The sequence below is a fragment of the Engystomops pustulosus genome, chromosome 10, assembly GCF_040894005.1.
Source record: "Engystomops pustulosus chromosome 10, aEngPut4.maternal, whole genome shotgun sequence".
In the NCBI taxonomy this organism is placed as follows: domain Eukaryota; kingdom Metazoa; phylum Chordata; class Amphibia; order Anura; family Leptodactylidae; genus Engystomops; species Engystomops pustulosus.
This window is the reverse complement of record NC_092420.1, coordinates 38,962,274-39,106,452: the sequence shown is the minus strand read 5'-3', so window position 1 is coordinate 39,106,452 and position 144,179 is coordinate 38,962,274. Positions and strand designations below refer to the sequence as shown.

Sequence of the window (144,179 nt, the reverse complement as noted above, 5' to 3'; positions counted from 1 at the left end):
AAGTTTTCCAGTATATTTTGTGGCTTACACAGCACGGTGGCGACAAAGTTAACAAGTTTGATGTGGAATGCCCTGTAATAGCTCTTGGGCGGTGTGCCTTTTATCACCTAGGCTCAGCAGTTCGAGCACCGCCTGCTGTCGCTTAGCGACGGCACTGCTGCTGTGCCTAGAGCTACCGACTGATGGCGCCATGCCCACGGATGGTAATTCGGAGGAGGAGGAGGTGGAGGAGGGGTGGGAGGAGGAGGAGGCATAGTAGGCCTGAAACACCTGGACCGAGGTAGGCCCCGCAATCCTCTGCGTTGGCAGTATATGACCAGCCCCAGGGTCAGACTCGGTCCCAGCCTGCACCAAGTTAAGTGTAGTAGCGTTCTTATAAGTTTGGAATATGGCGGGTGAGGGGAATGTAAACAGATGCGCAAGAAGCGCTGAAATAATATCCGTAAATGGTAAAAGTTTGCCAGTATATTTTGAGGATTACACAGCAGGGTGGCGACAAAGTTAACAAGTTTGTTGTGGAAGCCATGAAAACAACCCAAAATTCTGCCTGACACAGCACGTTTGATAAGGCGGCCATGTATGGAGGCAGTGAACTAGTAGTAGATTAAAGGTGCTGCAGTTAAAACTATGTTAGTTGGTTCTTGGCATGGAGCTGGCGCTCCGCTGCCAGGCGAGCTTTCGCCAATCCAAGCCCCTGTCTCTAGGCTACTCCCCAAACAGCACTTCTAAGAACCTTTTGTATAAGATCAAGTGTAGTAGCGTTCTTATAAGTTTAGGATATGGCGGGTGAGGGGAATGTAAACAGATGCGCAAGAAGCGCTGAAATAATATCCGTAAATGGTAAAAGTTTGCCAGTGTATTTTGTGGATAACACAGCAGGGTGGCGACAAAGTTAACAACTTTGATGTGGAATCCATGAAAACAACCCAAATTTCGGCCTGACACACCTCGTTTGATAAAGGGACGATGTATGGAGGCAGCTATATGGACGACTTTTGGAGGTAGCAATGGAGACAACGTGTGGAGGCTGCTATGGAGACAATTCAAATTGGATAGTGCCTGTATGTGGCAGTCCAAAAAAGTTTTCAAACCAGAGGAGCAGGTAGGTGGCCCTCCAGAAAAATGGAATAGATTGAGTGCCTGTATGTGGCAGTCCAAAAAAGTTTTCAAACCAGAGGAGCAGGTAGGTGGCCCTCCAGAAAAATGGAATAGATTGAGTGCCTGTATGTGACAGTCCAAAAAAGTTTTCAAACCAGAGGAGCAGGTAGGTGGCCCTCCAGAAAAATTGAATAGATTGAGTGCCTGTATGTGGCAGTCCAAAAAAGTTTTCAAACCAGAGGAGCAGGTAGGTGGCCCTCCAGAAAAATGGAATAGATTGAGTGCCTGTATGTGGCAGTCCAAAAAAGTTTTCAAACCAGAGGAGCAGGTAGGTGGCCCTCCAGAAAAATGGAATAGATTGAGTGCCTGTATGTGGCAGTCCAAAAAAGTTTTCAAACCAGAGGAGCAGGTAGGTGGCCCTCCAGAAAAATTGAATAGATTGAGTGCCTGTATGTGGCAGTCCAAAAAAGTTTTCAAACCAGAGGAGCAGGTAGGTGGCCCTCCAGAAAAATTGAATAGATTGAGTGCCTGTATGTGGCACTCCCAAAAATTGTTTAAAACAGAGGACCGGGTCGGTGGCCCTCCATAAAAATTAAATGCATAAAGTACTATAGCTAGAGCCAGTGGGCCCTGTCAAAAAATAGCCAGTTTCCTCTGCTTTACTGTACAAAGAGGAGGAGAAGGAGGAAAATGAGGAGGAGGAGGAGTGGATAAATTATTCAGGTTGAGCTTCCTTCACCTGGTGGAGATTGGAAATTAGGAGAAATCCAGGCTTTATTCATCTTGATAAGCGTCAGCCTGTCAGCGCTGTCAGTCGACAGGCGTGTACGCTTATCGGTGATGATGCCACCAGCTGCACTGAAAACCCGCTCGGACAAGACGCTAGCGGCAGGGCAGGCAAGAACCTCCAAGGCGTACAGCGCCAGTTCGTGCCACATGTCCAGCTTTGAAACCCAGTAGTTGTAGGGAGCTGTGTGATCATTTAGGACGATGGTATGGTCAGCTACGTACTCCCTCACCATCTTTCTGTAAAGATCAGCCCTACTCTGCCGAGACTGGGGACAGGTGACAGTGTCTTGCTGGGGTGACATAAAGCTGGCAAAAGCCTTGTAAAGCGTACCCTTGCCAGTGCTGGACAAGCTGCCTGCTCGCCTACTCTCCCTCGCTACTTGTCCCGCAGAACTACGCACTCTGCCGCTAGCGCTGTCAGAAGGGAAATACTGTTTCAGCTTGTGCACCAGGGCCTGCTGGTATTCATGCATTCTCACACTCCTTTCCTCTCCAGGGATGAGAGTGGAAAGATTTTGCTTGTACCGTGGGTCCAGGAGAGTGAACACCCAGTAATCGGTGCTGGAATAAATTCTTTGAACGCGAGGGTCACGGGATAGGCAGCCTAGCATGAAATCTGCCATATGCGCCAGAGTACCAACGCGTAAGAATTCACTCCCCTAACTGGCCTGACTGTCCATTTCCTCCTCCTCCAACTCCTCTTCTTCTGCCCATACACGCTCAACAGTGAAGGACTCAACAATGGTCCCCTCTTGTGTCTCGCCAACATTCTCCTCCTCTTCCTCCTCATCCTCCTCCACCTCCACCTCCTCCGATATGCGCTGAGAAACAGACCTAAGGGTGCTTTGGCTATCAACAAGGGAATCTTCTTCCCCCGTCTCTTGTGAGGAGCGCAAAGCTTCCGACTTCATGCTGACCAGAGAGTTTTTCAACAGGCCAAGCAGCGGGATGGTGAGGCTGATGATGGCGGCATCGCCACTGACCATCTGTGTTGACTCCTCAAAGTTACTCAGCACCTGACAGATATCAGACATCCACGTCCACTCCTCATTGTAGACTTGAGGAAGCTGACTGACCTGACTACCAGTTCTGGTGGAAGTTGACATCTGGCAGTCTACAATCGCTCGGCGCTGCTGGTAAACTCTGGATAACATGGTCAGTGTTGAATTCCACCTCGTGGGCACGTCGCACAACAGTCGGTGAGCGGGCAGTTGGAGGCGGCGCTGCGCTGCCCTGAGAGTGGCAGCATCTGTGCTGGACTTCCTGAAATGCGCACAGATGCGGCGCACCTTCGTGAGCAAATCAGACAGATTGGGGTATGTCTTGAGGAAACGCTGAACTATCAGATTTAACACATGGGCCAGGCATGGCACATGTGTCAGTCTGCCGAGTTGCAGAGCCGCCACCAGGTTACGGCCGTTGTCACACACAACCATGCCTGGGATGCCAGCCACAGATCAGTCTGCGCCGTGATGCCCTGTAATAGTTCTTGGGCGGTGTGCCTTTTATCGCCTAGGCTCAGCAGTTTGAGCACCGCCTGCTGTCGCTTAGCGACGGCACTGCTGCTGTGCCTAGAGCTACCGACTGATGGCGCCATGCCCACGGATGGTCGTTCGGAGGAGGAGGTGGAGGAGGGGTGGGAGGAGGAGGAGGCATTGTAAGCCTGAAACACCTGGACCGAGGTAGGCCCCGCAATCCTCGGCGTCGGCAGTATATGACCAGCCGCAGGGTCAGACTCGGTCCCAGCCTCCACCAAGTTAACCCAATGTGCCGTCAGCGATATATAGTGGCCCTGCCCGGCAGCACTCGTCCACGTGTCCGTGGTCAGGTGGACCTTGTCAGAAACGGCGTTGGTCAGGGCACGGATTATGTTGTCTGACACGTGCTGGTGCAGGGCTGGGACGGCACATCGGGAAAAGTAGTGGCGGCTGGGGACCGAATACCGAGGGGCGGCCGCCGCCATGAGGCTGCGAAAGGCCTCGGTCTCTACGAGCCTATAGGGCAGCATCTCCAGGCTTAGCAATCTGGAGATGTGCACATTAAGGGCTTGGGCGTGCGGGTGGGTTGCACTATATTTGCGTTTCCACTCCAGCGTCTGGGGTATGGAGAGCTGAACGCTGGTGGATGCTGTGGAGGATCGTGGAGGCGACGATGGGGTTTTTGTGGCAGGGTCCTGGGCAGGGGGCTGACTATCAGCTGACACAGGGGAAGGAGCAGTGGTGTGCACGGCCGGAGGTGAACGGGCTTGTTGCCACTGAGTGGGGTGTTTAGCATTCATATGCCTGCGCATACTGGTGGTAGTTAAGCTATTAGTGGTGGAACCCCTGCTGATCCTGGTTTGGCAAATGTGGCACACCACAGTCCGTCGGTCATCCGGTGTTTCCTTAAAGAACCTCCAGACTTCTGAAAATCTAGCCCTCGCCGCAGGAGCCCTCGCCACGGGAGCTTCACTAGTTGACACATTTGGCGCTGATGCACCAGCTCTGGCCCTGCCTCTCCGTCTGGCCCCACCATTGCCTCTTCCAACCTGTTCTGGTCGAGGACTCTCCTCCGTCTCAGAAGCACTGTGTTCACCCGGCCTCTCAACCCAGCTTGGGTCTGTCACCTCATCATCCTCCGATCCCTCAGTCTGCTCACCCCTCGGACTTCCTGCCCTGACAACAACTTCCCCACTGTCTGACAACCGTGTCTCCTCATCGTCGGACACCTCTTTACACACTTCTTCCAGTACGTCAACAAGGTCATCATCACCCACAGACTGCGACTGGTGGAAAACCTGGGCATCGGAAAATTGCTCATCAGCAACCGGACAAGTGGTTTGTGACTGTGGGAAGGGTCCAGAAAACAGTTCCTCAGAGTATGCCGGTTCAAATGGCAAATTTTGCTGGGAGGGGGCAGACTGGGGGGGAGGAGGCTGAGGTGCAGGAGCTGGAGGAGTGCCGATTTCGGTGACATGGGTGGACTGCGTGGAAGACTGACTGGTGGACAAATTGCTCGAAGCATTGTCGGCAATCCACAACATCACCTGTTCGCACTGTTCTGGCCTCAACAGTGCTCTACCACGAGTCCCAGTAACTTCAGACATGAACCTAGGGAGTGTAGCTCTGCGGCGTTCCCCTGCTCCCTCATAAGCAGATGGTGTCTCACCCCGCCCAGGACCACGGCCTCTGACCCCTGCAGTAGTTGGACGCCCACGTCCCCGCCCTCGTCCTCTACCCCTAGCCCTCGGGTTAAACATTTTGAAAATGAGAGTTATAACTTTAATTTTTTTTTTAACTTTTTTTTGTGTTGTCTTTTTTTTGTGTGTTTTTTAGTTTTTAAAACCAAACGATGCTATCCTATTGCTATGGCTATTTTCTAGCCAAGTATGAAAGCACACTGCTGTGCCAGATGAGATGACACTGAGTTATTAAAAAAATAAACGTAAAATAAAAAAGGAAATGGCAGACTGTGCCTAATTGAAATCCAACCCCGGGCCCTAATAAATTTTCCCACTTCGGTCTTTGCGATGGATATGTGCGTCACTAAGCGCAAAACACAGTGGTCGCAAGTCTCACTCCAAATTGCTCACAATTTGCTAGTAGATGCACTGCAGCAACTACAGCCACCAGCAGATCAACCAGAAATCAAATATATATAACGCTACTGTAGGCGTAAGTAAGCCGTTTGGATTCTCCTATGGCTATTTTCTAGCCAAGTATTAAAGCACACTACTATGCCAGATGAGATGACGCTGAGTTATGAAAAAAATAAACGTAAAATAAAAAAGGAAATGGCAGACTGTGCCTAATTGAAATACAACCCCGGGCCCTAATAAATTTTCCCACTTCGGTCTTTGCGATGGATATGTGCGTCACTAAGCGCAAAACACAGTGGTCGCAAGTCTCACTCCAAATTGCTCACAATTTGCTAGTAGATGCACTGCAGCAACTACAGCCACCAGCAGATCAACCAGAAATCAAATATATATAACGCTACTGTAGGCGTAAGTAAGCCGTTTGGATTCTCCTATGGCTATTTTCTAGCCAAGTATTAAAGCACACTACTATGCCAGATGAGATGACGCTGAGTTATGAAAAAAATAAACGTAAAATAAAAAAGGAAATGGCAGACTGTGCCTAATTGAAATACAACCCCGGGCCCTAATAAATTTTCCCACTTCGGTCTTTGCGATGGATATGTGCGTCACTAAGCGCAAAACACAGTGGTCGCAAGTCTCACTCCAAATTGCTCACAATTTGCTAGTAGATGCACTGCAGCAACTACAGCCACCAGCAGATCAACCAGAAATCAAATATATATAACGCTACTGTAGGCGTAAGTAAGCCGTTTGGATTCTCCTATGGCTATTTTCTAGCCAAGTATTAAAGCACACTACTATGCCAGATGAGATGACGCTGAGTTATGAAAAAAATAAACGTAAAATAAAAAAGGAAATGGCAGACTGTGCCTAATTGAAATACAACCCCGGGCCCTAATAAATTTTCCCACTTCGGTCTTTGCGATGGATATGTGCGTCACTAAGCGCAAAACACAGTGGTCGCAAGTCTCACTCCAAATTGCTCACAATTTGCTAGTAGATGCACTGCAGCAACTACAGCCACCAGCAGATCAACCAGAAATCAAATATATATAACGCTACTGTAGGCGTAAGTAAGCCGTTTGGATTCTCCTATGGCTATTTTCTAGCCAAGTATTAAAGCACACTACTATGCCAGATGAGATGACGCTGAGTTATGAAAAAAATAAACGTAAAATAAAAAAGGAAATGGCAGACTGTGCCTAATTGAAATACAACCCCGGGCCCTAATAAATTTTCCCACTTCGGTCTTTGCGATGGATATGTGCGTCACTAAGCGCAAAACACAGTGGTCGCAAGTCTCACTCCAAATTGCTCACAATTTGCTAGTAGATGCACTGCAGCAACTACAGCCACCAGCAGATCAACCAGAAATCAAATATATATAACGCTACTGTAGGCGTAAGTAAGCCGTTTGGATTCTCCTATGGCTATTTTCTAGCCAAGTATTAAAGCACACTACTATGCCAGATGAGATGACGCTGAGTTATGAAAAAAATAAACGTAAAATAAAAAAGGAAATGGCAGACTGTGCCTAATTGAAATACAACCCCGGGCCCTAATAAATTTTCCCACTTCGGTCTTTGCGATGGATATGTGCGTCACTAAGCGCAAAACACAGTGGTCGCAAGTCTCACTCCAAATTGCTCACAATTTGCTAGTAGATGCACTGCAGCAACTACAGCCACCAGCAGATCAACCAGAAATCAAATATATATAACGCTACTGTAGGCGTAAGTAAGCCGTTTGGATTCTCCTATGGCTATTTTCTAGCCAAGTATTAAAGCACACTACTATGCCAGATGAGATGACGCTGAGTTATGAAAAAAATAAACGTAAAATAAAAAAGGAAATGGCAGACTGTGCCTAATTGAAATACAACCCCGGGCCCTAATAAATTTTCCCACTTCGGTCTTTGCGATGGATATGTGCGTCACTAAGCGCAAAACACAGTGGTCGCAAGTCTCACTCCAAATTGCTCACAATTTGCTAGTAGATGCACTGCAGCAACTACAGCCACCAGCAGATCAACCAGAAATCAAATATATATAACGCTACTGTAGGCGTAAGTAAGCCGTTTGGATTCTCCTATGGCTATTTTCTAGCCAAGTATTAAAGCACACTACTATGCAAGATGAGATGACACTGAGTTATTAAAAAAATAAACGTAAAATAAAAAGAAACTGGCAGACTGTGCCTAATTGAAATCAAACCCCTAATAAATTTTCCCACTTTGGTGTTTGAGGTGGATATGTGTGTCACTAAGAGCTAAACACAACGGTAGCAAGTCCCCCTGCTAATTCCTCACAATATGGTACTAGCTGCACTACTAGTGCCAGCAAGCCCAGCCACAAGCAAATAAAAAAAAAAAGTATAACGTTATTGTAGCCCTAAGAAGGGCTGTTGGGTTGTTGTAGAATCACTCCTGCCTAACAGTAAGCTAATAGAACACCCTAACGCTTTCCCTGACCAGCAGCAGCTCTCTCCCTAGCGGCATCCAGACAGAGAATGATCCGAGCAGCGCGGGCAGCGGCTAGTCTATCCCAGGGTCACCTGATCTGGCCAGCCAACCACTGCTATCGACGTGTAAGGGTACCACGTCATGCTGGGTGGAGTGCAGAGTCTCCTGGCTTGTGATTGGCTCTGTTTCTGGCCGCCAAAAAGCAAAACGGCGGGAGCTGCCATTTTCTCGAGCGGGCGAAATACTCGTCCGAGCAACGAGCAGTTACGAGTACGCTAATGCTCGATCGAGCATCAAGGATGCTTTTGTATATGTATTGCAATGGGTTGAAATTTTACCTGTTTTCTGCATGCAATACACTTTTTACCTAAGGGTGATGCCACACATGGCATTTTGAACTTGTTTTTGGTCCGTTTTTAAGCAGTCTGCCCAAAAACGCTTGTGTTAAATGCATTTGTTTTTTTTAAAAACACATCCATTTTTGACCAGTTATAATTTAGAAAATTGGTAAAACCTGTCAAAAAAACGGATGAGTTTTTCAAAAAAGATGCACTTTTTTTTAACGGACTGCTTAAAAACGCACCAAAAACGGGTTCAAAACGCCATGTGTGGCATCACCCTTAGTGCCATGGCCTGCCATATTACTGTTTCCTCTCTTAGAAAACCTGTCTGACCTGGCAGAGCTTGATATATGGCTTGTAGTGTGCCAGTGGAGGGAATATTAAGACTGGCGTACTAAGCCCTATTTAACCCCATAAGGACGCAGCCACTTTACAGCTTAAGGCTCAGCCCCATTTTTTGGATTCTGACTTGCGTCACTTTATATGGGTATAACTTTTGAACACTGTTACTTATCAAAGCAATTCTGAGATTGTTTTTTCCCCACATGTTGTACTCCATTTTAGTGGCAAATGTTGGCTGATAAGTTTTGCGTTTATTTACAAAAAAAAAGAAAAAATTATGAAGTTTTTTAAAAATTTGCCATTTTCGAAATCTGAAATCATTGCGTTTTCAGGCAGATCGATTTACCACCTAAATAAGTTGTTGAATAACATTTCCCATATGTCTACTTTACATTTTCATAATTTTTGAAATGTCTGGATAATTTAAACTATCAGAAACAGCTTTTAGGAAGATCGTTAACCCCTTGAGATCTTCATAGTAATTGAATCAAAATGGAGGTGAAATTTAGAATGGTCAAATTGTGCCGGTTATACATTCATTTAGCCCTAAATTTTACACATTTCCAAAAGATAAAAATAGAAAACCCACCATACAATTTGTTCTGCAATTTCTCCCAAGTACAGAGACCCCCCACATGTGGCCGTGACTTGTTTTATGGGGGCACAGCAAGGCGCAAAAGGGAAGGAGCGACCTGCAGCTGCCAGGATTTTAGTTTCCTCATTGGCCCCTTTTGTAGGCTATAAAATTTTTGCTATAAAATCATGCTGGGGCCATGTGACAGCATTTTTTTTGCAGGAAGAGATGCTTTTTCCAGTGTAGCCATTTTGGGGTTGGTATCACCTATTGTTGAAAATTTAGGAACTCGTTTTTGAGGGCAGGAGTAGAAAAGCATCAATTCTGTACTGGATTTTTAACTTTTTTTTTTCTTGTTCACCGTCTAGGATACCAGACTTGAATATATTTTCTTACATCGTACTAAATTTTTCAAAAAAACGTAATGTGGGGAAAAATCTATCATTTTTGCATTGCCGTCTTCCAAGTGGCATAACATTTTTTGCCTACGGAGCTGGTTGATGGCTTGTTTTTTGCACCAGTAACATTCTGGAGTACCGTATATTCCGGCGTATAAGACGACTTTTGAAGACAGAAAAATCTTCTGTCTTGTCTGGGGTCGTCTTATACGCCGGTAATCCCGACCGCCCACCGTGTATTCATGGCGGCGGTCGGATCGCGCTGCATGGAGAGGGCTCACGGGCTGAGCCCTCTCCATAGCCGGTAAGTCTTTGCTGCATATTGCTAGCACCGATTATGGGTGTTTTAGCGGCGCATGGGCGCATACTCACCCTCCGGTGGCCCCAATGTCTGCGCGGCTCGTCTTCAGTCTTCCGCGCCGTCTTCTTTCTTCTGCCGGGCGCCGCCATGTTTTTCCCCGGGGCGGCGCCTAGTATGACGTCAGCAGCGGCGCGTCATACTAGGCGCCTGCCGGGGAAGATCAATGGCGGCGCCCAGCAGAAGAAAGAAGACGGCGCGGAACACTGAAGACGAGCCGCACGGACATCGGGGGAGCAGCATAGCACATCGGGGCCACCGGAGGGTGAGTATATAAGTTTTTTTTTTTTTAATGCTGGGCTGTGCTGTATACTACTGGGGGTTGTGCTGTATACTACTGGGGGCCGTGCTGTATACTACTGGGGGCAGTGCTGTATACTACTGGGGGCAGTGCTGTATACTACTGGGGGCTGTGCTGTATACTACTGGGGCTGTGCTGTATACTACTGGGGGCTGTGCTGTATACTACTGGGGGTTGTGCTGTATACTACTGGGGGCCGTGCTGTATACTACTGGGGGCCGTGCTGTATACTACTGGGGGCAGTGCTGTATACTACTGGGGGCAGTGCTGTATACTACTGGGGATGTGCTGTATACTACTGGGGGCTGTGCTGTATACTACTGGGGGCAGTGCTGTATACTACTGGGGGCTGTGCTGTATACTACTGGGGGCTGTGCTGTATACTACTGGGGGCTGTGCTGTATACTACTGGGGGCTGTGCTGTAATGGTAATGTTGTTGTTGTATGCCTTAGGTTTATGAGCGACAGTTTTCCTGCTATATACCTGCATGTCATAAGAATTTAAATTAAAAAAAGGACCATGTTAAATTCAAATCTGTTTTTTTTTTTAATTTTTACCGGTGTTTTGTATGCGTTGGAAAAGGGGTAGTCTTATACGACGAATATATCTTAAACTCTATATTTTAAACAGGAAAGTAGGGGGGTCGTCTTATACACCAGGTCGTCTTATACGCCGGAATATACGGTACATATGTTTTTTTGATCACTTTTTATTGCATTTTTTGTAAGATTGAATAGGTAAAAATGATAATTTTTGTTGGGTTTTCAACAGTTTTCTTGACGGCGTTCATCGTACGGGTTCAATAATGATTTACTTTTATTCTAAGGGTTGTTACAGACGCGGTGATACTATATATGTGGGGTTTTTGTTATGATTTAGACTTTTGGGGAGGTTATATGTCTCTTTATATGTTATGGGGCTTATGGCCATTTTTATTGATTTATTACTTTATTTTTTTATTGAATAACAAAATAATACTTTTTTACTTTTTCCGCCATGGGACATGAGCAAGCAATCATCTGATTGCTTGTTCATGATAATACCCTGCAATAATATGTATTGCAGGGTATTATCAGTGTCAGCCTATGCATATGCATAGGTTGGCACTATGCCAGTAAGATGACGTCACAGACGCCATCTTACTGGCAGTGCCTGCAGGCAGTGCTGGGACCAGATCGGACTTCCATCGGCGCCCCCCGAAAACTGTTCGGCGCTATTTTCCGTTACGGGGTGAAATACAGTGAAAAAACATTATTATATTTTCGGGCATTTTAGGGTGTTAGCAACGGGTGTTTGCTACATTGTGAAGCAAACACCCGGTCAGTATGAAGAGGGCTCAGCCCATGAGCCCACTTCATACTCCCCCTACACAACAAGACGTACAGGTACATCTTTTTACGCTATGGGGTTAAGCTGAACTGGGATGGGGAGGGTCGAAGCGGTAGAGTGACTTAGGCAAGATAGTAATTTTGATGGCCGAAATACGGCAGAATAGCGAGAATAATGGACACCTGTGTTTAGTTCCATTAAATAGGGGGAAGGAAGCTGAGGAAGCGTGAGGAAGGCGTACAGTAGCCAAGGAAATGCTCTAGTACTGAGAACATAAAAGGCCACCCCAGGTGATCAAAGGCCTTTTGCAGAAATTTAAAATCACACTTTTCGCAGACAGTGTCCTCTTGACCTTCACACATCCCCACCTCTCGCTCCAAACTGAGGAGGAGTTCCTGCATCTACCAAGTCTATGACCCTACGGTTGTTATTCCCGCCGCACCCCACCCATGGGCACAGTTTGCAGCCCTCTTAGTCTTTATTAACCAGTTAGGGGAGCCAGTAATTAAGCTTCCTCCCTCAGATGGGGGGTTTGAAGGAGTCACTCATTCAGCTGCCAATGACACAACCTGGTCGCCAGATGAAGATCCACCGTGACCAGGACATGGTCAGACCACTTGTTCGTACGCAGGTCCAGCCATTGTCCTGACCAACACAATGTTGCCAAAGAAGTGGTCAATGCGAGTGTAGGTTTGGTGAGGGTGGAGAAGAAAGTGTAGGATCTATCAGTTGGATGGTTAATGTGCCAAAGGTCATACAATCAGTGTCTACAAATAAGAGCGCTTAAATCTCTGGAGAGCCGTTTAAGAGCAGATGTGACGGGCCTCTGGATTTGGGATTGACGATCAACCAGATAATAGTAATATAATAATTTGTTTATTTATATAGCACACACAGATTACTTACTATTATTACTTACTATTATTACTTAGTAAAACTGAAGCTGAAAAGGACTTGGGCGTATTGGTGGATGGTAAACTTAATTTTTGTGACCAGAGCCAGGCAGCTGCTGCCAAAGCAAATAAAATAATGGGATGTATCAAGAGAGGAATAGATTCTCATGATAAAGACATAGTTTTGCCCTTATACAAATCCCTGGTCAGACCACACAAGGAATATTGTGTACAGTTTTGGGCACCAGTGTATAAAAAGGATATAATAGAGCTGGAACGGGTGCAGAGGAGAGCAACCAGGATTATTAGGGGAATGGGGGGATTAGAGTACACTGACAGATTACAAAATCTGGGATTATTCAGTTTAGAAAAAAGACGACTGAGGGGAGACCTCATTACAATGTACAAATACCTGACGGACAGTACAAGGATCTCTCCAAAGATCTTTTTATACCTAGGCCTGTGACCAGGACAAGGGGGCATCCTCTACGCCTAGAGGAGAGGCGATTCTACCATCACCATAGACAAAGGTTCTTTACTGTAAGAGCAGTGAGACTGTGGAACTCTCTGCCGCAGGAGGTTGTTATGGCCGACTCTATGTACATGTTCAAGAGAGGCCTGGATGACTTTCTGGAGAGAAAAAATATCACGGGTTATGGGGATAAAACATTTATTTAATTCTTGAAGGTTGGACTTGATGGACTTGCGTCTCCTTCCAGCCTTATATACTATGATGATACTATAAAAAAAAAAATTATGCAGCACAGAGTTTGCCAAATCAGTCCCAGTCCCAAATGGGGTTCACAATCTAATCAACCTATCAGTATGTTTTGGAGTGTGGGAGAAACCAGAGGACCTGGAGGAAACCCACACAGACACGGAGAGAACATACAAACTCTTTGCAGATGTTGATCCGTGGATCTCTTAAATCTCTTTATGAATGATCATGTGGATGGAACAGAGAGTAAAGTATCTGTCACAGATGATACAAAACTTTGTATCAAAAAATATCAAAAAATAGCTAGATTGTACAAATTACAGAAAAAGTTTAATGAGCTGCTAAATGGACAATAACACGGTAGAGGAAGTGCAGTGCTGATAATAATGCACTTCCCTGCAGAAACTGTTTTCCTAAATGTTGCAGAATTTAGGACTGCAGAAAACTTTGTCCAGTCCGGCTAAACTATGGGGTTCAATGTCAGGCTGCAGCTGCAAAAGCCAACAAAGTGGTTGTGTGTATAATTATAAATATACAAACCAGGATGTGATATTCCTCCATTATAAATACCTTCTGTGTGGGAAAGAATAAATGGGAGCTGGGAAGAGTTCAAAGACCCGGGTTACCAACTGGGAAGGAAGGTGGGTCTTATAATGAAAGGCTAGACAAATTAGGAGGGTTCATTTGGGATCTCACAGAGATATATGTGCCAGATCTAGTGCAACATTTATTCTATCAGAGAACTATACACAGGAACAGATTTTTAGATCTACTGTATATATAAGTATAAGCCGAGACCTAATTTTACCACAAAAAACTGGGAAAGCCTATTAGCTCAAGTATAAGCCTATGGTGGGAAATGCATTGGTCACAGCCTTCACCCAATATAATAGAGGAATTACACCTGGAGAACAATACATTTTCTGAAGCGGAAAATGAAGAAATGGGGAAGCTGGAAGGATACAAACCAAATATGAAGATATGTAGAAACAAAACACAAACCGACAAATAGGAAGACCCATTCTTACTAAATGTCTGAGAAAGGAATATCTAGTCATTTTTCTTCAGAGGTCCAATATACAGAGTGTTTCCTGGAGCTGTACAGGGAATAGCACTCATCTACACGCGATATCAGGACCAATGGGATGGATCGGTACAGATACAGGAATGAGAGATAAAGTTCACATATGGAATGGTTATACTATCTCCCTAAGTGATTTAGATGATAATAATGGGGTTATTTGTAATATTTAATACCTATGACTACATAATGTATATAGAGTGTATATATATTTATATTTGAGCACTTGACACTTTTTCATATCAACTTTGCTGCTATGTTATATACATTAATATTGTGACCACTTGCACTTTATATTTAGTCCTTCCTTTTTAGGTTACATACATATGGTGACAATTATCTAGATAACTGAAGTCTAAGAATTTTCTTTGTATCGCATTATGGCTCAGTCTTCTTGGCGCATACGCAGGGGCGGACTGGGAATTTAAAGTGGCCCTGGAAAAAAATGTTGAAGTGGCCCCATTCTTTGGGCGGGGTCAAAACAAGGAGGCGTGGCCATGTGATGTGTGTGCAGTTACAAACTGTTTATAGATGGTCTAAATAAACCTGTACTGCACAGAGAAAGAAACTCATACTACCTCCCTTATACAGGAATAAAGCTTCTTTTTTTAAGAGAACACAACTTAATAATACAATACCTTCTCCGATAAACAAGAATGTAACTACTATAATACTGCCCCTATGTACAAGAATATAACTACTATAATACTGCCCCCTATGTACAGGAATATAACCACTGTAATACTGCCCCCTATGTACAAGAATATAACTACTATAATACTGCCCCATGTACAAGAATATAACTACTATAATACTGCCCCCTATGTACAAGAATATAACTACTACAATACTGCCCCCTATGTACAAGAATATAACTACTATAATACTGCCCCCTATGTACAGGAATATAACTACTATAATACTGCCCCCTATGTACAAGAATATAACTACTATAATACTGCCCCTATGTACAAGAATATAACTACTATAATACTGCCCCCTATGTACAGGAATATAACTACTATAATACTGCCCCCTATGTACAAGAATATAACTACTATAATACTGCCCCTATATACAAGAATATAACTACTATAATACTGCCCCCTATGTACAAGAATATAATTACTACAATACTGTCCCCTATGTACAAGAATATAACTACTATAATACTGCCCCCTATGTACAAGAATATAACTACTATAATACTGCCCCCTATGTACAAGAATATAATTACTATAATACTGTCCCCTATGTACAAGAATATAACTATTATAAACTACTATACAACACAGCTACGCCCCAGTTTCCCATGTAACATACACCTCAGTCACACAGCCACGCAGTCCCATGCAACATACACACCAGCCATACGGTCCCACGTAGCATACACACCAGCCATACGGTCCCACGTAGCATACACACCAGCCATCCGGTCCCAAATAGCATACACACCAGCCATATTGCATATGGTCCCTCGTTGCATACACACCAGCCATATGGTCCCACGTAGCATACACACCAGCCATACGGTCCCACGTTGCATACACACCAGCCATACGGTCCCATGTAGCATACACAGCAGCCATACGGTCCCACGTAGCATACACACCAGCCATACAGTCGCGAGGGGCGCCTTTGTGATCACGGGGGTTGCCTGTGTGGTCTCTGTGAGCTGACTGCTCACAGCAGTGCTCTGGCCTTCAAATCTAGCAGTGAGAGATGCCGGCCCGCGCGGGGGACGTCATGAGGCGGGTCACGTGATGACACTGGCATCGGACAACAGAAGCACAGCAGGGGGAAGTCCCTCCCATTCCTATGGTCTTCAGCGCAGTGTCCGTCCATCCTTACCAATGTGAGTTAATGTTTTTTTTTTCTCTGGCCGCACAGATGTCAGAGCGGCCCCGGACTGGCCCCAAACGAGTCGGCCCACCGGGCATACGTATTCATTACCCTTGCTTTGCTGTCTGTGGTTTTTTATGTCCGCGTACACGCACAGGCGCACTTTGTGTCTGGGGATTGTCCCTGGACGACTCTGGTGCTCCTGTCAATCTTATCAAATGATGCTATCTGCGCATGCGCGCAGTCTGCTTCCTGGTTTGCTCTCGGTCTCGCGATGTTTCGATCACTGGCCAGCATGTCCAAGATCCCGCTTTGTCTTACGAGATCTTGCTACACAGTCTATCCTATCCTATCAACACAGCATTCATTTCTGCTTGGATGCATGTATGTGGTTTATCATCCTTAATTGCTGGCTTTTCCCTATTTGTGGGTCTATACATATATACTCTTAACATCCTGTTTCCAAACATTCCCCTTGTAAAAGCCATAAGCGAAACACGTGTCAGGGTTTCACAGTGCATGTCTACATGTATGGTATGGTAACTATGTCTTAGGCCTAGGTGATGTGTTTGCATATGTTTATGTTCTTGCTGTTCCCATGTGAGCCTATCTGTCGTATCATTTTATACCTACTATATATTCTGCCTCTAGACATTATTTATTGTTATGCACTGTTAGTTTTTAATTGGTTCTGTTTTGCTGCTATACTATCATGATTATGTTTAATAAAGATTATGTTTATTGAAACATATAGCGTACAGTTTTTCTTTTGCTTTTGTTTTCAAAACTTTTTGATATATGGGTTTACTAAGAAAAGAAGTTGTCAGACTAACCTGATCTGCTTCTGTGAAGAGGTGACCAGATGCCTGGATGGAGGAGCAGCTGTGGATATTGTGTTCTGGGACGTTGAAAAGGCATTTGACAGTGTACTTCATAGACGCCTGATGGGTAAAATTAGGTCTATTGGTTTGGCAGGAATCATTTGCAATTGTATTAAAAACTGACTGAAGAAATGAAATGATTTCTACCAAACCAATAGACCTGCGTCGTTAAGGTAATATGATTTTGAAGGGAAGCCTTTTCAATGTATGTGCCTCAACTGTTCGGTTGACCTATTAAACTGTCTTTGACCTATTATATTAACAAACTGCATATAATCCTCATCAAAACTGATTACGATGTAGTTGAGATGTAAACTCACCCTGAAGGTGTGGTCACAGGTGGCGCTTGCTTTGCATTTCTAAACAATGCAAGACACTGGGTGCTGGTTACAATTGCATGCATTTCTGTGAAAGTACATATGATCGGGCCGAGGCCAGACCCTGTACACTTGCATTGCATTTCCAAATGCAATGCAACCAGGAATGCTCACTTAATAATAATTTTGTGCATTTCGGTTGACACAAGCAGGGCATGGGGGAGATCTATTAAAACCTTCCCGACATTTGACGTACTATTACTGCATGGCGGGAGGTGCGTTTGCGCAATATGCAGTAATAGTACGTCAAACTTACGGTTGTCGGCTATATATTATAGCCGACACCCGCCTCTAACACCCGCGATCGGAGATTTCTCTTATCGCGGGTGTTAACCCCCTAACACGCCGTGGTCGTGCTGACCGCGGCGTGTCAGGGGCATTTAACTGGAATCAGTGTGTCACATCTGTATTACACTGTATTAAGTGAAGAATAGCTTGAACAAGCGATCAGTGCATCGCTTGTTCAAGCTAACCTGTAAAAGTAGAGAAAAAAAGTTAAAAACACTAAATAAACTAACTTTATTTAATTAATTATTTTTATTAAAAAGTGTAAGTCCCCTAAACACAAACATTCCCTATATACATCTAATAAACTAAAAAAACCTGAAAATCACCAAAACCCCCCACATATTTGGTATCGCCGCCTCCGTAACAACATTATCGGACCCGTACGGTAAAAACAAAACCCGAAAAACTCGCCAAAAAAGTTAATTTTCATAAAATCCCTTCACATAAATGTTCCAAAAAGTGATAAAAAAAAAGTTATGTGCACCAAAATGGTACCACTGAAAAGGACAACTCAACATGTAAAAAATAAGCCCTAAACTAGCTGTGTCAACCAAAAAATTTATATAAAAAAGTTATATCTCCGAAAAGATAGCGATGCAAAAACAAATGAGATTTTCTTTATATTCGTTTTTTTCCTGTAAAATTGTAAAATATATAAAAAACTATATATATGAGGTATCACCGTAATCGTAGTGATTTAAAGAATAAAAATATTATAGTATTTTTAGTGTACGGCCCCTAAAATATACAAAAAAAACCCCACCAAAATTGACAATTTTCTTTTCCTCCATACATTAAAGAGTTAATAAAGTCTCATCAAAAAGATACAGAGCCACTAAAATGAAGTTATTTATAAAGTGCATCTCATGTAGCAAAAAATAAGCCCTTATATGTCCAAATTGCCAAAAAAATAAAGATTGTATAGCCATTATAAAGTGACAATGCATAATCTGCTCTGAATGGCGCAGCTTCCCTTCGATGCTCTGGCGTGTTCTCATACAGCAGGTTACCACCATATATGGGGTATTGTTATACGCGGGAGAGATTGGGTATCAAATTTTGTGGAGCGTTTTCACTGAGTTTTCACTGAGAATTTGTACATTTTATGAAAAACACATTCATTTAGCCAAAAAAAAAATTATTTCGAAATTTTATCCGATTTTGTTTTAACAAACTTCATAACAGATGTGGCACTCCCAAAAATTGTTTAAAACAGCGGACCAGGTAGGTGGCCCTCCAGAAAAATTAAATACATAGAGTACTATAGCTAGGGCCAGTTGGCCCTGGCAAAAAATAGCCAGTTTACTCTGCTTTCGCAACAAAGAGGAGGAGAAGGAGGAAAATGAGGAGGAGGAGTGCATACATTATTCAGGTTAAGCTTCTTTCACCTGGTGGAGAATGGAAATCCTGAGAAATCCAGGCTTTATTCATCTTGATAAGCGTCAGCCTGTCAGCGCTGTCAGCGCTGTCAGTCGACAGGCGAGTACTTTTATCGGTGATGATGCCATCAGCTGCACTGAAAACCCGCTCAGACAACACGCTAGCGGCAGGGCAGGCAAGAACCTCCAAGGCGTACAGCGCCAGTTAGTGCCACATGTCCAGCTTTGAAACCCAGTAATTGTTGGGAGCTGTGTCATCATTTAGGACGATGGTATGGTCAGCTACGTACTCCCTCACCATCTTTCTGTAAAGATCAGCCCTACTCTGCCAAGACAGTGTCTTTCTGGGCTGACATAAAACTGGCAAAGGCCTTGTAAAGCGTACCCCTGCCAGTGCTGGACAAGCTGCCTGCTCGCCTACTCTCCCGCAGGAGTACAACCTCTGCCGCTAGCGCTGTCAGAAGGGAAATACTGTTTCAGCTTGTGCACCAGGGCCTGCTGGTATTCATGCATTCTCACACTCCTTTCCTCTCCAGGGATGAGATTTTGCTTGTACCGTGGGTCCAGGAGAGTGAATACCCAGTAATCGGTGCTGGAATAAATTCTTTGAACGCGAGGGTCACAGGATAGGCAGCCTAGCATGAAATCTGCCATATGCGCCAGAGTCCCAACTCGCAAGAATTGACTCCCCTCACTGGCCTCAATGTCCATTTCCTCCTCCTCCAACTCCTCTTCTTCTGCCCATACACGCTGAACAGTGAGGGACTGAGCAATGCTCCCCGATATGTGAGAAACAGACCTGAGGGTGCTTTGGCTATCAACAAGGGAATCTTCTTCCCCCGTCTCTTGTGACATGCTGACCAGAGAGTTTTTCAACAGGCCAAGCAGCAGGATGGTGAGGCTGATGATGGCGGCATCGCCATTGACCATCTGTGTTGACTCCTCAAAGTTACACAGACACCGGCATTAACTCCTCATCTACAGACTTGAGGAAGCTGACTGACCTGACTACCAGGTCTGGTGGAAGTTGACATCTGGCATTCTACAATCGCTCTCCGCTGCTGTTAAACTCTGGTTAATATTGAATTCCACCTTGTGGGCACGTCGCACAACAGTCGGTGAGCGGGCCGTTGCCCTGAGAGTGGCAGCATCTGTGCTGGACTTCCTGAAATGCGCACAGATGCGGCACACCTTCGTGAGCAAATCAGACAGATTGGGGTATGTCTTGAGGAACCGCTGAACTATGAGATTTAACACATGGGCCAAGCATGGCACATGTGTCAGTCTGCCGAGTTGCAGAGCCGCCACCAGGTTACGGCCGTTGTCACACACAACCATGCCTGGCTTCAGGTTCAGCGGTTCCAGCCACAGATCAGTCTGCGCCGTGATGACCTGTCTCAGAAGCACTGTGTTCACCCGGCCTATCAACCCAGCTTTGGTCTGTCACCTCATCATCCACCGCTCTTGGGCGGTGTGCCTTTTATCGCCTAGGCCCAGCAGTTTGAGCACCGCCTGCTGTCGCTTAGCGACGGCACTGCTGCTGTGCCTAGAGCTACCGACTGATGGCAGTCACAGATGGTAATTCGGAGGAGGAGGAGGGGTGGGAGGAGGAGGCATAGCAATCCTCGGCGTCGGCAGTATATGACCAGCCCCAGGGTCAGACTCGGTCCCAGCCTCCACCAAGTTAACCCAATGTGCCGTCAGCGATATATAGTGGCCCTGCCCGGCAGCACTCGTCCACGTGTCCGTGGTCAGGTGGACCTTGTCAGAAACGGCGTTGGTCAGGGCACGGATGATGTTGTCTGACACGTGCTGGTGCAGGGCTGGGACGGCACATCGGGAAAAGTAGTGGCGGCTGGGGACCGAATACCGAGGGTCGGTGCCACCATGAGGTTGCGAAAGGCCTCGGTCTCTACCAGCCTATAGGGCAGCATCTCCAGGCTAAGTAGTTTGGAGATGTGGACGTTGAGGGCTTGGGCGTGTGGGTGGGTTGTACTGTACTTCCTCTTGCGCTCCAGCGTCTGGGGTATGGAGAGCTGAACACTGCGCATGGAGACATTGGTGGATGCTGTGGAGGACCGTGGAGGCGAAGGTGTGGTTTTCGCACGGGAGGTGTTTGGGCCGAGGCCTCTGCTAGTGCAGAGGCAGCAGATGACACAGTGGTGTGCCCGGCCGGAGGTGAACGGCCTTGGTTCCATTGAGTGGGGTGTATGCCTGTGCATACTGGTGGTAGTTAAGCTAGTAGTGGTGGAACCCCTGCTGATCCTGGTGTGGCACAGGTTGTTCACCACAGTCCATTGGTCATCCGGTGTTTCTTTAAAGAACCTCCAGACTTCCAAAAATCTAGCCCTCGCCACGGGAGCTTGACTACGTGAAAGATTTGGCGCTGATGCACCAGCTCTGGCCCTGCCTCTCCGTCTGACACTGCCTCTTCCAACCTGTTCTGGTATAGGACTCGTCTCCGTCTCAGAAGCACTGTGTTCACCCGGCCTATCAACCCAGCTTGGGTCTGTCACCTCATCATCCACCGATCCCTCAGTCTGCTCCCCCCTCGGACTTCCTGCCCTGACAACAACTTCACCACTGTCTGACAACCTCCTCATCGTCCGACACCTCTTTACACACTTCCACTACGTCAACAATGTCATCATCACCCACAGACTGCGACCGGTGGAAAACCTGGGCATCGGAAAAGAGTTCAGCAGCAACCGGACAAGTGGTTCGTGACTCTGGGAAGGGTCCGGAAAACAGTTCCTCAGAGTATGCCAGTTTAAATGCCAAATTTTCCTGGGAGGGAGCAGACTGGGGGGAAGGAGGCTGAGGTGGAGGAGCTGGAGGAGTGCTGATTTTGGTGACATGGGTGGACTGCGTGGAAGACTGACTGGTGGACAAATGGCTAGAAGCATTGTCCGCAATCCACGACATCACCTGTTCGCACTGTTCTGGCCTCAACAGTGCTCTACCACGAGTCCCAGTAACTTGAGACATGAACCTAGGGAGTGTAGCTCTGTGGCGTTCCCCTGCACCCTCATCAGCAGGTGATGTCTCACCCCGCCCAGGACCACGGCCTCTGACCCCTGCAGTAGTTGGACGCCCACGCCCTCGTCCTCTACCCCTAGCCCTCGGGTTCAACATTTTCAAAATTAAAGTGTAAACTGTAAAAAATTTTTGTGTTTTTTTTTGTGTTTTTGTTTTTTTTAACAAACGATGCTATCCTATTGCTATGGCAAGTTTCTAACCTACACTGACAGCACACAACAGGATTTTGTGCTGTGCCTGATGACTTTCAGTTTTGAAAAAAAGAAAAGAAAAAGCAGACTGTGCCTAATTCAATCAAAATCCCTAATAAATTGTCCCACTTAGGTGTTTGAGATGGATATGTGTGTCACTAAGAGCTAAACAGAACGTTCGATAGACTCCCTGCAAATTCGTCACAATATGGTACTAGCTGCACTACTAGTGCCAGCAAGGCCAGCCACAAGCAAATCAACAAAAAAATAAAATATAGAACGCTATTGTAGCCCTAAGAGGGCCTGTTGGGTTCTCGTATGGCTAGTTTCTAGCCTACACTGACAGCACATAACTGGATTTTGTGCTGTGCCTGATGACTTTGAGTTATAAAAAAAAAAAGAAAAAGCAGACTGTGCCTAATTCAATCAAACCCCTAATAAATTGTCCCACTTAGGTGTTTGAGATGGATATGTGTGTCACTAAGAGCTAAATATAACGTTTGCAAGTCTCCCTGCAAATTCGTCACAATATGGTACTAGCTGCACTACTAGTGCCAGCAAGGCCAGCCACAAGCAAATCAACAAAATATATATATAATGCTATTGTAGCCCTAAGAAAGCCAGTTGGGTTCTTGTATGCCTAGTTTCTAACCTTCACTGACAGCACACAACTGAATTTTAAGTCACTTTAAGTTTTGAAAAAAAATAAAAAATCGTCAGACTGTGCCTAATTCAAGAAAAAAACCCTAATAAATTGTCCCACTTAGGTGTTTGAGATGGATATGTGTGTCACTAAGAGCTAAATATAACGTTCGCAAGTCTCCCTGCAAATTCGTCACAATATGGTACTAGCTGCACTACTAGTGCCAGCAAGCCCAGCCACAAGCAAACAACAAAAAAAATAACATATAACGCTATTCTAGCCCTAACAAGGGCTGTTGGGTGCTTGTAGACTCACTCCTGCCTCACAGTAAGCTTTCACCCTAACGCTATCCCAGCAGCAGCTCCTCTCTCCCTAACGGCATACAGACAGAGAATGATGCGAGCAGCGCAGGCAGGGGCTAGTCTATTCCAGGGTCACCTGATCAGGCCAGCCAACCACTGCTATCGACATGTAAAAACATAATAACTAGAGATGAGTGAACACACTCGTCCGAGCTTCGCCAGCTCGAGAAAATGGCATCTCCCGCCGTTTTGATTTTTGGCGGCCCGAAACAGAGCCAATCACAAGCCAGGAGACTCTGCACTCTACCCAGCATGACGTTACCAGCATGACGTTTTGTGCACTCTCATGTTTTTACAATAATGTTTAATTTATGTCTTTATTCTTGTTTACCACAGAACATTATACTTGCAGGGAGAAATAGGTCAGTTTGTCCAAAATCTTCCACTATTTCTACTCACCTTCCGGTCGCTTCTGACCTTGGCCCCATGCAGCCATGGGGAATCACGTCATTCATCAACTATGTACAATGTTTTAGTATGCCTTCACTTTTTCATCCATCATGCCTTTTTCTTGTCACTTCACTGGAGTTAGCTTAGTAATTTTCCCCTTGTTTTACACTGTATTTCTTCTACCTTGTGTTCACACTTTACGAAGCACCCAGCGTTACACACAGAAGTTCATGTACTTACTTCCTTTTTAAACTTTGTTTCATTTGCTCTGCTTGATTATTGCTTTTTCACCCCATTGTACACTTCCAATACACTGTATCATTACTTGTTCGGAGCTATCCATTTTCCCTTACTGCTGTCCTTTTCCAAGATGGCGCCTGGATGTGTTGGTAGAGTGTGCGCATGTCCGGCAGCCGCTGTGCGTCTGTGCACCCGGGGGGCTGGCCACTGCATCATCCGGTGTCATCCTGCCTCCGTCACCCGACCAATCAAATCGGTCCTGCCCGCCGATCTCTGCGTTTGGCCAGTCAAACCTGACTGGCCAATTGCAGCATTTTTTGGGCTAAAAAAACATGCTTTTAGCTCCTTCCTCTTCCTCCAGCGGCACCATTTTGGTTTGGTATCACTGGAGAGAGGACAGAGCGTTACTGTGTGCACCAAAGTACATTTTTACATTATTATACTATTCTGATCCCTATCTGATCCCTATTGTTCCCTACAAATCCCTATCTGTTTCTTCCTGTGTCCTGTGTGATCACCTTGTGTGATCCCACGTGTCTTACGTTTTTCCCTGTCTGTCCCTTCTGAACCCAATCGCACTTTTAGCGTTGTTCTGCATTGGACGCATTTTTTAGTGCGCCGTGTGAATAGCACTGCACAGTATCTTTAGCGGTAGTTAGTTTGTCTTAGGGCAAGCTAGGTGCATTTGTAGCGCCTTTTTGTGCAGTGCACACAGGGTTTTTTTCGGTGCCTGGTAATATTTTTTTCCAGAGCACCGTAGGTGTACCGGTAGTTGGGTGCACTTATCTATTTTTTGTGTGTGCCATCTGCGCGGCTTGTCCGTGTGGTTTGGTGTGCATTTTCTTTTTTTTTTTCTTTGTGCCATCTGTGCGGCTTGTCCGTGTAGTTTGGTGTGCATTATCTTTTTTTTGTGTGTGTGCCATCTGTGCGGCTTGTCCGCGTAGTTTGGTGTGCATTATTTTTTGTGTGTGCCATCTGTGCGGCTTGTCCGTGTGGTTTGGTATGCATTTTCTTTTTTTTTTTTGTGTGCCATCTGTGCGGCTTGTCCGTGTGGTTTGGTGTGCATTTTCTTTTTTTTTTTTGTGTGCCATCTGTGCGGCTTGTCCGTGTAGTTTGGTGCACATTATTTTTTGTGTGTGCCATCTGTGCGACTTGTCCGTGTAGTTTGGTGTGCATTATCTTTTTTTTTGTGTGTGCCATGTGTGCGGCTTGTCCGTGTAGTTTGGTGCGCATTATTTTTTTTGTGTGTGCCATCTGTCCATGTGGTTTGGTGCACATTATATCATTTTTTTTGTGTGCCTGCTAGACGGTTTATCTGTGTAGTGGGGTGCACATTATCTTTTTTTTTTTTTTTTTTTTTAAGAAGTTCTTTATTGATCATAACAAGCACACGCACAACAAAAAAGGTCACAGAAGTGCATCTTGTTCATATAAATACTCTACTCATCTATTCTTTATTTTTTACCTTTTTCCCCCCTATCCCCCTGCTTCCCTACCCTCCCCCGAACTGGGGATGCTGCAGAAAAAAAAAAAAATTCTCACAGAGATGACGCACTTGTTTAGTTCTAGTTCTCCCCATTGTTCCATTCCTTCCATATTTTTGCTTCCGGACCATCGATTTTTATGCTGGACTCGTATCTTTTAACTTTTTCAACTAGGTTCCGCCAATATCGGTTTTTTTTTTACCCTTTCCAATCCTTAATCAGAATCAGTCGACCCAAATATAGTAGTTTGGCCACTAATCTTGTTCTATTTTTTGATGTTGCTATCTCAGTAGTGTAACCTAAGATACCCAGTAAGGGTTCGCAGTGCAAAGCCAGGCCCAAAATTTTCCTGATTTCATCAAAAAGTTCCTGCCAAAAACCTATAGTCTGTGGGCAAAACCACATAACATGTGAAATATCAGCAGAATCTGATATTTTCAAACCGGCTTTAAATAGCATGTGGGGTGAACTCAATACAAAATATTTAGCTGAATAAACTTGAAATTATCATTAATTGATACACTTTTTACTTCCTCGTATATTTGATCCCAGTGTTTGTTACTTAATCCACTTTCCCCATTTCCCTTGACTTACGTGAATAATCCCCTTATTAATTTCATCCAAAATTCCCTTTTATATCCCCGATAAATTTTTTTCCCATAGTTCATACCGTATAATATGGAGATTTTGGAATGTGTCGTGATCGTGAATAATTTTTTGTTACTTTCTGCATGTGCAACGTGTTTTAGTTGTAAATACCTGAAAAGGTCTAAGTCAGTGAGAGAAAATGTGTGTTTCAGTTCACCAAACTCTTTCATTTGTCCTCCCTGAAATAGCTGTGCAACGTACCTAAGCCCTTTTTTCTTCCAAAAATTCGCCCCTTCAAATTTGAAAAATTCTCCCAGATACCGATTGCCCCATACCGGGGCCATTCTATTGCTCCCCCCACCCCTAATAACACCTTATATTTCTGCCACACACGGTGCAACGTTACTACTATTGGACTAAACTGTGAAGGTTTTTTCCTTTTTGTATTCAGTGCGCCCGACTCCAGGGCGGAAAAAATATTCTCATGTGATCCCCCAAGTTGATCTAATACCCTTTCAAAAATATACGAGTTCCTATTTTCCCCAATGAACAGAATTTGAGAGGCAATATAATAATGAAAAAAGGATGGGAGGGATACTCCTCCACACGTGATGCTTTTCCATAAGAACTCTTGCTTAATACGCACTCTTGACCTCCCCCATAGGAGTTTATTTAGGATTGCTCTCAGTGCTCTAAACCATGTATCCTCAATCCAGCAGGGGCAGTTCGTATTAACATACAAGACTTGTGGGAGGATAACCATTTTGGCCAGTCCAATCCTGTCTCCTTTGCTCAGAGGTAGTTTACTCCATATACAGACTCTCCTAATTTCTTAACCAAAGGGGCTATTTTCAATTCAGGGAAATCCGTAACCATTGTATTAACTTTGATACCCAGATATTCAAAGGTACCACTATTGTCTATTGGGGCAAGTTTCTCAGCAATCGTCCCTGGGAAGTCATCAATTTTACAAACGGTAGATTTTTTCCAATTTATTTGTAACCCCGAGACTTTCGAGAACTGTTCTATTAAGTTCATTGCTTTCGGCACAGACTCCAGGGAGTCCCCCAAGCACAACAGGATATCATCTGCGTAAAGCAGGATTTTGTCGCCAGGGCCCCCACATCCACACCCCCTAATACCATCATCCTTCCTAATGGCGGTTGCCAAAGGCTCAATAAACAAGGCGTATAGGAGGGGTGAGAGTGGGCAACCCTGGCGAGTGCCCCTAGTCAAAGTAAATTCCCGGGACAGCCCCCCATTAACCTTTATTTTAGCCCTGGGTTTTACATAAAATAGCTTTACACACTCAATGAATTTCCTTCTCAGGTTAAATCTTTCCATTGCTTCCCAAAGAAAGGCCCACTCCACCCTGTCAAACGCCTTTGCGGCATCCAGCGACAGGATGGAGCGAGACCCCCCCTGCCCAAGTTGGATGGCACCAAATAACCTATGTAAGTTGGTCTTAATACAGCGCCCCAAGATAAAACCAGTTTGATCTTCATGTCCCACAACTTTTTTCAGACGGTTCGCAAGCAATTTGGCAAACAGTTTCCCATCTGTATTCAAAAGTGAAATTGGACGATAAGACTCTTTTACCGTCGGGTCCTTATTCTTCTTATAGATCAGGGTAATACATGCCTCGTACACTGACATGGGAAGATTACCCTCCCTTTGGCTTGCCTCCCATACGTGGACCAATAAGGGGAACAAAATATCACCGAACTTTCGATAGATCTCCATTGGAAAACCATCGAGGCCTGGCGATGAGTTCCCAGTAAATGTGCCGAGCGTCTCCTCAAGTTCCTGAACTGACACTGGGGACTCCAACATCTCTCTTTGCTGTTCCGATATTTGGGGTAATGAAATGTTGTCAAAATATTCATGGATCTGACTATGTGTACTCTGTAGATCTGATGAGTAAAGATCCTGGAAAAAGAGCTCAAATTCTCTCCCTCCTCGTTAGTCACCTCCCCTGATGTTTTTTTAATAGCATTAATTGTTTGTGTTTTAGTATAACTTTTAATTCTCTCAGCTAGTCTTTTCCCAGGTTTATGCCCCTCGCAGAAATCTTTTTGTCCCACGAAAAAAAATTCGCTGTTGTGCTTTATCCATCAAATATGTCTTATATTCCTGTTGGGCTTTGACCAAATCCCCCCGCGTCTGCTCCGATTTATCATAAATACTTTTCTCCCTCCTACTTTCTAGGTTCTTTCCCTTTGTATAGAATTGTCCACGTCGTTTTTTTACTTCCCTTGAAAGGTAGTTCCTAAGGAACATTTTAATAGTATCCCAGACCACCGAGTCCGGGGCAGTGCCCCAGTTAGTCTTAATAAAGTCCTTCAGATCTTTTCTAATATATTCTAAATTACCTAACAAATTGAACCACTGGGGGTTGAACTTCCATTGGGTCAGTCTCTGTCCACTATTTCTAACCAAGAGCTCTAGAAAAATCGGGGAGTGGTCTGAAATAGTTCTGACGCCATACTTCATATTTTTAATTAATAGGCATCCTTTATCGTTTGTTAATGCTTTATAAATACGTGATCTGGATTTATAGTTCTGGCTATAGCAAGAAAACACTATAAAAACCTATTTCCATACAAAAACCTGCCAACTGAGTGTGCTGAACCCTATCTCTATTCTGATGGAAAACTGATTCTCTATCCAGCTCATTGGACAACACGCTATTAAAACCACCCACCAGGAACACAGGGTGCTCCATTCCATCACCCACAAACTTGTTCAGAACCTGAAAATTAAATGGGGATGGAATGTAAACAAAACCCAATATACATCGGACGCCAAAAAGGAGCCCTTTAAGAAATATAAATCTACCGTCATGGTCACATAGTGAGCTTTCAATTTGTAAGTTTACCGACCTATGGATGAGGACTGAGACACCCCGTGAAAACTGGGAAAAGACTGAATGAAATTCCTTTGAACTCCAACCTTTCTTAATTAAAGGGAACCTGTCACCAGGAGACCCATTTTTAGCACTCCCCCAGTCCCCACAGAGCATAGTACATACGTTGCCAAGGTGTTTTTGTATAAAAAAATTGGTTTTACAGAAAAAAAGATATGTTATATTGTACATCTGCTGTGTGACTAGGCAGTTGCCAAAAGGGAGGGTCTGGAAAGGAGCAGTTCCCCCCACCCTTGGGATTCAGCTTCTCCATGTGACCTTTTCAAATATATGAAAACACCCATCACTTGGCTTAGCGACGCCCCCTGCTCCTCTACAGCCAATCCCGAGTGTGGGGAGTTATTCATATATTTGAAAAGGTCACATGTTTCCCAAGGGTGGGGGGGGAACTGCTCCTTTCCAGACCCTCCCTTTTGGCAACTGCCTAGTCACACAGCAGATGCTAATGAAAGGTACAATATAACATATCTTTTTTTCTGTAAAACCTATTTTTTTGGCAGTGTATGTACTATGCTCTGTGGGGACTGGGGGAGTGCTAAAAATGGGTCTCCTGGTGACAGGTTCCCTTTAAATGCGTCTTATCATACGTCAAGTGGGTCTCAAGAAGGACAACAATTGCCGGTAGATGCCTATTTATCACGTCCGTTAAGATGCATCTTTCTTTTTTCATTAAGACCTCTCACATTCCAGACAAACAGTTTCACCGACATGGAATCTCAGGGAAAAGCACAGAAAACTGTTCCAGTATACACCAGAACTCCACCTATTGGAGCAGCCTCTGTGCTCCCTATCCACCAACCACAGTACCAAAACTTCATTAAGCCTTATAAGAAGATGAGTGACTGACGCCGGGAACTTAAACGCCATTGCATCCAACCATTCCATAGCTGTGTCCGGTCCGAAAAAAAATGCGATTGACCTTGATATATAATTTTAAGGCGGGCCGGAAACAACAAGGAATATTCTAAACCCGCCAGTCTCAGTCTTTTCTTAATTTCGACAAAGCTCATTCTTTTTTTTAAGTTTTGAGCTGAATAGTCTGGGTATATAAACACCCTTGACCCATTAATACAAGATTCTGAGACGTAGCGGTTACATTTTAAAATAGCATCTCTATCACTGGACACCAACAATTTACAGAGGATTGGACGCGGTGATGCCCCTAGGGGTGTTCCTTTCCTAAGCGTAATTCGATGTGCTCTTTCAATACAGAAAGACGGGGATAGCTTTTCTTTGCCTATCTTCTCCAGAAACCAATCCCTAAAAAAACGGACAGCATCTTCTCCCTCTGCTTTTTCTGGTACTCCAATAATGCCAACATTACTGCGCCTGGAGCGGTCCTCTAAGTCCTGAACTTTCTCCCTTAGTTCCTTATTTTCAACAGCTAGCTTTTGATAGAGGGTTTTCGTGTTTACATTATCTTTTTCTAACTTGTTAACCTTCTCGTCAGTAGATTTTAATTTCTCTTTAATCGTGTTAAGATCCTCTCTTAATAGGGAAATATCTGCTCTTACTGCCCCCACTTGTTCAACCATCTCTGAATTACACTTCTTTATGGATTCCAGAATTTCCTTCAGTATTTCTCTCCCCTCTCCAGTTTCACTATTTTCGCTTGCATCCTGTTCTAAGGGGGAGAATCGAGAGCCAGTATTTTTAACTGCTGTTACGGTTGGCTCATTGCCCCCTCCTCTCTGACCTGTTCTGGTCTTGCCTGGAGGGGAATTCCAGATCTTGTCAAGCTTATTCTGTGCATCCATTTTTCCACTTAATTTATCTTTGGATGGGGACGTACCTAGGGATTTTCTCCCTGTTCCTGCACCTTTTGGCCCCATCTTTGTCTATCTAAGTCCCCTTCTGCTAACACCTCTATTCACAAATTCAACAATCTCTGCCGTGCAAATAGTAAAAACTAGACATAGATATGTATATGTATGTATATGTATGTATAGATATGTCAGTTGGTTTTTGTTATACATAACTGCAAAGGCAACTAGAACGAAATTGTATGTTTTTTCTTCCTTTACACACAGGTCCCCTCTGATTTATTGTAATAAATCAGAGGGGACCTGTGTGTAAAGGAAGAAAAAACATACAATTTCGTTCTAGTTTATTGTAATAAATCAGAGGGGACCTGTGTGTAAAGGAAGAAAAAACATACAATTTCGTTCTAGTTGCCTTTGCAGTTATGTATAACAAAAACCAACTGACTGTCAATGTTAAACATTGGCCGCAGGCACTGTCAACCAGTCTTAAAGGCAATAGCTGGTTGTAGTTGATGTCAGCCATTAATGGCCGATACTAAGAACAAGTATCCTGTAGAAGTGACAAAAAATAGCAGCAGGCAATAGCGGCAGTTAATAACCACAGACAATAGCAACGGTCAATAGCCGTAGTTGGTAACAGGAGTTAATAACAGCAAATCATAGCAGAGGTTTATAGTCTCAGTGAATGGCCAGTAGCAGCAATTGATGGAAGCAGTTCCAAACAGCGATAGCAGCAACCAGTAGCGGACAATAGCAATTAATGGCAAACAGCAGCAGTCCCGGGCAGCCGTTAATAGCGCATGGAAGCAAATAGCAACACTCGAAAGTAGCAGTCCCGAACAGCAAATAATGGCAGCATTTACTGACCCCTCCTCATGGCCGGCCCATACATGGAAAGGAGTTCTACTATTTGCAACAGTTCTTTCTTTTCTGCCGCTAGGTCAAAAAGGCTCTGCTACTTTCCTGTTGTATGCGGAGTTAATAGTAGCTTACAGCCATCAAGCTCAAACAGGCGTTCAGGCAATAGGCATGTTCCAAAGTACGTTAATGGCGGCAGTTATTAGCAGCGGATAATTGGAGCGTTTGTTAGAAACAGTTCATAAAAGGTAGCACTGCTACTTTTTCTGTAGTTAGTAATAGCATGCGCCAGTGGCGCTCAAACCGACATTCCAACAGTAAACCTGCACCGGAGTACGTTAATAACAGCAGTTAGTAGCGGCAGATGCAAGCAGCGATTGATAGAAGCAATTCATACAGAATACATGTATTCACGGTTAGTGACAAATGCCAGTTGACCATAGCAGCAGTTGATAATGATAGCCGCCGACCCAAGCAGCAGTAGATGGTAAATGCAGAGTAGCAGCAGTTTATATGGGAAGTTAGTTAGTAATAGCACACACCAATAAAGCTTGGGCAAACATTCAGAAGAAGAAAAAAGAGACGTATTATCTCACCACCTCCAAAAACGGGTCGCACTGCAAAGGACCTTCCATATAGAGGGAGAAACTTGAGTTGGATCCATTCCAGGACCGTACCGTGCTCCAAGGGTCTTTTTGCCGAGTCTTGGTAGGTGGGGGATGGTTCTCGCCGCCGGCACCTTTCCAGCGCTGGTCTTCACGGCAAGGTTGGCGCTCGCGGGTTCGGATGCTGCCGCGACCGCTCGTGGGCTCGTGTGCTGCCGCTACCGCAGCGCCTGTAGAGGGAGCCGGGGAGGGAAAGTTACGGACCTGCCGTGCTTCTGGCTACCCGCCTGCTGCAATCCGCCGCCGTCCCCACCTTAAAGAGGACCTTCCCGGGCCAGACACGTTAGCCCCACTTCCATGGCTGTGGTGGAGGACAGGGAGCACGCTTCGCGGCAGGCGTGTTACGTCATGCCGTCTTAGCTCCACCCCGGAAGATAGCCTAAAGAGTTGGGTGCACATTATCTAAGTGTCTTTTTACAACCGTATAAACTATGATACTGAACATAAGTGATCAGGGCTAGTGGTTTGGGCTGCTGAAAATATATAGTGATTAGGGCTGGTGATTAGGGCTAGTAATTAGGGCTAGTAATTAGGGCTGCTGAACATATATTGTAATTAGGGTTAGTGATTAGGGCTAGTGGTTAGGGCTGCTAAATATATAGACAGCACGGTGACGTGATGACGTGCTGACGTGCGGAGGCGCGCGCATCTCGGAAGTAGTGGGTGGTGTGCGAGTGGAGTGGAGCGGAAGAAGGTGGCATGAGAAAGACCCGGGACTGCACTCTGTTCTCCGTAACGCCCGGTTGAGGAGAGAGCCGCAACCACAAGGTAGCCGTAACCGCAAGGTAGCGGTAGCGGCAGCAGGAGGAATCGTTGTGTTCTTTGGGAGAAGACCGGGGAGAGGCTGAACCAGAAGAGATCAATCCGGAGTGCAGAGTTCCAGACCGGAGTGGCAGGACAAGATAGGGAGGAATAACAGAGGCGACCCCCTGGACTGAGTTAATGATTAAAGAGGGGAGAGAAGCTCTGATGCCGATCCACTTATGGTAAAATCGTAAGTAAGTGCCTGTCACTATAAACTTCAAAAGTAAGAACAAGCTAACAAGAACTGATAATTAATCACTAACTACTAAGTACAGGATCTGTTAATCAGACTAAAAATACTAAGGACTATCAATTTAAGAAATAACTGGTTGCTATAGCAAAGTGACAGCGGAATGTGAAGTGGTAATTAATCTATATCTCCTAATTGTGTGAAGATTTAACTATCTACTAAACCACTAAACAATAGCAGAAGTGTAAACAAAGTGTTAACTAACAAATTAGAACGTGAAATTAACCAACTACTATCCACTATCTGCTAACTGAAGGGAAGAATGAACTAACTACTAACTATTAACTCATTAACTCCCTGACAAGTGTAACGCTGTTTGCTGGCCACTTCGGTCACCTGTTAACATACAAATATCGCAGTACTATCTACCTACTGTAAGGTAGGGGAACTATTAATAAAGCGTAACACAGACAAAGGGATCTCATACTGCATTAAAAGCGCCCGCTCTGCCTCTGTGTTCCTTGCATATCTCTACTTAGCTAACAAAGTGTTAACTAGTAGAACAGAACGTGAAATTAACCAACCACTTTGTATAGAATGTGAAATTAACCAACTACTATCTACTATTTGCTAATGGATGGGAAGATTGAACTAACTACTAACTATTAACTCGTTAACTCCCTGACAAGTGTAACATTGCCTGCCGGCCACATCGGTCACCTGTGTTGCTCTAATATACAAATACCGCTGTACTATCTACCTACTGTAAAGTACGGAAACTGTAAATAAAGCCTAATACAGCCAAAGGGAACTCATACTGCATTAAAAGCGCCTGCTCTGCCTCTGCGTTCCTTGCATACTTCTTTCCTCCCCTACCACTCCTGTCCAAATGTCTACCTGTAATCCTGCTAAATAAATAAATACTGAAGTTCTGACCTATGGGAAGATCGAAAAAAAGCCCAAAGAAGGACGAAAAAATGACATCATATTATCCACCAAGTCTGAGGAAAAATAAGAACAAAGGTCAGACAAACATGAATACTACACCCCAAAAAAACGGAGAGACAGAGAATAAGGAGTGTGCTACAGGGACCCAAGAACTGAAAACTCCTTCTATCTTAGGCTCACCGGGTGTAGCAAATAGCAGTAATATAGAAACTGTAATGGAACGCATAATGGATAAATTCTATGATAAAATACATATTGACATGAAAACCCTGTCAAACGAGATCAGACATGAGGTAGCAGAGCTGGGCGAAAGAACAGCAAGGACGGAGGAAGTAATAAGCAACGTGGCACGGACATGCAATTCATTGATAGAGGTGGTCCAAACTCGACAGGAAAAAATAGAGCTACAAGAATTAAAGATTCTAGATTTAGAGGATCGATCTAGGCGCAATAACATCCGCCTCAGAGGTATACCGGAGAACATTAAAGACCAAGAGATCCTGGTCTTTATGTGGGATTTAATGCAAGCCTACCTTCCCGAAGCAACAGACTCAGATCTGATGATTGATAGGGCAGATAGATTTAAAAAAACGGATACGGCACCTGCTCAAGCCCCACGGGATATCATTGCTAGAATCCATTATTTTCATGTAAAGAAAGAATTTGTACAGGCAGTTAGGGCAAAGAAAACGGTGCCTGAAAAATACAAAGATATAAAGGTGCTGCAAGATGTGTCTCCTGGAACTTTAAATAAGAGACGAGCATTTAAGAATGTGACTATGAGCCTGCAAGCTAGGAACATACGCTACAGATGGGGCTTTCCAGTGAAGCTATTATTTGAATTTGAAGGTATAGGCCATATATGTACCTCTGCGACCCAAGCAGAAAAATTACTGAAATCATGGGGATGGCCAATAGAAGAATCTGCGATACCATCGTGCGCCCAAATTCCGCAAAAATTGGATCTTGGATGGCATAGAGCACACAAATAACCGCAAAACCGAAATGTCTTCCACATTGACAGATGGATCATCGATTATATCTGTTATTGTCACGTCACAACCTGGAAAAGGAAACTCCAGGATTGTACTTCTCCTATCGATTATTTTGGTTTATAAGGGGTCAATTATTAGTTTATATGGCACTTACATGTCTTACTTATCTTAGTTTTTTCTTTTCTTTCTTTTCTGGTCTTCTTTTAGGGTATAAGGGGAAGGATAGGGAGAAAGCAAGTGAGGTCTTGGGGAGATGGAGGGATCGATATGATGGAGGACAGTCAAAACATATCTTTGAGAAATGAGTATCAATTTTCTTAGTATTAATGTGAGAGGGTTAAATTCGGCACGAAAAAGGTTTTTGGTGTGGAAAGAAATTATTAATTCACGGTGTAAAATTGTGTTCTTACAAGAAACGCACTTGCTAGAAAAAGATATACATAGATTTAAGAATAGCCAATTTAGTGTTATCTACCATGCATGCAATAAAAAGAAGAAGAGTGGCGTCCTAATAGCAATCCATAATAGTTTGCACCTTACAGTCAATAAAATAAACAGAGATGATGCGGGCAGATACATCATAATGAACTGTAATCTAAATAATATGGCTCTTACGCTCGCTAACATTTATGCCCCCAACAGCAATCAGAAAAAATTCATGAAAGAAGTACTTAAGAAAATTAGGGAAGGTCAACAGGGGGGAGTCATTATTGGGGGAGACTTTAATTCCATAATAGATTTGGATTTAGACACTACTGGTAGTGCAAGGAGAATATCGATTAAAGACATTATAAATCAATTGAATTATCACGATGTATGGAGATATCTACATGGGAATGAAAAGGACTTCACCTTTTTCTCTAAGACCCACCATAGCTACTCTCGCTTGGACTATTTCCTGGTTGATATAAATTTATTACCCGGTATAAAAGAAGCGGCAATAATGCCGATGGTTTGGTTCGACCATGCTCCTATTAAACTTTCATTGTATATAAATCAGATTCGGAAAACCAGACCTAGATGGAGAATGAAAACAAGATTACTTAAATTGCACCACAAGGAAATAGGTATAAAGGTAAAAAATTTATTTGACAGTACAGGGAACGTTAAGTTGAATTCGCTCCAGTGGTGCACGCACAAAGCCAGTATCAGAGGGATTTTTCAAGAACTAAACAGTAGACAGTGGAAAAGTGATAATAACGAACGTATAAGGTTAATTAAAGAAATTGAGGCACTAGAAAAAATCCACAAGGAGATTAGAGACGCCAATAGTTGGGCTAAATTAAACAAAGCTCGCGATGAGCTGCAGAACACATTCTTGAGGGAATATACGGAGGAACTGTATAAACTTAATGTAAAAAAGTACACACTGGGGCAGAAAGCAAAGATGTTAACGAAAAGTCGAGTTAGGAAGCTGGGTGATAATAGGATTGATGCCATCAAAGATAAAGCAGGAGAGATAATTCGTGACCCTCAAAAAATTCTCGGGGTGTTTGCAGATTTCTATTCAGGTCTTTATAACTTATAGTGATCTTATAACTTATCTTGATCAAGCACTGAGGGAGTTGTCAACTAGGGGTCAATATATCTGTGACACAACAGATTTTTTGTGCAAATTAAGACAAATACACCCTATTGACACATCAAATGTAACACTGGTATCTTTCTATGTGGTGTCCTTGTACACCTCGATCAATCATAAAATGGGACTTAGATGCGTGGAAAAACAATTGCAACAATCCAGCTTCAGTGCATCTGAGATATCGCTGATTTTGGAATTGTTGAAACTGGTTTTGTATAATAATTACTTTTTTTTTGGTAGTGACTTCTTTGTACAGCTTAAAGGTGTGGCGATGGGGGCCAACATGGCCCCCACGTACGCCAACATTGTTATGACCACATTGGAAGAGGACTTCTTCTATGTGTCCAACCACTTCCAACATGTTCTAAACCTAAACACAGTAGATGGTGACATCAAATTTACCATGGTCCAATCGAAACAGAGCTTACAATTCCTAGATGTACTAGTAGAGAATACAACATACGGAATTACCAGAAAATTACAGAAAAATATTGCCCAGATGTTATCTAAATTTGCACAGAGGGGCTATCCAAAACGAGTACTCTTAAAGAACATGGAGACACTTGATAAAAAAAAGCAGAGAGGAACTATTGACACCGAGGCGCCAATATAAGAAAAATGACCGTATCCCCTTTATCTCCACTTATTGTGATACCAGCAACCATAGTAAAAAAACATTGGAATATCTTGGCAAGTGACCCTTCTAGGGTACCTGAATTTTGCAAACCCCCAATTCTAGTGTACAGAAGAGCTTGCAACATTAAAGATCGTGTGGTTAAGACTGACATAGGTTCAAAGGGGTATTTGTGGCCTCTTGCGCAAAGGATGTTTTCCTTGTCGCGCTTGTATTAATTGTTCACATTTGATTAAAGGTGACAGTTTTACCATTTATAGTTATACCATATGAAAAAGAAAGAAGGATCTGCCAGTCACCAGACACTTTACTGAGGCTGGACACAAAGAAAGTGACCGTAAATTCAGTATTATTGGACTTTTTACCCAGAGTGGGAGAAGTGGTATCCGAAGAAGGGGTTCGCCCATTGGCAAACATAGGTGGGGGAGCACGCCCAGGTCATTGGCTTAAATAATTTCAGTTACGAAATTTCATCTCTACATTAGCTCCGATTTCAACCTTAAATTCCTCTGTTACTACATTTGAGGAACTATGCCTCACCAAGGCCCCAATCACACATACCATTTCACTACTGTATGGAATCTTTTTGGCAAAGGAGACAGGAGACGCCAGACCGTATTACGCCAGGGCTTGGGAATCAGCTATTGGTAAAGAACTAACCCCAGAGCAATGGGACACAGTTTATTCTCTAACACATGTTCTATCTTTATCATGTAGACTGCAAGAGCTTAACTTTAAAATTCTTTCATGCTGGTACCGTACTCCGGTAAGGTTGAAACAAATATACCCCCAGGTTTTGGACCAATGCTGGCGTTGTGAGATGCATGTTGGAACAATGGTACATATATGGTGGAGCTGCCCTTTAATTGTACCCCTCTGGCATGATTTCAATCATTTATTTAATGCCCTAACAAAATCTAATTTGACTTTTACTCCAGAACAGGCTCTGTTCTCAGCTGTCTGGTCCCATCTCAAAGATTAAAAAAGGCATGCTGAGGCAATAGATGAGGGTAGAGTGGCGAGATTTTACTCCACGTGGTCCACCTGGCTGACTTTTAAAGACTCACCTGCCCTCTCTACGTGGGTCTCGTCTGGGGTGGTTCCTTAACTCACATATACTTCCCACCCTCTTGGATTACCCCTCATTGTAACGTTGCCACCCTTGGCCGTCTATTCTGATCCAGTTATACTCTATCTTCTTCTTGCGTCAACTGTCGTATGATTGGATGTGTGAATGTAAATGTGTTTTGTTGTTTGTTCATGTATTAGGCATTTTACATGCTTAAAGGGGTATTCCAGGAATCAGCATAATTCATATACAAGTGGGCACTCAAAATATAAGCTAATGTGTAATTAATTGTTATTTAAAATTTTGCTCCCCTTAGCAAAAAATGCTGGTGACATAGACTGTAATGAAGAATTAAAATGCTACTGGCCCTTTAATCAGTCCGTTAATTTCCTCCGCGCGGTCCGTTGCATAAAAGAAGATGGCCGGTGGTCACATGTCCACATCACATGTCCTGTACCTGCCTGGGCAGGGTCATGTGATCACCACTTCGCTTGGCTGTAGTCGGTTGGTTGCAGTGCATCCAGTATGATCAGTGTTGTGGTGATGGCAGTTACACATCATTACTATGGTAACAGAGCAAGAAAACCTGTTACATCATCACTGTTAGCAGAGCATAAGTGTTAGGAGGAGTTACTGAGAACTAAAGGATCATGGAACTTGTAGTTTCCAGTGGCGGCCATCTTAGTGATAACTCCACCTACTTTAGAGAGGCCATAAATTTTGTAAATCATAAAATCATATTATTTTAGCTCCGTTTTGTGACTAATGACATTGAGTATTGTTGTATTCATTTATTTATATCATCAAGGGTTTTTGTGTCAGACGATTCCCGGAATACCCCTTTAACCGGTTTTTTTATTATAATTTTTTTTTTTAACTTTTTTTTATTTTTATTTTTACTATTTTTCAGACTCCCTAGGGTACTTTAACCCTAGGTTGTCTGATCTATCCTATCATATACTGCCATACTACAATATGGCAGTATATGGGGATTTTCCTCCTCATTCATTACAATGTGCTATCATCACATTGTAATGAAGGGGTTAAAACGAGGCTACCATGGAGAAGACCCGAGGCTACCATGGAGACGGATCACCACTCCCCGATGACGTCACGGGGAGCGGCGATCACAGGTAAGATGGCGGCGCCCATGCGCCGCTATCTCTTTGAGGCTGCCGGCAGCTTTGCCAGCAGCCATCGTTGTGAAAACACCCGCAATCGGTGTAGCACCGATCGCGGATGTTACCGGTAAGCCTTTGCTGCAATATGCAGCAAAGACTTACCGGCTATGGAGAGGGCTCAGCCCGTGAGCCCTCTCCATACAGCGCGACCCGACGGCCGCCGTTAAAGGTAACTCTGAACTGTTTGATGCAGCCCATTTACTTCAAGCCACACAATCTCAGGCCTGATCAGGCACAAAGATTAATAGTACGAGTTTATTAGTTATTTAACTGCTAAGAGGCCATGTTAGTACTTTGGGATTGTTCAGAGACCCTTTTAAGGCAGCATTGATCTGACATTGGCAATCCACTTATTCTAAACTGTATGATTTTCATGCCTCATGAGGCAAGCAGTTCAGTGATACAAGTGACTGCGTCAGATAACCACCGCAATGCCATACTATTGTTGTTGTTTTTTGTTTTGTTTTTGGATTGTTCAGATAATGACTTGTCCTGTACTCTCCAATAAATGTTTATTGACTCTAAATTCAGGATTATTGACCAGATTCCCACACTCAGAAGGGGTGGCAATAGGGAAGCCATCCTTAGGAGACAGGAGCTGCGTTGGATACAGACATTGGGAACTTTACAGCCCAACGGTCTGAATATTGAATATAATTTGAATAGTATCATTTAGATACATAGGCATTCCTATGGTTGTGTCTCTGGGAATTGCCACTCTGTACTCACCTGTATAGCCCCCTTGTACCTCCTCTCATAGGTATTGTATAGTTTGGAGATATCTCTCCGCTAGGAAGCCAGCAATACAGCATTTTTGCCAAAAGTGCAGTTCTGCATTAATATCTACTCTCTTTTTCTTTGTAGATTGAGAATAAATCATTGACCCCCATCGGATGGATCATATTCTCCCAAAAAGTCTAGAGCTCTATAAAAAGTTTTTCTTTTGAAATTTTTACCTCTCGTTTGCTTCACACATAATTTTGTATTTTTTTTTATATAAACCTTTTGTTACCTCCTTTACACAGAACCTCTAACGGGACCCCTGGTGAGGGACATCAGGAGGCTGTTTACCTCCGCTGTGACCATTTCTCCGTTGGACCGGGGAGGACGAAGTGACAGGTTCGTGACCGTCCCTTTGGATGAGGCCGCGACACATCACATCGATCCATGCTGGATGAAATTGGTGGTGTTTCACTACCAAGTGCCATGAATACGCACCTGGTTCCTGGAGAGGTCCCGTCCGGTGATCCGATCCTGGTCACCGACACCATCCCCGTCACACCATGGGCTTCCGGACGATACTGTGTGAGGTTTGCCCACATCTAAGATGGCCACCGGCACTTGGTGTGACACATGGGACTTCCGGTTCACACGGAACCAAGCTAGTGAGCACAATCGACTTCCGGCATGACTAGAGAGGGTTTGGCGCCACTAGGTGAAATTATGAATGAAAAGCCGAGACCGGGGGTGGTCCGTATGCTGATGGGCGGGTATCTGTTACTTATACATGTATCTTTCTCACGATGTATAACATGTTTTTACTGTATTTATAATTACCTAAGATTGTTATGTCACTAGCTCACGTACACACATACTGAATAGAGGAAATAATGTTTTTCACGGTTCAAATGTGGACTAATGAGATGTATTGTTGGCCTATAAATGTTTGCTTGCTGGCCAGATTCACTATGCTTGAGAAAGGCTCTTTGAGCTGAAACGTCGCACATGGAATAAAGACACCCCGTTTTGGAGTGCTGCCTATTCTTGAAAATATATAGTGATTAGGTTTAGTGATTAGGGATAGCGATTAGGGATGCTGAATATCTATAGCGATTAGGGTTAGCAATTAGGGTTAGTGGTTAGGGCTCCTGAATAAATATAGTAATTAGGGTTAGTGACTAGGGATATTGGTTAGGGCTGCTGAATATCTATAGTGATTAGGGTCAGCGATTAGGGTTAGTGATCAGGGCTTGTGGTTAGGGATATTATATATATATATATATATATATATATATATACACTGTATATACAAAAGCAGATCTTGTACGTTATTATATATACTTACACCTACACCTTCAGCGTTTGTATCGCTTCCTGTGCTGAAAAAACAGCTGAATACTAAACAACTGAAGAAATACAAAAATAATATACTTCCTAGTTTTATAGTTATAGTATCAGTTTAGTACTGTAGGGGTACATTATTACATATACTTACACCTACACAGATCCTCAGCGTTTGTATCCCTTCCGTTTCAGTTACTGTTTTTTGTTTGATCATAAAATTTTAAAATCTTCAATCCATTCCTGTTAAGAGAAAGCCCTCTAATCTCCAAGCATCCTGTGTCTCCAGCGTATCCTGTGTCTCCAGCGTATCACTTGATCCTGTCCGATGTGCCAGTCCGCTCCTGGGTTCCTGATATGAATCCTTCTGTTTCTTACTGTGCGGTCACTCCAGTCACTCTCCTGCATTGCTACCTAGGGCTAGTCGCACCTGTGGAACGACCTGGTGGTACCCCGCCGCAGCAAGACCATCCCGTTTTGTGGTGTGCTTTGGTGTGGACCTGGTGCCACATAGACTCCGGTCCCAGGTGTCGGCTAGTACCATCTCCCGCGGTGGTCCAGAGGGTCCACAGACTCAGAGCCCTGACAAAGTTTCAGTTACTGTTTTTTGGTTTTATCATAAAAAATACTAAAAAAAATGCTAAAAAACTTCAAAAATACAAAAAAAATTGTTTCTTGCATGGCTAAATGGAAGTATTCTGCATGAGGCCTATGCCTACATGTGTTCGGATACAGACACTGCAAGTGATGAATAACACTTTCTAATTTGCTCCTCTAGTGACAGTGATGAGCCCCCACAAAGGCGCAGTAGGCAGAGTGAAGAGCAGTCAAGTGACCCCAGTTGGGACCCCCCAAATATGTTTTCTCCCCAAATTCCAGCATTCAGTTCCAACTGAATACAGGAACTTGATTTTTTTTTTTTTTTTTTTTTTTACAGGGGAAAGTGTAGACCTAATGGTTACACAGACAAATCTGTATCTGAACAGTTTCTGGCCAGTCACCCCACATCTTATTATGCTAGAAGCCAGAGTTGGCACCCCACTAATGCCACAGAATAAAAAAAAATTCTGGGGGCTCTTTCTTAATATGGGACTTGTTAAAAAGCCTAGCATGCGGTCATATTGGTCCAGTGGCGTTTTATACCAAACGTAATGACAAGACCATGTTTTGAGGCGCTGTTAAAATTTCTGCATTACAGCGATAATAATCAGTGTCCTGCTGCTGGTGACCATGCCCAAGACCGATTGTACAAAATTAGGCCAGTAGTGACTCATTTTATTTATTGAGGCTTACACTCCACAAAAAAATATAGCCATCCACGAGTCACTTGTACTTTTTAGAGGTAGGCTTAAATTTCGGCAATATTGTGGGGCGTGGCTAGACCCTGAGCCTGATGGCAGCACATTGATAGAGCTCCGCAGCCCCGGTGCCTATTTTGCCCTAAAGGAGGGGACCTACCCTGGCCCCCAAGGTTAAAAAGACCCCCAGAATGGGAGTGAAGTCCTCGGGATCCCAGAACGCGGGGCGGACAGGCAGGACGCCACTCACCCGCTTTTTCCTCCGGTCATCCATCACAGACAGCGCAGGACCACGTGCTCCCCCGGGATCCGACGGCCTGCTGAATCTACCGCCGCAGCCTGCAGAGACCCCCATCATGGCCCCCTCACCTGCAGCGGGTAAGCAGGGATCCGCGGCGACCACCGCCGCACCGCCTCCACAGAGCTCCTGCCAGAGCTCCTCAGGCCGTGCCAAGCCGCCATCTTGGCCCTCAGCCAGACAGGCAGCGCGGCTCCCCTGTGGCGCAGCAGCGCCAGAATAAAGTGGCGCTCCCGCAGACCCCGGAGCAGAGAGACAGCCAGCGACACACTGGGGGGGGGGGAAATCCCTCCACTTAGAGAAGGCTACCCTGCCACAAGTTCAGACCCCAGAGGAAGAATGTGGCCCTATGGAAGAGGGTCAAGATGAAAATGGAGAGCAGGGGCGATATCCTGGGGCCCTTCCACTGAGATCCCCCCAACTCCCACAGCCAGGGGAGTTTGTGCCTGGAGTCCCGTTTGTCCTCAGGTCACAAGGGACGGATGATGAACTGGGTGCTACCCCCACTCTCGCCCGCTATGCTGCACCTTAGCCAGAGTGGGCATCATCACCTGAGCAATTTGGTACGGACGGTGTGTCAGACAAGAGACCATCGACATCAGAGCCGTTCTGGCACGCTCACCTCCAGAATCTGCCTACTAAAGAGGACTTTAAATCTTTAATTGCCGAAGTCAAAGAGGCATTCAGATCTGAAATATCGGAGGTACGACGTGATATTCAGTGTATGACGCAGAAGATTAATCACCTAGAAGCGGAACAAGCAGACTCAAGGCGTCAGATTTCACATACCCAACATGCTTTGCACTCTCAATCGGTCACACTACAAGATATGGCCAGACACCTGGAAGACCTCGACAACAGAGGGAGGCGTAACAATATTAGGGTGAGGGGTCTATCTGAGGTGGACGGCAAAGAAGATGTTCGTGCCACACTACAAGCACTTTTCTCAGCGCTACTGGGGGACCCGGAAACACAAGTGAAGCTTGATAGAGCTCATAGAGCATTGAGGCCTAAAGCAATGGGAGGAAACCCACGAGACATTATCTGTTGTGTGTTGTGTTGAAGGAGCGCCTCATGTCTGCGGCAAGGAAGAAAAAGAATTTCGACTACACCATACAGCTTTATCAGGATCTCTCTGGGATCACCCTTCAGAAGAGGCGGATCTTACGACCACTGCTGGACATTTTACGTGAAAATGACATCTCTTATCGCTGGAATTTTCCTTTTGCCCTGTCGGCCACTAAAGATGGAGTAACGGCGACGCTCTCTGTGTTGGAGGAGCTGCAGGAATTCTGCGACATTTGGAACATCCCGACTCCACGACTGGACGACTGGGGGGATCTCCCCCCTCAGTTGCGCCAAGTGCAGAATAAGTCTCAACTGCAACAAAAGAGGCGAAGGCCACAAACCAGAGCTCCATCCCAGGACTCTTACGATTAGAGGAGAACGCCTGCTGAATATATATCCTTTATAATTCTTGCATTTGATTGTATGAAGGGGGTCTTATGTTCGCCCATGTTTGCTTATATTCGGGGTACCCTTCCCCTCCTTAGTAGTTTTGGGAGTAATATGCATAAGGGCACCGGGGTTAGTGTTTGGATAGTTAGTGATATATCAAAGTGTTTGATTTTGTGTAGTACTACACTTGGCAATTTCTTTTTTCTTTACGAGGTTCCATAGCCACGTTTCCCCCCACTAGGTGGGTCTTTTCCGGATCCCGCCCTCTGGCCCTGCCCTAGGGCTAATACAGGAGGTGGTGAATCCAGATCAGCCGACTATACTCCCCCATTTTAGGGGTAGACCGGCCGAGTAGACCTGCACTGGGGTCAGGAGGCTTCTCCTCTCCCTGGTTATAGTATTGGGAACTTATCCTTGTTTTCTATTACTTTTTTACGTGTTTTTCTTTTTATCAGTATTGATTGTTTGTCCTGTGGTGTGCAAGTTTTGTCCCCCCCTCGTCACCCTCCCTGTCGTTTTTCCTAGTGTCCCTGATACTCTAGGCATCTACATACCGACACTCTCCCTTAGCCCCATACCAGAGCCTTACGAAAAAAGCTACACATAGCCTCTCCTACCCCCTCCCCCCCCCAGAGCTAGTCCAGTCGCGTCTTATTCAAGAACGCCCGCATACCTTGCCCAGGAGTATCGGCTAGTCAATTCACCATGGTCAAGCTCTCAACACTAAATGTAAAAGGGCTCAACTCAGCTCGCAAGCGACGACTTACGCTTAATGAGCTGAAGAGAAGTAGAGCAGATGTGGTGTTCTTGCAGCAGACACATTATGATGCTACGGGGAATTTTAATTTTGCTAAGCACCTTTACCCGGTATCTTATATGGCATCTACAGAGAACAAAAAAGCGGGAGTAGCGATCCTGTTCTCAACCTCGTGCCCCATAGTGCCTGAAACTGTGACGTCGGACCCTATGGGCCGCTTTATCATTGTTCAGGGTAAAATGTTCGGTTCGCCTGTGCTTCTATGCAATATATGCCCCCAATTCATCGCAGGTCCGTTTCATTACTAAAGTCCTGAATAAGTTAGCTAAACTCCCACCAGCACCCCTACTGATAGGAGGGGACTTTAATGTCATTTTCTCAGAAAATATGGATCGATTGGCAATTGACCCCAACCCCACCACTAGGTCGCAGAACACTATTTCGGCGGCCTTCCGCAGAGTCATCAGGAGGTTTGCCCTGTACGATTTATGGAGAGTGGGTAATCCGGGTGACCGTTCATTTACCTTTTACTCTGCGCCACATGGCACCCATACCCGTATAGATTACCGGTTTGGAGATATACAATTTTTGCGAATGATGCATACCGCAGAGGTGGGAGACATATCGTGGTCAGACCATGCGCCAGTTTTTCTGCAGCTTAGAGAGGGTCCCTCCGCAACTAGGGTATGTCACTGGCGCTTAAATGAATCCCTTCTTAAAAAAACCCTGATCAAGGAGGAACTAAATGGAGCATTACGGGAATATTTCCAGTTTAATGAAGATTCCATTCCCTCTATTCCTATAATGTGGGAGGCCCATAAGGCGGTCTTCCGAGGTCATTGTATAAAGCAGGGATCCAGATTGAAAAGAAATAGAGCCCATCTGGAAAAAGAACTGAGAAAAGAGATTGGTAAGCAGGAGGCAGCTTTGTTAGCTAAACCAACTAAGAGGAGACTCCAACAGCTGATTGAGGTTAGGGAGCAGTTGCGAGAGGTTCAGACCCAAGAGGTAGAGAAATTACTGGTGTTTACTAAGCAAAGGTACAATGAACAAGCAAACAAACACCATTCTCCCTTGGCGAAACAACTGAGGGAGAAGAGAGACCATCAGATTCCCCACTTCATACGGGATTCTGGGGGGAACCTATTACATGACCCGAGAGCGATTGCCTCTCGCTTCCAAGAATTCTATGCTAAATTGTATTCCCTGCCAAACACTCTACCCCTAAATGAGGGCCTTAGAAAAACATTGCTACGGGATTTCTTGAACTGTTGCTCCCTACCTGGACTCCCCTCGGAAGCCATTGAGACACTCAGCTCAGAACTAATGTCGGATGAGATAGAGGAGGTGGTTAAAGGAATGTCCATCTCCGGGCCCAGATGGGCTCAAATATCTGTACTAATAAACCTTCTCCCCTGTGTTGTTGCCACATATGACAAAAGTGTTTACAAGGTGAACCCATGCCTACAACTTTCACTCATTCTTATATCACCCTTATCCCCAAGCCTGGGAAAGATGCAACTGATTGTGCCAATTACAGACCGATTGCGCTTTTGAACGCTGATTTGAAAATATTCACAAAACTACTGGCCAATCGCCTGATTCAGTGGATCCCTCAGGTAATCCATAAGGACCAGGTAGGCTTTGTGCCTGGACGACAAGGTTTCAACAACACAAGGAGAACGATTGATCTCATTGATGTAGTTAATAAACAAAATGACCAGGCCCTGATTCTCAGTTTAGACGCTGAGAAGGCGTTTGATCGCCTCAGCTGGCCCTTTATGTTTCAAGTGTTAGAACACATCGGAATAAAAGGTCCCTTTCTCCAGGCTTTGCGAGGGTTATATTCAAATCCTACAGCGGAAATGAAGCTTCCACATGCGTCCTCCCCACCTCTGCGGATCAGAAACGGCACACGCCAGGGCTGCCCACTTTCTCCTCTCCTGTTTATACTTTGCATTGAACCCTTGGCCTCCATTATCCGTCGGGACCCTAACATCCACGGTATTATGGTTAGAGACAAGGAATTCAAATTGTCGTTATTTGCAGATGATATCTTACTCACCATTACTCAACCTCTAATCTCCCTACCCAACCTACAAGCGAGGTTGCAGCAGTATGGCCGTCTTTCTGGCTATAAAGTGAACACTTCAAAGACGGAGGCATTGCCTCTTAATCTTTCCCAACCGTTGGTAGACGGTAGAAGGCCGCATTCAGATACAATTGGAAAGCAGATGCTATTAAGTATCTGGGGATACTTCTGACCCCCTCTTACAATACGCTCTATGGGCAGAATTTCCCTGGCAGTTTTCGGGAAATAAGGACCCTGCTTGATAATTGGAATAGTCTCCCCCTTTCCCTCTTTGGCAGGATAGCAGCGGTTAAAATGACTATCTTACCTAAGCTGCTTTATCTTTTTGAAACTCTACCAGTGCCAGTGCCGTTGGGTGCTCTGAGATCCCTGCAAGCATCAATACTACACTTTATTTGGGCGAAAAAGAGACACAGAGTCTCCAGGTCTGTTCTACTCTCTCACAAATCTAGGGGCGGCCTATCAGTGCTGGATATAACCAGATACTACTGGGCAACACATTTCGGCCTATTCCAGCATGGTCCACCTTACTGGCATTCTCTAAGTGGATGGAGATAGAGAAATTGTGGTTGGCCCCTTTCCATCCTAACTCTTACCTTTGGCCTAAAGAAGCGCCTGCACTGCCCGACCCCCAATTAGGCCCTATCTCATTCACGATTAAGTTAGGGAGGGCCTGTCTGACCAGGTTCCCACTGGCGTCTCAGTGCTCTCCTATGCAATCTTTCTTACACACTCCCCTCATGCAACAAGCCGGGGCTGGGCAGGAAATTAAACCCTGGCATGAGAAGGGTTTGTTTAGATTTGCAGACATTGTGGACTCTCTCCCAGATACTACTGGGCAACACATTTCGGCCTATTTTGCCTTTTGCTGCCCTACAGGATAAATTCCATCTCCCGCATGCGGCCAATTTTCACTACATCCGAATTAGGCACTTCTTACAATCCCTGGACAGTGCTGAGACGGTTTCGGCACCCACTACGTTTGAGCACATTTGCAAAACTGCTACCCAGACTTCTGGCCTTATATCGGATATCTACATGATACTACTGCATCCCAGTCCGGACGAACCCTTCACACACCCGTACATGGCTAAGTGGGAGAGCATAGTAGGGGGATCAATATCTCAAGATACATGGCGGTTGATATGGCACAGGGCGGCTAAGACCTCCTTGTGTGCTACACATAAGGAAAACCAGTACAAGCTGATGATTCAGTGGTATCATACCCCATCCTTGCTGCACAGACTATTTCCAGATACACCAGACACTTGCTGGCGATGTGGTTCAGCTGGAGGTACTCTTCAACACATCTTCTGGACGTGCCCGTTAGCGCAGCCTTTTTGGCAGGAGGTAAAGACTCTCCTTCGGGAGGTCGTAGCGGTGGATATCCCACTCACCCCATTATTTCACTTGCTGAATGTTTCTCAGACTGTTGGAGGGCCGGACTAAAGTTTAAAAATAAAAAAAAAAGAACTTCCTTGAAAACACAGCGTTAGCGATACAGGTGACCGCATCCATAATACAATACATAGTAATTATTTAATATACTGCACCCCCTTGTGAAATATTTTATATATTGGCCCAATTAACCCCTCTCCACTAATTATTTAATATGCTGCCCTCCCCCATTAATTACTAGACTGCCCCTCATAATTAATTATTTCATATGCTGCCCCTCCACCATTAATTATTTTCTATGCTGCCCCCACCATTAATTATTTTCTATGCTGCCTCTCATAATAAATTATTTCAGATGCTGCCCCTCCAGCATTAATTATTTCCTATGCTTCCCCCACCATTAATTATTTCCTATGCTGCCCCTTATAATTAATTATTTCCTATACTGCCCCCACTATTATTTTATATTCTGCCCCTCATAATTAATTATTCCCTATGCTGACCCTCCACCATTAATTATTTTCTATAATGGCCCCATTATCGGCTATGAAACAATAGTAAGGAAGAAGGGGCGCTCCTATGGTGTAGTATCCTCAGGTTGGTTTCAAATTAGATAATGGTAAGGCTACTAACCTTGTCGAGTTGTGCTGACAGGCACAACTCTGAACAGCGTTTAGTGTTTTTTTCCGTTAGCGTCTCCTTGCAGCCACGCTCCTGGGGTTTATTCTTTTTCCATGGGAAAAACTCCAAGGTTCAGAAAATGTTGCAGTTTGTGCATCTATGATGCATAATGAGCGTTTGTAGGTGCTAGGAAGCTATAATTGCTCAGTTTAAAAGATATATATAATTTATTGGTACATAGTTGTAACAATTTAAAAATTAAATAAAATAAATAAATAAATAGAACTACGCGTTTCGCGCTCGAACTGAGCGCTTCCTCTGGTTCACATGAACCAGAGGAAGCGCTCAGTTCGAGCGCGAAACGCGTAGTTCTATTTATTTATTTAATTTTTAAATTGTTACAACTATGTACCAATAAATTATATATATCTTTTAAACTGAGCAATTATAGCTTCCTAGCGCCTACAAACGCTCATTATGCATCATAGATGCACAAACTGCAACATTATCGGCTATGGAGAGAGCTGGGCCTGCAAGCCCCTTCACTATGCACCGGGACCCGGCTTGCGCCATACTAGTACGGCGCAAGTCAGGAAGGGGTTAAAAACACATAACAAACATTTTATAAAAAGTCAAGAATAGGACTCCAAAAGACAAAATTTCCAGCAGACCTAGGATAAATTCAGGGGTATATTTCTCAGTATATAGGTGCATAGTGCATGTAAACTTACATAACTTACATACAAACTTACATACTTGGAGTAAAAATATAAATGTATCAGGCAGCTCATTCTTAAAACAGCATGTCTGTATTTTACATAATAGAACAAAAGATAGCACTTTCGTCGGACTGTTCACGGTTTTCGGCATTTGCACAGGTATTTAACAGGGGTTTGCGCTGGGATTGTGACCCCCCCCGGGAGGACCTCTTCTGTCTATCGATGTTCCCGGCTCCTGCTCCCTGTCTCCAACGGTGCCGTTGCTCTAGTCGGCTCGCTGACATTCTAGTTTGACACTATGATGGCAGCAAGCAGTTGATGTCACAGCCTCGAGCGACTGCACCGCACAGAGACAGGGAGTCGGAACATCGATGGACAGAAGAGGACCTCCCGGGGGGTGGGGGTGTCGGATATTCGGTGCCACCGTTGCCCTAGAAACCGGAAGCATCAAATACTTCTCCATATATATATGCATTTTAAGAAATATTTTTGCAAAATTACATGTAATCTGTATTTGTAAATAAATGTATGTGTATTGTTGTTCTTTTATACACTCCACCTAAATCAATACTTTTCTATGTTAATTTGAGGCACCTTAATTGGAATCCACCTACTTACAGGTGATTCAATCAATGAGTGTATAAAACTGCAGGCATGAGTGTGTGCAGACATTCCATGATTAAGAACGGCAAGTCTGTTTGAAACGCGTAGGAATTATGGATTTATGGACTTACACTGTGGATACAAGAATATGACTCACTAAAGATCGAAAATTCACTGGACTCTGGCTGGACCATTGGATTATTTTTCGAGCTGCAGCCTGTATACTGGGGGGCAGGTGCTGTATACTGGGGGCTGGGGCGGTATACTGTGGACAAGGGTCTGCAGGCTATATGCTGGGGGGCATGGGCTGCAGATTATATATTCAGGGGGCAGGTGCTGCCCCCTGGGCAGGCTGGGACCAATGCATTTCCTACCCTCGAAATATACTTAAGTTTTTTCCAGTATTTTGTGTTAAAATTAGGTACCTCGGCTTATACTCAAGTACAGGGCCGGATTAAGGGTGGTGGGGGCCCCTGGGCGCAAACTGGTGGGGGCCCTTCCAACAATGTTTTTGGAAGTATATAGCCTGCCAGCCTTCTGTAGTATATAGCCTGCCATCCCTCTGTAGTATATAGCCTGCCAGACCCTGTAGTATATAGCCTGCCAGACCCTGTAGTATATAGCCTGCAGCCCCCTGTAGTATATAGCTTGACAGCCCCCTGTAGTATACAGCCACAAGCCCCCTGTAGTATATAGCCTGACAGCTCCCTGTAGTATACAGCCTGCCAGACCCTGTAGTTTATATCCTGCAGCCCCCTGTAGTGTACAGCCACCAGCCCCCTGTAGTATACAGCCACCAGCCCCCTGTAGTGTATGGCCTGCCAGCCCCTGTAGTATACAGCCACAAGCCCCCTGTAGAATTTAGCTGCCAGTCCCCTGTAGAAAATGGCCACAAAATAATAAACTTCATACTTACCCTCACCTTCCCTTCCAGTGATCCCATGATGCTGCAGGCTCTTCCTCGCTCTTCAGGCAGCCGCCGGCCACTGAAGACACAGTTGCCATCGCTGGGGGACATCGCCGATGCACTGTTTTGGCAGCAGCGTGTAGTGATCGGATGCTGACAGCGTGACATCATCACTCGCCGCCGGCGTCCCATCACAACCTGCTGCCGACAAAACAGTGCATCAGTGAACTCCGCCAGTGATGGCAGCTGTGTCTCACTGACACAGTTGACATCCTAGACCCCTACGTGTGATGGGGGCGGCCACAGGCCGCTGTGCATTGCACACAGAGACAGTCCGCTGAGTCGCTGACTGTCGGAAACTGTCGGAAACTGGTGGGGGCCCCTTAAAAAGTGAAAGTGGTGGGGGCCCCGGGGCTAGAGCCCCAGGAGCCCCTCCTTTAATCCGGCCCTGCTCAAGTATATATACGGTAATTAAAACTGGTGCAACAGAGAAGTGGAGGAGTTTCCCATTTCAAGCAAACATGTTTCTCCATTTTAATGGAGCCTCTAACAAACGGTTGGAGTCTGATTGGATTATGAGCCATTGGATTGAATTATGTACCATTGCACTAGTTTTACATTACACAAGATCTGGCAAATCTCTCTTGAGATTATTAAAGTTGCACAACTTCACAAGGTCAATGCATTACCTGACGAGACACTCTTTTTGGTTACTATTTAACAGTTTATATGTACATAATATGTAATCAGGCAGGTCCAGAGACTAAAGTACAGACTACACTATCATTATACAGCCAGAACTTACTGTTTATCTATTGAAAAAAAAAGTTATCTGCTTGGGTTTTTTTTATTACAATGTTGTTTCATAGCCATTTTATTATACTGGACCTAAAATGGATATTCCAGAGTATCTGAAGATTTAGAAGTTTATTCAGTGTGTTACATCTTAAGGATATTCTTACTGCATGCCGCCTGGTCTCCCCATCTCAAGGGTCATAGCGTCATGTGACAAGGGGGCCAGCTGCCAATAGGACATGTGATTTGTACATACCCCATTTAGAAGTATGGGCACTCAGCTATAAATGAGGAGCGGGATCTCCAGTCCCTTCCCACCTGTGTGGGCTGAATCAGCAGCCTCAAAGACCAGAGGACATCACTTTAGGGGGTGTAAGATTAGGAACATATATGATATATCCCTGCTACAGTTATTGTTGTCTTAGGTATATTACTGGTTTTCCAGCAACCCATTCGCATGTACCTCATCGCGGCTTATTTACCTGTCTGCGCTCCAGCGATGGCTCCTGTGGTTCCTTCCCCCTAGTGTGAACGTGCGCCGCTAATTGGCGCTGGCCGGCCACTGTCCTGTTGTATAGCCTGCCTCTTCCTTGACCCCTGCCGGATTTTTGTGCCTTGTTGCCTTTGAGAAAGCGTGTTATTGAGACTCTGGTGATTTACCTGCTTCATTTCTTTATCTCGATTCTCTGCCGCCTGGCTTGACCTTCTGCTATGTTCCCGACTCTGATCTTGTGCTGTCTCTCCTGACCTCCTGCTATGACCTCGCCTTGGCCACTACTGATAGCAAATCGCACCTATGAAGCAACCTGGTGGTATCCCACTGCAGCAAGTCCAATCCGCTTTGCCACAGGCTCTGGTGAATACCGTGTGTCACTTAGATTCCGCTCTCAGGTGTTGGCTTACGTCATCGCTTGCGGAGTTTCCACCTCTGATCCTTTTAGGAAAAGGGTATCTGCCAAATGAGTAAATGCAACTATGAGTTGTTACCTTTATTCATATCCAAAACTATATATATTGTGAGACACTGAAGGGGTTAACTGTGGATGGGCGGTATGTTTCCCCTAGGTTTTCCTATTATGCAAGGCCTTACTTCTGAGGTTGTGTTGTCCAGCACCTTGGACACAGGTGGTGGGAACAGCCCAATCAGCCTGCATAAAGCCGCTGAGCAGAGGTAAGAGTGTTGTCTCTCTGACAGGAGGCTGGAGAGCACACAGCCCTGACCTCTGTGCCTGAAACAGCAAAGTATTTTTGTTAGCGGTGAGTTAGAGAATCACTGTATAGTTAGTACCCTGACGGGTAGAATATTATTTGTTTTGATGCCTGAATGTGAAGGCTGTTTTATTTTGTTTCTGCTGCAATAAACGCAGGCTAGACCTGTTTTGGACTGTACCTTGGTGTCACTGTCTTGAACTGCATCCCAGCACCCCGCTACCACGGTCTCTACTGGGCCAAATCTCCTACAATATATATAAACTATATATTTTAGTTTACTATGTAAAAACTAAAAAGTCAAAGAAAGATCCCAAGATATTTAACTTATGGAGAAGACCACCTTTCAAGAATAATGGGGGGCATTTATCTTAAGTCTGGAAACGTGTGGTTTTTTTTAAGGTTGTGGGCCTGCTTAATTTATCTTGCTTGGTTGATAAGGCATGTGAGTCTGTTGCTTTTAATAGACTTTTTTCTTAAAAATTACACAAAAGTCACACATTTTAAGCAACCCCTTCTAAACTATTATCTAGGCCCAGTTTTGGATTAAGGCAACCATGGGTCTTAATGGTCCCCAGCAGGCGGTAGTCACAGTGTTGCCGGCAGTAGCCAGAAATCACAGTGCTTACCCCTTGTAGCCAGTGCCTGCCCCCAGTAGCCAGAATTCAGTGTCTACCCCAGGAGCCAGTAGTCAGTGATGCTCCTAGTAACCAGTAGTCACAGTGTCTGCCCCAGTAGCCCCAATGATTCCCCCAGTAACTAGTAGACACAGTGCCTGCCCCAGGAGTCAGTAGTCATAGTGCTTGCATCCTGTAGCCAGTAGTCACAATAATGCCCACAGTAGCTACAAGTCACAGTGCTTGCACCCACAGCAGCCAATAGTACACAGTGCCTGCCCATAGTAGTCAGTAGGCACAGTGATGCCCCAGGAGCTAGTTGTCACAGTACATGTACCTAGTAATCATAGTACCTGCACTTAGTACCCAGTGCCTGCCCCTTGCAGCACAGTACCTGCCCCTCTCTGCACCTTCTTCACCCTGATGCTGCAGTGCATGGGTTGCATGATGAGATCTCACATGTGACTGTGCTGGGTCAATCTCTTTTCAACTTATACCCAGTGGAAAGGCTCATTAGCATAATTTTTTAAAAACTTATATATGAGAAGACTGTATGACTTTTTTTATAACTTTTAATTGAATTTTTTATATTTTTCAAAAAAGCGCCATTTAGACGCAGTAAAAAAACATTATTATATTATTTTGATAGATCGGCATTTTCAGAAGCAATGATACCTAATGCGTTTATGATTTTTACTGTTTATTTATATTTATATGACTTCTAGGGAAAATGGGGTGATTAGAATTTTTGGGGTTTTACTATTTTTCAGTAATTGTAATGAATGAGGAGGAAAATTCCCATATACTTCAATGTGAGGTCCCCCACAGGTCCTCCTGTAATGTCCCCCACAGCCCACTGTAATGTCCCCTGTAATGTCCCCCAAAGTCCCTTATAATGCTCCCCCCCCCCACAGCAAGTAAGGTTGCCCACAGCCACTTGTAAGGTTCTCTGTAAATTACTGTAAGGTCCCCCGCAACAACCTGCAATGTTCCCCGCAGTCTCTTGTAATGCTTCCCGCAGCTCCCTGTAATGTACCCCACAGTCCCCTCTAAAAAGTTCCCCCCTAGCCACAAGTAATGTCCTCCGAAGTCCCCCATGTCCTCATAGCCCCCCTTTAATTTCCCCAGCCACAAGAAATGTCCCCCACAGCTTCCTCCCTATGTCCTCATAGCCCCCTGTTATTCCCCCAGCTTCAAGTAATGTAACCCACAGCCCCCCCCAAGTGTAAATCCCTGTAATGACATCTGCAGCCCCCATGTTCTCATAGGCTCCAGTAATGCCTCTAGTTTCAAGTAATGTCCCCCACAGCCCCCCCTTCCCACATCCTCTTAGCCCCCTGTAATGGTCGCCACAGTCTCCTCAATGTGCCCTCCCCCCCTCCACTGTATAATAAAAAAAAAAACACTCACCCAAGTCTTCTTCTCGCAGGACTCTTCTCGCAGGACTGAGGCGCGGTGATGTCATCACCCGGCGGCTCCGTTCTCCACTACAGTGATGAGGAAATTTGCCCGGACACCGGGACATTCGTGAGCCCTCTCCATGCACCCACACCCGACGCATGTGTCGGGAAGGGGTTAAAGGAAACCTGCCACCAGCTCCGGCACCAGCTCACCCGGAGCTGATGCTCAGTATTTCCATCTTACACCTACCATATCATGTGGTAGGTTTCCTTTAAGGACGTTAAGGCCTGTACATTAAGGCTTAGCCCTTTTTTAAAATTTCACCAGTGCAGAACCCATAAAGTACCAGTAGAATAGAAAACCCCTAAACATGACACCAACTACTCCCCTAAATTAATCTTGGGCTGTAGTGATCATTTTGATACCCAACATGCTGGCCAAAGTATATTTTTTTCTCAACTCATGCCACTTCAGACAAACACCCCAGAAATCATTCTGGGGGTTGTCCCGAGTTCCCAATACCCCATATGTGCTAATAATAGACAGACTGGGCACACAGCAGGGATGAGAAGGGAAGGAGTGAAATTTAGCTTTTTGGACCTCCCATTTCACAAGTTTGGATTTGGAGTGCCATGTCATGTTTGGAGTGCCATGTCAGAGCCCGTGTACCAGTACAATTGAAACCTCCGAGAAGGGACACCATTTTGGAAACTACACCCCTCTCAGAATTTATCTGGGATTGTGGTGATCATTTTAACCCCCAACATGCTGGTTAAAATTGAATGCAAAGTAAATGGTGCGGAGTAAAAATTGCATTTTTATCTCAAAAATGCCATTTCATTGTCAAATATATTGGGGCTCATTTACTAAGGGTCGTGAGCGCACTATTTTCGAACTGTGCACCATTTTTGGGGCAGAAACAGCTTGCACAGGCATTTAAGAAGTGTCTGCGCTGGGATTGTGGCACACGCGACCTATTTTGTGGCACAGCTACGCTTGCTTCCATGCGACACAATTTAGGTGGTGTGTCGTCGGACGCTCCAACTGATTTGAACTGAGCGCGGTATTTAACTTTTCATTTGTGTCACAAAAAAGATGGTGAAGTCCATCGGACCTGAGCGGGGAAGCGACACATTCATGATTTCAGGTACACAATCTTAGTGAATCGCGGCATGGTGCATTATAGTCGGACAATGCACTTTCTGTGAACTCCGGTGACTGGGTAAGTAAATGTGGCCCATTGTGCCGAACTCATGCCACTTTAGACAAAAAACCCCAAAATCATTATGCGGTTATCTCGAATATGGCAATACCCCATATGTGCCAATAATAGACAGGCTGGGCACACAGCAGGGCTGAGAAGAAAAGCAGTAAAATTAAGCTTTTTGACCTTTTTAGGAAAGAATTTGCAACACCCTCGCCGATGCAATAGCGAGGTAGTGTTTGCGAATACGTCCCACCTGCATGTATCCACATCACATTACATGGTCCTGATAGGACATAGGGGTATTGCAGTGGTTAATCCTGCCTGGCAAGGCAGGAGTTAAGTATTTTGTATGATGCAAGATGCTGTTGTCCAATGATATGTGTTGCATCCTGTGCTCTGTAAGCTGAGATGTGATTGGAGGAGCAGCCACCACCTGAGGAACTACACCCCTCCATGAATTAATCTAAGGGTGTAGTGAGCATTTTAACCCCACAAGAGGACCTCAAGAATAATACATAATAGATAGTGCATAGAACAAAATATCCATTATGTCATATTCTGCCTCCTGCCGCGGGAGACAGAACCCGCATCATGATTTTTGGGGTGTTTAACAGGTACGGCAATACCCTGTAGGTTGCACTAATCTACAGGCTGGGCACATGGTAAAGCTTAGCAGGGAATGTGTGGAATGCGGCATGATGTATAAGCTGTGTGGGAGTGCATTGTTTAGGGTACAATTATATATCCAGGCAGGGGCACACCTGCCATGAGGTGAGAACTTTGCCTCTGGCAGCGCGCCTCCTGCTGGATGAGGGGGCGGCATCGTGCGGCAGGGGCTGCTACAGGACCCGGGATAGAAGGAGAATTCCCTCCTCCCGGGCCCTTCGCTCCCTGCTGAAAAAGCACACCCGCTCTCCCCGAACCGAATCAGATGGCCCAGTTAACTGCCCCGCCCCCAAGCAACGAAGCTGCTGCCCCACTTACGACAGCCAATCCATGCACCCCTACTCTGCCAGATGTCACAACCTTCCGCCTTAACCTCCTAGCTCGCCAAAACCTCTAACCTATCTCCCGCCCTCCGAATCAGCCACCTGACAGTGCTGCCATTCAACAGCGCCGCTGCCCACCCGGACACCAATTGTATGTTTTTGTGTATATGTTAAATGTATATATGTATACATGTATATGTTTTTATTTGTAAAGTGCTGCCAAATTTGATGTCCCTATATAAATAAGGCTGAATTCACACTAACTTATGGGGGACACATGTATGGACGTACTACATGGCTGTACGCTGTATCTGTCTTATACTACATGGTTGGTATGCTACACCTATCTTATACTACATGGCGACACGCTGTATGCATTTTATACTACATGGCGACACGCTGTATACATTTTGCATTTCTTTTTTTTTCACACCAAACCACAAACCACACCAAGTCCTGACACATCTGGTCCTGATATATTACATATATGGGGGGTGTCTCTCTATAGCTCTCCTTGGGCAGCAGAAAGGCTGGGTTCACCCCTGTATCCAGGGACGTGTGATAAATCCTAAAATACTCCTTCATACATAACTCCGGTTTCTCGGGGCATGTTACACTCTGGTATATAGTTTGCATCTTTATACCCTTTTTGGAGCAAACCCTGCACCTTTTCTGTGTCCTTCCCTTTCTGGCAGTTTGGAAAACTTCTCCTGGAATGTGCTGCCCTGGTACAAAATTTGCTGTGGCCTCACTTCCAGACATACTAACACTCCCCCCTTCCTGACCTCCAAAAAATTAAATGCTTGATAAACATTTCTTGAAATTCCAGGAAAGTTCCCCTCTGGCCTGCACATCGATGAAGAATGTAAGCATTATACAGTACCAACTGAACAATGTGCCCCTCCAACTTCTTGTACCACACCCTCGACTTCTACATGGCATTATAAGGCTGAAGCACCTGGTCTGACAAGTTATCTTCTCCCATGTACCTATTGTAATCCAAAATGCAGTCAGGCTTGGGGGTTTCTGTACTGGTACCTTGTACAGCGGCAGGGGTGCTGGTGTGCTCATGTATTATTGTTAATGCAAGGACATCTCGTCCTTGTACTTAACATACAATACTGAGTTGCTGCTTAGTGCTCGGCTCTCGTGCCTTCTGGGTTTTTCCTCCTGCAGCAACTCAGGGAAACCTCTCTGATTCCTTCAAACGGTGCCGCATGCCACAGTCTTTCTGGAAGCAAGGCTCTTGAACAGGGTAGTGCTGGAATAAAAATCGTCCAAATCCCAAACTGTCTTTCCGGCAATTCCCAGGAAGAGGAGGCATTCTGAGGGCACTATCCTTGAGTCCTTCCCTCCATTTACCGTGAACTTACCCTGATGCACTCTCACACAGCTTATACATCTTCACGTCATACCTTGCCGACTTATTGGGCAGGTACTGGCGGAACTGGAGTCTCCCTTTGAAATGTACCAGGGATTCGATATGTGCCTCTTTGGAGTATACACTTCCATAAATTTGCCACTCAGTCTAATATGGGCAAGACCTTATATCATCTATTGTATCTGGGGTCATCTCTGGATGGGCAATGTGGATTGTTGGCAAAATGCATAAACCTATCGATGGCTTCAAAGCACATCCTGCTCATCGCCATGCGGAACATCGGGGTGTGGTACAGAATGTCTGTGTCCAGTCTGTGTCCTGATAGCGGGCTTTTTTACCAGACCCATAAGAACAGGGGTCCACCTGTGGGGTTGCACATAAAAAGTGGGGTTTTTGGCAATATATTGTGCAGCATTGGTCTTGACCAATTAGGTCCTCACTAAAAAAAAAAATCTTAAAAAAAGTACACTGGTCGAAGTCGAACCCTGTCGTGTCTCTGTGTATCCCAGGACTGGTCGTAAAATCAGTGATCTCAGGGGCATAGTTACGGGGGGTCACCTATTTGGGATCAGAAGTCAGGCACTTCAGCACTACTCCGAAGGTGCCTTGTTGGGGGTTTCTTGGGGTCACTTTGTGAGGGCAAGGTGGACAAATAAAATGGACAATCGATCCAACTAGCAAACTCCATAGCTATATTCCTCCAAAGCCGTGTACGTTTTCCGGGCCATGGTTTTCCCTGACCTGACACAGGGAAAATGTACAATGGGGGGGGGGGGGGAAATAGTACACAACCTCCTCTGCACTCCAAACTCCTCCAGACGACGACTACTCCAATACAGAACTACTCGTCCTCCACACGACTACTCCTACTCCTCTTCCTCCACACGACTCTGTGTGTGGGGCTAGTAAGATCTGTCCACCAGCGTCTGTATTGACTGGCCATTGGCAGCAATCAACATCACAGGACCAATCAGATTGGTCCTGTGATGTCATCGGGTGGGAGTCGGCTAGCGATCCCAACTCGTCCCATCAAAGTGTCACCAGACAGAATGACATCAGAAAATCAGGAAGCCCTCATGTCTGGTATATCAGACGCTGAGAGCTAAGTCACTTAGTGTCCTATATATCGGACATGGAACAGGAAGGGGTTAAAGGCTATAGGCTGCTTATACTATAGGCATGCCGTGGTGTTATTTATAGTAAATCTGATGGGTTGAGGCTTCCCCTTCTTAGCCACACATCATTCGAAAGAATCCTCAAAACGCATCCAGCCTAACCACATGGTCCGTTTTTATGCAGAGAACAACCTCTAAAGGCATAGTTCTAATCTAAAACAAGAGCTCCATATGAAATTGGCAGAGCTCATATGGAGCTTGCCTCTCCAGGCTCCAGTGGCTGTCTCCATGGCTCCCAGCTCGCAAAGATACAAAGGGCCAGCGCGCTGATAATTGGAAGGCCTGCCGCCTTCCCTGATAAATTCCCTTCCTGTGTCCCCTGCCGGATCTTTCTGTTTCTATGCCTAGAGAAAGCTTTCTGTCCTGACCCACTACTATGTCGCCGACTCTGATCCTGTGCTGCCTGTCTCAACCAGGAAATGCACGCACCTAGGGTTCTTGGGAGGAGCATCCCTAGGTGAGAGCAAAGCTTCACCACGACTGAACCTGCCCGTTTTACTCAGCTCCAGGACAGGTACTCAGTTTCAAGCACTTTTTGGATTCTGGTTCCGCAGAAAATTTTGTGGATGCTGCCCTGGTCTCCCAGTATGACCTTCTTGTGGTCTGCCTAGAGAAGCCGCTGGATATCTCCTCCGACAGTGGGCACGTTCTCAGAAATCCAGTATATTACCACGCCAAGCTTGTCTCTACAAGGAGAGACAGTCGTTTTATGTGCTTCCCCGATCTACGTCTGACGTTCTGTTGGGTCTCCCATGGTTGCAGCAACAAGCTCCGGTGGTCAACTGGCAGACTGGAGAGATTCTTCATTGGGGTCCACAGTGTCTCGCTGTCTCTCAGTTCTTCGGCCTGTGTCCACCATGTCTGCTTCGTTATCCTCCAAGCCTCTGGTGGGTCTTCCCGCTGCTTAAACGGACTTTGCCGATGTCTTCTCAGAGAAACAAGCAGAGACTCTGCCACCACACTCATTATGACTGTCCATTATGACTGTCCTTCTATCGGGCACTTCTCCGCCACAAAGTCGTGTATACTCATTGTCCGTACTGGAGATCACTGCGATGTCAAGAAGAATCTGCAGAAAGGGTTCATCCGCAAGTCTTCGTCTCCTGCCGGTGCTAGATTCTTTTTTGTGGCCAAGAAAGATGGTTCTTTCCGCCCCTGCATAGTCTATCACGGGCTTAATAAAGTTACTGTGAAGAACGATACCCACTACCCTTGATCACGGAACTCACTAAATTGGAACTTCGGGGGGCATATGATTTCATCCGCATCCTTGAAGGGGATGAATGGAAGACTGCTTTCAACATTCGAGGTGGGTACTTCGAGTACCTGGTCATGTCCTTTGGACTCTGAAAAGGATGTTGACAAATTCTTAAAAGACAGCAGGCACATTGCAGAGACTTGTTATATACCTGTGTCATGGTCTACTTGGACTGGTGTTCTCTATTGATCTCGAATCCCATCAGGCCCATGTACGACAAGTTTTTAGGCGTCTAAGGGCCAATCGCCTATATGCAAAACTTGAGAAGTGCCAGTTCCACCAGAAGAGTCTTCAGTTCCTCGGGTATATAATTTCTGACAAGAGTCTATAGATGAATCCCACAAAGTTGTCTGCAGTTCTCCACTGGCCTTGCCCAGTAGGACTACAAGCTATACAAAGATTCTTAGGCTTCGCTAACTACCGCCAGTTCATACCACATTTCTCCTCCCTCGTGTCGCCTATTGCGGTGTTAAAGAAAAATGCTGACCCTATGCTCTGGCCTCCGGTGGCTGATCTCACATGGGCCGATACGGAAAAACCGTTCCAGCTTGAGATTGACGCTTCCTCTGTAGGAACTGGAGCCGTCCTCACCCAGAAAGGGCCCAATGGCCGAATGCTCACCTGTGGTTTCTTCTCAAACACTTTTTCTGCTGCAGAGAGGAACTACTCCATAGGTGATCAGGAGCTTCTGGCGATAATGCTTGCCTTGGAAGAGTGGCGTTATCTGCTGGAAGGAGCTCTTCATCTGGTCTGCATCTACACGGATCACAAGAATCTCTTATAGCTCCAGACCGCCCAGCGTCTCAACCCTCGAGAGGCTCGTTGGTCCCTCTTCTTCTGCCGCTTCAATTTTATGATAAAATTCTTCTCTGCTGGGCGGAAGTGTAAGGCCGATGCACTCTCATGCCTCTGATGTCATTGGGAAAAAACCGTCTGCTCGTCATATTGATCCTCTAGAATGAATGGTTGTGGTCGCTCCTGTGGATCTGCAGCAGATTCCTTCTGGCAAGACTTATGTCCGACCTGCTCTTCAGAAGAGGATATTAACATGGGGACACTGGGCACCCTGGGGTGCAGAGGTCTGCTGCTCTCATATCTAGTTACTACTGGGGGCCAGATCTCGTCAAGGACGTTCGAAATTTTATGAGTTCCTGAGCTTCCTGTGCCCGGAACAAGTCATCACGTCTAAAGACCAGCAGGTCTGCTCCTGCTGTTGCTGATACCCAGTTGCCCATGGACTCACATAGCCATGGACTTTGTTAGGGATTTGCCATCTTCTTCCGGTAATACAGTCATCTGGGTGGTAACAAATCGGTTCTCCAAGATGTCCCACTTTGTGCTTCAGTCAGGTCTGCCATCATCTCCTTGTCTTGCCAGCCTGTTCTTTCTCCATATCTTCCGGCTACATGGTCTTCCCCTACACATTGTCTCGGACCGTGGTGTCCAGTTTGTTTCCAGGTTATGGCGTTCCCTCTGCAAGCAACTGCAGGTCAAACTGGACTTCTCCTCTGCATATCATCCTCAGTCTAACGAGCAGGTGGAGAGAGTCAACCAGACTCTGGGCTGCTATCTACAGCACTTTGTCTCTGCCCGACAGGACGATTGGTCCTCCCTCTTACCTTGGGCGGAATTCCCTAGACTCTGAATCCACCGGTGTAGCTCCCTTCTTCATTGTCTACGGACGACTTCCACGTCTACCTCTTCCTCTTGCTGTTCCTTCGGATGTTCCTGCTGTAGAAGAACTGGTACAAGATCTTCCATCTGGGAGCAAACTAACCATTCTCTACTTTGGAGGAGGCCTACGTTTCCTGTCAGCCTCCGTTTTGGTGCGGGCGGATGCCCAGTCTTCTCATCTGGAGACAAAGTCTGGCTATCCCCCAGATATGTCCGTCTGAAGATCCCCAGCTACAAACTCGGTCCTCATTTTCTGGGGCCATTCGAGGTACTAAGGCGCATCAATCCTGTGGCTTATAAACTTTGTCTGCCTCCCATGTCGCTATCCCGAAACCGGTCATCTTGAATCGTTACTCCCAACAAATTGCTCCTCCTGCTCCTGTGGCCGATTCCACCAATGTCTATGAAGTCAGAGGTCCTGGACATGAAATCGGTTAGAGGGAGATGGTACTTTCTCATTTACTGGAAGGGGTTCAGGGCAGATCCTGGGAGCCAGAGGACAACATCCTGGATCATGCTCTTTTGTACAGGTTCCTCCAGTCTAAGAAGAGGGGGAGGCGGGTACCATCACAGCTGCCCCTGCGACCCATATCCTGGGTCGCAGGCGCATCCGTGTGCCCTACGGTGCCCCCAGAGCCTGCCTGCTGGAGAACTTGCCTCTCCTGGCTCCAGCAGTAGTCTCTGCAGCTCCCGCGGTCCCACACACACGAGTCCCTGCCTCCTAGGGCGTGTGCGCCAGCTCGCAAAGATTTAAAAGGCCAGCGTGCAGATAACTGGAGCTGGCTGGCCGCCTTCCCTGATAAATTGCTTCTATGTCTAAGAGAAAGCTTTGTTCAATGCCCTTTGCGATTATCCCGATTTCCCGTTGTGACCTCAATTCTGTTCCTGACTCCGATCGCATGCTACCTGTCCTGACCTACTGCTACGTCCCTGACTCTGATCCTGTGCTGCCGGTCTCGCCCTCTTGCCTGTCCCTGACCACAAATTTGCCAGACGATTCTGTACACCCTAGCTGCCACCTCGGACAAAGTCGCGTCTGTGGAACGACCTGGTGGTACCACGCCGCAACAAGTCCAACCTGCTTTGTGGTGGGCTCTGGTGAAAACCGGGTACCGCTTAGACTCGGGTCCCAGGTGTCGTCTTACATCATCGTCTGCGGTGGCCCAGTGGGTCCACTACCCCTGGTTCCTGACACTTAGGATAGAGCACAGCCCCACTCTCTCGACGCCCTGACACTTTGATGTCACCGGCCAGCTCCAGGAGTTAATATTGTCCGCAAGGCTGGGATACACTACCTTCCTCGCAGGTCCGAAAAAAAGACTATTTCCAGGGCGCACACCGATCTAGATTTCTGTGGTGGAACACAAACAATTGACTGGAAGTGGTCATACTGAGTATTCTCAGTATGACCACTTCCAGTCAATTGTTTGTGTTCCACCACAGCGATCTAGATCGGTGTGCGCCCTGGAAATAGTCTTTTTTTCGGACCTGCGAGGAAGGTAGTGTATCCCAGCCTTGCGGACAATTTTTGCTCTTGTCGCCCGTGGCATACGTCTCTGGTGTGGACTAGGCAGCACCCGATGTGTTCTACAACAGTGTTGTGCCTGCATGCACAACTACTAAAGGTGAGCGTGATACCTTATCTATAAAGACGCACTTGGGGTATCCCAAAATTTATTGCACCAGGGAGCGCTTGTTTTTCTTTGTTTTAGTATCCAGGAGTTAATGTTATGTGGTGGGGGGGGTGGAGTATGCTGGGGGGGTGCCTATACATTAAAATTCGGCGATGCTGACGTCGTCTGAACATCATAATTTATTTTTTTAAAGAATTATTAGCAAATGAAAATCAGACGTGATGTTTTGGATTTGTTTTCACATTTTGTCTCTTATTGAGGTCTACCTGTAATGTGGGACTTTTTGGATCGGTCCTGGACTGTTGTATAGCGCCATGTGGCTGAAGTGTGCTACATAAATTCATATAGGATATTTCTTTAATCTGTAGAATAGCCTGTCTCAGGCGCTGGTCACAGCAGGGACAGCAGAGAGCTTCAAGAAGGGTCTAGATGCCTTTTTACACCTAAATAACATTGATGGTTATGTTATATAGAATGGTTTCCCATAAATCCCCTCCTCATGCAATCCCTTCCCTTTCTTGGTTGAACTTGATGGACAAGTGTCTTTTTTCAACCGTATAAACTGATACTATGACATATCTCGGTATAAATAGGTGGGTTTTCAGTTTGGAAGCATACAGATATAGAAAACATAGTATGTGTCCTCATCTGATTGGTGCAAGAAATGCAAGAAAACATTCAGCATATATCATATTGTGTCTTTCTACACTTAGTTTGAACAATTTCTGTAAACATTGGGGATAGGGGAATATTAACTTGCGGTGTACACTCTGTTCAGAGCACACTTGATGGGTACAGCCATCTAAAAAGGGAGGGGGAGTACAAAACAAGCTACGAGTAGGTCAAGAATGCAGGAGATTGTTTAAACGTCAGCCAAATCACCAAGTATGCCGTCCCTGTTGTGAGAGTCCCCTGTAAGTTCCTCAAGTCAATGCAGAAGTGATATTTTTCTGAACCAGTCGGATGTAAGCCAGATGTTTAAATACGCTTCTTATACATGTTATTTAAAATAGGGAAAGGCACTTGTACAATTACATAAGTAATATCTATACTAAAAAGGATCCTTGATGTAGCTAAATATTTTTATGCATTGTTTAATATATGTGCTAAGCTACACTTTATCCATGTCCATGCTGTAACATATTATACTAGATATATATAGAGAGATATATATTTTTTTTAGCATATTATATACATGAGAATAATTGACATTTTTATTGTGCACTTAACTATGGAATAAATATCATTCTTTGTTTTCACTCTTAGGCCCCTTCCACACTTGCGCTGCAGATCACGTCAGAGTCTGATCAGGGTGCGATCAGGGTTTGGCAAGTGAAAAACTGACATTTTTCATCAGAGTTCAATCAGTTTTCAGTCAGAGTTTGTTCACCGTCTTAGGTTTTCATGCACTTTTTTCTAGCAATTTCAATGCATTTTTCACGCTCTGATAACGCGCGTGAAAAGTACTCAGGCCTGAGCTTTCTCTTTTCTATGGCAATTGATAACTGAAAAACGCATTGCACTTGCAATGGACTTGCAGGGGTCTCAGAGTGCAATGAGTTTTTGATGCATGACGCATTTTCTATGGTGTGTTTTTCACGTGCGTGACTTGCATTGTAATCAATGGTTTTTTTCAGACTTGCAAGTCAGAGTGCAATGCAAGTTCTGCGCGTCATAAGCACTAAGCACGCACATAACACGTGCGTGAAAACCGCAAGTGTGCAAGGGGCCTTAGTGCTCGAGATTGCATATTTCTTTTGCACAGGTTTCACTGTAATTTCTGCCACAAACCATGCAATAAAATTGCAAGTCTAGACACATGCAATTTTCCCCTGTAGGAACGCGTGTACCACATAGAATCACAATACAATTCACCACGTGTTGAGAGACTAAGTGAAGTACTGTTTATTGTTAATTATCTCATTAACCATGTAGTTTAGCTGTTACAATACACTGTTACTATGATTTGCTAAACTAAAACATAGAAAAATATCATTGCAATTAAGCTGTATAAACTAATATACCCCTGTGTTGTAATATTCCTTTTGGGAACACAGTTAGGCTCTGCTCACAGTGCGATTTCTGCTATATACCGAACATATATGAATATAGGAACATTTGCATAGCATTTATCTGACAGTTTTACAAGAAATTTAAGGGCACACTTAGAAACTTAGAATCTAGAGAGATGTTCAGACATGGCATACATCAGTATTTAACATGTCTGCTTCCCTAATTGTGTGTATGCCTATGAAATACTAATTCCGGTGATAACAAATGGAATAATGTAGGGACAGCATACTGATGATGCTTCACAGTCATTTTATAAAGATGGAATTACAAACAGGTTGGAATATTAGCGTATTAAAGTCAAAAGTGCTATTTGGTCAAACAAAAACCATACATGGTGTGAATATAGCATTAATTCAATGTAGAACATGAACAGATCTGGCACTATGGTAACTTGATGCGGATTTAGAACACTGACTCAACTTTTCCCATCTCCACACAGACAGTCTTCAGTTGGGAATAATACTCAATGGCAACTTGTCCATTTTCACGTCCAAAACCTGTCAAAATACATATTTTATTATTATTGTTCCGAACATTTAATCACTTTGAACATTTAGACTTACAATGTTTATGCAAATGGCAGACCACAGAAATTAATTATATGTTTTAGGAAGGCAGATTTTACTGTAATAGTTTTCAGCTTGTGGGGTACAAGAACAGTGAAAACCACAAAGAAAATTTCCCTCATTTAGCAAACAAACCCCTTAATGTACATCTACCATCAAAATCAAACATGAAACTAGACACACTTACTCATAGACTGGCCTTATCTAAAATTGACTTTTAAAGTTATGCTAATGAGTCAGAAGGGCTTTGGGGAGGCATTATCAGAGCCTCTGTGCTGTAGCTTCACAGGCCATTACAGTGTGCAAGAACACATCTCACCCTCACTGCCACAGTGCAACAAAGATAGATTACAGGGTGGCTCTTGTAATTACCCCTAGAGCCCTTCTGGCTAATTAGCATAATTTTAAAAGTTAACATTTTAGGAAGGAAGGATAAGGAATGGATAACAAATATAACAAGATTACCAAAGTCTAAGTGCCTGGATCTATGAGCAAATGTCCATTTTTTTATCCCGCTCGATTCTGATTTCCTTCAAAGAATTTATCAACGGGTAATGTGAGCATTTTGACTTGACCATTAATGTTATATTGTGGGAAAAAAATTATAATTTTTATTTTCCTCCTTTTGATGCCATGTAAAAATTAACATTTCAGGCACCCCGTTATGCAACATCCCCTGAATATGACAACCCCCCACATGTGGTATGAAATTGCTGAAAGCATCTGGAGAGCAGACTTTGTTAGTCACTTGAGGAACAGATCTGGTACATCTGCAGAGCCCCTAAAACCCTGTACAGTGGAAATAAGTTTAAATATTTTGGGTTTCCTTAATGTTTAATTTTGGAGGCATAGTGAGCATTCTGACCACACAGGTGCCATCCAAAAAAAATAATGGCCAATGACCATGCACAGTGAAAAATCACATTATTTCTAGGGTATTCTAGGCTATTTTAGTGCCCAACAGAAACACAATAAAATGTTGGCTCTGTAGTTACCGTATAGACTCGAGTATAAACCAATTTTTTGTGCCGAAAATGTGTTCTGCTTATACTGGAGTCAAAAAGAAAAACAAAAAAAAAACAAAAAACACACACCACCAACACTCAGTATTCACCATTCCGATTCCCCCCGCAGGGAATCCTGTGGGCGAGCATGTCCTGGCCACCAGCTGATATCATTGTGTGTGCGCAGCTATCGCCCACAGGAATGAAGAAGAGGAACTGTGCGGTGTCGAAAAGATGAGTAACAAGTATATTTTTATTTACTCCAAAACATACTGGTAGGTTGATTAGATTGTGAGCCCCATGAATTGGCAAGCCCTGTAATCTGTGCACTATATAAATAAAGACATTATTATTATGATTATTATGTGCTGGGTATACTGGGAGTAGTGGCTGGCTAGCTATATACTAGGGGACATGGGCGGGCTGGCTATATGCTGGGAGGCAGGGGGATGGTTAGCAATATACTGGGGGGCAGGCTAGCTATATACTGGGTGCAAGCTGTGACCAATGCATTTTCCACACAGGGCTTATACTATATAGGTTTACGGTATTATGAAGTGTATCATGATTTTATAAACATCCTATACATGGCCTTCTATAAACTTATGACTACAAATAAGACAGGGATCAGTAGTTAAATGTGTACTGTACACACTTTTGAAGTCTATTTCACAGTGTTCGCTGACAAGTGGCCCAATTCTGGAAAGGATACCCCTCAAGTAATTTAAAAAGGGATATATTTTTCGATATTTTTTGATATTTTTCTACTCCACTTTTAGGGCTTAATAACTTGTGTGCAACCAATGCCAATGTCAGCTCTCCAGCTACAATTTTGAGTTTCCTGATTTCCAGAACATACCTAAACCTATACCTTTCTAGAAAAAAAGATGGGGTTCAGTACTTCAGTGTCACAGCTATGTGTTGGAAGGACTATGGTCATTCAGGGATACTCTTCCATGTCTTTTGGGGATGCCCAGTATCCCGACAATTTGTGTATAATTTACAGAACAAAACACATTAACAAACGTATACAGTTATTAGGTCGCAATTTTTTCTCTTCACTAAACATCAGAAATACTTACCAGATTTTTTGTACCCTCCAAAGGGCAGTTCCACTGGGCTCACATTGTAATTATTGATGAAGCACATGCCAGCCTGCAGAGAAGCCACTACTCTATGTGCACGTTGAATATCCCTGATTGAAGACAAGAAAAGCAGGTTACCATTTTTCTCATATGCTGTAGATTAGCTTTTAACTAATCTCAGAAATACTGGGTCCTGTTAACCTTGTAGACTACATTTTTATGATAATTCTCAAAGCTTGTGGGGGGGGGAGGAAGTGTTGTGAACTGTTTTCTAGTATACCTCATAAAGAAATTCTGTTTGTAAACAATCAGAGCTTCCTCCTTAGGTCTCAGGCACGCAAACATTGTTTTTGGCCATTTGCTATCCATTGTTTCATTGGCTAGCACATGGCCTCATGCATTTCAATGGGCTCATACACACGAATATGACTTATGGAACCTTTCCTATTCCTACCAGTATTTGTGGCTCAGGCAGTCTTTCGACTGTCATTAGCATGTAAGCAGAGCTCATGATACAAAAGTCCATTGTTTGTGGCCTGAACTAATCTCCCTCCGATTCTTTATACACTTTGGAGCAGTGAGGATTAACCCATTCTTCTCTTTGTTTGGCTATGGTAGTCTTTGAGCACTTTTTTCAGAGCTATATATAGGTCTACCTTCAGGACATCTTTCATTATCTAGCTGAAAGTGAAAGTAAAAGACGTTGGGTGAAATTTATCAGAAGTCTCAGAGAACAAAAATGTTCTAGCTGCTCATGGAAACCAATCAAAGCTCAGCTTTAATTTTAAAGACTGCTGTGGGAAAATGAAAGCTGAACTCTGATTGGTTTTGCTCTCAGGCTGATAAATCTCCCCCATTGAGTGAAACCGTGCCAATATAAAATAATACTATTATTCAGAGCAGTTTGAACAAACATTGGGATAGCAGAAATAAGTGATATAGCAAAGAGGGTGTAAATGTGTTTATCTCACCAATTCTGGTGTTTGAGATCAACCCATTTACATCCTCCTTGCTAGATCACGGTTTGCGCAACTTGAAATCGTCACCATCGCCACCCAGTGATTGCTGCTATGGGGTGCAGCTGGGTCCATGTTTGACTGCAGTTAAAACACCTGGGAATGGAATTTATACCCTAAATGCCTGAAGTAGAATCCTGAAAGGTATCTTTTAACCATTTAATGACCATATTACCACTGAATTTAACCTCTACAAAGCACCAGCAGAGCTTTGTAGGAGCAAACAAAACTTTGAAAAAAAGCAGGCTAATATCACTAGTAAAGGAATGCTTTCTAGTTTTTTTTTTTTTTTTAAATACTTATGTAAATTAAGGTGAAGTGCTCTGGGGGGAGCACTTCCTCACACTAGCATCACGCTCTCACAAAGCACTTCAACCATGCTCGTTGCCTGTTCTGCACCATCTTGCTACTTACTAAGTAGAAGAGCAACGGAGAGGCATAGCGCGCACAACCAAGAGCTGGTGGCGCCACCAGTTCTCTTATGCATACAAAAAAAGGTTTATTTTAATTTTTTTTTTTTAACTATATTTTAGACCCCCTAGCTCTCTGTACTTTAACCCTAGTGAGTCTGATTGCTCCTACCATATACTGCAATACTACTGTAGTGTATTATATGGACAATTTGCTTCTAGCCACTGGCACACTGTTACAGATCTGCAGAAATAACTCCAGGCTGTCATGCAGGGGCGTTGTTAGGGTAGTAAAAGATCTGGGGCACGGGCCCAAATTCTTATGTACCGGATTCTCAGTAGTGTCTGGTCCTGCATCTACCCCTATCATATGTGGTTGCATCAAAAACTGTTCTTATGTACGACTACAGAATACCCAGGAGAACATTGCTTTAGACACATTTATTAAAGTCCTTGCCACATTTATAGATCAGATTCTGTCTGACAGAATTGAATTGCACGCCCTATGTTAAAGGTGCACAAAAAAAAAAAGTTGGTGCACTCTGTCAGGGCAGTGCAGAGGTGCCAGATTCATGAAGAAAGTGCACCCTCTACACTATCTTGAGGCAAACTGCACATAGTACACACTGCACTGATTTTGATAAACGTGTCTTCGGATTGTAGTTGTTCTTGTTTCTTATTTTCTCTATTAGGTAAAGACTACCATGTCTCTTCTCCCAGCCACACATTGTCCCCGTGGAGGTAACCACACAGACAGTAGAGCACATTTATTAAGGGCCGTATGCCAGTTTTCTGTTGGACTTTGCACGCTCTTTCTAGTGTAAACTGCTTGCACATAAAGTGTCCACACCACATTTGTGTCACATGTGACCATTTTGTGTTGCAACACAAATTTCTGCACCGAAGGGGGCGCACCGGTGCTCAGTCAGACCGTGCGCCACATTTCACATGCAAAGTCCGACAGAAGTGTGCTGCATACCCCATGTTAAAGGCGCAACAAAAAAAGTTGTTGTCGGGGCAGTTCAGGCGGCGCCAGATTCATGAAGAACGGTCCTTAATCTGTCGCTCTTTGCAGACTACACAGGACACTGCACAGAGTACAGACTGCACTGTTCTTAACAAATGTGCTGCAGTATGCTCTTCACTTTCACATTGTTCCATACATCCTGGTCCCCTAGTACTGTTATCCTGCTGCTATCCCCAACACCTCCCCACCAAATACTGCAATGCTGCTACAGAGAGAGCCTCCTGAAAATAGTAGTAACACACAAATAATGTTCCCTAGCATAACATGTTGTAACACCCCCCCCCCCCCCCATTTTATTCCCCACAATGTAAAAGGCTCTTTATCATTCCTTCCCTATATAATGCCTGTTGTGGCCATACACAGTATTCTGTCCTGATTTTGACCCCAAGACTTTGTAATGGCCCCCAAATATAGTACACATATACATACTTCACATTCTGGTTTGTGTATAGTACACTGTTGTGTTTCTGGCCCCTACACTTTATAGTGAACCTGCTAGATAACAGCTCCCACACAGCCAATGGCGCCATACTTTACATTACACCATTACAGTGCCACACATCTAGTAACATCTCTAAATGTGGCCTGACATGTAATCATGCCACCCACCCTTAATCCCTACGGCCCCTAATATGGCCTCTACTAATTCCCACTCATTCCCTATGTATGATTAAAAAAAATAAACCCCAATACCCCCTCTCTTCGTCTTGCTGTGCGGGTCGAGGTGTGCTTACATCATTATATGGTATCTTCTGTTATGGTGGTTATGGGGAACTACTTGAAGCAGGAGATGCCATGTAGTCAGGTCACCGAGTCTCCTGTGATATGTAGCCATGTAGTCAGGTCACCGAGTCTCCTGTGATATGTGATGAAGCAGGAGATGCCATGTAGTCAGGTCACCGAGTTTCCTGTGATATGTAGCTATGTAGTCACATCAACAATGTAAAATCCTATAATGTATATGCGCCACCAGGCAGAACATCTCCAGGTCTGACCCCAGTGTACTTCTGCAGGCATGGGGGAGGACTGCCCCTTACCTGCCCACTCTGCCAGCAGCCTCACCACATGGCGTCAAGGTGGTGTTGCCGCAAAAATGATCACAATTTCTTGCAGTGTGTAAGAACTTGTTATTTTAGTGCTTCTATGACAGAAACTGCCATAGAAGTGCTGATTAATGTCCCCTGTGCATACATGTATGTGTGACATCTTGGGTCACTGATGTGAGGGAGTGGAGTGCTGGGCTATAGGTTACACCTGTGCCTGCCTCTCACTGACCTAGAGTGACTCATTTCATGTAGCTGTGAGCAGGGGGTCTGCCTGCAGACTGCACTCACTAACCTGCTCCTTGTTCTAGGACGAGGCAGCTCACCCTCACTGCAAACCTTACCAAGAGCAGGACACATTCAGGCCGAGGAAAAGGGGTGGGGCCAAGCGGAGGGGCGGGACCAGCACGCTAAGCGTCCCAATTCACACAGTGTATGGCAGCAGCATTGAGAGTGACTGGAGCAGCGCTGCCAGGGCAAGTACTCTGCTTCCTCAGCTAGCTGTGCCTCTGGGTAGTTGGTGTGCAGTATATTTGGGGCACTGGATAAAAGATCCGGGGCACGTGCCCCGGATCTTTTAGCCTAGCGACGCCCCTGCTGTCATGGAAACTGATTATCACTCCCCGATGACTTTCACGGGAAGCAACAATCAAATCCAATAAGGCGGTGCCCATATACAAGGCCCTCATCGGCATGCAGAGAGTTAACACCAGCGATTGGTGTAAAAGACTTGTGACATGGTAATATGAACAAAGTTAAAACCTGGTAAAGACTCCTGCAGCTAAACCATATGTTGAGTTATTTGCTCTCTCCAAAACTTCTTCCTCTGTATCAAAAGGCAGGATGGACATCACAGGACCAAATATTTCTTCTTTCACACAGGTCATATCATCCTTGCAATCTCCTGTTGGCAAACGAGGCACCTTTGTTATACAATTTTCCGATATAGTTTCTTTAGGAAAGCTGTGCATTAAACTTCCGGTTGGCTGAGTTGGCTAGCCACGCCAAGCCATCCCTATTCCCAGCGCTGTATCAGGCGCCGAGATATCGGAACGGGTGGGTGTGGCCAGCCACCCTGGCCAACTGGAAGATGAACTCAGCTTCCAACAAAAAGGGGCATGGCCTGGCGAGACAGCGGTACGGGACAGAGGGTCTGAGAGTGGCGGAGTAGGAGAGTAGAGCTTTGTTTATTTAAAAATCCCTCCCCAGTCCGCCTCCAGAATTTTTTAAAATAGTCGGACAACCCCTTTAATTCCTCACAATTTTCTAGGTCACTGCTCGCGGTCATTCAATAAGAAGCTTCATTGTTCACTTTCTGTGGATAAAATGTAGTCTCTAATCATGTGGCGTCATACAGGGATTGGTAAATTACAGAGTAATCAGTGCTGTGTGTTATAACAAGTCATGCACCTGTATGACATTACATTCTTATGCAAACTTCTTTAGAAATGAGGAAATTGGCAATAAATACCTCAATCCAGTCAGAAAATATAAGTCAGAAGTTGTGATAATTATTGCTTAAAAGGTTCTGTCTCTTATTCCCATCACTGTTGGTTGTAGCTAATAGACCTCTCAGATGACTGTACCGTATTTACCAAATTATAAGATAGAGATATATATATATATATATATATATATATATATATATATATATAGAGAGAGAGAGAGATAGATAGATAGATAGATAGAGATATATATATAATAAAAAAAAAAAAAAAAAAAAGAACACAGTCTTTCTTAAAAGTGCATGTGTCTTACAGTCCACAGGACAGGTTGATCCAGCATTGCCAGACCCTCTTGACCGCTTTCCTGGAGATCAGGTGATATTCTCACAAAGCATTTCACCGGATCTCCAAGAAAACAGAGCCTCTGCATTGTTCTCTACTTATGTCTGGCCGGCCAGCAAAGGGAAAGTAGGACAAGGACCTTCAGTGATGTCAGAAGCATGTGACTGATCATATTCCTCATTACTGTAGGGGTCCTTGTTTGTTTCAAATATATTTTCTCTTCTATTCAGAAAAATATGGCATTTGCCCCCTTTCCTACGCTTTTATTCTTTGGTACAGTCAATTGTGTCACATATTCAAGCATATCTTAAAATTGATGAACCTCAAGTACAAAAGTATGATAGATATTTATTTCAGGCCATTTCATTTGTCTTCTGTTCAATATTTTATGCATCTGTATCCAGTTTTTTAGATCGTTTCGCCAACTAAAACATTACCTAGTACACAAGGAGTCATGTAAAATCCTGCTTTCAGTTTCTGATCTTCTGGAATATATGGTTCCCCACCAGTCAGCACCTTGGCACCCTAGGAATGAAACAGACATGCATCAGAATATACAACACAAAATACACTATATTGCTGCTCTTAAATCAGGTAGTTGGCCCTTCAGCCCTTCTCATTTTCCATCACTATGACTTTCGATTGGCCGTGTTAACATTATAATGCTTATGGAGAACTGGAGCTGAACTGCAAGGGGAGTGTTCAGAAAACAAATTTCATGAAAGATGGCTTCCTTTACTGGAGGTCTAACAAATGCTGTGCTACTGTGGCCTTCTATGAGATGGCCTACATACCAATTCACTTCCCCCTTTTTCTGGCCTGGAACATTACCTCTGATGCTATACTTTCTGGATCTCTTAGCAAAGTGGTGGCGAACCACTTTCTGTGGGCACTCAGGCCATTGTCCCAATTTCACCAAACAGGATCAAATCCACCAAATCTTCCTGCAGTCCCAAGATTCTTAAAAGATACTTCTCTCAGAGCTATTTTAAAGCGACATTTCATTGGCTGTTTGAACTGCAGGAAAAGTGAGAAGGACAGAACTGCATTGTCTTTGGAGGTCATCCTGCTGGACCCACCATTGTCCCTGGAGAGAAGCTACAACGATGGTCTGAATTTGCCCACCTTCTTTTAACTTTACTTGTGTCCTTAGGAGAGCCAATACAATTGAATGATGTTGAAGAACAGGCAGCAATAAGTTACTGCTTGAAATGCCATGTTAGCACTTCATGATAAATAAGTGAATTTTGGTTGTAGTTTGGGCACTCAGTCTCTAAAAGGTTCGCCATCGCTGTCCTAGCATGTTCCACGTTTTCTAACTTGGATTAAAAAAACTGGGGTGTTGAGAGCAATATGGATTCTGCTCCATGTGAAACAGCTTGGTTGTATGTGATTTATTGTAATGATGGATGCTTTTCTTTCTTAAATGTCATCTCTGATTTTCTATATTGGGCATATGTTGGTGTTGCTTCTTTCATTTCAGTTATAAACAAAGCATCAATAAAATATACTATATGTACAAACAGTACTGTGTCATCAACTGTACGCATTACACATGCAGAATCTTTTATCACATTTCATTTTAAATCCAAATCTAATAAATCTGAAGTTATGCCACTTTTGTAGCTAAAACGGCTTCCACTTTTCTGTGCGAGTTTTTTTGTTTGTTTTTTAAATGTAAATCTGATGTACATAAAGAACGTTTTTGGGGTGTCAGGATTTTGTTGTTGAATGGTTTTTGGATACATTAGATTTTTTTTGAGTACCTTTTATAAGAGGGGTATTCTGGGAATATGAAAGTCTGATACAAAAACCCATACTGCCATTAATAAATGAATATAAAACAAAACTCAAAATGTAATACATTTTTTTAAAAAATAGAGCTTAACTTGTTTCCCTCCGCCCGTTGACCTTAGACGTCAGCGGCCGCAGGTCCCGAGTCTGCAGCAACGTCTTTGGACGTCGTTGCAGTTTTCTGCTGAATGAGCACGATGCATAGAGGAGCTGAGCCCGTGCGGCCGCCGGCTCCATAAACTCGGTGGTCACGTGACCTCCGGGTCTAAAGGGGTAAATCAGAGCTGCTGGGTCTAATAAGACATAGTCCAGCTCTGATCCGAATCCCCAGTCACAGGTGGGCATTTCCTCTGTAACTAAGGCTCTTAGAGATGCCTCAGTTAAAGTAATTTTTTTTTTGTTTTTACAAGTTTTCTCCTTTATGTCCCCCATGAAGTCATAACACACACACAAAAAAAAAATTAACCTGTTAACGCTCCGCATTCAATATATCGGACGCGGAGTGCTGTAACATAATGTTCAGCATCTAATATATCAGACGTGGGCGCTACTTGCATTTTGGACATCACCCTGTCACGTGACAAGGTGACACCTCGATGGGAGGTGTCAGCATTGCCAGCCGACACCCCTTTGTCATCACAGTACCAATCCTGAGACGTCGATCGTCAATACAGACTGGCCAATGACAGATCTGTGACAATTTTTGGGCCGGGGAGCATGAGTTTTCGTGGTGGTGCAGGTGTTTTTGTGTGGGAGCAGGCATTGTTCTGTGTTGTACCAGTACAGAAACCCCCATGGATTATAATAGGTATGTGGGAGGGGCGGAATATTGCCATACCCGGTAGAACCTCCATCTTGTTTTTGGGGGTCTTTGTCATCTTGTGCCCAGCTACTGCCACGGGAAACTTAGTGCATAGTACAAAATATCCATTATCCATCATCCTTGGGCTCCACCTGTGGGGTTAAAATGCTCACTACATCCCTAGATTTATTCATGGAGGGGTGTAGTTTTCAAGTTCTCAGGGGTTTCTACTGCACTGATCCCTAAGGGCATCTACAAATGTTCTATGTTTTTTTTTTTTTTTTAATGTCTGTGCTCCAAATGCCATTCTCTTCCGAGCCCTGCCATGTCTCTATCTTGTAGATCATTGCCACGTACCTGAGAGAACCTGCATAACGATTTTTGGGGTGTTTGTCTCCAGTGGCATGAATTGGGCCAAATACTTTTAACACTACAGTGTCAAAATTTGGAGAAATTGCAAAGCAAATTTTACTCGACACCATTCAATTTGTGATACATTTGAGCCAGGATCTTATGGGTTAAAATGCTCATACAACCCCAAATTCTTTCACGGTTGCCCTTTCCTAAAATGGGGTCACTACTCTGGGGTTTCTATTGCACTGGTACCTCACAGGCACCCCAACACCAATCTAGCGACATCCATTCTCAGCCCTGTTGTGTCCCCATGTTGGGGGTTAAAATGCTCAATACAGCCCTAGATAAATTCTTTGAGGGATCTAGTTTCCTAAATGGTGAAATCTTAGGGGGTTTTCTATTGTGCCGTTACTTCAGGAGCTCTTCAATTACACTGTGGCACCACAAAACATTTGAAGCCAAATTGGTCTGCCAAAAATCCAAAAGCACTAATTCTGTTTTGGACATCGCTGTACGACGAAACAGCAGTTGACATTCACATGTCTGGTATTGCCGTACTTGGACACATTCGGAAGGAATTTGAGGTAAATGTACATCCCAAAATTTTTGCCCTGCTTTTTCCATTTTAGGGCTAAATGAGAATAATCTTATTCAAAGAATTAAATTTCAAAATTTTCAATCCATTTTTGTTTGCTTCCAAAAAAATTATGAAAAAGGGTTAACAGTCTTCTCAAATGCTGATTTTAAGTTTCAGATGTTAGGGTCATAAAATGGTGCTACTTGTGGGGGTATATAGTACATAAGCCTTTATAGGGCACTTCCAAACTTAATTGGTCACCAAAAATGTAGCTTTTTTTTTTTCAATCTCTTGAGTTGCTACTAAAAATTGAAACCTTCTCACATCCGTTAAAAAGGCAACTTATTATGGAAAATAAAAAGACCAATGGCAAAAGGTTTCTACAAAAAAAAAAAAATTTTATGTGGTGTGACTTTTTGTCTAAGAAATTGAACATTTGAAACTTGTCACTTTTTTCAAATTTTTTTTTTAAATTATTGAATTTTTACCACCCAAAAAAGAAACTAATCACAGAAATCTCAAAATCACAGGGATGTCTTAATGTGTTGAAAAGTTATTACCACAGGAAGATACACTGGTCAAATATATAAAAAAAAAAAAAAAAAAAAGGGACTGAGCCTAAGGGTACATTCACACATGCATACCGCCGTGTGCTGGAGAGAAGGAGGAGGCGGCCCCTCCTCCCTCCATAGAGAATAGCGGCGCACGGCCGCACGCACGCCAAAAGATAGAGCATGCTCTATCTTTTTGCGGTGTGCGGGCCGGATCTGCGCCGCGCCGCTATTGCCGTCTATTGGGACGTACATGCGGCCGCATGTACGTCCCCGCAGACGGCCATGTGAATGTGCCATAACTTACAAACAGGCCATGTCATTAAGGTGTTAAATGGTTTGATTTTACGATTCACAAAATGTTATGGGCTTTCTAAAGTAGATGGAGTTATCACCAAAATGGCCGCCACTGGAAACGACAATTCCCACGATTCTTTAGTTGTCAGTAACTCCTCTACGCTCTTATGCTCTGCTCCCAGTGATAATGCAACAAACAGTCCTGCTGGCTATGTTAACCCCTTATCGCTCTGCACCGTAGCTCTACGGCGCAGAGGTATAAGGAATGTATGATGAGAGCTCACGGGCTGAGTACTCTTCATACATAGGTGGGTTTTTTTGCATTTTGCAGAAAACCCCCACCGCTAATAACCGCGGTCAGTGCTTGCACCGATCGCGGCTATTAACCCTCTCAACGCCGCCGGCAAAGTCGCCGCCATCTTTTTTTATCGGTTACCATGGTAGCCTCGGGTCTTCTTTTGACACGAGGCTACATGGCTTATGCAGGTTCGTTACAATGAGCCAGTGGCTCATTGTAATGTATGACCTGCAAAAATGCCATATATTGCAATACTGTAGTATTGCAGTATATGGTAGGAGCGATCTGACCATCTAGGGTTAATGTACCCTAGATGGTCTAAAAAATAGTGAAAAAAAAAAAGAAAAAAAAAAAGTTTAAAAAATAAAAAAAATTAATAAAATATTAAAAGTTCAAATCACCCCCCCTTTCCCTAGAACGGATATAAAACATAATAAACAGTAAAAATCAAACATATTAGGTATCGTCGCGTCCCAAAATGCCCGATCTATCAAAATATAAAAACGGTTACGGGCGGCGGTGACCTCCGAGGCGGGAAATACATAACATAAAAAAATTAAATAAAAAATGATCAAAATGTCACACAGACCTCAAAATGGTAGCAATGAAAACGTCGCCTCATTTCGCAAAAAATGACCCCTCACACATCTCCGTGCGCCAAAGTATGAAAAAGTTATTAGCGTCAGAAGATGGCAAAATGTTTTTTTTTCTTTTTTGTACACATTCGTTTAATTTTTGAAAATGTATTAAAACACAATAAAACCTATATAAATTTGGTATCACCGCGATCGCACCGAACCAAAGAATAAAGTAGGTGTGTTATTTGGAGCAAAGAGTGAAAGTCGTAAAAACTGAGCCCACAAGAACGTGAACGTTTTTGAAGTTGGAGAGCGAGAAATGAGCCGAAAAACCCTGCGTCCTTAAGGGGTTAAAGCGTTTCAAAGTTGTAACCATTTATAGTGACACGGGGCAGATTTGAGAAAATGGGCCGTGTCAGGAAGGTGAAAAGTGGCTTCGGTGTTAAGGGGTTAAAAGGTAATTGTGTAGCATCAACACACTTCTAACAAAATGTTAAAAGCATATTGAAGGCTGTCACGAACCACACCCACTGGAGTCCAAACACTGGGTGCACCTACACCAGAGAACCACGTAGAAAAGCCCTTAAGCTCCGCCCACTCACACATGGCGTCCTTGCGCTAATTCCTACTCCCCTAGCACACAGTCAACTCAATTCTCATGTCAGGGAAACTAAACGAATCCGAATCCCAGATACTACACCCCAAGCACTCCCAGGGGGCACACAACCACACTCTGTACCCCAAAATTGTTTTCTCATGACACATTGAACTTCATGTTAGTTGAAAAATATTGGTGGTATGTTTTGCATTTATTTATGAGAAAATCAGATATTTGGTGAAAATTTGGAAAAATTCTCGATTTTTGAACTTCAAAATGTTCTACTTTTTTCACACATAGTCATAACAGCAAAGAAAACTTAATAACTAACATTAACCGAATGTCTAATTTATGTAAACATGGTTTTTTATGCATACTCTTATTTTTGTAGGATGTTATGGGCCTTTGAACGTTCGGTGCGATTTTTCACATTTTCATAAAAACCGCAAAATCCTGCTATTGAGGGACCTGCTCAGGTTTCAGATCACTTTGAGAGGCCTAAATAAAAGTAAAACCCCATAAATTACCCCATTATAGAAACTACACCCCTCAACGTACATAAAACAACTTTTATGAAGATTGTTAACCCTTTAATTGTTTTATAGGGGTTGAAACAAAATCAGGTACAATTTTGAAAGTACATTTTTTTACCAAATTAATGTGTTTTTCAAAAAATGTACAAATTCTCAGTGGATAAAATACCAAAACGCTCCGCAAAATTTGATACCCAATCCCTTCCGCGTATAACAATACCCCATGTGTGGTGGTAGCCTGCTGTATGGGCACACGCCAGGGCTTCGAAGGGAAGCTGCGCCATTCACAGCAGCTTATGCATTGTCAATTTTTATTGGCTATACAATCTTTATTTTTTTGGCAATTTGGACATATAAGGGCTTATTTTCTGCGACATGAGATGCACTTTACAAATACTTCATTTTAGTCGGTCATTAGCTTATTGATGAGATTTTATTAACTCTTGAATGTATGGGTGAAAAGAAAATTGTCAATTTTGGTTTCTTTTCTTTGTATTTTTTGGGGGTCGTACACCGTACAATAAAAATACTTTATTATCTTTATTCTATAGGTCACTACGATAATGGTGATACCTCATTTATATAGTTTTTCATTTATTTTTACAATTTTACTGGAAAAAAACTAATGTTTTTGCATCGCCATCTTTTATGAGACGTAACTTTAATATGTTTTGGTTGATAGAGCTACTTTAGGGCTTATTTTTTACGTGTTGAGTTGTCCTTTCAATTAATACCATTTTGGCGCTCATAACTTTTTTTGATCACTTTTTAGAACTTTTTTTGAAGAGATTTTATGAAAAATTTAAATTTTTGGTGAGTTTTTCGGGTTTTGTTTTTATGGCGTTCACCGAGTGGGCCCAATTATGTTTCTCAGTTATTGTACGGATTGTTACGGACGCGAAAATACCAAATATGTGGGGGGTTTTGGGCGATTATGTGTTTTTTTAACTTTATTGCATGTGTATAGGGAATGTTTGTGTTTAGGGGACTTTAACTTTATTTAATTAATTATTTTTATTAAAAAATGTTTTTATTAAATGTTTTTAACTTTTTTTTAATCACTTTTACAGGTACGCTTGAATAAGTGATCCACTGATCGCTTGTTCAAGCTATTCTTCACCTTACACCGTGTAATACAGATGTATTATACTGTGTAATGTAACACGCTGAGCATGCCGCGCATGCTCAGTGTGTTGCAGCCAAGTCCTACCAGAAGGCAGGACCCGGCTCACCGAGGAGGATCGCGCAGCCCTGGGCACTGGCAGTCCCGGGGCTGCGATCGGAACCACGGACCACCCCCCGGTAAGCGCCGGGGGAAGGGGGGGGTCCGAATCTCTCGAAACGCTCTCGAAATCTCCGATCACGGGTGTTAGAGGCAGGTGTCAGCTATAATATATAGCCGACACCCGCAGCTTCTGGCCCCGGCCCCCCGCCAAAACCCCAGAAGCTTGACGTAATAGTACTGCATTTTGCGGGAACGCACCTCCCGCCATGCAGTAGTATTACGTCAAATGTCGGGAAGGGGTTAATATTTTTGAACATTTTTTTGAGGAATAAAAAGGATTTTATTTTTAGTCAGTGCCAATTTTTCTATTTCACCGATTTTTATTATTGTTAAAATTTCACTAGGGGAATTACATTGCAATATTTTTCTTTGCTTCTATACCAAGTATATTTCAGAAAAAGAAGGGATAATTATTAAAAGAATTAATAAATGGCAAGGTACTGACGTTTTACTTTATTTTTCTTCTGATACATCTTATGCTGCCGACAGACTGCTCTGCATTGCTTTAAAGGGCACCTACCACCCCGATTCTACCTATGAAGGTAGAAGGGGTGGTAGGTGGATGGATGGGATGTGAGGATAGCCCTTTTTTGGGCTAATCCTCACGTCCCGGGTGTCTTTTACAAAACTTTATTACATCTATATGCTAATTCTTTAATGCGGCTACTGGGGCGTGGAGTAGCCGCACATGAGGCTACTAGTCGCGGCTACTCCACGCCCCAGTAGCCGCATAAAAAAATTAGCATATAGATGTAATAAAGTTTTGTAAAAGACACCCGGGACGTGAGGATTAGCCCAAAAAAGGGCTATCCTCACGTCCCATCCATCCACCTACCACCCCTTCTACCTTTATAGGTAGAATCGGGGTGGTAGGTTCCCTTTAAATTATTTCTGGGTAAATCCATCTTTATTAAGAACGATGTGGCTAAAGTTAACATAGTAATAAAATACAGTGTGACAAAAGATAACAATCCATTAACGGATTCACGGCAGCGGTCGTGTCCCGCTGCATGGAGAGGGTTCACGGGCAGCCTCCTTGCCTAGGATCGTAGCTCCCCGTGAAGTCATCGGGGAGCGGCGATCCGTCTCCATGGTAGCCTATTTCGTTTTAACCCCTTCATTACAATGTGCTGAAGTATGTGTTAAAGTACCCTAGGGAGTCTGAAAAATAGTAAAAAGAAAAATAAAAAGTAAAAAAAAAAAAAAATTATAATAAAAAAAACCTAAAAATTCTAATCGCCCCCCTTTCCCTAGAACTGACATAATATAAATAAACAGTAAAAAATCATAAACACATTAGGTATCGACGCGTCCGAAAACGCCCGATCAAAATATATTAACGGTTTTTCAATGCGTTTAACCCTGTAACGGAAAATAGCGCCCAAAGTCGAAGATGGCACTTTTTTGCCATTTTGAAAAACATTTTTGAAAAAAAAGGTCATACAGTCCTAAAAATGATATCATTGGAATTATCAAATGTCGTAAAAAATTACACCACCACAGTTCCGTACACCAAAGTATAAAAAAAGTTATTAGCGCCAGAAGGTTTTAATTTTTGTAAATTTATGAAAACATAAAACCTATACAAATTTGGTATCCCCTTAATCGTACCAACCCAAAGTAGACATGTCAATTGGGGCGCTCAGTGAAAGACATAATATCCAAGCACACAAGAAAATGGCGCAAATGCGTTTTTTCACCATTTTCACAGCATTTGGAATTTTTTCCCGCTTCCAAGTAAATAGCATGGAATATTACTATACTAATATTAATATCACTATGAAGTGCAATGTGTTACGCAGAAAACAAGGCGTCACAGAGCTCTTTACGTGTAAAAATAAAAAAGTTATAGATTTTTGAAGGTGGGGAGTGAATAATGGACATGAAAAAACAGGAAAGGGCCCGGTCCTTAACCGGTTAATATGATGGCTCTACCACGACATAGCACTGTAATAGTACAGATTTGTATGCAAATTTGCATCAAGCTAGTAAATTAAAGCATATAGCTTAGATATAAAAAAAATGCAATTAGGCAGCACTCCGGTAAGTAGAAAGGTCATCTTTATTTACCTTTATACTTACCGGAGTGCTGCCTCATTGAATTTTTATCTGATTTTGATATCTGATCTTACAAACCGGAGGATCGGGTTTGTTGGAGGTGTGCACCCACCATTGGACTTGATCCATTATACTCGATGTGCTGCTCCACAGAACAGAAGTTACTAACCGGTAATGATGTTTCCTCGTACCACGATGGCACCAACCAGAGAGAGGGATCCGCCTATCCTGCCTCAGTGGTTTACAGAGACTTGGAAGAGACTTTTCCATGCATGCGTAATATAATATATATATATATACATACATACATACATACATACATATACACACACACACACTTTTTTTTGCGACACCCAATTGACCGACACCAAGAAAAAAGTAGGAAAAAAACACCCGGGTGGGAATATAACAGGTGCCGTCGTGGTACGAGGAAACATCATTACCGGTGAGTAACTTCTGTTTTCCCCAGCACCACGACGGCACCAACCAGAGAGATTTTCAGAGAAGAAAACTTTTAGGGAGGGACAATAGAGGAAAGAACCTTCCTCCCAAAAGAAAGGTCGATAGAACCCGCCACATCCAACCGGTAGTGTTTAAAGAAGGTGTGGGGGGGTGGACCAACATGCAGCTCGACATATTTGCTCTAATGAGGCATGTCTGAACTCTGTCCATGATGCTGCTAGAGCTCTGCTTGAATGGGCATGAATCTTTTCTGGAATAGATCTTTCAGCTACTTCATATGCTAACTGGATAGTAGCCCTAATCCATCAACGATAGTTGTTGATGATGCTTTTGTCCCTTTGTTCTTCCCTGCAAAGAGAACAAACAGACTGTCTTACGGAGCAATTCTGAAATTTTCAAGTACTGAAGCACACTACGCCTGACATCAAGGCTATGAACTTTTCCTTATCTGACTTTGGATTTGAGCAGAAAGAGGGCAGAACTATATCTTGGGATCTATGGAAATCCGAGACTACCTTCGGAAGAAACATAGGGTCAGGTCTCAATACAATCTTATCCGGAAATAAAGTAAAGTATGGAGGTCTACATGACAGAGCAGCAATCTCGCTCACCCTCCTAGCTGACATACTGGCTACTAAAAATACCACTTTAAAAGTAAGTAGTTTTTGGGAGAGGTCTTCTAAGGGTTCGAAGTGAGGACCTGATAGAGCCTTTAACACTAGGGATAAATCCCAAGGGGGGAAACTTGACCTAGTGGTAGGGCAAAGTCTTATGGAGGCCTTAATAAATCTAGCAATCCACGGATGGTTTGCTATGTTTTGATCAAAAATTGCTGCAAGGGCCGACACCTGGACCTTCAGAGTGGATGGTTTTAGACCCTTTTCTAGGCCTAACTGTAAAAAACCTAAAATACTCTTAAAGTCAGGGTTGTACATATCAATTGGTCTCTGAGCCATAAATTTAGAGAAAGCCTTCCATGTTCTTAAATAAATTCTATAGTAATAGAAAGTAATAGGCTTTCTACTCTTCTGAAGGTTCGAAATGACTTGACCCGACAGACCCTTTTTCTCCAGAATCAACCTCTCAATAGCCATGCCGTGAGATAAAGACTCCTCACCTCCAGATGATAAATAGGGCCCTGGTATAATAAGTCTCTCCTCTCTGGTAGAACCCATGGGTCCGCTATTGACATGTCCCGCAGACTTGAAAACCAAGCACGGCGAGGCAAAAAAGGGGCGATGAAAATGACCCTTGCTTTTTCCCGTTTTATCTTCCCCAGAGTTCTGGGAATTAGGATCATGGGGGGAAAAGTGTATAACAGATTATGGTGTCCCCAATTTTGGGAGAAGGCATCCACTGCCAACGGATGATCCCTGCAATCTAGAGAGAGAAAAAAAAAAAAAAAAAATAAATAAATAAATAAATAAATAAATATATGTCTCACCCTTCGATTTTCCCTGTTGGCAAAAAGGTCTATTTCCGGGAGGCCCCACCTTTTGGTTATTATGTTGAAGATCTCCCCATTGAGGATCCATTCCCCCTGGTGGATGATACTGCGACTTAAGAAGTCTGCTTGGGTATTCTCTACTCCTCCTATGTATACTGCGTTTAGAGATACCAGGTGTGACTCTGATAACTGGAAAACCTGAGAGGCTATTTGCATGAGGTGTGGACCCCTTGTCCCCCCTTGCTTGTTTATGTAGGCTACTGCCGTAGTATTGTCTGATCTTACTACAATATTTTTGTTTTTCAGAAAAGGCACAGCTGCTTCTAATCCTTTCAAAATGGCCATTAGTTCTTTGCCATTTGAAGAAAAAATTTCTTCTTGAGTGCTCCACTGGCCCTGAAATATTTTTCCCTCTACATGTGCACCCCAACCCCACGGGCTTGCATCCGTTGTGATAATTCTTTCTGGATTTGAAACCCAGGGGAGACCCATCTCTAAGTTTCTTTGATCTAACCACCAGTTTAGGGACTCTAATACTAACCCCGGTATTCCTATTTTGTCTAAGGAAGTAGGATTTTTGTCCCAAACCTGAAGAAAATTCTGTAAAATTCTTATGTGAAACTGAGCCTAGGGAACTGCAGGAATGGTGGCCACTAGACTCCCCAGGAGGGACATACCCCTTCTGATGGTTGTACGCGAGGACCTTATTTTTGTTATACTTTCCCTTATCCTTTCCTGCTTTTCTTGGGGAAGAAAGGATTTTTGGCAATTTGAGTCTAGAAGAACCCCCAGGAAGAGCTTCTGTTGAGATGGGACTCTCTCTGATTTTTCTATTTATTAACCATCTCAGAAATTTTAGAATTTCTTGAACTCTGGTTATTTGGTTTCTTACTGCTTCTTCTGAGGGCCCCACTAAAAGGAAATCGTCCAGGTAAGGTATAAAAAGCCCCTGACCTAACCTTATGAAAGCTGCCATCTCTGAAATAATTTTTGTAAAAACCCTTGGGAGCTATGGCGATACCAAAGGGGAGGGCTCTGTACTGAAAATGTCTTATCCTTTGATCTAACTGAACCGCAAACCTTAGGCATTTCTGATAATCTGGGTGAATCGGTACGTGGTAATAGGAGTCTGTAAGGTCGATTGACGCCATAAAACAACCTGGATATAACAGATTTACCGTTGATTTTAGCGTTTCCATTTTGAAGCTGGGTACCTGTAAATGCCTTTTTAACCCTTTTAGATTTATTATAGTTCTCAAAGCACCACTTGGTTTTTTTACACAAAAAAGAGTGGAGTAGAACGCTAGTCGTTCTTCCTCTATTGGGACTGGGCACAGTACCTTTTTGGAGAGTAACTCGGTTATTTCTGACATCATCATGTTGTCTTTCTCTCCCAATGGAACTTTCGTTATCTTGAATTCTCGAGGAGGAAAATTCTTGAAGTCCAATGTTATCCCTTGAGATATGGAACTGAGAATCCACTGGCTGCTTGAAATGTGACTCCAGGCAGGGAGAAAGTGGGCTAATCTTCCCCCTACCTGAGGCCTTGCGTCATTGTGGCCGAGAGGTGGGTTGCCTGGACTGCGTATATTGTTGGCCAAACAAATAGCCTTTACTTGACTGAGGGGGTCTGGATGGACCTGGTCTGTTCTCTCCATCTCTCCTTTGGTACCTTGATTTACGAAAGGACCGAAAGGATCTGGGTCTACTGGGAGTGGAAGTAGCTGGAAACCCTTCCCCCCGTCTCCTGCTTTTTCCAATAAATCGCCCAGAATGGGACCAAACAAAAAATTACTGTCACAAGGGATGCCGCATAATTTACCCCTAGGGGCTATGTCCCCTGACCAGTTTTTCAACCACAACGCCCTTCTGGCTGAGTTAGACAGTGCTGCGGATCTAGCAGAAAGTCTTAATACATCCACCGAGGCATCTGCTAGAAGAGCCGCCCCTTTCTGAATACCTGCTATAGAGGCTTTTAGGGATTCTCTAGGAACTTTATTCTGGATGTCACCTCCAAGCTGGTCTAACCACATCAAGACTGAGCGGGCCACACAAGTTGCTGCTACTGCTGTTCTGAAGGAAGTGGTCGCATACTCCCATGATTTCTTGAGAAAACCCTCTGCCTTTCTATCCATGGGGTCTTTTAAAGCATTAATATCCTCAAAGGGTAAGGAGGTGCCACGGGAGATCTTAATAATGGAAGCATCTACCTTTGGTGGTGGGCCCCAGGAGGATGTAGCATTTTCCTCAAAGGGGTACTTTCTCTTAATAGCCCTAGGGATATATGACTTTTTATCAGTATTTTTCCATTCTCTGGAGATCAGGGATTGTATGGTATTATGGATTGGAAAGGTACGTCTTTTTCTTTCCGTTAACCCCTCAAACATTATATCTTGGACTGATTTATGGAGTTTCTTCTCCTCTATATCCATAGAGGATCTGACCATTCTTAACAGTCCTTCTGTATCTTCCACTAAGAATAAAGGACGCCCCGATAATTCCTCTTCTGAGACTGAAGAGGCAATCCCTTTTTCTCCCTCTTCCTCTGATAATATTTCCATAGGATTTGCTGAGGAAGGTCATTCTCTATAGGGATAGATCTCTGAGATTAGTCAGTTAGGGATATTATCGATCAGAGATTCCAGCCAGGAAGAAGACTCTTCTGCTACAATCTTTGCAATACATGTGGAGCAGGTACTTTTCATAGTTTGTAGGTAATTTACGATTACATATTTTACAATCCCTGTGATGGGTCTTTTTGGTAGCTTTTTTTGGGGACCTCTTCTCCCTAAAATATTTTTTTTTTTTTTTTTTTTTTTTTATAAAAAACTTTTATCAGTTTAAGAAAACAGAAAAAAAAATATATCATAAAAACACTCACCACCCTGAATTACCGGAGTTGGGGTCCTCAAGGGCTCAGGAGCATCACGTCTTTCTGCCATACTTAAAGAGTGTAAAGAGCACCATCCACCTGTAGCCCGGGCTCTTTTAAAAGATAGGCTCCGCCCCCCCTACTTCCGGTGCCACCTCGTCTCTTCTGGGTTCACATAACTCCAGAAGAGTACCAAAAGAAGAAAAAACTACTTTTAAAAAGGTTACACTCACCCAAGGAGGAGTACTATAACCCCTGGGCTCCCCCTGGGTCTTGCGGCGTGTCCAGGTTCGCAGCCCTGCGGACAGGAAGCACTCCGTCCTTACTTCCGGTCGCGTTCTCTGCTATGCGCCAGAAGTTTGGAAGTGCGCCGGAATGCGCGCGCCCGGTCCTAGATGGAAGCAGCCGGCTGACCACGGGTGCAACTCCCTGAATGGAGGCCTCCACTGGTAAGTAGATTCTTGGACCGCCAACCAGCGGTCCCAAAATAACAAACTAGAGGAGCTCAGGTCCCTTCCAGGGACCGGAAACCACTGAGGCAGGATAGGAGGAGCGCGTTTTTAAGCTCAGGTTTCCTGTCCCTGGGGGCGGATCCCCCTCTGGTCGGTGCCGTCGTGGTGCTGGGGAAAAAAAGTTTTTTGCTCATTAACCCCTTATCACAGACACTAGTTTTCAGCTTAATGACCAGACTTGATTTTTCAAATCTGACAGGTCACGATAATTGGTTGTAACTTAGGAAAGCTTTAACATATCCAGGTGATTTTGATATGGTTTTCTAGTGACACATTGTACTTCATGTTAGTTGTAAAATTTAAGTGACAAGTTTTGTGTTTCGTTCTGAAAAAAAGTGAAAATTTGGCAAAAGTTCATAAAAATTCTTCACTTTCCAAGTTTGAAATGTTCTGCTTTCCAGACAGGAAGTAAAACTACCCAAAAAGCTTGTTCATTAAAATTTCCGGAATGTCTGCTTTATGTTGAGATGATATTTTATGCGTCCTCTCATTTTTCTAGGACGTTATGAGGCACAGAACTTTAGGTGCCATTTTTCTAATTTTCATGAAAATCGCCAAAACTCACATTTTGAAGGACAACTCAGCTTCCAAGTGACTTTGCAAGGCCTAAATAGAAGTAAAACCCCATAAATTACCCCACTATAGAAACTTCACCCCTCAACTTATGTAAAACAACTTTTTTTTTAACATTTTATTCGTTATTTTCATTTACAAAAAAGAGAAGAGCACATAGAAGAAAAAAAAAAAAAAAACGACATGTTTCATGCATGTTGATCAATACATTTAGACTGCAAGAAGGAAGGAAAAGAAAACGAGAGAGAAAAAAAAAAAAAAAAAAAAAAAAAAAAAAGAAAAACAGAAAATGAAAAGTATCTAAAAAATGACAAGAAAAAACAAGGAAAAAGGAAAAGAAACACTGGCTCATCACAGCTATCTAGACCACGTTTCCCAACATTTTAGTGTCTTCTTTTTTTCTATTACGTCTCCGTTACACATATACAATTCATAATCTTTCAGTTTATTCATCCCTAGGATGACATCTTCTATCGAAGGTATGGAGTTACTTTTCCATTTTTTAAAAATTTCTATACGAACTGTAGCACATAGCCTAAAAAAGATTTCTCTATGTTCCTTAGACATTACGATGTCTCCCTCCAGGATATTGAGGAGGAACAACTTCTTTTAAGTATATTAACCCCTTAAGAGTTTCACATGGGTTAAAACAATATGGACCTGCGATTTAGAAACTTTAGAATTTTTGGTGAAAAAAAAAACACTCATTTAGGCCAAAACTGACAATTTCATTATAAAATTAAATAATGAAACGCTCTGCAACGTTTGATGCCCAATTTCTCCCGAGTGTACCGATACCCCATATGAGGAGGTAAACTTTTGTATGAGCGCACGGCTGGGCATAGAATGAAAGCAGCGCCATTCACAGCAGATTTGTATTGTCACAATGTATAGGCTATAAATTTTAATTTTTTTGGTAAAGCAAACATATGAGGCTTATTATTTGCAGGATGAGATACAATGTATAGATAGATAATTCATTTTGGAGGTCTATAGCTTATCCATGAGATTTTATTAACTATTTCAAAGGGGACACAAACAAAATCACCAATTTTTGTTTTGGATTTTTAGCACTTTTTCCCCCGCTCACCGTAACATAAAAAAAATATTATATCTTTATTCTCTGGTTCACTACAATTTCCGTGATACCTTATTTATATAGTTTCTTATCTTAGCTCAATTTTACTGAGCAAAACCAATATTGGAGAATTTTTTAATGTATGTTTTTTTTTTTTTGTTTTTTTTTTACAAATCAACTTTTCAGGGCCATAACTTCTGTATTTTTCTGTTGTCAGATCTGGTTAAGAGCTTATTTTTGCAAAAAAATTTGTTCTTTTTAGTCGTATCTTATTAGGGAACGCAACTTTTTTTGATCACTTTTTAGAACATTTTTTGTGATGGTGTTTGATGAAAAATTGTATATTACGGGAAGATTTTTGTGGGTTTTTTTTTTCTTTTACGTCCCTCACCGAGCGGGTTCAATATTGATTGATTTATTGTACAGATCAATACGGACGCAGTGATACCAAATATGTACTTTTTTGTGTTTTATACACTTTATCTGCATTTTATGTGTAACTGGAGAGATTATGGGACTTTTATTTTAATTTTTTTTTTTTTTTAAACATTTTCCATACTTTGGCTTGAACAAGCCTTCACACTGCAATACACTTGTATTGCAGTGTAGAGTGTAAATAACTGAGTATACAGCCAGGTACTGCCAGGAGAGGAGCCAGCAGGAGGAGCGTGCAGAAGAGCCAGCAGCCTCAGGGCACTCACCGGACCTTGATCCAAACCACAAGGGAAACACTTACACGCAGCATCATGCTTGACCGCGGCGGCTAAGGGGTTAAACACCCGGGATCTGAGTTTTTCCAATCCCGGTGTTAGTGCCATGTCTGGGCTGTGATATCACGCCCGATACCGGCACCAGACTGACCTGATGTCCCTAAATCTTCTTCTGACGCGCCGCTGTAGAAAGGCATCGCGTCAGAAGAAGTACCCTTCATGACCACCGTAAAAAGCCGATAGGGCGGTCGTTAAGGGGTTAATGTACACTCTGCATCCCTTCTTGACAGAAAAAAAACCCCAAAATGTATATATTTTTACTAATCCTTAAAGTGTTTTTCTGCAAACTGTATGCAGGCTTTCACAAGTGTCTTGCACTGAGGAGAAGCTTCCATCGGCACATTCTGCTATAAAGCCCCGACTGGTGGAAGGCTGCAGAGATAGTTGGCTGTTGAACTTTCTCCCATCTCCCGACCAAATCTCTGGAGCTCAGCCACAGTGATCTTGAGATTTTTTTTTTTTTTTAAATTAGATCTCTCTTTTCAAATTTTACACATAAAAAGGGAAAACGAAAAAAAAAAAAAAAAAGAAATAAATAAAAAAGACACCACCCCCACCCTTTCCATCCCAGCCAAAGCTAGAGGCCAATTATGGTACAGCAAGCATGCATGCTACATACGATCAAGTCACCACGCAGGGCTATGAGAACCTTTTACAAAGATTCAACAAATTTTACAGGTTTCAAAAGTACGAAGTATACAGCAATAACATACTGAGATAGCACAATATCCTACCTACGGACCTGAATTGGCTTGCAAAAACCTCTCAATAGCTCAGCGGGGGCCACTTCTGGGGAATCCAACCAGGGGCCCCAAAGTTTTTCAAATTTACCAACTGCCTTTCTTCTTATATATAGCCCTTTCATTGACTAGCAGCACCTCCACCTTTTGAAGAAACTCGCTTTTCATAGGGGAGGTCGACTGGATCCATCTAGCTGCAATTGACTTCCGTGCCATGTATAGCAACCTCCCCACAGAAGTCTTACCTACATGGTCTATGGCAATTTTCTCAGTATATCCTAAAACACACGTAAGTACTGTATATACTTGAGTATAAGCCGAGTTTTTCAGCACAAAAAAATGTGCTGAAAAACCCAAACTCTGCTTATACTCCAGTCAAAAATAAATAAATCAAAACTCACCTTTCCGGTGGCTTCCGTAGGTCTTCTGCGCGATGCGGCTGACATGTGACGTTGCATGTACCTGCCGCCGCTGCAATGGTATTGTGTGTGCCTGCAGCAGACACACACTGATGTCAGCGGTGGCGGTTGATGTCATAACTGTGCGCCACACAGACCTGCCTCTGATGACCCGTGGGGGCCACTGGAAAGGGGAGTTTTTATTTTAAAGCAACTGGCTGCACGACAGGGGCAGGGAGCCAGCTGTACGAAGAGACGAGGACAGGGGCTGGCTGGCTATATACACTGGGGCAGGGGCTGGCTGGCTATATACACTGGGGAGGCTGTGACCAATGCATTTCCCGCCCTCAGCTTATACTCGAGTCAATAGGTTTTTCCAGTTTTTTGTGGTAAAATTAGGGGCCTCGGCTTATACGGTAAGTTCCTAGGGACTGTCACTAACTATCAATCAAGTACAATATGGCTGCCCAAAATGTTTGTATAGTGGGGCAGGCCCACAACATATACTGCATTTGGGCGCAACCCGATATCGAAAAAATGTTGCTGTCCCATATACCCTATGGACTATATACATTTGTGAGAGTCAGTTTGCTTCCCCTAATGAATCAGCTGTCAAGAATACTGTTCCATTGATCATCCGTCATGGGACCTACGTCTCTTTCCCACTTAGTACAAGCATGGCTATGGAAGCTGTCTAGGAATTTGATAAAAGAAGCTGGTATAATAGTGAATTGTGACCCGAGGAATGACCCTCCTTGACTATATATTGGAATAAAGGTCCCCTTGAAACGTCAGAGGCCCCAATCTTGTTTGGGCTTCAAAGGCATGCTTCAATTGGAGATAACGAAAGAAGGTCTGATTATGAGCTGGGATAGTTTCCTCTAGCTGCTGGAATGTTTTAATATGGGAGTTGTCCACTAGTTCTGAGAGCTTAGTCCGTCCAATCCCTTCCCAAAAGGTTGCACATTCTAGGTTTACCCCACAATTTATGAACCAGAGTCAATGTGCTCAGGGACATTCTTCCAGGTTTACATTTTCCAGCTTCTAATGCCTGCAACAGGTTCTTAATATGTAGATGGCACTTAATCATCAGAGAAATCATAAATCGGCTGTCTCAGTTACTCCCCACCCCTGAAGATGCGGTGTCTGCACCGCTAGATAATAGATCCAAGGGTTAGGTAGCACTAGTCTTCCTTCCACTTTAGTGGGTCGTAGAGTCTCCAACCGTATTCTAGGGTGGCCTTACTTCAGATCAGATTCCTGAACAGTGCATTAATTTTGATAAATCTGGAAAGGAGATAGCCAAACTGTTGCATTATGTAAAAGGTACAAAAGCTGGGGCATTATTACCATTTTGTTAAGATTAACACCCAATGACAGGTAACGGTAATTTGCACAAAGCTTTACCTTAGTCTTGACAGGGTCCAATCGCGGGGTAAGATTTAATTCCTCAAAGTCCGATGTGCGCGCTGAAACCTTTATTCTCAAGTACTTAAATGAAGTTACAATAGGGATGAGGGAAGATTACATTATAGCCGAAGCAGAAGAATAGCCGCGCATTGTCTGCGTATAGCCCACTTTTATTATGCATCTGGCCATATTTAAACCCCTTAATCTCTGATGAGTTGTGTACTGCCGCATCCAAAGGCTCAATAGCCATTGCGAAAAGCAACGGAGACAGGGGACAGCCCGGCCTTGTGCCAAAGAACAATGCAAATGGTTCAGATAATGCAACATTTGCCTAAATTCGCCTTTAGCAGCAGAGTTCAGTACTTCAACCCAAGAGATAAAGTTAGGTCCGAACCCCATAGCCTCCCACAAAAATACCCACTCTATACTATTGAACGCGTTTCTCCTCCCTACGTTATCAGACAGGATTTGCAGGCTGAGAAACAATCTCCTAATATTGATAGAAGTGGATTTCTGAGACATAAATCCGGTTTGGTCCTCATGTTATCATTGGCCAATTGTTTGATTAAGGCTATTACATCTATAATACAATGTTAACAATGATATGGGCCTGTGTGAATCTGGCAATAGAGGGTCCTTGCCCTCCTTTGGCAGTACCACTATGATGGCTTCCTGCATTGATGGAGGGAGCGAGCCCTTTACAAAAGCATCCTCTAGTAAATGAGGAAGAAGGGCCTCCCCATATTGCTTGTACACCTCAGCTGGTAGGCCATCCACCCCAGAAGCCTCATCATTCACCATGGCTCCCGCCACTGCTACCAACTCCTCCAAAGTCAGCAGTTGCTCCAACATTTCTCCATCCTCCGCCGATAGTTTAGGAAGAGCCAGCGCACTGAGGAAACCTAGAATATTCTCATCTGAGGACTGTATCTTTGATTGGTAGTGCGAGGTATAAAAGCCTTCTAGCACTTCCATTATTCCTGCTGTATCACAGTGTATTTGCCCACTGCGATCCCTTAAAACTTATGTGGGAAACCCCCTGCTGCGCCCTTGTAATCACCAACAAGAGGTGCCCCACTCCCCCCCCCCCTTCTTCAAACAAGCATTGTTTGGCAAACATATTAGCTACCTCTAACAGGTGGGTGTTTAAAGAGGATTGTTCTTCCCGAAACCTGTTCTGCGTACCAGAACTTGAAGCCCCCCACAAACGCCACTTCTGACATTTCCATTTCCCTATATACCGCAGTATCAAGGACACAAGACAGAGTTTTAGTGACACTAATATTCTTCATCACCAGACCTCTTATATGTCCCTTAAAGGGCATCTACCACCAGGATGAATGACTGTATGCAAATGAGTCTGTGGGGCTCCGTGTTCCATAAACGCCTATGGAGTCTGGAGCCCCTCAGGGTAATTTACATACAGTTCATGATAGATGCCCTTGTGTTTCCCATACATTGGATAGGCACTCTGAGCCCGCATTCTCCTCACCAAATCGATGCATCCCTGTTCCTATTGTATCGAGTGGTTTGGAAACAGACAGCCAGAAAGGATTGAGGCGCCACAATCTATTCACCACCCTAGGGGCATCATAAATAGACAATGAAGTCAGTACGGGGGAAATGGTCAGACAGGGATAGGGGAAGATACTGCACCTCTCCCACCATAGCCATCGCCATTGAGTTCCAAAGGACCAAATCAATGCAGGACAGTGAAGAAAAAAAGTAGAGGAGCAGCATGAATACAGTCTCTCCTGCAGGTGCTGACGTCTCCAAACATCTAACAAATTAACCTCCCGAAGTAGAGAACCAAATGAAGTCACCCCCTGTGCCGACTGTCCCTGGAAAACTCTGCATCCAAGTCATAATGAGGTATGTTATTGAAATCTCCAACCATCAAGCACAGCACCAATATTCGCTGGAGTACCACGCTGAAGTAGGGAGGGGGAAAAACTCCCAGACTTTTTGTGGGGTCCGAGAGGACCGTGACATTCCAGCTAACCACAGGAATATATGTAGCCATGTGAGGGATTGGATGTTATGCATGAAAAGAATTATGCTTTTTTTTTTATTTTCATAAATATTGTAGCCTTGGTTTACCGCTGTGCTTTGCCACGTTTGGCATTTTGTGGGTCCAGATTGGTGGGGTTGGCATTTGAGTAGTATATCCTTTGTTAGGGCCGTAGTTTACTGGGATTCCGGGGCTGTGGGTGGATAATAGACCAAAGACTTGGGGGAGCTCTACACGTCTTACAGAATGCTTGGCTAGGCCACCCCGCCTTGGGGTTCTTCTTTACCTCTCTCACAAAGGCTCCTCTCCCACAATTGCTTAGTTTGGCTGAATGGCCAGGTCGAGAGTTGTGGTTGTCCCAAACGTTTAAAGATTATGGAGGTCACTGGGCTCTTAGGAACCATGAGCGCTGCAGAATTTTTTTTTAACCTTGGCCAGATCTGTGCCTTGCCACAATTCTGTGTCTGAGCTACTTGGGCAGTTCCTTAGAACGCATGATTCTCATGTGCTTGGACGTGCACTGTGAGGTTTTATTAAGACAGGTGTGTGCCTTTCCTAATCAAGTCCAATCAGTTTAATTAAACACAGCTGGACTCCATTAAAGAAAAGGATCTCAATGCGAATAAGAAGGAAATGGACAGCAAGCAAGTTAAATATGAAGGTCTGAATACTTATGACCATGTGATTTGAGTTTTCTTGCTTAAATAATTTCGCAAAATATCTACATATATGTTTTTCCCTGTCAAGGTAGGGTGGAGAGTGTACATTAATGAGCAAAAAAATTTAAAAATAAATTACTTATTGATCTTACCAATTGGCTGCAATGAAACAAAGGAGGAAAAATTAAAAAGAATTTCTATTCAAGACAATTTAAGGAGTTGAATAAGGCACAAGGCGTTGTGATGTTAGAATGGCGAAGACAGTCTAAACAGTAGTTTTTTTTTTTTTTTAAATATCCCCCCCCGTTTCCATATGCATTCTACCATTTTCACTTACTTGTTCTTTTGCGCCTTTAATAAAAGCGAAGACTTTCTCCAGTTGAGGGCGGTTAATAAGTGGTCCCATCCTAGTGTCTTCCAAGAGAGGGTCTCCAATTTTAATTTTTTTAACTTTCTTTACCACTTCTTCAGTAAATTTCTGCAATATGTTGCTTTGAACAAAAACACGAGTGCCATTGCAACATACCTAATAAACAACACCAAAATTAAATACTTGTTAGATTCATAAATTTTATTGGATGTCTGAATACTGCAGTTACATTGTCAGGTGGCATGGCCATTTGGAAATGTTGGTTGGCTTTCCTAACATTTCTTTTAAAAAAAAAAAAAAAACACACCACACACACTACCACAAAGGAATACACTAACAGAGGGATTTTTGATGGTATTTTAACCTTACCTGATTAACTAATAACGTTATCTACTCTTTATGCATATAAACTTCAGAGGCTACTGGGGTGTGGAGTAGCCTGGCAGAGGGCTGTGGAATACACTACGCACTTGTGCCCACTATAGTCTTACCTCTGTCTTAACTATTCAGCCATGCTCACGCATGTACAGAAACTTCTTCCACTTTTTGGCAGTGAGCCAAAGAGTGCTGTGGGACCGCTAACGGAGGTGAGACTTAAGAGGCTACTGGGGCGTGGTGTAGCCTTAGCACCCCCTTAGCTGGGCCAGGCTACTCCACACCCCAGTAGCCACTGAAGTGAATCTGCATAAAGGATAGATAACGTTTTTAGTTAGTAAGGTATGGTTAAAAGTTTAGGTAAAGGCAGTTTAGCGCTTAGTAGATACCACCTACCATCAGGTGTCTACCATCAGGAACACCTCAGTTGGTGTAAAAGTTAACCCCCATCCACAGAATAGGCTAACTTACTGATCGGTGGTGGTCTCGGTGATATAATCCTTGGGGGTCACGAGAATGGGGGGGGGGGGGTCACCCAATTCTTAGCTTGAGAGGAAGAGAGCAGTCGGTCGCATATGCTCTATTCATTTCTATGTTGCTGACAACGATTACTGCGGCAATATTCAGGAATCTCTGTGAGCACCACAAAGATGAATAGAGCACAGCTAGTAGTTTAGAACTTTCTACCAATAAAAATTCAAATGAACTCATAAATCTCAACTAATCATCTGTTCTGTAGGCAGCGCAGAAGATATCCCCTTTTAACTTTTGTGCAAATTTCAATTTTGATTAGTGGCTAATTGTGCCAGCAGATATGGTCTTTCCAATGTTAAGAGAGTACGGGCGGTCCCCTACTTAAGAACACCCGACTTACATACGACCCATAGTTACAAACGGACCTCTGGATATTGGTAATTTATTGTACTTTAGTCCTAGGCTACAATAAACAGCTGTAACAGTTATCACAGGTGTCTGTAATGAGGCTTTAGTGTTAATATTGATTCTTATGACAACCCAACATTTTTAAAATCCAATTTTCACAGAGACCAAAAAAAAGTTCTGGCTGGGATTACAATGATAAAATATACAGTTCCGACTTACATACAAACTCAATTTAAGAACAAACCTACAGACCCTATCTTGTATGTAACCCGGGGACTGCCTGTACTGTGCTTATGACAGACCAGATTGGTTCTAGCTATTCCTCACAGTTTATTCAATAATTAAAGATGCTCAAATGGATAAAGTAATAGTTTTAAATTGCACGTTCTTTCCGCTGCTTTCTCTCAAAAACGTACACCGGTAATATGTTACCACATGTGAAAGGTTTCATTAAATCTAGCCAAAACTTTTTTTTATCATAAGTCTGTACATTATGATGAATCAGTTTCTTTCTTAAATCTGTTACAATAAGAAAGGTCTACACTCAGGTAATCAAAACCCAATGTCCAATTGACGTTCTCGGTTTCACCACCACATCCCACATTTTCCACAGGATGTATCGTGGAACTAGGCCACAGCTAGTCAGCGCTGTATGCTGCTCTCTGGTGCGGATTGAGGGAACAAGCAAGCTCAAGGAGAGCAAGCTACTGTAGGGTTTGGAAGGCAAGGTAAACAGGATTGAATTGCAAAATTCTCATTCTGTATGGGGCAGCTCAGAGGCTTTTCAGACCCCCAATCATACTGTTAAAAATATTTATCCCCTCTTAATGATAAAGGAAATATAAAGGGGTTTTAAGTGTCTTAACTTCCGACACCTTGAATGCTAAATAACAAAAAGTGTATATAAAAATTAAAACGTAAGTAAGTGATTCATATGCAATGAAGATCTTACTTGTCCCTGAGTGAGAAAATTTGCCATCATAGCTCCATTCACAGCATTTTCCAAATCGCTATCTGAAAAGATAATAAGAGGAGACTTTCCTCCTAGCTCCAAAGTCACAGGTTTAATACCTTTGGAGGCCATTTCCATGATCTGAAAGAGACAAGGTTATTAATTGCTTAGTGTTACCATTTAAATGGATATAGATGTACAACAAATGCTGCAGCCAACTACAAGATAATATATAAATATATATATTCTCTGTCTATCTCTCTATCAAATAAATACTTTCCAATACTGTACATGCTTATTGGCCATCAAATTAATTCAATACATATATTAGGAGTAGAGCAGAAATTTGAATGTACCCAGACTTTTATCCATTGGTTTGCCATTAGATATTGTTGAAAAGACAAGAAAAGAATAACGCAAGAAAAAACAAGATCCAAAAATTCCAAGTGACATAAGAATGTAGGACGAGGAGACTGTAAAAATGAATAAAAAGTTGGCAAAGTAGAAAATTAGAGAAAAAAAAATGAATAAATTACATCAGCATGATAGATGTACATTCATTCCCTTCGTGGATTAGGATCCTATGGTCAAGCTCCCAAACACCAGACAAAGTTAAAAGGAAACCTACCATCACGGATCTACCTAATAAGTCAGATTCGACGGCAGGTTGCTTTACTAGGAACAAGTCCTATACTTTTTATTTTACAATCTTGAGTGGCAGGTATCTTGATAAAAAGTTTACCTTATATATGCAAATTACATAGAGGCTACATGGGTGTACAGTAGCCACGTCATGGAGCGGAACCCCACACCCCAGTAGCCTCTTTTGTAGCCCTCCTGGAGCTTCACACAGTCATCCATGAAGCCGATGTGTCTGCGCGGCTTCTGCTCCAAAGCAGGGGGCTATTGCACAGACCCATTGGCTTCTCGGATGAGTGCATACAGCTCCAGAGAGCTGCACTCTGAACATAGGGTAGGAGGGCCACAAAGAGCCCAGTAGCCTCTTTTTATCAAGAGATCGGCAACTCAAGATGAAATAAAAAGTATAGGACTTCCTAGTAAAGAAACTTGCCATCGGATCTACCTTATGAGAAGTTTCCCTGATTGTAGGTGTCCTTTAAAGAACAATACCAGATCTTTATGCATAGAATAATAAGGACCAGATTTGAGAGATAAAAAAAAGAAGATCAAAATACTTATGAATGAATTGAGTAATGAATTGCATTTCAAGATCTGATATTCTTTAAAATCTAATTTTGGCAGTAACCAAAGAAACATTTCCCACTTCAATGCATAGATCTAAAGAGTTGAAAAATGACCATGTTGGGGACTGAATTAGACCTATAAGAAATGTATTAAAAATTAAATTCCTAAAAAATAAATACCTTGGAGCCAGTAGGAACACTGCCAGTGAAGGATATTTTCGCCACATCTGGATGCTTAGAAAGAAACTCCCCAGTGGATGCTCCTCCCTGTACCACATTAAAGAGGCCTGGAGGGGCCCCTGCCTCCCTGAAGATCTCAGCAAGCAAAACTACTGTGATTGGAGTGAAGGGAGACGGTTTGTATACCATAGCATTTCCTAGGAAGCAAATGTAATATGTAAGTAGATCAATAAGCTGATCAATAACTATAAATTTTATATTGTTAAATATCAGCGTAGGTACATTTTTTTTATATTATTAATTTTTTCATTTTACAAAAAATTTTACAATCTTCAATAACCATATAATGTCTCTAAAAAACTTGCATCTTAAAACCTTACATTACAACAGTTTTTGGGTTTACAATGTTCAACAAATCACAAAGTTTCCTAGAAAAAAAAGCCACATCACTTAATCTAATAAATATTATTCTGTAAATTACTACAATTCATGATAGAAAAATACCAAGTTTAATATACTATGCAAGGAAATTAGTGTCATTAGAATACCTATAAACCCCATGATACACAATACAGGTTAGTATAAAGGATAGTGTATTCCATCCAAACCCCAACCCAACCCGCCCCAACCCCCCCCCCCTCCCAAAATGTCAACAAAAGAAGAAAAAAAAAAAAAAAAGGGGATGACCCGTGCCTCTCTCTCACCCCCACCCCCATCAGCAACTCACACTCCTCCCATCATCAGTATCTCTTCCCGACAGAATTTAGCATCAATCCATAACTTCCAGTCTCTCCTTATTTTTCCCCATCTTGATCCACCTCCCAGCATACTCGCGAAGCCTTCGGCTAGAATGGTGTTATTCATAGTTCTCTGCCACATCCCTATTGTCGGGCAGTCCTTAGCAGTCCATTTCCTTATCAAACAAAACTTAGCCACTATTAGCAATTTAACCAGGACGTGGTGTCTAACTTTCTTGCATTTTGCGATGTCTAATATACCCAACACACAAGTCTGAAGTGAGTCTGGTATATCGACCTCGAAGACCCTTTCAATATCCTCCAATACCACTCCCCAGAAAGGCCTAATCCTCGGACAGAACCATAGCGTATGTACATCATCGGCTTTTTCCATGCCGCACCAATTACAACAAACAGTCCTTCTGCCGAATCTGGAAAGGACTTTCGGGGAGTAGTATATTCGATTTAGTGTGAACAAATGGGCAAGCCGCTGACCTAGGACCACAAGGACCCTGGTTACATCCCCAAGTAGCCTTTTCCAGGTACCTTCCTCAATGATGCCCACCTCTCGAATCCATTTATCTTTTATTTTCAGCAAGTTATTATACTGATTGTTCACTGGAAGAAGCCGTAAGAGCTTTTTGCTCTTAATTTTGAGGCCCAACCATCCCTGGAGATACTCCAGGATTGGATGGGGCTCCCCGGCGCCACCCGACGCCTCCTTCACCACGATTTTAACTGCATATAAATATAGTAACCAGATCCATGTATCCCGAATTCCTCCTGTAATTGCCAAAAGGGTTTGAGAACACCGTTATTAAAAATTTGTTTTGACATATATCACATTCTTCTCAACCCATGGTTTAGCATTGGAATCTGGCACCTTCAAAGTCTTATTGCCCCAAATAGGGGTAATGGCAGAGATTCCCTCGATGTTAAATTTAACCTTTAGTTCTTCCCAAACTCCAGCCATGAGCTTCAGAGTGGGCAGTGAACTGTCTTTTTTGAGGCACTTCCAGATCCCGGTCTCAAGTAGTTCTCACACATTATAATTGTACGGTTTCAACTCAAATTTACAGTGGGTGGCTAAGGTGAAATTGCACTTTATTATGTCTCAGATAAAGTATGTTTTGGTTTGGGACAACTTCAAATCCGGCAATCCAACCCCGCCCCTTTCATAAGGTTGTTTAAGTACTGCCATCTTAAGGCGAGGTTGCTTGCCTCGCCATACCAAATCGGCCAATAGGCTTTCAATGATCTTAAAGATTTTATTCGTAATCATTACCAGAGAGGCCGCTAAGGCATATAGCAGCTTAGGGAGCACTATCATCTTGACCACCGCTATTCTTCCCATCATATTTAATGGAAGTTTTTTCCACACCTGAACTCTCTTCCTCAGGTCAGCTACCACTGGAAGAATGTTTTTAACTACATAATCCTTTAAGTTGTCTGAGATATTAATACCCAAATATTTTACCGTTTGGCCCCTATCAATAGTGACCAGTTGCTGTGGAGGAACTACTTCCGCTATGTCTAGGGGCATCCATGCCGATTTATGCCAATTAATGCGTAATCCGGAAAATTTCCCGAAGTCCCCAAACACCCCAAAGACACTTTCAATTGACCTGTATTCTCCCAAGTATAGCAGAACGTCGTCGGCATATAATGAAATTTTTTCATGCATACCCTCATATCTAAACCCGACGATGTCATGATCTTGTCTTATTTTACATGCCAGCGGCTCCATAGTAATTGCAAAAAGGAGTGGGGAGAGTGGGCATCCTTGCCGGGAACCTCTACTTAGATTAAAGGGTCTGGAGACTTTCCCATTAATTAGTATTCTTGCTGTTGGGTCAGAATATAGGAGTGTCACCCAGGAAATAAACTTCTGGCCAAAACCCATTCTTTCCAATGATTGCCATAAAAATTTCCATTCCAGGGTATCAAATGCCGAGAGACATCCAAAAACATGAGAGCGCTGTCCAGGATTGGATGGCAGGACCTGCATGTTTAAGAAAAGCCTGCGAAGATTATCCAATGTCGAGCCTCCCGGCATGAAGCCATTTTGGTCCACGTGTACCACCTCCCTAATTACGGTCTTCAATCTTTCAGATAAAACGTTGACAAGTAACTTGTTGTCGACATTAATAAGGGAGATGGGCCGATAGGCCTCAACTTTACGTCTATCTTTATCAGGTTTTGGTATTAAGAGTAATGAGGGCCTCACTCCCTAGAGAAAGGGTGTCTTCCCCCTTCAATGAGAAATTCTAGACCTCAACCAACTGCCCCAAAAGTTCTTCCTTATATAGATCATAAAATTCAAAGGGAATGCCATCCAATCCCGGCGTGCTGCCCCTCGTTGAACTGGCCAACACCCGTTGGACCTCCTCCACACTAATTTCCCTGTCAAGGGCATCTCTCCCCTCCCTGGAAACCTGTGGGATAATACAACCACCCAAATACTCTACTCATCCCAGATCTCATCATCACAAAGAGATATAGCAAAGGTCCTCATAATAGGCAGTAAAAATTTCCTGGATCTCCTCAGGGATGGTCGTAAACCCACCTCCAGGTTTCTCAACACCCATTATGTGCGTGTTCTCCCTATTGTCTCTGACCAGGTTGGCGAGCATCTTTCCAGAGGTGTTAGCATGAATACATCCTTTCCTGGCCTGTGCTGAGATTTTCCTATCTGCCTGTATCTTAATCAGATCAGTATAACATGCGCGCGTATCCTCCCAATTTTGTCTATTCAATGCCGTGGGTAGCTTAAGAAATTCTTGTTCCATTTTCTTAACCCTCTCTTCCAGTTCCGTCAAACCACCATTTAAGTGTTTTTTATACCTACAAAGTTGAGCTTTATATTCCCCCCGAATGAAGGCCTTAGCAGTGTCCCATACAATATCCTTTTCAGCTGACACCTTATTTGTCAAGAAGAAATTAACCAAATTATTAGTGAACCATTGTTTACCTAAAATCCCTAACCATGTTGGTGCAATTCTTATTTTATTGGATGGTTGGCGAACGCCTACTTTGAACGTTATCACCAACGGTGCATGATCTGAAACCCCCTTACTCCCAAAACAAATCTTATCTACAAAGTGTAAGGCCTTACCATTGGTTAAGGCCATATCTAAACGTGAGAAAACTTGGTGTGAAGCGGAAAAACAGGAGAATTCCCGTTTATCCGGATTAAAATATTCTCCATGTGTCAAACCAATTAAAATCCCTTATCAATTTTTCCAATGTCGAATCTTTATGTGAAGAGACCTTCCCGTACGTTATGTGCCAAGTATCAATGCAAGAGTTCATTACGGTTTTACAATCACGCTATCTCCGAACAAAAAGTCTAAAACTGGATGATAATATTAGGGGAGAAGGGTGGGGGCACATAGATGTTTGCAATTGCCCACTTCTTCCCCTCAAAGATACCTGACAGAAAGATAAATCGACCCTCAGAATCTATTCTTACCCTATCTTCTATAAAACTAACATTTCGATGCATAAGGATAGAAACACCCCTGGAATAAGACGAATGGAAAGAGTGATATGACTTCCCTATCCAGGGTTTTTTGAGAACATCCCTTTTTTCCCCCCACAAGGTGGGTTTCCTGGATGGCGATTATATCCGGGCTTTGCCGTCTTATTAGGTCAAAAACCGCCACTCTTTTTGCGGGAGTACCCAAACCTCTAACATTCCATGACAAGATTTTCATGCCACTAATTTGTTCCTAGTTTAACCTCTATCCCGAGAGATGACATGGACGGGGAATGGGAGAGAGACACACGAAAAAAGGAATAAAGGAAAAAAAAAAATAAATAAAAATTTAAAAGCATAAACAAAACAAATTTTCCCACCCCACCCTCCAGGTGGCCGATACCCAATCCCCTGGGTCCCAAGGCCCATAGGTCTCAGTTACAGCCTCTATCCCAAGCATCCCCCTCCCCCGAGACCACACCCCACAATTCACCCCATCGACTACAGAGGTCAAAAACGGGAACAAAGGAAAATTGAAGCCAGGGAAAGACAGATTAGTTCACAACCCTATCTAGCCATTCTATTACTCCATTGGGGTTATCAAAGAAAACCGTTTTATCCTTCCAAATTACTCGCAGACCAGCTGTAAATAACATGGAATATTGAATTTCCTTCTGACGTAGCCTATTCTTGGCTTCAAAAAAGCTATTTCTTTTCTTTTGAGTATCAACCGCAAAGTCTGGAAAGAATCTGACTAAGTGTCCCTCATATTCAGTTCTCCCAATCTGTCTCATTTTCCTAAGGATCAAATCCCTATCTTTAGATACCACCAATTTGATAAGTATGGGACGTGGCATGGCTCCAGGGATAGGAGGTTTACTCGGAACCCTATGGGCTCTTTCTATAAAGGAAGGAAATGATGCAAAGCCTTCTCCGAGGATTCCATTTAACCAGTCCTGCAGGAACTTAATAGCATCACCCCCCTCCGGGAAGCCCAGGCATCTCAGATTGGCACGACGTGACCTATTTTCTAGGTCGATAAGTTTCCTTTTTTGATCTTCATGCCCTGACTTTATTATTTTCAACTCAGCCCTCAATTTAGACATACCATCCTCTAGATCTGAGGTCCTCATCTCCACCCTAACTAAGCGTTCCCCCTGTTTGTGTACATCTGCCCTTATGGAGGCCATTTCCTCTTTAAACTGGCCAATTTCCTTAGCCAGGGCCACTATAGACCCCTTAAGCCCCTTCCACACTAGCGAGTGTGATGCGATGAACTCGCATCACACTCGCAACGCAAGCTGCCGGGAACGCACGGCCCGAACCCTGCACCGCGGGAGTGAACTGACATGCTGAGTTCACTCCCGCGGTGCAGCGTTCGGGCCGTGCGTTCCCGGCAGCTTGCGTTGCGAGTGTGATGCGAGTTCATCGCATCACACTCGCTAGTGTGGAAGGGGCCTTACATTCCATAATGGCTTCAAAGATCTCCGACAAAGTAGGGACTCTTCCTCCCTCAGCCCTCTCTTTTGAGTGTTGATTTCTTCCTAAAGGGTCTATCAACCCACTTTTCTCAATTTCAGGTGCTTTGGCCAGTGGAGTTTTCCCTACTCATAGATTGGCTATTTTCAAGGGGGTTGGGGCTATCTTCCTGTAAGTTTTCCTCAATCAGCCGGGTCCCCTCCTTAAACGGGGAGACCGGGTCCACCTGAGGTCCATTCAGGCCTCCACGTTTCTCCACTAGCTTAGGGGAAGCCGCATATTTGTCTAACTTTTTCTCTCACTTTCTCAGCGATTTTTTTAGGTGTTTTACTTGGAGATGAAACAGGGGTAATATTTGTCCCCTTTTTTTTAGTTCCGGGTCTGGTCATCATGAAACAAAAGAAGGGGGAGGGCAACCCCTTCCCCTCCTTAAATACAAGCAGTCAAAATATAGGATAATCCAAGATTTCAATGTACAGGGACCGGTGAACGATCACATACAACAAAGTTTGTTATTGTTAGTAAAATAAATAAGTTGTACATAAAGCAAGAGAGTGGATACGAGCAGTCGGAATATAGGATAATCCAAGATTTCACTGTACAGAGATCAGTGGACAATCACATGCAACAGAGTTTGTTATTGTTAATAAAAGTAAATGAGTTATACATAAAGCAAGAGAATGGCACAAATCCAGCAGGTTTTATCTACCGTGGGGCTTAGTGTTCTGTATACCAGAGGACCGAATCTTCTAATAAAGCCCTCTTTGACAATATGATTATATACTAAGAAGAGCTAGGGTACACCATGACTAGGAAAAAGCACAATATTGCAGGGTTATGCGGAATCACAATTGACAATAGTTATCGGCAACCAATAATATGCAAAAACCCAGTTAGTATAGAAATGAACACTTAATGTCCAGGACAGTTGTATATACACCAACGGAGGTTTCCAGTTCTCGAAACGTCCAAAACCTTTTACATTGAACTCATACCCAGACAGTTGATAGGGAGGTCCCCTTTTAACAACTAGCTGTTTACAAAAAAGTCGTTAATAGGTTCACAATTAACCAGAGTTGTTATACTGAGCACAGTTAGTATAAGAATGGACAGAAACACTCCTGGCAGTCAGTTATGCAATATGAGGTGCGCTCGAGCCCTGTGCCGTCCACTATATAGTACTTGGGGCAGTTAGTAGATAAAACACAAATTAACGACTTAGTGTTGCAAAGTTAAGTAGCAGGTTATCGGCAAGAAAGTGTTAGTTGGGATTAGTGAGGAAGCATAGCCTTATCGAACACAAGAGGGAAGCTTACTTCACCGCAGACAGGAGGAGGCATGACGATTCAAGGTACATGAACATCAAAAAAAAGCTGAGAGAGTCTTTGCAACTCTTGAAGGGAGTGTATTGATACGACCTGATGGAGAGTGTCATCTGGAACCAGGGGGTAGCAGTCCAGGCCGGTCCTACCGGGAGCGGGGGGGGTCCGGAGCAGTGAAGGTTAATGTCCCCCAGTCGACCTTAGCAGACGCCAGCGGACTTCGCCTCACCGCATGGAATCCCACATGCGTCCTCTCCGGCACCAGCCCCGACGAACACCAGCGGCTCCCTCACGTTACCTCCACCAAGAAACAGTGTTAATCGATCCACACTCCAAAGGAAAGACAGGGGGTCCCAATGTCAAGGGGGAATCGCCTTGCCGTTTACGAGGAAGCGGGCAGGCGTGACGCCACGTCCGCTCACATGCTCCTCCCATGGTCAGCGTAGGTACATTTTCAAATGTTTAATGCATGTACTAGCACGTTGCAGATATACATTACCCACAATGCTTACTCAAAAGGGGTATTCCCATCTGGGTATTCACATTTAATTATTTGGCTTATGTAAACATTTTGTCAATTGAATGTTATAAAATAAAAAATGTTCCTGTGTGAAGATAATTTTTCATAAATTTGGTCATGTTGTCCCTTAGAAAGGAGATCGCTTCCTCATATACGACCACCTCACATTTTGGCAGTGGTGGTCAGACATGCACTATTGAGTCCTGCCTGACCACCTGGATTCAGTGATCATTACCACAGGACGGCTGTGGGATATGCAGTAACTCCTGGACATTTCATATACAAAAAAAACAGCAGAGGTGGTTGTATCCAAGGATAGGGTCTCATTTCTAAGGGACCATATGAAACCATTTATGAGAAATTTTCACACAGGTACATTTTTCTTTTTTAAAACATCTAATTGAAGAAATATATGTCAGATTAAACAATGTGAATGCTCAGATGTAGTTAAAGGTGATGTCCAGTGAAATAAAGAAAATATGTTAGTTTGAAGAATGAGAACATAGCTGTAAGATATTTACTTTTCTATAAAAAAAAAAAAAAATAAATAAATAAAATATATATATATATATATATATATATATATATATATATATATATATATATATATATATTATATACACACACACACCTATTCAGGGGCGTTGTTAGGGTAGTAAAAGATCTGGGGCACAGGCCCAAATTCTTATGTACCGGATTCTCAGTAGTGTCTGGTCCTGCATCTACCCCTATCATACGTGGTTGCATCAAAAACTGTTCTTATGTACGACTACAGAATACCCAGGAGAACATTGCTTTAGACACATTTATTAAAGTCCTTGCCACATTTATAGATCAGATTCTGTCTGACAGAATTGAATTGCACGCCCTATGTTAAAGGTGCACAAAAAAAAAAAAGTTGGTGCACTCTGTCAGGGCAGTGCAGAGGTGCCAGATTCATGAAGAAAGTGCACCCTCTACACTATCTTGAGGCAAACTGCACATAGTACACACTGCACTGATTTTGATAAACGTGTCTTCGGATTGTAGTTGTTCTTGTTTCTTATTTTCTCTATTAGGTAAAGACTACCATGTCTCTTCTCCCAGCCACACATTGTCCCCGTGGAGGTAACCACACAGACAGTAGAGCACATTTATTAAGGGCCGTATGCCAGTTTTCTGTTGGACTTTGCACGCTCTTTCTAGTGTAAACTGCTTGCACATAAAGTGTCCACACCACATTTGTGTCACATGTGACCATTTTGTGTTGCAACACAAATTTCTGCACCGAAGGGGGCGCACCGGTGCTCAGTCAGACCGTGCGCCACATTTCACATGCAAAGTCCGACAGAAGTGTGCTGCATACCCCATGTTAAAGGCGCAACAAAAAAAGTTGTTGTCGGGGCAGTTCAGGCGGCGCCAGATTCATGAAGAACGGTCCTTAATCTGTCGCTCTTTGCAGACTACACAGGACACTGCACAGAGTACAGACTGCACTGTTCTTAACAAATGTGCTGCAGTATGCTCTTCACTTTCACATTGTTCCATACATCCTGGTCCCCTAGTACTGTTATCCTGCTGCTATCCCCAACACCTCCCCACCAAATACTGCAATGCTGCTACAGAGAGAGCCTCCTGAAAATAGTAGTAACACACAAATAATGTTCCCTAGCATAACATGTTGTAACATCCCCCCCCATTTTATTCCCCACAATGTAAAAGGCTCTTTATCATTCCTTCCCTATATAATACCTGTTGTGGCCATACACAGTATTCTGTCCTGATTTTGACCCCAAGACTTTGTAATGGCCCCCAAATATAGTACAGAGCATCACTGGTTTAAGTTCAAGTATGTAGAAGTAAAATTATGCAAAAACACTTAACACTACACATTATAATAAATAAAAAATAAATACATAAAAATATAAGCCCCTAAAATGTCACTTTCCCATAAAAACACTTAATAAAGTATAAAAAACACAAAAACACAAAAAACCCCGCATATTTGGTATTGCCGCGTCCGTAACAATCTGTATAATAAAACAATCGTTACTGGACCCACACGGTACACGCCATAGAAAAAAAACCGCAAAAACGTTCCGAAAAAAGATAATTTTTAATTATACCCTATCAAAAAATGCTCTAAAAAGTAATTTAAAAAAATGTTATGCACTCCAAAATAAGCCGACTAAAAAGAACAACTCTTCTCGCAAAAAATAAGCCCCTAACCAGATTTGTGAGGCAAAAAATAAAAAAGTTATGCATATGAAAGACGGTGATGCTAAAATTAACAACATTTTTGCCAAATTACTTTTTATGCAGTAAAAATGGGAAAAAAATAAAAAATCTATATAAATGAGGTCTTTTTGTAATCGTGGCGACCCATAGAATAAAAATAATATACTATTTTTATGGTATGGTAAACGGGCAAAAAAAAAAAACCCATAAAAATCTTCCTGAAAAGTGATGATTTTCATTTCCTCCACCAACAAAGAGTTAATAAAATCTCACCAATTAGCCTATAGATTCCCCCAAATTACGTACCAGAAAAGTGCATCTCATGTGGCAAAAGAAATAAGCCCCTATAGGTCCACATTAAAAAAAAGAAAAAAATTATAGCCTGTACAATGTGACATAGAAAATCTGCTCTGGATGGCGCCTCCTTCCCTTCTATGCCCGGCCGTGCGCCCATACAGCAGGTTACCACCACATATAGAGTATCCGTGTACTCGGGAGAAATTGGGTAACAAACTTTGTGGAGCCTTTATTCATTTAATCCATTGTAAATGTTTAATTTTCCACCCAAAATGGGTGTATTGTGAAAAAATGGTGAATTAGTACTCACCGGTAATTCGGTTTCCATCTAGTCCTCCATGACGGCCCACTTGGAGGATGCCCCTTGACCTCTGTAGGGACAGGAAGCAGAGAGGTTAAAAGCCTCCCCCCCGCATCCTCCCGCCAGTGTCTACCAAATAACTACACCGGTGGAAGGTAACAAAAAAAAAAATTTTTTATTTGTATGTTAAATATTCACATACATCTTATGGTACAGTAAAACCATAGGGAGGGAAATATATAGGCCGTCATGGAGGACTAGATGGAAACCGAATTACCGGTGAGTACTAATTCACCATTTCCAAAACGTCCTCCATGACGGCCCACTTGGAGATCTACCAGATTAGTAGAAACTCTAGGGTGGGATAACTGCCTGTAGAACCTTCCTTCCGAAGGAGAGGTCCTGCGAACTTGGTAAATCCAGACGATAGTGTTTAATGAATGTAGATGTTGACGCCCAGGTGGCCGCTTTGCAGATCTGCTCAAGTGATGCGCCTCTTCTTTCGGCCCAGGAGGCTGACATAGCCCTGGTGGAATGAGCCTTTAGATTAGAAGGAACTTCCTTCCCTTGTAAGGTATAGCATGTGGAAATGGCCGACTTAAGCCATCTTGCTATTGAGATCTTGGAAGCTTTTCTCCCCTTATTTTTCCCCTGGAATTGAATAAATAAGTTATGATCAATGCGCCAGGGTTCTGTAGCCTGCAGATAAGCTAGTACAACCCTTCTTACGTCTAGAAGATGCCATGAGGCTTCGTCATTCGAAGAAGGATTTTCGTAGAAGGACGGGAGGGTAATCTCCTGGTTCCGGTGGAAATCTGATACCACTTTGGGAACGAACCCGGGGTCTAGAGTAAGAACAATACAGTCAGGAAGAATGCGCATATATGGTTCCCTGATGGAAATAGCCTGGAGCTCCCCCAACCTCTTGGCTGTGGTAACAGCAATCAGTAGAGTAGTTTTTAGCGTTAAATTTTTAATGTTAGAACTCTCCAGAGGTTCGAAAGGAGGTCTGGAAAGAGCGTCTAACACTAGGGTGAGATCCCACGTAGGGGTCCTCCTGAGAACCTGAGGTCTGATTCTGGAGGAGGCCGAGATAAAACGCTTGACCCACCTGTGGTCCGCTAAGGGGAAATCGAAAAAGGCTCCCAGGGCCGAGACCTGCACCTTCAAGGTGCTAGTGGATAGGCCCAATTCCAGGCCCTTCTGAAGAAAGTCCAGGATCTGGAAAATATTTGGGTTGAGTTGAGATGGAGGATTATCCCCACAGAAAGACACAAATTTCTTCCAAATTTTGTGATATATGTTAAAAGTAACTTTTTTCCTACTTGCCTTGAGTGTGGTTACCACCGCTCTGGAGAGGCCCTGTGATCTTAAAAAATCGGACTCAGGATCCACGCCGCCAATTGTAGCTTCTCCGGGTCTGGATGGAAGATAGGACCCTGACGTAGAAGATCCTTCCTTGGAGGCAATATCACTGGTTGTTGGATGGCCAGGGATGTCAGCAAAGGGTACCAGCCCTTTTTTGGCCAGTTCGGGCAGATGAGTATTACCCTTGCCTGGTCCATAAGGATCTTCCTGAGGACCCTTGCGACCAAGGGAATAGGGGGAAAGGCGTAGGAGAGAGGTTCGGTCCAAGGATGACTGAAGGCGTCTAGTCGATCCTTCGGCTCCCTTGCCTCCAGAGAGAAGTATAGATGACACATTGAATTCTCCCTTGTGGCGAATAAGTCGACTTGCGGAGTGCCCCAGAGCTCTGTCAACTGGCTGAAGATTTCCTGATTTAAGCACCATTCGTTGGGAGAAATCACTCTCCTGCTGAGGAAGTCTGCCTCCGTATTCAAAACTCCTCTTAGGTGAGTTGCGGAAAGAGATAGTAGGTTCTCTTCTGCCCAGAAAAAGATGGTGCGAGTCAGGGAGGAAAGAGCTATTGACCTCGTACCTCCTTGTCGCCTTAGGTAAGACACCGCCGTGGTGTTGTCTGTTAGGATATGGACATGTTGATTCTTCACTAGAAGAGGGTTGGACCTTAAGGCTTCCCAGACGGCTCGTAGTTCCCGATAGTTTGAAGGTTTCTTTGCAAGTGAAGGGGTCCAGGGTCCCTGGGCGTAATGCGAAGGGAAGACTGCTCCCCAGCCTAGGCTGCTTGCATCGGTCGTGATGGTCAGACACGGAAGGCAGTGCCAGGCAACCCCTTTCTCCAGATGTTTTGTTTCCAACCACCATTGCAGATCTCTTTTTACCGAGGATGGAATGATGATTTTCCTGTCCAATCCCGAGGTTCTCCGGTTCCAAGAACGGAGAATCCAGCTTTGCAGAGTGCGACAATGGCTCTGGCTCCAAGCTACGGATGAAATGCAGGCCGTGAGGAGACCCAGGATTTTCATTGCTCCTCTGATTGTAATGGAGGTCTTCCTCCTGAAGGAGCGGATCTGGAGTCTTAACCCGTCGGCTTTTTCCTGAGGGAGAAAGGACATCATGAGAGTAGAGTTCAACATTACCCCTAGGAACTTCTTGTGAGTGGAGGGAGACAGATCGGATTTTTGGGGGTTGATTATCCACCCCAGATCTGAGAGTTTTCTCATGGTAAAATCTCTTGCTGTGATAAGATCTGATCTGTTCTTCCCTATAATCAGAAGGTCGTCTAAATATGGTACAATAGACACCCTCTGTAGCCTCAGGAAAGCAACAACCTCCACCATGACTTTTGTAAAAACTCTCGGAGCTGAAGAAATACCAAAGGGTAGAGCCCGGAATTGAAAGTGGAGGATAGAACCCTCTGGAGAAAAGACTGAAAATCTGAGGAACTTTTGAGAGGAGTGGTGAATAGGAATGTGGTAGTAGGCGTCCCGAAGGTCTATCGTGCACATATAGTGGTCGGTATATATAAGCTGAGTAGCGGATCTTACCGATTCCATATGAAATCTCCTGTAAGTGATGAAGTTGTTTAGGGATTTCAGATTTATAATCAGCCTGTTCGACCCGTTTGGTTTCTTGACCAGGAATAGTGGAGAGTAGAAGCCCGACTTTTCTTGGTCCTGCGGAACTGGAATCACCACTCCGGATTGAATGAGGGATGATACCTCCTGCCAAATAAGAAAATGGGTAGAAGGAGAAGTATAGGATGAAGGCGAGACAAATCTTGAGGGGGGGTAGTTGCTGAATTCTATTTTGTAACCGGAACTGATGATGTTCAAGACCCAAGGATTTGAGGTGATATTTGTCCACTGAGTGATGAACTGTAGAAGACGCCCCCCCACTCTGGCGTCATTGCTTCTTTCCCCCCCGAGTTGTCTGGAGGATTGGAGAACAGAAACCCCCTACCTCTGCCTCCCTTAGGGTAGCTCCAGCGCCCCTGTTTACCTTTCCCGCGAAAGGAATCTTTAGGGTTCTTGAAGGGACGAAAGGAAGGTTTCCTGGAGGATGTCTTGTTTTCTGGAAACCCCTTCTTCTTATCAGAGGCTTTTTCTAGGATGTTGTCTAATTCAGGACCGAAAACGAAATCTCCTGTGAACGGGATGCTGCAGAGTTTTGATTTTGATCGTATATCGCCGCCCCACTGTTTCAGCCATAAGGCTCTTCTTGCTGCGTTTGTTAATGCACCTTCCTTTGCAGCGAAGCGGACGCCCTCGGCGGAGGCATCTGCTAAGAATGCCGTGGCGGATCTTAGGAGCGGAATGCTGTCCAGTAAGGATGCTCTGGGGGTACCTTCTCTAATATGTGATTCCAGCTCGTTCAGCCAGAAGTAGAGGGTCCTTGCAACTGATGTAGCTGATATGTTAGATTTTAAGCTAAGCATCGACGTCTCCCAGGCTTTTTTAAGAAGCGCGTCAGATTTTCGGTCCATAGGATCCCTGAGCTGAGCGGAGTCCTCGAAGGGAAGGTCTGTTTTTTTGACCACCTTTGTCACCTGTACATCTACTTTCGGAACGGAGTCCCAAACTTTAGAGACCTCTTGATCAAAGACGAGGCGTCTCTTAAAGCTCTTAGAGGTTAGGATCTTCTTCTCTGGGTCTTTCCATTCCTCTGTAATCAACCCTTTCAAGGTTTCGTTAACCGGAAAAACACGTTGTTTTTTAGCCCTTAGGCCCCCGAACAACTCGTCCTCCCGAGACATACAGGGAACTTCTTCTTCGATATTCAAAGTTTCGCGGATTGCCTTCAAGAGGTTATCCAGATCATCTATCTGGAACAGGTGACGAGAATCCAATCTCTGACTGAAGTCCTGGGAATCTTGCTCTTCAGTATCTGCCAGGGAACAAGACGGACCCTCTGAATCATAGGTTTCTTCATCTGATGAAGAGATGTCCGCCAGTCTAGGTTTTTTAGGAGGCGGATCTTTTTGTGTAGCCGACGCCACAGATGCTGTCACTTTATCTTCAATAAAGGATTTTAACTCATCCATGAAAGAAACTTTTTCAGACCGCATAAATTCATCAATACATGGTCTGCATATAGGTTTTACATATGATTCGGGCAAAACCTGGAGGCACATATTACATTTCCTAGCAGGGGTCCTACTCTTGATAGAACGGTCGGACTTGCTGGATTTCTCAGACCTCTCAGGTCTGTCCTCTTTGCCTTTCCCCTTAGACCCTTGTTCTTTATCCTAAGGGGGAAAGGTGAGGAAATTTAACTAACTTGGGGCTCAATATGTATCATAGATACCATAAAGACCATGCCATACAGCACCACTTACGTGACCAGAAGGGTGGAGTAGGCCCAAGTCTGCCTCATCAGCCATAGTAAGGAAGTCTGGGACGGCACAACCACAGTACACTGTAACACTACGAGTGAACGCCAAAACTAGCAACCCACCTCGTTAAATACCTTATCGGGGAGCCCATCCCCCATGCAGGTGGCGGTACAGCGGTACAGCAGTCCTCCGTGACGATTCGGCCTACTTCCGGTCGCGACCGGAAGTCGTCACGGAGCGCAAAGGACGCCTGGGAACGGAGGTTCCCCCAGGCGCCACGCGTCCTCGCGTAAGCCCTGCTCGGCCGCGGGTGAAGACGGAAGATCCGGATCCACCTAGAGCCAGGGAGGAACCCCCGGGGAAGAGTCCAGCCGTGGCCCCGATCCGGAGGGGAACTACGACCTGCAATAGGTCGGCGTAACCCCAGGTAAGTGCTCTCTTGCATAGGAACAAAAACGTCCCTCCCCCCCCACTTGGAGGAGAGAGAGACCCTCTCTACCTGCCCTCTGTAGGGACAGGAAGACACTGGCGGGAGGATGCGGGGGGGAGGCTTTTAACCTCTCTGCTTCCTGTCCCTACAGAGGTCAAGGGGCATCCTCCAAGTGGGCCGTCATGGAGGACGTTTTGGAAATATTACAATTTGCAGACTGCACCTCCATTTTGTTTTAACCCCTATAAAACACGTAAAGCGTTAACAAACTTCTTAAAAGTGGTTTTTCATACGTTGAGGTGTGTAGTTTCCACAATGGGGTAATTTACAAGTCTCACTATTATTTAGGCCTCTCAGTGTCAATTAGAAGTTGAGCAGGTCCATCTAAATGCGGGTTTTGGTGATTTTACAAAAAATGTGAAAAATGATACCTAAATTCTGAGCCTCATAACATTCTAGTAAAATATGTGGAATCTTAAAAAACCATGCCAGCATAAAGCAGACATTTGGGAAATGTAAGTTATGAATTTATTTGGGAGCTATGACTATCTGCATCAAAAGTAGAGAATTTAGAACGTTGAAAATAAAGAATTTTTCCAATTTTTTTCCAAATTTTGTTTTTTTTCATAACTAAACACAAAAGATATCATCCAAATTTTTAAACTAATTTGAAGTACAATGTGTCACGAGAAAACAATCTAAAAATCCCCTGGATATCTCATAGCGTTCCAAAGCTATAACCACTTATAGTGACACAGGTCAGATTTGAAGAATGGGGCCGCGTCCTTAAGGCCAAAATAGGCTGTGTCCCCTAGGGGTTAAGAAACTGTCTCTTCGTTTCATGTGAACTTTGCTTCTATAAAAACAAGGGTCTTCAGTTCACAAACAAAAGCAGAAAAGATCCTGTGGGTGAGCAGGAGGTGATCACTAGAGTTCATAGTCCAGCGAGCCAAAAGCTCACATGTATTTAGAAGGAATTTCTTACTGGTATATGGAAACTGGATATATTTCCATCTATTAGTATGTTGTGCCTGTCATAAAGAATATTATTCCTAAAGAGAAGAGAGGGACAGCATTTCTGTTGAAAGAAATAAGGGGCTGAAAACTCATGAAAGCTGTAAAAAAAATACATTAAAATGATATTGAAGAAAGGACTACTGCATATGGCAAACAGGTAACATCCATAAACATGATTGCTCTTTGCAAGTACTTTTGCTTAAAGGAAAAATATATACAGGCGGTCCCCTACTTAAGGACATCCGAACAAACCTCCGCACCCCATCTTGTACGTAACCCGGGGACGGCCTGTATGTATGTATGTATGTATATATATATATATATATATATATATATATATATATATATATATATATATATATATATATATACACACACACACACACACACGGTCCCCTACTTAAGAACACTCGACTTACATATGACCCCTATTTACAAACGGACCACTGGATATTGGTAATTTATTGTACTTTAGTCCTAGGCTACAATAAACAGCTATAACAGTTATCACAGGTGTCTAATGAAGCTTTATTGTTAATCCTGGTTCTTATGACAACCCAACATTTTTAAAATCCAATTGTCAGAGAGACCAAAAGAGTTCTGGCTGGGATTACAACGATAAAATATACAGTTCCGACTTACATACAAATTCAACTTAAGAACAAACTTACAGACCCCATCTTGTATGTAACACGGGGACTGCCTGTATATATATTTTTTTATATTTGCTTTCACATGGTTAAAGGGTTAACAAAAATCTCAATCCTATTTTTTTTCCACCGATAACATTGTTTAGTCAGTTTTTCACTGATGCTGTGCCGTGTAATGTAAACCAAAAAACAGATGCCGATACAATGCTGATATAAGTGGTCCTTGGATAAATCAGGGATAGCTAGTATGGAGAAAAGAAAAAAAATAAATAAATAAAAAATAAAAGTATATGATGTGTGTGAATAAGCCCGAAGTCAAATAAACATAACTTTCTGCTATGTTCTGGTGCCCATAACAGCAATTGTTTCATAGCAGCTAGACCTTGATCAGACAACCTCTTTAACCCCTTAAGGACCAGGCCCCTTTTCGTTTTTGCGTTTTTATTTTTCACTCCCCACCTTCAAAAATCTATAACTTTTTTATTTTTCCATGTACAGAGCTGTGTGATGTCTTATTTTCTGCGTAAGAAAAATTGCACTTCGTAGTGATGGTATTAAATATTCCATGCCATGTACTGGGAAGCGGAAAAAAAATTCTAAATGCAGTGAAAATGATGAAAAAACACATTTGCGCCATTTCTTGTAGGCTTGGTTTGTACAGCTTTCACTGTGTGCCCCAAATGACATGTCTACTTCATTCATTGGGTCAATACGATCACGGGGATACCTAATTTGTATAGGTTTTATAATGTTTTCATACATTTACATAAATTAAAACCTCCTGTACAGAAAAAAAATTCTTCATTTTACAGTGTTCTTGCGCTAATAACTTTTTCATACTTTAGTGTACAGAGCTGTGGGTGGTGTCATTTTTTGCGACTTCTGATGACATTTTCAACGCTTTTATTTTTAGGACTGTGCGACCTTTTGATCACTTTTTATAGAATTTTTTCTATTTTTCAAAATGGCAAAAAAATGCAATTTGCGACTTCGGGCGCTATTTTCCGCTACGGGGTAAAACGCAATGAAAAACGATTATATTTTGATAGATCGGGCATTTTCGGACGCGGCGATACCTAATGTGTTTAGGATTTTTACTGTTTATTCATATCAGTTCTAGGGAAAGGGGGGTGATTTGAATTTTTATGTTTTTTTTAATATAATTTTTAACTTTTTTTAATTTTTTTTTTTTACTATTTTTCAGACTCCCTAGGGTACTTTAACCCTAGGTTGTCTGATTAATCCTATCATATACTGCCATACTGCAGTATGGCAGTATATGGGGATTTTGCATACCATCTATTACAATGTGCAGATCGCACATTGTAATAGATAGCCGAGATCATGATAGCCTCGGATCTTTATGTGATCCGAGGCTGTCATGACAACGGATCGTCACTCCCCGGTGACGTCACGGGGAGTGACGATCGGAGCCAAGATGGCGGCTGTCATGACAACGGATCGTCACTCCCCGGTGACGTCACGGGGAGTGACGATCGGAGCCAAGATGGCGGCGCCGCCGGCTCTTTAATGCCGCCGGCAGCTTTGCCGGCGGCAATCAAAGGGTTAACACCCGCGATCGGTGCAAGCACCGATCGCGGGTGTTAGCGACGGGCATTTGCTTCATCATGAAGCAAATGCCCGGTGAGTATGAAGAGGGCTCAGCCCGTGAGCCCTCTTCATACTCCCCCATGCGCAGCAAGGCGTAAGGGTACGTCTTATTGCGCTATGGGGTTAAAGCAGCATTTGCAAAGGTGGTGGTTGGTACTACAATCAGCTCCTACTGCTTTATAACATGCTGCCTGCAGATTAAGCTGCACTTTCATGGTCAGAGGTTCACTATAATTCTCCTTTCAAAGTTTTGAAACTCTGTTGTGTAAATTTAAAGCAATGTACATACCACTAGCTAGTGCAGGACCAGACTTCCAGCATGCAATTTGGAAAGGAAAGTTCCAGGCTCCAATTCCTACACAGACACCAAGAGGCTCCCTTCTTGTATAACCAAATGATCCTCCTGGAAGCTGCACATGCTGTCCTGTAGTACAAACAAAATACTAATTTTAGAACAATACTAAATTTTAATTATTCATTAAACATATGAAAAACAGGAGGTAACAGAACAAAGAATGTCCAATGTAAAATAAGGAAGTCTAAAAGAGGACCTATCAATAAATATTGACCTAATAAACCACTACTAGTATGTTGTCATGCAGCTAACCACCTTCCAGAGAATTTTTCTTTCATGGTCCTATATGGTGGCATCATCTAGAAAATCAGCTTTGAATTGAAATGTGAATTAGTTGTATAAAAAGTCAAGGAGGCTGAGAATTTAGGACTGAAGTCGAGCTCTCCTTGCCTAGAATGCACCCTTCACTGTAATTGATAGTCCTGCATCCAAAGACATCACTATGCAGATCTCCTGAAGTCCGGTGCATTAGGACAATCACATGGGAGGATGTGGGGAGAGCTTAACGTCAATGTTAAACTCTCCGCCTCCTTGACTTTATATCAGTTTACATCTCACTCCAAAGTTGATTTTCTGGATGATGGAACCACGCTGAGTTGTGTTGTGAACCAACCTCAAGCCCGACAGAGCATGGTGGTATAAATTGCACACAAACATTCATGCTATTGTAGACAATGTCTATAGACATTTGCATGTTCTAAATCATGACTGCAAATAAATACATAGGATTTAAGAATTGTCTTACCAGCCATGGAACCAGCAAGTCCAGCATAATACTCCAAAGTTTGCCATGAAATCTCAATATCTACTCTAGCCTCAAATATAGATTTCCCATTGTTTATAGTTTCCATGGTGGCAAGTTCTTCACTGCGCTCCTGTAATGAAGCCATATGAAACCTTTAAGAAACAAAAAGATCTAAAACACATTTTAAAATCTGTAACTCATTTCCGTAGTAGTTGTGTACCTTATGTATTTGAAAGAACACACACCTCCATGTGAAAGAAGTGAACAAGGACCGGCAGGTTTCAAGAACCTGGTCATGTTCTGGTGGTCCTTCAGGCTAACAATGGAACAGTTTACCATCCCAAGATCTTTAATGCTAATTTTTCTGTCAATGTTTTTGTGGGCTAAACTGTAGTTTTCATTGGCATAACTTTCACGAGCGGCGATTGTTTTTTTTTTATGCCATGAACAATTTGTTACCTTAATTCTTTGAGAAATTATGACCAAGGGCTTGAGCATGACCCAATAACAAGATACCGTTAGGAAAGTTGCTTTATTTTTTTTTAGGTCACTAGCCATTTGCTTTATGGAACAGATTTATTTCAGCAACTTACCTGCATGTAAATATATGAATAAATTGGCAACTGCCGAATATTGTCTTACAAAGCACAATTACCCAGGATCCATGAACCTTCCAGTTAGATTCAATGAGCACATGCAACATTTAACCAATGATTCCAATAGTGTATTTGTTCAGGTTGAATAGTTAACCTCACCAAGTTAAAACCATCATTAAGTTGTTAAGAAATAACAGTAATGCTTAAGCTGGAGTAATACTATCCAATTTGGAATGGTTTTATGTTCTAGCTTTAGAAGATAACAAAGGCCTTTAGAGAAGCAATACATGGATCAGTGTTGTGTGTGATCAAAGACTTAGTTAATAAGTAGATTCCTGCATGTTCATTTAACAAAATGTGTAGTTTGTTTTGCTGTATAACAGTAACAAGTCTAATACAAGGCAGAATAAAATTAGAATCTGTTTGAGATCAGAGGGAGCGCTGTAACATATTCTCAAAGAACTCCTCAAAAGGTCAGAGGGTGCGGTGGATGCACACTGGGATTTTAATTTCTGGGGAAACCTGTGTCAGATAGAACAAGCCGATTGTCATTCACTACTTCCTTTTATTATTTCTTTAACCTTCCAAAACTTCCTAGCCAGATATGGTCTCATGGCACATTCTAGATTATTACACAGGATACAGTCCTCAAGTCCCCCCATTCCGGTCTTCACAGTTTTGCCAGTTGGGGATCTTGCAGGAGGAGATTGTGTGTGGATATTATGGAAATACATTTTATATCTTAGATTTACTATTCTGTGCTTGTAAAAATGATAAATATGGACTAAGAAACCAGGTTGGGTGGGTTTATGTAATTGGCGCAAGCATAAAAGTGGTGTGGTGGTGGAGGGCCAGAATTGGACATTTATGCATTTTATTCAGCACTAGTGAAAAGTGATTTTGAGGAAACTCCGTGTCATACATGGTTGAAGATGTTCTATGCTATTAGTTTATGGTGTTAAAATAAAAAAATAAAATTGGATGACATTTGAATCAAAGTGTGTTTCATGGATACTTTTACAGATTCAAAAGTGATATGTCAGTTTCTATTTGTTTGTTAGGTAGAACAAATTTTCTTTTTAGCCATCTATAGATCTGACCAAATACGAATTGGTCTCCGTGCAGGATTGACCCCAGTGAATCATCATGAACCTTCTACCCATTTCTATTACAATGACTGTGGTGATGTTTCACTAACCAAAGTAGAGGTCAAAGAAAGTGGAACAGGGAAGTTCAATCTCTAATTTTGTCACTGGAGTCAATGTGCATATGTAAGCACCAGGTTTTCATTGAGAATATATTAGTAGATTACACAGACCCTGATGATACGAGCTGCCTCCAACAAAACACGACTTCGCTCCATTCCAGATTTCTGGCTCCATGTTTTAAAGGCAGTCTTGGCACTCTGAATGGCTTCATTTACTTCTTTTTCTCCAGAGCTAGTGAAAGTTGCAATAACTCGTCCTACAACCACAAATTATTTGGGAATTACTCAAGAGCTTTGTTTAGGACAGGCCATCAATTATATATTAAAATACAACATTTCTATTGGTCAGTATGAAGCAGATTCCTCATTACTTCATTTTCAAATTGAGCAACATGTTTAGCAGTAATTTACTTACAGTATTTTTCGGACTATAAGGCGCACTGGATTATAAGGCGCACCATCAATAAATGCCTGCCAAAACGTCTAGGTTCATTTATAAGGATGAATGACCAGCACGTGGCAGACCTGTGCACAGTTCAAGACAGCTGTTGTCTATGTAGGTTCATATATAAGGCGCACCTTTGATTTCAGAGAAAATCAAAGGATTTTTGAGCGCCTTATAGTCCAAAACTAGACAGTACACAACGTATGCTTCTTAGGTTTCTTATGCCATTGCCAAATTATACAATGCATGCAAAGAACCGAAGTAGTGGCGGACCGATGCTTAGCAACTCGTTCAAAAGGTCCTACAGTGTTGGAGCCAATATACATTTATTCAGATTACCGGTTGCAACGCATTTCAGCTCCGAATCGGAGCTTTTATCAGGCATTAAAACTAATAAAGCGACTGTACAATATAGATAGTATGTCAACAATGACCTAGAAATACATGATGGAGGTCACTTGGGTTACCAGGGGTGAAAGTACAAAACGGATCCCGTTTGGAGGGAGAGCTCCTACAGGGAATTTACAAAGAGCCATATATATATTTCATATTATTATTTGTAACTGTATAGTACACAAGCTTGTAGAAGTTTTATAGTCTTCCGGGTGGGTACAATTTTTGCGGATACGATGGAATTGGCAAAGAGGGACGTTCTTGAGCCATTTTGGGTAGTGAGCACTGCCAAATTCCAAAAAGCTGTTGCTGTCCACGGCTTTAAAGTCAGTGGTGGTGATAATTTTACTCATAATTTTTTACTTCAAGATCCAGAAAGATTATTTTAACTGTGCCAAGGTTCATGGCGAATTTTAAACTCCAATTATTAAGCATGGTCACAAAATTTTACGTTATAAATATAACGTTTAAAATAAATAATATTCTTCCCCTGCGTAGAGATCGCACCAATATCCATCTTCACAAGCTGCATTCAGGTCTCATTTTATTTGTTATTATGATGCTGTGTTTTTAGAACAATGTATGGCTATAAACCCCCTGTAGGAGCTCACCCTCCAAAAGGGATGAGTTTTGAACTTTCAACCCCTGTAAACCACGTGACCTCCATCACGTATTTCCACGTCATTGTTGACTTATTACATATTGTACTGTCATTTTTTTTAGTTTTTTTAATGCCTGATGAAAGCGCCGGTTCCTACTCGAAACGCGCCGCAACCTGTAATCTGAATAAATGTGCACTGGCTCCAACACTTTGGGACCATTGAGCGAGTTACTAAGCGCCGGTCCGCCACTTCTTCGGGTCTTTGCATGCATGAACTACACGTCTCGGGGATCCTGGTCCATGGTTGTACGTGGATATTGAGGACTGGTAGCTGTACCACAACCATTTGAAAGAGCTTATTATCGCCACAGTTCAGGTGAGAGTTGAAACTTACACGTCCAGTGTACCATTCACTCAACAATATTACACAGGGTTTTGTGGTTGTTTATTCCTCCCATCTTCTACCATCTTGTCCCTTGCGGTGCTCCTACTTTGTCTGGAGCCTCTGTTCCCAGGTATATTTTTCTTTGGCAAATTATACAACGATAAAAATGGTACAAATCCAAAATGTTCATATAATCACCAACAGAAAAAGTCTGGGAAAATTTTGCCATGACCACCAGCTACATGGCAGGGTATAAATGTTTGATCACAGATTTTGATACTAGTTCCCCCAGTTGAAAGGAGTGGATGTGTGCTGATCAATATATGTGTCAATCATTATGTGTGCTGATCAATACTTAGGGCCTCCAAAAAAAAAAAAATAGTTGAGTGCAGTATTTACAATTACATGAATGACCATTAACACAGAAAAACTCCTTTATAATCATGTAGTAATAGAGTTACTAAGAGTACAGTGATTAATAGCAAAGGATTCTGTTCAGCAAGAATTTTGTTCCTTCAAGACTGGAACATTATGGAAAACAGATTTAACATAATAGATTATTGTGCATCTGTATTTATTTTTAGATTGAACATTTTGTTATTCCATTCCTGCACGGCTCCACCCGTTACAACATAAGGGTTGCACTATTGGGATGATGTTACCGCCAACTCTTTTAAAATTGGCAAGATGGAAGGTCCATTAAAATCTATGGGGGAAGGAGACAGTATAACAGAAAGCCCAGGCGGAAGGTATGTATGAAACCACATAATTTTACCTTCCCTTTCAGCGTAACCTTTAAAAGGGTTGAACACTTTGCCTCATGTTTTTATAATGTGAGTATTATCTATTAAAAGTTCTGCACTACTCTCTTGATATGTAAAGTGAAGTCTCTTGTATTTTACTTCATCAGCAGTTAAGGGGTTAAATTCTCCAGGGCTGCCATCTAACATGGTTTGCAGCTTTACACAGCTGAAACTTCTGGGGGACATGACACATGCAAACAACTAAACTATTGCCAGATTGCACAATGTTTATGGCACAAAGCCACATTTAGTTATTTAACTACTTACAGCAAAATTTATTTCTGCGTTAGGGTAGTAGGAACACTTTTTGCCCTTTAAATTATTAAAGTACTTAAATAAAGATTTGTTGCAAACAGCAAATAATCATTTTATCGATAAAAAAAATAATAAATAAATATTGGAAAAATTCTTTATTTTCAACGTTCTAAATTCTACTTTTGAGGCAGTTAGTCATAGCACCCAAATATAATTCATAACTTACATTTCCCAGAATGTCTGCTTAATGTTGCCATGTTTTTTTTAAGATTCCACATATTTTACTAGAATGTTATGAGGCTCAGAATTAAGGTAACATTTTTCACATTTTTTGTAAAATCACCAAAACCTGTATTTAGATGGACCTGCTCAACTTCTAATTGATTGTTAAAGGCCTAAATAATAGCAAGACTAGTAAATTACCCCATTATGGAAACTACAACCCTCACCGTATGAAAAATCTTTTATACCTTTTAAGAAGTTTGTTAACCCTTTAGGTGCTTTATAGGGGATAAAACAAAATGGAGGTGCAGTCTGCAAATTGTAATATTTTTTCACAATACACTCATTTTGGGTGGAAAATTAAACATTTGCAATGGATTAAATGAAAAAAGCTCCACAAAGTTTGATACTCTATATGTGGTGGTAACTTGCTTTATGGGCACACAGCCGGGCATAGAATGGAAGGAGGCGCCATCCAGATCAGATTTGTCACATTGTACAGGCTACAATTTTTTTTTTATTTTTTTTTTAATGTGGACCCATAGGGGCTTATTTCTTTTGCCACATGAGATGCACTTTTCTGGTACGTAATTTGGGGGCATCTATAGCTAATTGGTGAGATTTTATCAACTCTTTGTTGGTGGAGGAAATGAAAATCATCCATTTTTAGGAAGATTTTTTTGTGGGTTTTATTGGCCGTTAACCATACCATAAAAATAGTATTTTTATTCTATGGGTCGCCACGATTACAAAAATACCTCATTTATATAGATTTTTTATTCCCCCCCCCCCATTTTTACTGAATAAAAAGTAATTTGGCTAAAATGTTGTTGATTTTAGCATCACCGTCTTTCATATGCAAAGCGTTTTTATTTCTCGCCTCACAAATCTGATTAAGGGATTATTTTTGCAAGAAGGATTGTTCTTTTTAGTGTTCTTATTTTAGACTGCATAACATTTTTTTAAGAAGCACACTTTTAAGAGCATTTTTTTTTTATAGGGTAGTAATTAAAAATTCTTTTTTTGGAGCTTTTTTTTTTACGGTGTTCCCTTTACAGATCTAATAACGATTCTGTTTTATTATGCAGATTGTTACGGATGCAGCAATACCCAATATGTGGCATTTTATTCAATTGTACTGAATAAAAACTAATTTGGAGAAAATCTTGTTCACTTTAGCATTTTTGCGAGAAGAGTTGTGCTTTTTAGTGGGCCTATTTTAGAGTGAGGAACATTTTTTATCACTTTTTAGAGCATTATTATTATTATTTTTTAAGGTATTCATTAAAAATTCTATTCGGAACGTTTTTTGTTTTTCCTCCGGCGTTTACCGTGCGGGTCCAGTAACAATTCTGTGTTATTATACAGATCGTTATGGACGCGGCAATACCAAATATTTGGGGGGGGGGTGTTTATACTTTATTAAATGTTTTTATGGGAAAGTGATATTTTAGGGGCTTATATTTTTATGTATTTATCTTTAATTTAATCTAGTGTAAACTTTAGTGTTTTTACATTTTATTTTTTTTTTTACTTTTCCATACTTGAACCAGCGATGCTCTGATCGCTGGTTCAAGTTCAATACACTGCTCTACAATACTATTTTATTGTAGACCAATATAAATGGAGACTCAGGTCAGACAGTTTACAGTCAGACCTGAAAGGGGTCTGACTTCCAGGAACATCGGGCACCTCCGGGGCACTAGTCAGTCCTCAGGGCTGCCCAGAAGTGGATCGGATCCCTCGGTAAGCGGCACAGGGGATCCGATCCATAGCGAAACAGCCTTACATGCCGCGGTCATGCTTGACCGCGGCGTGTGAGGGGTTAACACCCGCGATAGGGCAGCTGACAGCCGCTGCTTCTGGTGCCGGCTCCGTTCGTGAGCCGGTGCCAGAAGCAGGACGTTATATCATGTCCCAGTGCGCGAGGGACTCACAGGGACGTATTATAACATCCTCGTGTGCCTAGGGGGAACAACAGTTTTAGTTGCCAATGGCAACCAAAGTTCAACTTTAATCCCTTACCGCCGAGGCCCTTTTTCGTTTTTACATTTTAATTTTTTACTCCCCACCTTCAAAACCCATAACTTTATTTTTCCATGTAGAGATCTGTGTGAGGGCTTGGCTTTTGCATAACAAATTGCACTTCATAGTGATATTTTATATTCCATGCCATGTTTTGGGAAGCAGAAAAAAATTTCAAATGCAGTGAAAATGGTGAAAAACTGCATTTGCACCCTATTCTTGGGGGCTTGCATTTTACGACTTTCACCATGAGCCCCAAAGAAAGGGTTTTTTTTTGTTTTGTTTTTTTTAAATAATGATGGCAACCACTCCCCTGTTATACTGCTGAAGGTACATTCAATCCTTCATGACCGGGACTGCCCATATGGGAACGCTAAATTATAACATTGCTCAGGAACGGCGTGAGGGGTGCTCAATCCCCACAGAAAGACATCTTAAATGTATAAGTGAATAAAAGGTTGGGACCGTCTGTCACCATAAAACCGTCATGCAGTTTCTTCAGACTCATTCCTTTATTTGTACAAAATTACTACATACCAGGGGAGAGGGGGCGATGCCATCATTGACAAGTACAAGAAACGGTAGTTCCAAGCCCCTGGCGCATCTTCCAGGTTGTGAATGAGCAAGAAGAAGCGCCGTGGGTGCGAAACGGCCATCGCTTGTACTTAGCACTGTACTTAAAATGTGTCTGAAGAAACTGCACAACAGCCTTGTGGCGACTGCCCTCCCAACCTTTTATTCATGTATAGCTCAAATGAGATGTCTACTTCATTCTTTGGGTCAGTGCGATCACAGGGGATACTAAACTTGTATTGGTTTTATAATGTTTTCATACATTTACAAAAAAATCAAAACCTTCTGTACAAAAAAATAAATAAAAATAATATATATATTCTTCATTTTTAATAGTTATTATATATTGATAGGACATTTTGGGACGCTGTTGTACGTAACATGTTTATGTTTTTTTACTGTTTATTTATATTTATATAAGTTCTAGGGAAGAGGAAGTGGGGTTGTATGATCCTACCATATACATATGCCATACTACTGTATGGCAGTATATGGAGATTTTCCTCATCATTCATTACAATGAGCAAATCGCACATTATAATGAATGGGTTAATACCAGACAGCTATATTTTTGGTGACCAATTTAGTATGGAAGTGCCTTTTAAAGTCCTATGTACAATAAACTACCATAAGCATCACCATTTTATGAACATCTCAAACTTTTTTTAATCAACATTTTTGGAAGTTTGTTAACCCTTTAAAATGTTTTCAGGTGTGAACATTTTAACATTTCAATTTTTAAAAAAAATAATATTCTCATTTAGACCTTAACTATACACATTTAGAGGGTATTAGAGGTAAAAATGTTTGGGCGGTTTCTCCCAAGTATGAACATTGCAATTTTTGGAGAGCCGATTTGGCAATGTACTTGCAGCGCCCATAAGGTACCAGTACCATTTTGGAGACTACTACAACCCTAGATAAATTCTTTGAGGGGTGTAAACATTTTAAGCCCCCCCCCCCAGGTGCTGGCCCAAATGCAATACAAAATGAATGGCGCAGAGTAAAAATTACCTTTTTTTTCTCTAGTTTTGCTTAACTGAAGCCACTGGGGACGAATACCCCAAAAATCTTTATGTAGGTTCTCTCGGGTACAGAAATAAACATGGCAATCTACAGGTTGGGCACACAGGAAGACTTAAAAGGAAAGAACTGGCATTTGGAGGACAGACATTACTTTTTTGACAGCATAAAGCATTAGCCCTTAGGGACCAGTAGAGTACAAATCCCTGAGAGCTGACCCTATTTTGGAAGCTACACTCCTCAATGAATTAATCTAGGGGTGTAGTGAGCATTTTTACTCCACAAGTGGGGACCCCAAAAAAAAAAAAACTAAATATCCAGGTAGATGTAATATATATTAAAAAATATTCCTTCATACATGTTACATTTAATCTACATACAGGTTAATTGACGCATGTGGTACATTGGTAAATTGCGTCCTTTCCCTTGCTAGCAGTTTGGGGAATTACTCCTGGAAAGTACTGTCCTGGTACAATACCTGTGGGCTCGCTTTCAGAAGTGCTGGAGCCCCCCCACACACACTTTCTTCCTGGTCTCCCAAAAGAAAATTGTGAATTAGACTCACCGGTAATTCGGTTTCCATCTAGTCCTCCATGACGGCCCACTAGGAGGATGACCCTTGACCTCTGTAGGGACAGGAAGCAGAGAGGTTAAAAGCCTCCCCCCACATCCTCCCGCCAGTGTCTACCAAATAACTACACCAGTGGAAGATACAACATATTTTTATTCTGTCTTGTTAGAATCACATACAGAGTTTTCAAAGAAGTGAAAGAAACATGGGAGGGAAAAATATATAGGCCGTCATGGAGGACTAGATGGAAACCGAATTACCGGTGAGTCTAATTCACAATTTCCATAACGTCCCCCATGACGGCCCACTAGGAGATCTACAAAATTAGTAGAGTTAGGGTGGGACCACAGCCTGGAGAACCTTCTGACCGAAGGCGAGATCCTGTGAGTTGGGTAAGTCCAGCCGATAGTGTTTTGCAAAGGTGGATGAAGAAACCCAGGTGGCGGCTCTGCAGATTTGTTCAAGAGAAGCGCCCCTCTTCTCTGCCCAGGAGGCGGATATGGCTCTGGTGGAATGGGCTTTAAGGTTAGGAGGAACTTCCTTCCCTTGTTCTGTGTAACAGGAGGCTATGGCAGTCTTTAACCATCTGGCGATCGTGGTTTTGGATGCCTTTACCCCTTTGTTCTTCCCCTGAAACTGAACAAAGAGATTGTGATCTTTGCGCCAAGGTTTCGTAGCTTTTAAGTACTCTAAGACCGAGCGCCTTACATCCAGGGAATGCCACTCCAATTCCTTGCTTGAAGAAGGATTCCCGTAGAATGATGGAAGAATTATTTCTTGGTTCTTGTGAAACCTGGACGCCACTTTAGGAACAAAGCTTGGATCCAGAGTCAAAGTTATCCTGTCAGGGAGAATACACATATAGGGTTCTCTAATAGAAATGGCTTGGAGTTCCCCCAGCCTTCTAGCTGAGGTCACAGCTACTAATAAGGAAGTTTTTAAGGTTAGGTTTTTTATACTAGCGTCTTTTAAAGGCTCAAAGGGAGGCCTGGAGAGAGCATCTAGAACCAGGGAGAGATCCCAGGAGGGAACCCGTTTCAGAACCTGAGGCCTAATTCTATTTGCAGCAGCAATAAATCTTTTGACCCACCTGTGGTCCGCCAGGGGTTGGTCGAAGAATGCGCTCAGAGCCGAAATTTGGACTTTCAAAGTGCTAGTAGAAAGACCAATTTCTAGTCCTTTTTGCAGGAAGTCTAGTACCTGTAAAATATTTGGGTTAGACTGAGAGGGGGGATTAGCCCCACAAAAGGTCACAAACTTTTTCCATATCTTATGGTATATGGCGAAAGTAACCTTTTTCCTACTTGCCTTCAACGTAGTTATTACGGCCCGAGAGAGACCTTGGGACCTTAGGAACTCGAACTCAGGATCCAAGCCGCCAGACGGAGTCTTCCTGGATCGGGATGGAAAATCGGACCTTGGTATAGCAGGTCCTTCTGAATCGGTAGAATAAAGGGTTGCTGGACAGATAGGGACCTCAGCAGTGGGTACCAGCTTCTTTTTGGCCAGTTTGGGCAGATCAGGATCACCCTTGACCGGTCGAGCAAGATTTTCCTGAGTACTCTCGCAATTAGGGGAATTGGGGGAAAGGCATACATAAGACTTCCGCTCCAACGATGGCTGAACGCGTCCAAGTGATCTCTGGACTCGCCGGCCTCCAGAGAGAAGTATTGTTGGCATTTTGAATTCTCCCTCGTGGCGAATAGGTCTATTTGGGGCATGCCCCAGACGCTGGTTAGATGTAGGAAGATTTCCTGGTTGAGACACCATTCGTTCGGTAGGATCTCTCTCCTGCTGAGATAATCCGCTTCTCTGTTGAGGGATCCCTTCAAATGGGTGGCAGAGATGGAAAGGATGTTTTCTTCCGCCCACTGGAAGATGGTACGAGCCAGACTCGATAATACTGGAGATCTTGTACCCCCTTGTCTCCTTAAATAGGACACTGTCGAGACGTTGTCCGAGAGAATGTGGATATGATGATCCCTCAGATAGGCTGTGTTCGATCTTAGCGCTTCCCAGACCGCTCTTAACTCCCTGTAGTTTGAGCTGCTTTTTGCTTGGGCTAGAGTCCAGGACCCCTGCTCGTAGTGGGAAGGAAGGATTGCTCCCCAGCCTGAGCTGCTTGCGTCCGTCACTATGGTGATGGTTGGGAGGTGGTGCCAACATACTCCTTTCTCTAGGTTCCTTGATTCCATCCACCACAGCAGGTCCCTCTTTACAAAGGAAGGAATCCGGATCTTCTTGTCTAGACCTGAAGACTTCCTGTTCCAGAAGGTTAGGATCCAACTCTGAAGGATCCGAGTATGGCTCTGACTCCAGGCGACCGCAGGTAGGCATGCTGTGAGGAGCCCCAGGATCTTCATCGCCTGTCTGACTGGTACAGAGTCCTTCCGTCTGAATGAACGAATCTGATGCCTTATGTTGGATATTTTCTCCTGAGGAAGAAAAGACATTTGGTGAGTTGAGTCTAGAATGATCCCTAGAAAGGTCTTTCGAGTGGAGGGTACTAAACTTGATTTTTTCAGGTTGATTAACCACCCCAACTCTGTTAAAATTCTTAGGGAAGACTCTCTTGCCAAGATTAGTTTTTGTTTGTCTTTCCCTATAATTAGCAAATCGTCTAGGTAAGGGATGATTGATATGTCTTGTAGTCTTAAAAAGGCTACCACCTCCACCATGATCTTGGTAAAGACCCTTGGAGCCGATGAAATACCGAATGGAAGTGCACGGAATTGAAAGTGTAAGACAGAGCCCTCGGGAGAGAGAACCGAGAATCTTAGGAATCTCTGAGATGAGGGGTGAATAGGTACATGGTAATATGCGTCTTTTAGATCTAAAGTGCACATATAGGAGCCTGTGTGAATAAGTTGGGTAGCTGTTCTTACCGACTCCATGCGAAATCTTCTGTAAACGATGAAGCGGTTTAGCTCTTTCAAGTTGATAATTAGGCGATTTGATCCGTCTGGTTTTTTGACAAGGAACAACGGGGAGTAGAATCCCAATTTTTCTTGTTCTTGAGGGACCGGCACCACCACTCCCATGTGGATTAGATGAAACACTTCCTGCCAAATGAAGGAATGTGTAGAATGAGAGAGAGAGGGTAAGGGAGCGACAAACCTTGGAGAAGGGGGGGGTGATGAGAATTCTATCCTGTAGCCTGATTCCAAGATAGATAGTACCCAGGGATTCGAGGTGACCTTTGTCCACTGGGATAGGAATCCCAGGAGACGCCCCCCCACTCTGGCGTCATTGTTTCTTGTTTCCTGGACCCTCTGGGAGGTTAGAGAAAAGGAACCCCCTTCCCCTTCCTCCTTTGGGATAACTCCACCGTCCTTGCTTACCTTTGCCACGGTAAGTCTCTCCGGTGTTCCTAAAAGGACGAAAGGAAGATTTCTTGGGTACTGTTTTGGACTCTGGAAATCCCCTTTTTCTGTCGGACGCCTTTTCGAGTATAGCGTCCAATTCGGGTCCGAACACAAAGTCTCCGGAGAAAGGAATGCTGCACAATTTGGATTTAGAGCGGATGTCCCCGCTCCACTGTTTCAGCCATAAGGCCCTCCTGGTGGCATTGGTAAGAGCTCCTTCTTTTGCAGCAAACCTTATTCCTTCGGCAGATGCGTCAGCAAGGAAGGCAGTAGCAGATCTTAACAATGGTATGCTTTCCAGTAAGTCTTCTCTGGGAGTACCCTCCCGGATATGGGACTCTAATTTCCCCAGCCAGAAATATAGTGTTCTTGCTACCGAAGTGGCTCCTAAGTTCGATTTTAGGCTTAGCATGGAAGTTTCCCACGCTTTCTTTAAAAGGGCTTCTGATTTCCTGTCCATTGGGTCTCTTAACTGAGCCGAATCTTCAAAGGGCAGGTCCATCTTCCTAGAGACCTTGGAAACCTGTACATCAACTTTGGGGAACGAGTCCCAATCCTTTGACTCTTCAGGGTCGAAGACTAAGCGTTTCCTGAAATTCTTAGAGACCGCGATTTTCCTCTCAGGGTCTCTCCATTCCTGACTAATTAGACCCCTAAGGGTATCATTGAGGGGAAAGACACGCTGTTTCCTGGCTTTGAGTCCCCCAAATAGTTCATCTTCGCGAGAAAGAGGGGGTTCCTCGTCCTCGAGGTTCAATGTATCTCTCATAGCTTTCAGAAGATCGTCCAGATCCTCATTTTGGAATAAGTAGCGGGAACATGTTGCTTGCTCACGATCCTGATGATCCTGGTCTCCCGCCAGAGAGCAGGAGGGAGAGTCTGAAATACACCCCTCTTCTTCCTCTGAGGAGGAAGCCGATACTATCCGAGCTTTCTTACGTGGGGGTGGGGCTCCCTGCGTAGCCGCCGCCACTGAAGAAACCACCTTCTCGTCTATAAAGGACTTAAGCTCGTCCATAAAAGACGTTTTCTCCTCCCGCATGAATTCTTCTATGCAGAGTCTGCAGATCGGTTTCTTATAGCCCTCTAGTAGTGTACGGAAGCACATACTGCATTTTTTAACAGGAATCCTGCTTTTTTCAGGTTTTTCTCTACTCTTTTCCTTTCCTGATTTCTCTTCCTTGCCTTTCCCCTTAGAAACTTGCTCCTAGGGAAGGAAGGCAAGGAGACAATGACTTGGAGCTCACACAAAAAACAGTTGTATATGTTGCCATACAGCACCACTCACGTGCACCGGGGGGTGGAGTAGGCCCAAGTCTGCCTCATCAGCCATTATGATGTCTGGGACGGCCGGCCAAGAAGAAAACGAGTCATAGACCTCAGACCAACTGACTACCCGCTATTTGAGGATTTAAATACCTGCATGGGGAGCCCATCCCCCTGTCGGTGGCTCCTACTGCGTCCCGCGCCCGGTCCGCGGTCACTTCCGGTCGCGACCGGAAGTCGTCATCGAACAGGGGGAATTCTGGGAAACGTAGTTTCCTGCGTCCGCGCGAGAGTCTGGTGACCAGCCCGCCGGAGAGGACGCCAGCCGGAACGAAGATAACTTCCAGGGAGAGCCCGCAGCCGCCGGGCTAACCGAGGATCTGTCCGGAGGGGAACTTGGACCGCAGTCGGCGTAACCCCAGGTAAGGCTTGGTGAGTATGGAGATCCTTCTCCGTTTTTTTTTTTTTTTTTTTTCAAAACGTCCCCCCCCCCCTTAGGAGGAGAGAGACCCTCTCTTGACCTGACCCCTGTAGGGACAGGAAGACACTGGCGGGAGGATGTGGGGGGAGGCTTTTAACCTCTCTGCTTCCTGTCCCTACAGAGGTCAAGGGTCATCCTCCTAGTGGGCCGTCATGGGGGACGTTATGGAAATAATTGATAACCACCCCTTGAAATTCCAAGAAAGTTCCCCTCTGGCCTGCATGTAGCAACATATAAGAATTCTATAGTGCCATCTGAATGATGTGCATAGCCAGCTTCTTGTACCACACCCTTGATTTCTGCATAGTGTCTTATGGCTGAAACACCTGGTCCAACAAGTCAGCCCCTCCCATGTACTTGTTATAATCCAGTATGCAGTGAGGTGTGTGGGTTTCTGTACTGGTACCTCTTACAGGGGCAGGGGTGCTGGAGTTGCTGCATTGTGCATTCTAAGTTTTTCCCCCAAGTAGTGACTTCAGGAGAACTCTTTGATTTCGTCTTAGGCCAAATTCACAAACACGCGTGTCCGCAATACTGTAGCACGGTGGGCACACCTCGGCACCGGGGAGCGCCCCTCTCCATAGAGAAATATGGCGCACAGCGGCGTATTCCTGGGACAGATAGGACATGTCCTATCTTTCTCCCAGATACGGCGCATTGCCCTCTATGGGGGACATATATATATACACACACATTTCTGTAAGCAAGGCACTTGAATAGTGCAACACTGGTATAAAAATTGTCCAGGTACAGGTGGTAGCCTTTTTCCAGTAGTGGGCGCATCATACTACCTTTCCAGTTGTACCTAGGAAGGGGGGCATTCTGGGTGATCTATTCTGGCATTGTTCCCTTCATATACCCTGAACTTGTATATCCTGATGGACTCTCGCATAGCATATACATCTCCACGCCATACCTTTCCCTTTGGCAGGTACTGGTGGATTTGAAGTCTCCTTTTAAATTGTACCAGGGACTAGTCTATAGGCACATGTTTTGCATTGGTATGTGCCTGAACAAACTTGGCACTAAAATGGTCTAGGATAGGCCTCTAGGATAGGTTCATCTCTGGGTGGGTGCTGAAGCGCCATGCCCTTCTTCCACAGAATTTCTAGGGTGCCTTCTCAGAGGTTTTTCCAGGTTGCTAGCAACCACCTCCTAGAACAGAACCCTGCACATAGAAAAAGCATTATTTCAATGCTAAATGGACAAATTTTGTTTGCATGGTAGAAACAAGGACACACACACACAAAAAAAATGTGCTTGAAACTTTTTTTTCCACAGGCGCTGTAAGTCAGGGAGCATAGCATAGAAATTAAGTTGTTTGAACGAACCCTTAAATCCTATTATCCCAGATCCTGCGACAGAACAATAGAAGAAAGTTAACAAAACAGCACAACTCAAGTTGAGATGCAGCATGGCTGTAATTTTAATTATATGTTTTTCATGTGGAGACAACAGGTGTAAATCTTCCCATTATATCTTATCTCTGTAGTCTCCAAATATGATTTTGGCTCACAGCAACTGAAGCAAATAAGCAATCAAAAAGTGTGTATGAACTGACGTCACATGACAAAACATTTGAAAAAATTTTACCAAAAACAAACACTCCAGGTAAGATACATTGGGGCAGATTTATCAAGCTGTCTGAAAGTCAGAATATTTCTAGTTGCCCATGGCAACCAATCACAGCTCTCCTTTAAAATATTCATGAGCACTGGTAAAATGAAAGCTGAGCTGCAATTGGTTGCCATGGGCGACTAGAAATATTCTGACTTTCAGACACTTGATAAATCTGCCCCAAAATAGAGCAAAGCTTTTGTAGTTGCTTATGGCAACCAATCAGAGTTCATCTTTCATTTTATAATTTTTTAAAGATTTTAAATTGCTGTGAGAAAATGAAGCTACTGAACCTACATATGGCTTTGCTATAAACAATAACAACTTATTTTTCATACAAGTTTAAAAATAAAAAAAAACTGTTCTGTTTGGTTACAGCAGTCACTGATATATTGTATAACAAACTGAAAAACAAAAACATTGTGTTCTTACCCGTCGATGGTTCATATGCTTGTTCCTGTCCTACCGAGTCTACAGGTTGCACTCTACTGCCTGCTCGATAGTTCAGGGGCTGGGAGTTTTGGAATATACCAGTGGTGAGATTACGGCTCATCGTCAGTTGTAGTTTTGGGATCAGAAAGCGAATAATAGGAGCAGACGGAAGGAGTTTCATTCAGTGACCTACATAAATTATGATTTAAAATGAATATTTTGCAAAAAAATTAAGCTGCACAATTTATGAGCAAGAGACTTTTATAAAGATAAATAAATAGAATTTATTCCAAAATAACTAATCGCTTTACAGGAATTTCTGAAATGCGTAAAAACAGGCATACACAATGCTTATACTTGTGGTAGTCTTCTTGATGAGTAGACTTCTTTTACAGGGAATCTGTCAGCAGCATTCATACCCTCAAACTGTCACGTAGGACTAAAATAGTTATCTAAAATAACCAGCCATTAACGCATTTAGACAATCTATATCGTCGTGCAGTTCAAGAGGACCTGTCACCCAAATTTTCGGCACTTGGAGCTGCTTACTAAAGTAAGCAGCTCCTAGTGCTTGAACAAACGCCGCAGGCGGGGTACAGTGTATTTGTCGGACAGCTCGCAAAGCTGTCTGACGTATTTATGAGGGGGCGGGGTTGGTGTGTGGCTAGGGGCGGTGACTTCCACCTGGTGCGCGGCAGTCACTACCAGCCTATGGAGCGAGCAGGGTGGTCCGGGGAAAGAGGCAGCGCCTCGGACCGCCCCCTCATGAATACATCAGCCCGCTTTGCGAGCGGTCTGATAATTACATTGTACCACGCCGCAGTGTTTGATAGTGTTACTGGAGGTTTTCAATAACACTATCACTCTAACACTGCGGCGTTTGTTCAAGCGGCGTAGTAAGCAGCTCCTAGTGGTGAAAGCTGTCACAAACGGCTGTTCATCATGGTCATTACACCCAAGACCTCTCACAGACGTTCCTGCACAGGGATTGCTGTGATTTGTCAGTCAAATCTGACTGTCCAGTCATATCTAAAAAGTTAAAAGAAAGAAAAAGTAAGTATCTTGCCTCAGCAGCTCTGATCTCCTCATTCCTGCCAGGAGATCGGAGAGGAGATCTGTCTGAAGTGATTTGTGCCCATCACAGTTAAAACTCAAACACACACACACCTCCCTACATACTTGTTAACCCCTTATGTTTCCAAGTTAACCACTTCTGGCAGCTGTTACCTGCTGCTTGCTTCCAATGTTTGAAACTTTATATGTAAAAGGTTCCTAAAGATTTGTAAATGTACTATTAAATTTGTTAACTTTCTAACATCCTAAAATAATAAAAGGATGTTTAAAAAAATTATACCAACATAAATGGATGCCTTAATTATTTGTCTACAACAGGGGTCCCCAAACTGCGGCCCGCAAAAAAAGTTTTTATCCGGCCCCCAACGCCTTAGACAGTCAGACAGGGGCCTCCGTCCTTCTGGACAGGAAGCTCCTGCCCGTCACTGTATAGTGCACGATGCGTCTGGAAACGGGCACTCAAGCACTATTATTGCAGGTGGAGCGACGTGGCTGGAAAAAAACCCTGCTCGCCCCACATCGCTCCTTGAACCTAGATACACGGCCGCGCACCCCTTCCTGTCCGGCCCAATATATGAAATAATTAAATGTATTTGTTCCTGCTTCAAAATAAGATATGTGCAGTATACAGAGGAACTTTAGTCCAGCCCTCCAACGGTCTGAGAGGGACCGTGAACGGCCCCCTATGTAAAAAGTTTGGGGACCCCTGGTCTACAAGGCCGAATATTTCTAACATTAATAATGCAAAGGGTACGTCTTATTGCACTATGGGGTCAAGCCACTTCCGGAATACACCCACTAAAGGTTAATTTTTATATGAATTTTCATTTTCTTAAAGGAATAAAGCTGCAATTACTTTGGAGGGCGATGAAGTACCGTCAAGTTTGTGGGGCAGACTGCAATTATACTTGCCATCAAAACTAAATGGTTATCTAATCAAAAGTTAGAACGGATGTAAACAGCTAAAATAACATCTGCAAGGCATACCATATACACTCCTCACATAAAGTTAGGCATTTTTGGCTTGTGAGTGAAATTTCAAGAGGAATCTAAAACGCTCTCTAACCTTTAAACTTTTGAATACACATGTTTACAGAAGGTCAGTGTTCAATGTTTCATTACGATTTGCACAACTTGTTGTTATCTACCAAGGAGGAAACCTTCCATCATAAATGTACCTATTAAGCTAGATCTGATGGTAGGTGGCTAGTAACATGATAAATCCTAATTTATTTTTTAATTAATCCTAAAATACTTCCTAAACTACACTTTATCTAGTTAATATGCTTATCATTGGCAAAGGCTACTGGGGCTTGGATTAGCCTCTCCAGGCAGTGGAGATAAGCCGCTGACAAACTGGCGATAAGCGTGGGGTAGAGCATTTGTGGAGTCCTCCCTCATCTCTTGGAGCTTATATATTTACTTTGCAATTTTTCTATGATACTTAGCGACTGTTGACCATTGTTTTCTGATATACAACTGCATTGTTATTTGATGTACTTATCTTGTATGTATTGGATCCTTGAGATCTATGCGAAGGGGAACCACTGTATGGCATATGAGCTTATCATGGATCACTGCCAGAATCTTTTTTTAAATTGAATATATGCAAATAAATGTGTTTGTTGTGTGGCTATGAACAAATAAAAATATTTATTTAGTTTATTTAAGTTTGCATTGTACAATTGTGTTCAGTGTTCTTGTTGTTAGTCTCATGATATCCAAATGTAAACAGTCACAAACATCACTCAACAATTTAACAACAGTACTTAGTCCTGGAGACTTCAAGTTGGATGTACTCAGACAGAGATTCATCAGGATGCTGCCTAAACAAAAGGGACTGGCATGGGCAAGCAACTATGTTGAACAAGTGACCAGTTAGTGCTGTTCTCTAATGAATAATATAATTATAATTGTGCGTTTTAACTTTCCTGCCTTCCTGAAAAAAATCCTCTATTTAGTCCGAGGGGTTGGCTTTGGTTTGCATGCATTAAAAAAACAAAAAGAAGAAGAAAAAAAAAAACATGTGTTGTCTTTTGAAATGCATACAAACCAAAGCCAACCCCTGGGACTAAACAGAGGATTTTGTCAGGAAGCCAGGCAAGTAAAAACACAGAGGTGCAGGTGTGATGGTCTTGTGCATCCTTTCTTTACTGAAAATGAGGTCCCTGGTGACTCTGTACCCCGGGAGCCTCTATATTCAAGAATAAAAATAATTCAACCCCTCCTTCCCTAGAACTGATATAAATATAAAACAGTAAAAATCATAATCATGTTAGGTAATCGCTGTGTCCCAAAATGTTTGATCAAAATAGAATAAAAGTTATTGCTGGCGTTTAACCCCACAACGGAAAATAGCTCTCAAAGTTGACAATGCCACTTTTTTGCCATTTTGCAAAATATAAAAATTGCAATACAAGGTACAATCAAAATGTTGTACAGTCCTCAAAATGGTACCATTGAATATGTCATCAAAAGGCGGAAAAAAAAATGACACTGCCCACAGGTCCGTTCGCAGAAGTATGAAAAAGTTATTAGCGCCAGAAGATGGCAAAATAAAAGTTTGTGCAGGTGGTTATAATTTTTGTAAATGTATGAAAACATAAAAGCTATATAAATTTGGAATCACTGTGATCGTACCGACCCAAAGAATAAAGAAGACATGTTATTTGGGGCGCTGTAAAATCCCAGCCCACAAGAAAATGGTGCAAATGCATGTTTTCATCAATTTTACCGCATTTGGAAATTTTTTCCCGCTTCCCAGTACACAGCATGGAATATAAGATACTGCTTCTATGAAGTGCAAATTGTTGCGCAGAAAACGAGCCCTCACATAGCCCTATACAAGGAAAAATTTAGAATTTATAGATTTTTGAAGGTGGGGAGCAGAAAAAAGGAAACAAAAATGAAAAAGAGTCAAGTCTTTAAGGGGTTAAACATCAGTCTCAAAAATTTCCCCGCCTGTGGTCTGGCACACAAATTTACTAAGAGGCCCCAGCGCAATCTTCACCAGGTCTCTAACCATGTAGAGATTACTGCTATAGTCTACGCCGGTTTACTGGTTTTCAAACGCTGCAAACTGGTGGCGATAGGGAGATTATTGTCCTTCTCCACCAGAAAGACCGAAAAGCCAAATATCCACAACTTTTTACTGCATAAAATACACATCCATTACAGAAAAAGTAATAACTATAGTGAAAATCGTTTTACATCCCTAAAACAGGCAAGGGTATATAATAAATTGCATCCTATCGTTTACATTCCAGGAATAATTAGCATAGCAAATGCTCTGTGATTCTTCATTGCTCAGACAACATAATAGATTAGGGCGTTTTCATGCCAGTTTTACGGCTATAGATTAAGCAATGTATTAATGTCAGTTTGCTTCTGCAAATATACTAAAATATGTAATTGTATTCATAAAACCACTGCATTACTTTGGGTGGAGTGAAACTTTCCAGCATTAGATTAAGCAATGTATTAATGTCAGTTTGCTTCTGCAAATATACTAAAATATGTAATTGTATTCATAAAACCACTGCATTACATTGGGTGGAGTGAAACTTTCCAGCATTAGATTAAGCAATGTATTAATGTCAGTTTGCTTCTGCAAATATACTAAAATATGTAATTGTATTCATAAAACCACTGCATTACATTGGGTGGAGTGAAACTTTCCAGCATTAGATTAAGCAATGTATTAATGTCAGTTTGCTTCTGCAAATATACTAAAATATGTAATTGTATTCATAAAACCACTGCATTACATTGGGTGGAGTGAAACTTTCCAGCATTAGATTAAGCAATGTATTAATGTCAGTTTGCTTCTGCAAATATACTAAAATATGTAATTGTATTCACAAAACCACTGCATTACATTGGGTGGAGTGAAGATTCATAGTTAGGTAGAAAACAAGATTCAAGACATTTTTGGGGATTTTTTTTGTAAGGCTTTAGGCGTGCCTGATTTATCTTAGTGGTTGATAATGGAGTCTGTTGGCTTTTTGAGACTTGTCTGAAAATTTGCAGAAAGTCTCAAAATGTTTAAGCAACCCTTTGCCTACACTTACTCTGGACTGAAGGTTATTTGCAACTTTTCACAGGGATTACTTGAAAACTGCAAGTTTTTCAGACATCCACATATGGAAACTTAGAAGTCAGCCGCCCCACTGAAAAAACACGATGAACTTTTTGAAACTCCAAAAGAAGCCCCAAAAACACAAAGAGTCACAAAAAACTAAAAAGTCTCTGCAAATTAGACGTAGGATGGTAGTGCGTGTGGGGAAAACAGTGGGGCAGAAATGACATGCCTGTCATACGCCAGTTTTCTAATCGGTCACAAGATCAGGACCCCAAGAAACACATAGAACTGAGCCCCCATCTCACTAATGGGTGGGTCATGTAAGGTGGTGCAGGATCACAGACTAATGTAAGCACCAGAGTGGGGCAGCAACTCTCTGCCAGATCATGTCAGCTAAAATACCCTATATTCTGATCGGGCAGCTCTGATGGGGCAGACCTAGTTCTTTCACTAGCTGCAATGCAGAGTATTATGCATAGGAGAATTGCAGCCTTGGCTGCCCGTATACATAGCCTTCTCTTCTAGAACTAAAGTCAGGGTCTAACAATACAATCACTCTTCCGGTGCACTGCCTTATACAAGCAGCGAGCAATGTGAGGCAGATCCGTTACTCTGCGTTCCTCGACTGGATAGTAATGTCTGCCGGGCTCGCTGCACACAGTCTCACGAGACGCACAAGACACAGACAAATAACAACTACACTACTTACTGTGCTGTCCCTGCTCTCCACGGAGGCTGCTCTGCTCGCAGGTCGGAGCCTGCTATTTACTGGAGTAGTTGTGCCCGCCCATCGTCTCCTCCCCTTGTGGGCTGTGCATTGTATAGTGGGAGCTCGGAGCAAACACGGGGTGCAGGGTCTGCCCACCCTCTAAGCCTACATACAACAGGATAACAAAAGTTCTTAATTATTTGACCAGTTTCTTATTCAAATAATATTTATTTTATATATTGATAGTTGATCAATAAGAAAAACTTATATAGTGATGATTCATTTAACACTAAGCTGACGTTGTCTATAGGAATAAGCATTATAAAAGGCAGAAAAGAGTTAAATAACTTTAGACTGCCATTCTCCTGTTGTTATTGCATGGAAGGTTATTCCCAGTATATAATTCAGTTAACATCATTCTGGCTAACATGTGATG

The 144,179-nt window shown here is 43.2% G+C and overlaps 3 protein-coding genes across 5 annotated transcripts; all 3 read right to left on the bottom strand.

The window, feature by feature from the left end:
• Positions 1-67,016: 67,016 nt before the first annotated feature.
• On the bottom strand, positions 67,017-143,900 carry ALDH9A1 (aldehyde dehydrogenase 9 family member A1). The gene is made up of 12 exons (XM_072128609.1): positions 143,744-143,900; positions 137,880-138,068; positions 123,534-123,679; positions 121,620-121,749; positions 120,809-120,943; positions 101,768-101,964; positions 100,383-100,523; positions 98,141-98,329; positions 75,584-75,671; positions 74,122-74,263; positions 69,861-69,973; positions 67,017-67,705 (listed from the first exon to the last, which is right to left on the bottom strand). Exons 2-12 carry the CDS (start codon positions 138,058-138,060, stop codon positions 67,611-67,613), a joined length of 1,557 nt encoding a protein of 518 aa, XP_071984710.1. The 5' UTR covers positions 138,061-138,068; positions 143,744-143,900; the 3' UTR covers positions 67,017-67,610.
• On the bottom strand, positions 112,174-115,382 carry LOC140103725 (uncharacterized). Its single transcript, XM_072126939.1, has 2 exons — positions 113,429-115,382; positions 112,174-113,188 (listed from the first exon to the last, which is right to left on the bottom strand). The coding sequence occupies exons 1-2, from the start codon at positions 114,339-114,341 to the stop codon at positions 112,473-112,475; spliced, it is 1,629 nt and encodes a 542-aa protein (XP_071983040.1). The 5' UTR covers positions 114,342-115,382; the 3' UTR covers positions 112,174-112,472.
• On the bottom strand, positions 130,747-133,055 carry LOC140103790 (uncharacterized). 3 transcript variants are annotated; one of them, XM_072127027.1, is made up of 2 exons: positions 131,427-133,055; positions 130,747-131,354 (listed from the first exon to the last, which is right to left on the bottom strand). In XM_072127027.1, the coding sequence occupies exons 1-2, from the start codon at positions 133,053-133,055 to the stop codon at positions 131,052-131,054; spliced, it is 1,932 nt and encodes a 643-aa protein (XP_071983128.1). In that variant the 3' UTR covers positions 130,747-131,051. The 3 variants fall into 3 exon arrangements, with proteins under 3 accessions (XP_071983128.1, XP_071983130.1, XP_071983129.1); XM_072127029.1 differs by having other exon boundaries at positions 130,747-131,559; positions 131,809-133,055; XM_072127028.1 differs by having other exon boundaries at positions 130,747-131,918; positions 132,027-133,055.
• Positions 143,901-144,179: the final 279 nt, after the last annotated feature.

Excerpts from the sequence above, each read along its gene's own strand:
- LOC140103790 (XM_072127027.1), bottom strand. The coding sequence starts at position 133,055 with ATGCCTACCTGCGGTCGCCTGGAGTCAGAGCCATACTCGGATCCTTCA. Across the intron at positions 131,355-131,426 it reads TGGAGTGGCATTCCCTGGAT|TTTCAGGGGAAGAACAAAGG; the intron begins GTAAGGCGCTCG and ends CTCTTTGTTCAG.
- ALDH9A1 (XM_072128609.1), bottom strand. The coding sequence starts at position 138,060 with ATGAAACTCCTTCCGTCTGCTCCTATTATTCGCTTTCTGATCCCAAAA. Across the intron at positions 100,524-101,767 it reads GTGTTCCTACTGGCTCCAAG|ATCATGGAAATGGCCTCCAA; the intron begins GTATTTATTTTT and ends TGTCTCTTTCAG. Across the intron at positions 69,974-74,121 it reads GCTGCAGGAGTCTTTACCAG|GGATATTCAACGTGCACATA; the intron begins GTTTTAACTTTG and ends GTCTTCAATCAG.
- LOC140103725 (XM_072126939.1), bottom strand. The coding sequence starts at position 114,341 with ATGGTGGTTGGAAACAAAACATCTGGAGAAAGGGGTTGCCTGGCACTG. Across the intron at positions 113,189-113,428 it reads GGCAAGTAGGAAAAAAGTTA|CTCAGGTTCTCAGGAGGACC; the intron begins CTTTTAACATAT and ends CCAGAATCAGAC.